Source organism: Alligator mississippiensis, chromosome 7 (genome assembly GCF_030867095.1).
Source record: "Alligator mississippiensis isolate rAllMis1 chromosome 7, rAllMis1, whole genome shotgun sequence".
NCBI classification, from domain to species: domain Eukaryota; kingdom Metazoa; phylum Chordata; order Crocodylia; family Alligatoridae; genus Alligator; species Alligator mississippiensis.
In genome coordinates, this window is record NC_081830.1 from 81,087,352 (window position 1) to 81,223,660 (window position 136,309).

At 43.1% G+C, this 136,309-nt stretch overlaps 2 protein-coding genes and 1 long non-coding RNA gene across 9 annotated transcripts in view; 2 read left to right on the top strand and 1 right to left on the bottom strand.

Annotated features, from left to right (window-relative positions):
* Nucleotides 1-42,943: 42,943 nt before the first annotated feature.
* FXR1 (FMR1 autosomal homolog 1) lies at nt 42,944-108,139 on the top strand. 6 transcript variants are annotated; one of them, XM_059731176.1, is made up of 17 exons: nt 42,944-43,048; nt 63,650-63,702; nt 70,137-70,230; nt 82,943-83,014; nt 87,413-87,561; nt 88,201-88,294; nt 89,033-89,149; nt 89,261-89,431; nt 93,826-93,904; nt 96,208-96,317; nt 96,975-97,061; nt 98,014-98,221; nt 100,010-100,192; nt 101,706-101,906; nt 103,346-103,426; nt 105,689-105,780; nt 107,064-108,139. In XM_059731176.1, exons 1-17 carry the CDS (start codon nt 42,998-43,000, stop codon nt 107,232-107,234), a joined length of 2,013 nt encoding a protein of 670 aa, XP_059587159.1. In that variant the 5' UTR covers nt 42,944-42,997; the 3' UTR covers nt 107,235-108,139. The 6 variants fall into 6 exon arrangements, with proteins under 6 accessions (XP_059587159.1, XP_014461703.1, XP_014461702.1 ...); XM_014606217.3 differs by having other exon boundaries at nt 100,046-100,213; XM_014606216.3 differs by having other exon boundaries at nt 42,945-43,048; nt 100,010-100,213.
* A 1,637-nt stretch (nt 108,140-109,776) lies between these two features.
* On the bottom strand, nt 109,777-118,526 carry DNAJC19 (DnaJ heat shock protein family (Hsp40) member C19). Of its 2 annotated transcripts, XM_006266934.4 has the most exons (7): nt 118,407-118,469; nt 117,159-117,247; nt 117,001-117,049; nt 114,434-114,507; nt 113,292-113,368; nt 111,682-111,752; nt 109,777-110,399 (listed from the first exon to the last, which is right to left on the bottom strand). In XM_006266934.4, exons 3-7 carry the CDS (start codon nt 117,041-117,043, stop codon nt 110,329-110,331), a joined length of 336 nt encoding a protein of 111 aa, XP_006266996.1. In that variant the 5' UTR covers nt 117,044-117,049; nt 117,159-117,247; nt 118,407-118,469; the 3' UTR covers nt 109,777-110,328. The 2 variants fall into 2 exon arrangements, with proteins under 2 accessions (XP_006266996.1, XP_006266995.2); XM_006266933.3 differs by lacking the exon at nt 117,159-117,247 and having other exon boundaries at nt 118,407-118,526.
* Nucleotides 118,527-124,781: 6,255 nt separating this feature from the next.
* LOC109280868 (uncharacterized) overlaps nt 124,782-136,309 on the top strand; it is a 453,680-nt gene continuing 442,152 nt past the window's right edge. Inside the window, exon 1 of the long non-coding RNA XR_002087324.2 lies at nt 124,782-124,899. This is a non-coding gene — a long non-coding RNA (uncharacterized LOC109280868). The remainder of the gene's footprint in view (nt 124,900-136,309) is intronic.

The window sequence follows — 136,309 nt, forward strand, 5'->3', positions numbered from 1 at the left end:
GGGGCAGGGCAGTGTAGCGCAGGGGGAGGGGGCTGGGGTGCCTAAGTTGTGCGTGCAGCGGTGGGGGGCAGTGTGTCTGTGCTGTGCACGTGGCAGGGAAGGGGGCTGGGGTGCTTGTGTTGTGCATAAGTAGTAGCCAGGCTGCCTAAGGTGGGAAATGCACACGGCCTGGAGAAGGGGGGTGCTGCGCGTGTGGCGGTGGGAACTGGGTTGCCTGTGCTGAAGCAGGAGAGGCGAGCAGCAGACTGCTTGCACTGCATGCTGCAGAGGGGCTCTAAGCTGCCTGCAGGTCTGTGGCCCACACCTTTTGTCCACCCAGGACTGATGCCTGCGTGGTGTATGGCCACCAGCTGCCTGGAAGTTGGGTCGCTTTCAGATAATGTATAAAAAGAGTCCTTGGAACAGGGACTGGAAGCCATGTCTTCCCCCTACAAGAGTCTATGCTGTATTTTGTTGGAAACATGAAAAGGACTGCAGGATACTAGAGTAGTCATGCATAACATTTCAGGAATGCTTATGTCCACACAGGAGTCTTGGAAAAAGCGTGTTTTCTTTTTGTGGTGCTAGTTGTTGGTGAGAACACGGATCATTTTGCACAAATTGATGCACAGAAGATAGAGCAGTGTGGCACCTTGTAAACTAACTGGTTCCAAGAGACATGAGCTTTCATAGCCTGCAGTCTACTCTACTTTATACTCTACTACATGCGCATTAGACTAATAGAGTCTACTTTATATTCTGCTTCATATTCAAACCTATATTCAGACCTGTAGCATATGTACCTTACAAAAGCTCGGCCTCTCTGAAGAAATTAGCCTATAAGGTGCCATATTGCCCTGCCTTCCCTCTAACTTCAGGCTAACACAACTAACTTGCTCTCTACAAATGGATGGATGCGAGGAATCTAACTCGTGCATTTGAATGTTGCTACTAAATTAGCAAGCTTATCACAGGAAATTGACTTGATTTTGTAAAGAACGATGGATTTTTGCAGGGCTAGTGAAAAACTGTTCTTCCTAAATGAACATGTTAGCAGGCAGTATAAGAGCTGAATCTCATCTACTTAAAAATCCATAACACGGCATGAAGACAGAACACAAATTTAAACAAATGGCATAGGCCATTTTTTTTACTGTAGGTGTATGGAGATGATTGCACCATAATTAAAAATTGTTTGTACCCTTCTCCATTATGTTATACAAAGAAGCAATTTGCAAAAGTGTGTTGCTTTTAAGAAAAACTGAAAAGATCTAGGAAAAAAACCTTGTGTGTTTGCATGTACCATTTAAAGACAAAGTTCTGATGATGCAGAAGGAATATTCTTTCTGGGGCTCTTAAATTTACAAGGCATGATTTTACAGCTGATTGGTTTGTGATATTGGAAATAAATGAAGGGAAAGCAAATTTCCAAATGTTGGCACTGAGTGCAACATAATTACTGAAAGTGTATATGAAAAGATGAGTGACCATTTAATCTCAAATGCAAAACTAAGTTAGTTTAATGTAGCAGAGACAAAATGAGTGTGTGTGTCAAAGCTACTCTGGCATGCCTGTACAACAAGAGAGTAAAGTTTGAAACAGTATACAACAGACTTTTATTGAGCAGTCTGTGAAGGCAGGTGGTCAGTTGAATGTATAACTTTTCTAGAGAACATCATTAAAGTCTTTAAGAATCATTTTTACATGAAGTGTTTAATGATCTGTAATGACTGACATGCATCATTATAGATCCCATTGCAGTTGCATAAGCACATGTACCACACATTAGCACCAAAAGAGAGTGGAACTATTTGGTGAGGCACCCAGGATTCCTGGGCAGTCTTCCATCCAGGTAGTAGCCAGGCCCAGAACTGCTTAGTTTCCAAGATCAGACAGGATTGGGTACAATCAGTCCAATCTGGCCATAATGAAAAGAGAGTGGGAGTTGACTGGAAAGTTAAATTAATTTGTTACTGAATAAATTTAGATGTCTGCTAGGTGAGGAGTTTACTGTAACAAACCAGATAAGATAAGGATACAAGTTGTAGATCCAAAAGGTAATGGAGATCATGTCTGAACTTTCAGTGGCCTATATATTTTCATTTTGCATGGAAGTGTTTCATTAGGTGTGGAGGCATGCACCTTTTATGTTTGCACTTAATTAGTGCTGTTTTGAAAGTTTTCTCTTTAAGATGGGCTCAGTAACTAAAGTGCACTAAAGCATCATGTCCTGAATCTCTGAGATACTGATCTCGGAGATTTCTTATCCAGGTCTGTTCTTGATCAGCTTATTTGGAAATTAATCAATGACACAAGGAGAGCTAGATCACGTTCTGTAACGTACAAGTAAAAACCGAATCTTAACATTGAACAGGAACCAAATGCTAAATCAAGTGGAATAAGACGAGTCCCGTAGGAAAAGCATCCAATGGAAAGGTGACCAAGAAGCTCATAAGGATGCCTGTACATGTGCAGGACTCCTGCTCCGATGCTTTCCAATTAGAACGCTTTGGAGCAGACTCAATTAATCGAGTCTGCCAGAGCGTTCTAATTAGAATGCTTCAGCAACCTTGGTATCATGTGAATTTGGTGTCCCCACATTTCAAAATGGCAACAGAGGCACTTCAACTAAAGCTTATCGAATGAGCTTCAGTTAAAGTGCCCCTTCTGCCATTTTGAAGCATGGGATGCTGAATACACAAGACACTGTGGGAGTTTTAATTAGAGTGGCTCCCAAGGACGGGTCTAATTAAAACATGCCCCCCCCCCCCCCCAACCCTTCCTCCCCAAGACTGCCAAGCACGTGTATAGATAAAGGATTAAAAAAGGTGGAAACAGTTGTATAAAATCAAGGGGCCTTATAGAGATACATGGGCATGTTAATATATCTTGACAGATTTGTCCTGAATTGCTCAGGGTTAACAGTTCCCTTCAAACTGTAGCAGAAGGACAGGATGGCCTGGGTGCAGGGAACACAGTTAAGGGGAGAGCTCGTAGAAGTTCAAGCCATAGTACAGAAATCACTAGACAAAGCACTGCCAGGAATTAAAGAAAAAAAATCACAAATCTTCAAAAGTTCTTGCTACCTGTGAGGTTTAGGCCTCATAAGGAACATCTATAAAACAGACCTATTTTCTAGGTGACCAGAAGCGGAGGAGGTGGGAGGCCAAGGAGCCTAGGGCAGATACGATTCAGATACTAGCTATTTGTGAGGGGAAAATATGAGGGGCTTGAACACAAAACAGCCAAATCTCACTAGAAACGGAGAGAATAATTCTGAATAGATGATCAACAGAAAAAACGCAACTGCAAGCATAGTCTTTATGTTGACTAGAGACAGAAGATGGTCACACGTGCTGGAATTCTGCGCAAACGTGGTCACAGCACAGTTTACTACTGTAAATACTAAGTGCCAGCTCCCTGCCTATTAAGTACCCAAGTGTCATTTTATTCCACCCTGCTTGTGCAAAACTGCTAATGTAAAATGTGGGTAGATCCTCCTCCTTGCTACTTTTTATGACTTAGTCTTAAGTACAAGATAAAGGTACGTTAATAAATAGGGGCATGAGCAGTTGGGCCTTGAGTGGGGTAGAATAGGAACATGCTTAGATGTCTGTTTCTACCAAGGCATATAATAGGTGTTATTGGATCTGGCCCCAAGTATAATGCACAGCATTTATCCAAGTATTTAAAAGTGTTAAAGCTGTTCTAGATGTTCTGTCATCATCAAATATGTTGTTTCCATTGAAAAAAAGCTATCCAAGGGTTAAACTGCTTTAAAAGCAGGAAACGATTTGTTTAAGAATCACATAAACCAGTTCTGATAGATAATTGTCTGAGGTCCAAGTTTTAAATGCAGTTTTGACAAACATTTGTCTGGGATGGTCTAGAGATGGGTGATCCTGCTGTGAGCAGGGAGTTGCACTAGATGACTTCCCTTCCAGCCCTACTTTTCTGTGATTCTGTGATGCAGGTGTAAATAAAGCAAAAAAGATTGCCCCTTATCATTGGATTAATCATCTTATAATTAGAAAACCAAGATTCTTCATGCAAAAATGTCATGGCAAAATCTTCTTTTTAAATATTTCTGTAGAGAAATTTAGATTTTTATTTGGGGAATTTAGAAGTGCAGAAAAAGTAGGTTTCCCCTGGACTTTTCACAGCTTATAAAAGTCTCCCATCTGGAAAACGTTGAGAAATAGTGAGAAGGTATGTGTGTACATGCCAGCAAGTTCAAAATATTGACCCATTCATGCTGACAGTTAGTTGTAGGCTTCTCCCTGTAACTGTTTTCCAGTGACAGTAATTGTAATGTATGTTGGGCTTTTCTAATATTCTCTCTGGGTGTATATATATGTTCATTAATGTGCTTTAGGTTATGTACATTAAATCTAGTACCTCCATTGTGAGGTAATAGAAAAATGTGCGTTAGCCTATTTTAATGTGCATTAACTAAAGAGCACAATTTTTTGTGACACTTTAATACACCTTAAGGCTAGGGATAAACACTCAACAAGTCTGAACCTGTATTTCATAAATTTCATAGACATTCGGGCTGGAAGGGACCTCGGAAGATCATCGAGTCCAGCCCTCTGCCCCAGGGACAGGAAGTCAGCTGGGGTCACAGGATCCCAGCAAGATAAATATCCAATTGACTCTTGAAGGAAACCAGAGTAGGTGCTTGCACCACCTCCGGTGGCAGTCTGTTCTAGGTCTTGGGGGCTCTGACTGTAAAGACTGGTTAGGGGACTGGGGAATATGACTTATAGGAGAGGCTGAGGGAACTGGACTTATTTAGTCTGGAGAAGAGAAGACTCAGGGGGGACTTAATAGCAGCCTTCAACTACCTGAAGGGGGGCTCCAGAGAAGATGGGGCTATACTGTTCTCAGTGGTGGCAGATGACAGAAAAAGGAGCAACAGTCTCAAGTTGCAGTAAGGGAAGGTTTGGTTAGAGATAAAGGAAAAAACACTCTCTCACTAGGATGGTAGTAAAGCACTAGAACAGGTTACCCAGAGAGGTTGTGGAATCTCCATCTTTGGAGGTTTTTTAACACCCAGTTAGATAAACCCTTGGCTGGGATGACATAGTTGGGGATGGTACTGCTTTGAGCAGGGGTTGGACTAGATGACTTCCTGAGCTCACTTCCAACACTAATTTTCTATGATTTTATGAATTACTAGAGCCCTCAGTCTTCAATAATGCTTGGGCCTTCATAGCCTGAATAGAAATGGGTAAAGTTTGGGATCTATACTAGGTCCCATGATAGGACTGAAGCAATATTGGATAAAGCAGAACATGTCTATCAGTTCTTAGACTCCAAGTAATTCCATGCCTTACTCACAATGTCATTTTTCCCCTTTTCTCTTCCCCACATCCCCTGAAATTCCCTTGTAAATTAGGCAAGCCATAGAAAGGACTGCCTAGTCCCATGTGCAGTCAGTACTAGATTGATCTATTTTAGGCTATTTCTTTTTAATAAATGCAGCAATTGATTCAGTCTTTGCAGGTTAGTCTAACCTGGCTAGGCTGAACTGGTTTGCATATGCAAAGACATTCCTTCTGGACTAAGAAAATGCAGACACATGCCTGCAGTGTCTCAGGCTAAAAGCTGCGGTGTACTAGAGCAGCCCTCCCTTCCCTTCCCCACTGCTGAGCTGGGGGGGGGGGGCATGGCCATGCCCTGGCAGGACGCTCTGATTAGGGAGGGGTTTCCCTCCCCCCCCCCACCTCCCTGCCCCTAACCTGGTGGGGGAGCCAATAGGGAGTTGATAACACAGCATTTAGCACCCCATCAAGAAAACAAAAGCCTCTCTCATTAGTTCAAGCTTTTCTTAAACAACTTTTCTCCAGGAAGAAATGGAGGGATAGTACCAGCTGACTTTTTGATTAGCTCCAAAAAGCCCTAAGTGGACACTGTCCTGTCTGCCTTACACAGACAGCTCTCAGCATTAGCTAGCATACCACATGCTGGATACGGTCCGTGCTGTGGGAGAAGGGAGGGAGGGGATCCCTGCTTGAGCAGGGAGTGGTGGAGGAGGGCAGGGGGAAGCCAGGCAGAGGGGCGGGGCCAGGTCTACTGTGGAGCAGAGATCCCTGCCCACGGCTGCAAAACGTCTGGGATGCTGGAGGACTCTGGTTTAAGTTAAATCAGGAAGGGGTCTGGGACAGACATTGCATAAACTGGTTTGACCCAAATCAGTTATGTGTGATAGTACATTCAACCAGGTTTATCTCAAACCGGTTTCAGCCATTTTCAAACTGGTTTATGTGCCCTGAATATCTGTTCTGTTACAGGTTTAGGCCAGTTTCTAATCATTTAAATCATTTTATGTGTAATGTCTGTCTCTAGCCTAAAATAGGCTAATGCACATTAAAGCACACATGTAGACATGCCCTCTATGTTCTAATTTTGTCCTTGGAAAACAAAAAGGGGAGGCATTTCATTTCAAAATGAAAAATGTCCATTTCCCCCGAAATCATCTTTTGAAAATGGAAAACAAAATTATCAAAAATGAAAATTTTAAAACATTATTTTTTGATCAATCCCTATGTTCTGAAGAGGAGGCCAGTGGGACCTGTTTTACTGGCAAATTTTTAACTGTTCTAAACTATTCCTTTTAAAAATATTGAGCTGTTACACAATTTGTTGAATAATAGAGGCCTAACATTTTATAAATCAGGATTTGGTTAGATAGGATTCCAGATGAGCTTACCTCTGGTAATTACCTTTGGTAATTCCAAAGTTGCAATTACCTCAGTTTGGCAGTTTTCTGATATATTCATTCAAACATAAGAGCACTGACTCTTACTGTCAAAGGGTTTTGTAAAAAAATCAACATAAATAGCAAAGAACTTCATTAAACCAAGTGCAACAACAAAAACTCTTTTCTTAGTTTGAAAAGATCAGCATGTTTACTTGGATCACCAGTTCTGAGATTTCTGGTCACAAGTAGGGACAACCTGTTGCCAACAGGCTTCTTGAGCCAGAGATGTTCAGCCTTGAAGTAATTGCAAAATTAGTATATGCCAGACAGTTAGAGCAAAAGCCCTCTGACTAATGCCCTCATTTCAGAGGGGAGTGAAAATGTTAGCTTTCAGGGAGTAGTCGGCAGTCAGCCAAGGAAACAGCTATTTTGTATTTGCCAAAGTTGTACCTCAGAGTCATTTCTGAGAATCCGTTCTACAGGAGGAGTAGAGGCTAGTTAAGCAAATCTCAGGGGGGATAAGCCAAAAGGCTATTGCCAATACAACAGGCATTGGTGTTTGTGGCTATTGCTCCCTTTTGTGCAGCTGCATTAAAGTTCATTTTGCCCTGATCCCTATGTGACTTGGGGTTGGGATAAACATCAGTCTGTTACCAGCACTTTCCTGCATCAAACCTTTATTACAAAGGCTTCATATAGACTACTAAAAAACAAATGGAAATGTTTTGTCCTTGTAATGTCACATGGAAAGAAATCCCTGCTACCTCCCATATATTACAGCATTATATACTTTGTCACTTCTTTAGGCTGAACTCGTTGCCCATGCAAGGGGCTTCTTGCATTCCTTCATTCCTGACCTTCTCCGCACTGCCCCCCACCCCAGCTAAGGTTCCTGTGTGCCACTCTCCCTTCCTCCCCCACTTGCAGGCATCCCTGCTATTCCACCCATCACCTTCTCCTGCATGTCACATGTCATGGGCTCTGTGTACCCTTCTAATACTTGCAAGACGGGTTCTTCATTTCTCTCCGTTTCCTCCTCTGGCCCAAGCCTAGGGTGGCCATCATAGAGGACAGTCCAGTTGTCCTCTGTCCTCTATTGATACAAAACCCAACACCTTTATGTCCTCTGTTTTTTTCTTCAAGAGAAAAGTAGGCGTCAGGTTTTGTATCAATAGAGGACAGAGGACAAAGTACCAAAAAAACCCGGAATGTCCTCTATGATGGCCACCCCACCCAAGCCAGAGCCTCTGCATGTGACCTCCATGTCTCCTTCCGTACATGTGACTGACCTTCTTCATTCTTTCTCCCCATCCCCAGGTGTCTGTGTAGATCTCTGTTTTCTCCTATCATTATTCTTTCCCTTCTACCTCTGAGTCAAGGGTATCAGCACACTGGACAGATAGGAAGAGCTGAGATGGACTGCCATGTTGCAAGCTATTAATGGCATTGATTGGTGGACCATTATAGACCCACTTGAAACTGTTGATTCTGAGCACCAGATGTCAGCATTTTTTTAAATCAAAATGCACAGAGATCTGTTTATTTGTGTAGAATATTTCTGGACTTTTTTGGAATTGATGGAACGTGGCATTAAAAAGTTTTCACATTATGACCAAATGGAGAAATGCCATCAGCTTGAGTCGCTTCACTCAGTCAGCTGTATGCTGTCCATTGTCCTTCTGCTGTCAAATTGCTGGAGATTGCAGGGAGGTACTTTTTGCTGCTCTGTTAATGTTATTAAGACAGGGCCATTGTGACAGGTGCTATGACCAGAACTGGAGAAGATGGAGCTGCTGTTCTCCCAAAGAGGGAAGGGCAGTACTTTTTTCCATAGAAAGGTGGAAGGAAAAAGACAAGTAACTGCAGATCATGAGTACATGAATTGTTGGCTTCCAGGCAACAACTACAAGCATCTTGAGAAAGTTCAGTGGACAAAATCCAGAACAAGGACTTTTTCATCAACTCTACCACTGAAGGTATGAAACATGCCCTGTGCATTAAATTCTTGAGTTTTGAGTCACTACAGCAAGAGGCTAGAATGTGCTCTCCTTCACCTTGGAAATGACAATCTGAGTGTTTGCAGAAGAGCTGTAGAAGGGGCAACAAGATTATCAGAGTGATTAAATCAGCAAAAAGTGCTGCATGAAGGAAGAAAGCACAGTTCTGGTAGAGAACTGAAGGAAGCTGTTTGATCTAGGATGTTGCCATCTCTAGTGCAGCCATCCAAATCATGGCTGTCAAACATACGGCCCACAGAGGTGGGTCATATGGCCTGCGGGACTTCTCACAGGCTGAACCATCCCCCACAGACCCGATTTGGCCCACAGGGCTCATTGCTGTGGCTGCCAGGACCCCTGTGACAGCAGCTTTAATCCCTTCTGTTTTGGCACAGCTCTGGAACCCCTGGAGTTAATGCTGCTCACCTCGCCTGCCTTACCTGATGCTGAAATCAGGGTTTTTGGTGGCCCCTGGCAAATAAAATCAGTGACAGGGCAAAAGCGGGTGGGGAAGTGGAGTTAATTCTCTGGGTGCCAGAGCTGCAGGGAAACAGTGGCTCTATCAGTCATTTGGCTTAATGCTGCCACTGGTGTGTCGTTCAGCCTGCGAGAAGCCCCGTGGTTTAGATCTGACCAATGGGGCCCAGCAAGTTTGACACCCCTAGTCCAAAGCTATGCAAGAATTAAATGTGTAAAAGGAAGAGGGGTGCCTAGGATTTCTTCTGAGAACCATGCAGTTACTACCAGGCATCAAAGGAGAACAGTGTTGCAGCTTCAGCCGCTCTAAGAGGTCACATGTGTTAGTTGCTGTAGAATCTCACACCAATTTAATGCTGTGTAGTCTTTTTCTTGTTCTAATTGAGTTTGTTAATCTGTTTACACACCCCAGGCTTGGCTCCAGTTCTGTGCCCTGTAACAACATTTTGCAACATTTTTTTTTCATTTTTAAAAAGAGATTAAATATTTGACTTTGCCATTATATTCTTTTAGAATGAAACCTTGCTGTCTTTACTCAGGTAAAACTGCCATTGAGGACTGAGAGACAGATGTCAGGGAATGAGAAAATACCAGACTACCACCTATGGCAAATAGAAATATGTATTAATTGAGTAGGTATAGTTAGAGAAGGAGTATACATCTTCTTTAACTCTAGATGGCAGCAGTGGAATAAAATAAAGAAAAACGAAATGATTATATTTGCTAGATGTTAACACAAACATCCATTAATTAAATGTATTTGATGGAGTCTTGTTAGTTTACTACTTATATACTCTAGATGGCAGTAGTGGAATAAAATTCAGAAAAAATGGTGTGTGTTCATCCATATTCACCCTGTAATCAAATATACAACAGGTTTAAGTTTTTGGAGACAAAAGTTGCAGACATTTAAAGGCAGAATGGATTTTTTCCTGTTTCACTTTTGATCATAAATTGATAAACTGGGCTAAGAAAGGAATTTGGTGCATTGGAGTAGTTAAACATTAATGTACTGCAAGGTCCATAAGCATCAGTGCTATTATGAATTTGTTCCTGGGGTTTTTTTATTGCAAACGCTTCCTGTCATACTGTCCCCTGAGGTTTTTGGCTTAGGATCTAGATCCACCAGAAAGATAGCAAGGAGATATTCACTGAGCGAAAGCCCACTGTGGACACCAACAGACTTTGGATAAAGCCTCAAATAATAATAGAAACATGGCATTGCTATTTATGTATTCCTCATATATGCGGAGTAGGCTGAATGGGTCCTGAATTGGCTAGACTGTGCTTTTAAGACTCAGCCCAAAGAAGGGGACAAAACTGTACTGTAGCAACAGGAGCTTGGAAGGAAGGTTGTTTTCCTCAAGCTTCTTCTGTGCACGATTCCCGGCCCAATGCGTCCAGGTCCACTGGTGGGTGGCTGCAGGGAGTGGGAGGGTGAGGTGGAATAGTTACCCTGCTCCTACGCCTACCCAGTCCCTCCTAGCGGGTGGTGCAGGGCACTGCTCTCAAAACCATCTGCCAGTCCCAGGGTAAGAGAAAACCATAAATTGTGAAACACTACGTAAAATAAGAGGCAAATCACTCAGAGCTCATAATATATCTTAACAGTTCCATAGATTCCCCATATAAGATCTCAAGGCATTCTGTGGAGATGAGCAAATACTATCCTTGTTAGACTTACGGGGAAACTTAGTCACAGTATGTAAAAGTCTATCAACATCTTTATGGCTGGGAATAAGGTACTGGTCTCCTGACAGCCATGTCTGAGCAATGTTTACCATACACCATGTATCTCCTCTTCCTTTTCCTGAGATAAGTACAGGTTTCTCATGGGAAGACAATAATAATTATGCCATGTCTTTTCTGTCTATGCAAATAATATTATTACATTTTTGCATATTTCCCACCCAGTATTCTTTTAATCTGAACTACAGGAGATTGATCAGTAAGTTCTCAGGTTTAAATTAAAAGATTAACATTCATTTTAATTCCACATCTTTTTAAATAACAACTATTCTAGGTGCTAGGCTAGCAACAGGGCTTCTGAATCGTGAATATGAGAGGTTGAGGTAAGGGTCAAATGACTGCGCTTCACATCCTTTGCTTATGCTGATCCTGGCAATGTACTGATTCGAAGAGAAGGCATCGGCAACCCCAAAACACTCTTTCGGGGTGTTAATGTAGAGCACCTGAAAATTTTAATGTGCCTTTTTTTTCATAGATTTCATAGACATTAGAGGCTGGAAGGGACCTCATGAGATCATCGGGTCCAGCCCCTTGCCATAGGCAGGAAGTCAGCTGGGATCAAGTGCAGTGCGGTGCATTTTTGTTGGCAAAACACGGCGTTCGTGTTCGCACAAACAATGCTTTGGAGCGAGTTAAGCCTCATGTGTCGTTCCCTGCAGATTTCAGTAGGGGGAGTCAAATACCAATTTACCCCCTACAATGTCTTCCCTAATATATTACACCAGGAGGCACATGTAAACCACCTGGGCTCCCCAGTCCCTGTCCCCGGACTCTCACTGGGAGTCTCCCCTGGGTACGGTCATGGTCACCCCGAAAACCTTGTCACTTGCACCCACCTATGCTCTGTCAGTCTGCCCTCTCTCTGTCAGTATGCAATCCCAAAGACCCCATCCCAAACCCAAAGACAAGCCGCGTGACTCCTCCCCTCCCATTCCTTTCCCTTTCCATCCCACCATGTTACAATTATGTGGGTTTTTTTTCATTTACTGTATCTGTTATGATAACTGCTGTGATCTAGAGTAGTGGGTGGGTGGGTAGGTGAATGGGTGTTTGTTGCCACCCGGTTGATTGGTGATGGCTGTCAATGTTGGTGCTGGTGAGCACCTTTGACTCTTTTTTTGGACTACATTTCCCAGCATTCCTGAGCTCATTGATCTTCGTATAGTTTCCAATGGGGGCTCCCATTGGAGCCTTCCTGTTCCCTGCCCAGATACACAATCAATCTGTTTGTGTAGTGCCACATACGGCTTTTGGAGGTGTGTTGTTTTATAAATGTTTTTGGAACATTTTTCAAAACATGGGTTGCTATTTGGCTTGGTCCCCCACCCATCTAGCCCGCCAAGAGCTATAATATAGTTATCCTTCCTTCTCACCCATGTGTGCAGGGGGAGACTCAGATGTGGGTGACAGTGTGTAATGCCCCCCTCCCCCAAACCACTCACAGTCTGGAAGCAGCAAACCCCTAGCCCAGTCCAGATCTCCTCCCCCTTCCCCTGACCGTCCTCCCTTCTGTCCCCTGTTTGCAACACCGCAAGCCCCTATAGGCAGACACAGATATATAGTGTAAAAAACCGAATTTATTTCACAACAAATCACTAGGTGTTGTTGTCAGCAATATATCATGCCAGACAATCATGCACAAGGGCCGCCTGACCAGCTTCTCCTTGAGGATATCTCCTCGGTCCCTGCACTGCTGCTGCTGCCCCACATCTCTGTTGTCTGGCCACTGCCTGGATGTTCCCCACCTGATACAAACAAGCTTTAAAAGGTGAAATAAGATTACAAAAGATTTGCAAGTAAATGTTTTTGATAAAGTATCTTGTCTACATTTTGGGTCCTAACTCAGTCCACCTGCAAGAACCAGGACACAAATAATGCACAGTAAATCAGTGAGAATTATTTGGTGAATTGGGCACCTGTTTTATGTGCCTTGTAAATTATTAACAGCCTCTCCTTTTTAATGTTCTTGATGTTCCCCTAATCAAGATATCCTTCCTTCTGTTGTCTATTAGCTTCTCTTATTTTACAGTCCTACCACCTGTTTTTAGCTATAGCTAAAAACATTAACTTGGTGTGGAAATAGCTGTCAGTGGACTGTTGGAAGCACTATCAAGACACTCATGAAGGTTAGATTGTGTTTTATGAAGCTAAGAAACAGATGTATGTTTAATTTCAAAGACTACAAGACTAATGAAATGACATATTTTGATTATTTTTTGTAGATTCATCGATCATTAGGGGCTGGAATGGGGCCTTGTAGATCATCGGGTCCAGCCCCCTGCACTAGGCAGGAAAGACAACTGGGATCAGGTGACGCCAGCGAGGTGACCGTCCAGTCTTCTCTTGAAGATTTCCAGGTAGGTGATTGCATCACCTCTGGAGGGAGCTTATTCCACAGCCTGGACACCCTGACTGTAAAGAAGGTTTTCCTAGTGTTAAGCCTGAAGTGGTCTTCCAGGAGTTTGTGGCCATTACTCCTGATTTTCCCCAAGGGTGCCCTGGTGAACAGTTATTCACCAAACTCTTGATGTATTCACCTGATGTAGTGGTAAGCTGCTACCATGTCCTCTCTCAGCCTTCTCTTTTTTAGGCTGAAGAGTCCCAGGTCCTTCAGCCTTTCCTTGTATGACTTGCCTTGCGAGCTTCTGAACATATGGGTGGCTCTTCTCTGGACTCTCTCAAGCTTTTCCACATCCTTGTTGAAGTGCGGTGCCCAAAACTGGACACAGTACTCCAGCTGTGGTCTCACCAATGCTGAGTAAAGCAGAAGAATTACTTCCTTGGTTTTGCTTGAGATACATCGGTTGATGCTTGCCAGAGTATTGTATGCCCTGCTGGCTACAGCATTGCACTGACAGCTCATGTTTATACTATTATTACCCTTAGGTCCCTTTCAACCATGGTACTAATCAGTTTGGTGCCACTGAGCCTGTAAGTATGTTGGGGATTGTTCGTCCCCAGATGGAGCACTCTACATTTTTCAATCTTGAACTTCATCTGGTTTTGATCCGCCCAACTTGCCAGCCTTTCTAGGTCCACTTGTATCTGTAACCTATTTTCAAGCATAACCACACTCCCGAATAACTTGTTTTTTTTGCCTAGGTTGTAGTCTTTTATATTTCATATATAATATTGCAATGTAATGCACTTTTGAGTAAAGTTATATTTGTTTTGTTTTGTTCTTAAACTGAATATAGCCTTAGGCCCCTAGTATATTAATAGAGTATATAGTTTCTATTAAGTGGAGAAAAACATGTGTTGGGATTTGTGCAATGAGGCACCACACTATCTTCACCCCCTTTTTCAAAATCCTAGATCCACCCATGAAAGTGTCAGGTGGGTGAAAACACTATGCCAGAGCAGAACAGGTGGCAGAGAGTGTCTGTGCTCCCTCAAAATAAAGGTAGCGCCTATGAATAATTTTCTTCAGCTCATGATGTTTGTGATCATGGAATTTAAAGAATCTAATGCATTCCCACAAGGAGGCAAAATTAAATTCACTTTTCCCCACTGTAAATCTCCTTTGGGGTGCTGGGGTAAAGGCAAGGGCTGATGTCTACCTTATTAGGTGCACCATCATCTTGCTGATATTACAAGATGCCCTGTCGTTGAGCCAAGGTATCTTCTGGAGTCCTTGTCTGACCTGTTATGTAGCTTACAGGTGCAGTGAGTATCATTCACCTATGAATATAACCTCCCATTCATCTCCCCCAGGATAATCCTTACAGACAGCCCCTCTGTGCAAGGTTCTGTACTCTGTAATTGCTCTCATTTCCTCCTGTTCGCCTGCTCACCGTGGCAGTACCAGTTAGTCTCAACTCTACTTGCATGTCCTTTCAGACTCATCCTCATGCTGCCTTCTATGCTGCTTTCTCTGGCTAGATTGCCCTCTCTGATCTAACACGCTGCACCCAATCTCTCTCTTTTTAAATTTTTCCTCAGTTTCTTCTGTGAAGCCTGAGAACAGACATAGCAAGAAACTGCTGACCTCTGTCCATTGCAACACAAGCTACTCTAAGAGATACCTGTCCAGAGCAGTTTGTCTGATTTGCACTGTCAGCCTTTTAAAATTATAGGGACATGGCCATTTTTTTTCAGATTGGGTCGTCACTTTCATAAATACTCTGGTTTTCAGAGGGGATGAGAGTCCACAACTCCACGGATTCCAAGTATTTGCTACTGGTTCTGACTGCAAGAATACTTACTTAGGAGCCTGGCTGGAATAATATGGATTATGCTGCCTAATTTTGGTGCCAGTTAGAAGAAAAACCTCAAACAGGTCAACATTTCTTTTGTCTTTTATTAAAATCATCTGGTGTGAATGGATTGCACTCTTCAGCTGAGCACATAGACCCTGAGTTAGTGGCCATAATATCCACCTCCTTCCTAGAGTTTTGATCTATTGGTAATTCAAAATCAACAACTCAGCTTCCTTCCTGTGCTTGGATCTGATAGGATTTTGCTCCAATACTTCTTCTGTCTTAAAGCCACCTGTTTCAGCAGCCAGAGTGACTCAATAATAATTACCTTGACTATTAAAACATGGTTTGAGCACCTAAGCCTTGTGTGACTCGCCACAATGACCCTGTATTCCAATACATGTGTGTAGACTGCCACCGTGTTTCAGAAAAGGTACTATCAGATAGTTCTGTCCCCAAATGGTATTCATGGTCATTTAACATGATCATAAATCCAGTGGGGACTGAGTTTCACATTCTAAATAAGAACTATTTTTAGATCTCTTTGTTGCTTATAAACTGAAACCCAGTTAGACAAACCTTGTTAATGAAGTATCTTAAAATATTTTTGGTTTTTGCTGCAGCATTAACCATCAGAAAGAGCACAAGTTAGCTAATTAATTGCAGCTAGCTAATAAATTGCAACTTGCAGGGCTGCATTGATATCATTGTTGGCAGTGGCAGCTAAAAGAGGAAATGTGAAAATTAAGCATATACATGGTCTGGTGTATTCCTAACACAAGAGCAAACATCTCAGACAAAACTGGCAAGAAAATTGGCAATGGTTTTTAAGTTTATGAGAGGGTATTTAAAACTGAGAGGATAGAAATAAAACTTGGCATCTACCTTAAGGGAGTAGGTAGGTATAGCATTCAACATCATTTAACAGCTCTACTTGCTCTGTGCATTCATGGTCTTCTCTACTCGTTTGAGAGACAAAAATATGTTTTTATTGCTTTTTGTTCCTGTTAGCCTTGCATGGCACAACCCCAGAATGTGAGGCAGTCCTGTACTGTTTTTAGCTCATTAGTAGAATTGTTTATGACATTTTAGACAGGTACATGTAAAACTACTTCATATTGTTGCAAAAGCAGTGCTAATAGTGGTGTTTCAAGACAAAGATTTTGCCCAAGTGGAATTAAGGGCCTAAAATGTTAAGCAGTTTTCTTTGCTGTTGATTCATTGGATGGAGAGAACGCAGGTGGAGTTTAAGATTTCAGATTGAATTTGCAAATCCGACTGATAGAAAAATATAGTCTACAAGTCTATATAGTCTACTGATAGAAAAATATAGTCTATGAGCAAAAAATATTTGCTTGTAGACTGAGCAGATTATGTATAGAAAGCATTGAGAAACAATACATATGGGGCTTCACAATGCCATGTTTACAGTTACTCTGCAGGGCAGAATCACTTTTAAAAAGTTTATCTAAGATTAATAATTTAATTTTATCAGAAGAAGCCAAAACTCTGATGCCTGTAGGTGGATCTTTATGTGGATTTCAGTGTAGCACACATCTATATATTCTTTATTATTATTCTTTGGCTTTAAAACATGATCATGAATTAGTGTTTTTCAAAATAATTGATAAAGGTAAAACAAATAGCTTTGGGCTTAGCCTTTTCTTTATTTGTTTTCGGAGGGAATTTTTGCAGTGAGTTGAGCTGGTAATAAAGGGTAAAATTCATCCATATGCAAAGGAACAGCATAAACGTTACGGGAGCTAAATTGCAGATATGCTTTATGCTGAATTTCTGCACTGGAGTGAAACCTTGCAACAGTTTGGAGAGTGCTCCAAGCAGGTATAGTATGGTATTATAGTAAATAAGTTAGGAAAGGTATTGTTTTGGCTACGCAGGAATCACTGCTGTATTTTCTATCAGCTGTGTTTGAAACTGCCAGCCTCTAGCCCCTATGCATGCAGATAAGAGGGCTCCAAAAATCCAAATACACATGTGGGATGCTCGTTTTATGAAAAACCTGCCCTCTGTTATAGGTCTCTCCCCTCGACATGCTTTCTTGAAGAGCCCTAACAGAATATATTCATTTTAAGAACTGTGGTTTTGTTCTGTCTAGTTTGGTGATACTGATACTACCTAATTATACCCTTTACTCAGATTCATTCTGATATGCTGTCTTTCACCAACTACTCAGAACAAGATGAGTTAAGAAGAACTGAAACTTTCTGAAAGCACAAAAAAGCACTGTTCCATGCGAAACTTAAGGACAGTAAAGCAAGAATGACAGGGTTTTCATACAACTACAAGAGTATCTTCTTTACATTTGTAACTCTCGTGTTTGCTCTTTATGGCTAGAGTGTTAGACTATATATTCAGCTCTCTCAAGAGGCATTTAGGACTTCAAATGTAACAATAAATTAATTTGCAAGATAGAGACAATAATGCAGGATTCTGCTTCAAATCACTGATGTGAAACTTATGTGGAATTTTCAAACACTAAAAAGCAAAAGTGACAGCCTTATTTATTTACATGAATGAATCCACTGATGAGGAAACATGCAAGATTGACAGCGTTAGAAAAGGAAACTTCTTTATCTCTAGAAGAGATATGGCTAACAACAACAGTAGTGAAAGTTTTCTCTTATGTCACTTTGCTACCACGTTGTCCCAGGAGGCCCACTGTGTGAAGCTGAGCCAGCATTTGTATCCAGTCCCTGATTTGTCTCCTGAGATGATTAACATTAATTTTGGCGACGTGGACACACATCAGCTAAGATCAGAAACTATCAGTTTATTCTGATGGCCAGCAAAAAGCCAGCAGATGGGAACAATTTTCTTTCATTGTTCACCTAAACAAGAACATAACTACCGAGCAGCTCTGAATCCTATCACCAACTGTCTGAGTTATCTGGTCTTCTGTGACATCTATTTTATGCCAAGAACACAGCAGCCTTAGAAACCACTGATGAGCCATTTACTTGTAAAGAAGTGTAAGAAACATCTGTCAGGGGCTAAAAGTGTTAAATAAATGCTTACCGGTATATTGAGTTGGCAGATTCTTAGGTTCAGATTACAGAAAAACAGTAGCAGTGAAAGTCCACAAGACTTATCCTAATTTATCAGATTACTTCCTCAGAAACTCTTCTTTTGAACTGCTCTTCAAGAGAAGAACAAATGTGTAGACTTCAATGCTTAATAAAGCTAAAAGCTTCTCCCTGGGGTAATTGAAATTTTTCTATCAAAGAGTAGATAGACCTGGTTGCAGCTGCAACAAAGAAGAAACATATAAAGCCAAGTGGAAAGCAGTTAGACAGCATTGGTGGTACAGGACCATTGAACATGGTCTTGCTAATTGGAATCTATAGCACAGGACATTCAACTGCATGCTGGGCAAATGACCCTGAAAGTTTCAAGTCTATCTGGTATAAAAAAAAAAGTTCAGATGTAAAAATAATCATACGAATGATGGATTCTGTATCCTTGAATGGGCATAACCAACCAGAGATGTGGGTAACTGGCAAATTTCTTTTTTAAATAAGACCCTTTGAGTCCCATATATGCATCTACTTTTACAAGCATTTCAAAACCTGTCTTCTAATAATTTCACACAGAGCTTTCAGAGAAGCGATGTTCAAAAGAATAAAAGTAATGAAACACAGCAAAGTTTTACATTTTTATTTCTGCACTTTGGGAAAATTCCTATTGAAGACACAAGGCAGTTCAAATTGGAATTTCTTTACTGCTAACAAAAATGAGCAACTCTTGATCTAATGAAAAAATTACAGAAATTGAAAAGCAGAGGTGTACTTGGGAAATGTTTCAATTACAGCAGGATGCAGCCCTTGCTGCACTTGTAATTCAAATTGTTATTCCTAGGGAGACACAAATTGCTCCTGGATATGGATTTGGGGAGGGGTTGGAGAGGGGGGCGGGGGGGTGTTCTTGTCCTTAGAGACACTTACGGGTGGCTAAACTTACATATTTCATCTTTATGAAGCTGTATGTATCTAATTCAGCAGTGGCCTTATTTTAACTCAGAAGAAAATAGCATGCAATGATGGAACTGTGCAATTTTAAATAACAGTATGCAGTTTGCGCAAGACTCAGAACAGTTCCATGAAAAGGTTCCCAGGAATCCTTTGAAGTTCCCAGTCTTGCCGTCTGCCTTTTGCAGGCCCACCCTTCTGCCCGTGTGGAATACCATTTGACTCGGTAGGTCTCTAATGGGTGCAGGGGTCCACCAGTCTGCTCAGATTTCAAGATCTGAGCCCAAGACTTGAAGTGCCATTTCACGCTCTCTCTTCTCAATGAATATTTAAGTATTTTATACGAAAGGGAATAGCTTCAACGTGGGAGACTTAGTGAATCACCCTAGAATACCCGGTAGTTTTTTGGTTAGGGCAATCTACTAGGAAGTTGGAGATTTGGATTCAAATTTCTGCTCCAAATCAGGCAGAAGATGTATTTGAACCTTGGTATTTCCAACTTCTGAGCTATTGGGCATAAGTGAAACACTGCTATTTCCCAACAGGGGTGAGGCATGAGCTAGGGGCCAAGAAGCAAAGTGATATCAGGACTTAGATGGTTGTGGTCTGCACAGGCAGAAACGTAGGTCCCTACAACATTAGGCTGCAGCTGAGTAGCAGCCATAAGAATGAATTGGTGCCAGAGTTTTGGAATTAATTGTGTAAAGCCCTTTTGTGAATCTTGACCCTTGTATGAATAACAGGTTCCAGAAGTTGGTCTGATATCAGACAGCGACAAAACATGACTGGACTATAACTGCCCATACACATTCCTATGCGTTTGAAGGCTCTTCAGGTTTCTTCTATTAGCCATCTCCTCCTCTTTCCCTTTTCTTTTCTTATTCCCTTTTTCTCCAGCCTGACCAAATCACTCCCCCCACCCCATTTGCTATATGAAATTCCTTCCCTCTTCTTTCCCATCTTTCATCTTTTTATCTCAGTTAAAAAGTTCCCTTTTCCTCTTTTCTCACATATTCTCATACTCTCCTTTCTCCCATCAAAGCCTCCATTCCTTTCTGTGTTATTCTGTTTCTTCCTTTTCCTCTTTTCTTTCTTCTGCTGTTCCCTATTCCCTTCCCATTCTTGTTCTCATCTTTTCCTCTTTTCATCGCCTGTTTTCTTTCTGCCTTTCCATTTCTCTTCTCCTGTGTTTCAGCTCGTCCCATTAATTCCTCCCAGCCCTGCTTTTTGATAGTGTTTTAATGTATTCTGTTTTTGACACTATGCCATTTCTTTCCCACTGTCTTAACTAACATTTTACATGCTGAGCAGAGGAGCTCCTTTCAGAAGTACCAGTTCTTCACAGCAGGGGAAAGCCCAGTGCTGGAGGTACTATCCCATTGAGATGGGCTAGAACCAGTAGGCATGGAAAATTGTGGAGCATAGTGCAAATTGTAGTTTAAAGCACCCACAATTTTCAGGGCTCAGATGAGGAGTTTGGTAAGCAATGGAGCACCAGTGGAATCAGAAAATACCATTTTTAATATGTCAAAGAGAAGACCAGAGCATTTGGCACCAAATACAACAAAAGAGTAGCCTAAGGAGTGGCTCATGTGAGGTTCTGTGGACTTAATATTGATGTAGTTGGAAGACAGAGACCAAAAGAAAAGGGTTATGTTCACAGTTTTCATTAAACAATATCTTTGTTTTAGCTTAAGTAGCTTCATTAAACCCCTTTTTAATCTGATCACATAAGCAGACATGCAAAACTTTGTACTATGGATCTTACAGAATGGTAAGGGAGACAGGAGAGACAAGAAAGTGGTCAGATTTTACCCCCTTATCTTTAACTGCATTTAATACACCAAAAACATTATTCAGAACAAGATTAACTGAGCTAAGCAAGCACTAAAACCGCAGGATTCATACATGTTAGGGGCTGGAAGGGTCCAGCCCCCCGCACTAGGCAGGAAAGACAACTGGGGTCAGGTGATGCCAGCAAGGTAACTGTCCTGTCTCCTCTTGAAGATTTCCAGGGTAGGTGACTGCACCACCTGCATGGTAATTGCACTGTGGAGCTTATTCCAGTCTGGACACTCAAACTGTGAAGAAGTTTTTCCTAGTGTTAAGCCTCAAACGGTCTTCCAGGAATTTGTGGCCATTACTCCTGGTTTTTCCTAAGGGTGGCTTGGTGAAGAGTTGTTTGCCGAGCCCTTGATGTATTCCTCCGATATAGTGGCAAGCTGCTACCAAGTTCCCTCTCAGCCTTCTTTTATTAGGCTGAAGAGTTTCAGGTCCCTCAGCCTTTCCTTGTATGGCTTGTCTTGCAAGTCCCTGATCATACGAGTGGCTCATATCTGGACTCTCTCAAGCTTTACCACATCTTTGTTGAGGTGCGGTGCCCAAAACTGGATGCAGTACTCCAGCTGCGGTCTTACAGTCACTTCCTTGGTTTTGCTTGAGACGCATTGATTGATGCATGCCAGAGTATTATTTGCCCTGTTGGCTACAGCATCGCACTGACGGCTCATATTCATACTGTGGTCTATTACCCCTAGGTCCCTTCCAGTTGTGGTGCTAGTCAGTTTGTCGCCACTGAACCTGTAAGTATGTTGGGGATCGTTTGTCCCCAAATGGAGCACTCTACACTTCTCAAAGTTGAGCTTCATTTGGTTCCAATCCGCCCAACTTGCCAGCCTGTCCAGGTCCACCTGTATCTGCAAGCTATCTTCAAGCATGACCATGCTCCCCCATAACTTGGTGTTGTCCGCAAACTTGGCCAGTGAGCTCTTCACCCCCACATCCAAATCATTGATAAAGATGTTGAAAAGAACTGGACCAAGCACCAACCCCTGCGGGACACCACTGGCCACTTCTCGCCAGGATGACACAGATCCGTTCATTAGAACTCTTTGGGTCCTACAGCCAGCTTCCTACCCACCTAACTGTTGTTCAGTTAAGCCCACAATCCTCCAATTTTCCCGTGAGAACATCATGGAATACCAGATCAAAGGCCTTTTGGAAGTCAAGGTATACAATGCCGACCTCCTCTCTCTTATCCAGGTGGCGAGTCACTTGGTCATAGAAGGAGATGTGATTGGTAAGACAAGACCTGCCTGCGACAAAGTCATGTTGGCTGGCATTCAGAATCCTACCTTCTGCAAGCCTATTTCACACAGACTTGTTAATGAATTTTTCCAGGATTTTCCCTGGGATAGAAGTTAGGCTAATTTGGTCTATAGTTGCTCAGGTCTTCTCTCTTTCTGTTCTTGAAGATGGGCACAACAGCGACCCTCTTCCAGTCCTCAGGGACTTCCCTGGATTGCCACAAGTTTTGGAAGTTTCGCCAGGGGTTCTGCAATGACTTTGGCCAGCTCTTTCAGCACTCTCGGATGGAGTTTATTCAGTCCTGCTGACTTACAGATGTCTAATTTTTTTTTACTTTATCACATACCACTTCATGATCAATAGTAGGAAGACAGTCATTCCTACCATGCCCATTCTGCACCCTATCTAGCATGATTTTCCCTTTGGTCCGGTGAAATACCAAAGGGAAGTAGTAGTTTAGGAGTTCAGTTTTCTCCTGAGTGTTGGTAACCAGTTGTCCTGAGTTGTTGAGCAATGGTCCCACACTCCCATTTGTTTTTCTTTTGTTCCCTATATACCTAAAGAAGGGCTTCTTGTTGTCCTTGGTTTCAGTTGCTAATTTAACTTCAGTCACTGCCAAAGCCGTCTTAATCTGCTCTTTACAAGTGCGAGCCATTGTTGTGTAGTCCTCCTTGGGGACTGTCCCAAGCTTCCAATGTTTGTATGCCTCTTTCTTTTCCAAGAGGACCATGGTTTCCCTATTTAGCCAAGAGGGCTTCCCAGCCCTTCTGCTACATTTCCTCTACATGGGAATGGACTTCTTTTTGTGCTTCAAGGATCGTGTCCTTAGGGAATGACCACTCTTCATGCACTCCTTTTACCTTTGGTCCCTGGTCCTGCAGCACTTCCCCTACTATTGTTCTGAGTTTGTTGAAATTCACATTTTTTTAAGTGCAAACCTTCAACCCTGCTATCTAACTTGCCTGCCTTGTGACAGACAGTGAACATGATGGTTTTATGGTTGCTGTCACCCAGATTACCCTATATGTTCAAGTTGGTCACCAGGTCATCTCTTTTGGCCAAGACCAAGTCTAGGAGAGCATTACCTCTGGTTGACCAGTGCACCTCCTGGGTTAGGAAGAGTTCTTGGAAGCAATGTGACCGGTCTGACTTGGCCTAGTGTTCCTCCCAAGAGACATCTGGATAATTGAAGTCGCCCATGACAACCATGTCCTGTGTACACACAGCCTCTGTCAGTCCTCAAGAAAACTTGAGATCAAGCTCCTCCCCCTGGTTTGGTGGCCTGTAGTATACACCTACAGTTAGGTCTCTCTCGCCGTGCCCTCCCTCCCCCCATCCCTCCCCGGCAGTTTGACCCAGAGGGTTTCAAGCCGTTCTTTGGAGCTGATGTCAGTGTACTCCTCCCTCACATAGAGAGCTACAGATCCACCTTTCTTCCCTACTCATTCCCTTCTGTGCAGGGTATGCACCTCTATGGCTACACTCCAATCATGTGAGGAGTCCCACCAGGTCTCCGTAATCTCTACTAGATCAGAACTAGAAGCCATATTATAACCTTCTTGCTGACTTTACTGAAGACTTATACTGCCCTTTTGTATACCAGTGGTACAGTGACATGCTGGGTAGGCCAAGGCGATTGATTGATTAACCTGTTAGGTCTTTGAGATACCTTGAATATACGTATGGACACTCTAACCTTTTATTGCATATGCAAAATATCACTGAAAGCAATCAGTATTGTAAATAGGGTTGATCCAAAGTAAAGGTCCCCTTGATTTTAAAGGGAGTTGAACAAGGATAGAAGTGGGGAAAAAACTGATATTGAGATACTGACAATGAGATACTGAAATTGTCAGTCCTGATACTGAGAAAAGTTTATGTACTGTGATTCATTATTTATTTGTCATCTTCATTTTAACATTATGTATATGTGTTTGTGGTTGTAAAATGAAAAGGACAACGAACCACAGACGACCACATTTTTGTTCCCTCGCTCCCTTTTCTCTTCAGAACTCAGATTACTCCAAGTGTTGAAAGACAAGCTTAGCATATTTCATAGATTGCATAGACATTAGGGCTGGAAGGGACCTCGGAAGATCATCGAGTTCAGCCCCCTGCCCCAGGGGCAGGAAGTCAGCTGGGGTCATAGGATCCCAGTGAGATAATCATCCAATTTTCTCTTGAAGGTGTTCAATGTAGGTGCTTGAACCACATCTGAGGGCAGGCTATTCCAGACCTTGGGGGCTCGGACAGTAAAGAGCCTTATGTCCAGCCTGAAATGGTCTTGCAGTAGTTTATAACCGTTTGACCTCATCATCCCTTGGGGCGCTCTGGTGAACAAACGTTCCCCCAGATACTGGTGGTCACCCCTGATAAACTTACAGGTGGCCATCAGATCGCCCCCGAGCCTGCGCTTTTACAGGCTAAAGAGCCCCATAGCTCTCAGCCTGCCGTCGCAAGGTCTGTTTTCCTGACCTCTGATCATGCGCGTGGCTCTTCTCTGGACTCTCTCAAGCTTCTCCACATCCTTTTTGAATTGTGGGGCTCAAAACTGGACGCAGTACTCCAGCTGCGGCCTCACCAAGGCCGAGTACAAGGGGAGAATGGTGTCCTGGGATTTGCTTGAGAAGCATCTATGGATGCAAGCCAGCGTTTTGGTTGCTTTACTAGCTGCAGCATCGCACTGCAGGTTCATGTTCATCTTGTGGGCAATGATGACCCCCAAGTCTCTTTCTTCCCTAGTGCTAGCCAGTGTAGCACTGCTGAGCCTATAAGGATGCTGCAGGTTTTTCCTCCCAAGGTGGAGAACCTTGCATTTTTCAGTGTTAAACACCATCAGGTTCTTGTCCACCCATTTGTTGAGCTTGTCCAGGTCAGCATGGATTGCCCTCCTCTCTTCAGGTGTGGATGCTTTGCCTCAAAGTTTGGTGTCATTGGCAAACTTGGCCAGTCCACTTCTGACTCCAATGTCCACATCATTAATGAAGATGTTGAACAATATGGGTCCAAGGACAGAGCCTTGTGGGACCCCACTGGTCACAGGGCACCACGATGATTGACTTCCATCTGTTACCACCCTCTGGGTCCGACCACAGAGCCAATTCCCCAGCCAGCGGATCGTGGTGGACCCAAGGCCACAACTGGCCAGTTTTGCCAAGAGGTGATCATGGGGTACCAGTTCGAAGGCTTTTTTGAAGTCAAGATATATGACATCAATCTCTTCTCCCTTGTCCAGGTGACAGGTCACCTGGTGGTAAAAGGAAATGAGATTGGTCAAGCAAGACCTACTTGCAACAAACCCGTGCTGGCTATCCCTCAGGATGTTGGTGTCGGCCAGTCCATTAAGGATGGCCTCTTTAATAAACTTTTCTAAGACCTTCCCCGGGATAGAGGTCAGACTGATGGGCCTGTAGTTTGCCTGTAGCTTGCCGGATCCACTTTCCTCCCTTTCTTGAAATAGGCACCACATTGGCTTTCTTCAGGCACTTCACCAGAGCACCAGGAGTTCTCAAAGCTCCGTGATCTTGATTTCAAGTTTAGTACTTGCTTAAGGACTTCAAAGTACCCTGGGCCCTAGAAATGGAAAAGAGCGACAGAGCAGATTCTGTTCTGTTAAGTTGGAAGCAGAATCTAAAAATCATTCTTTGGCTGGGACATGGCTCCATGGGAATATTACACTGGAGTAATTTGAGTTGGCTTGTATTATGGTGCTTTGTGCCTCTACATAATTATGTTTAAACTCAACAATTGGGTGCCTTAGGCCAAATTAAGTAAATCATCCTTGGCAAGCACCACTGCACTTTACAGGAGTTCTTGTGGGTGGTATCTTTCATTGGACCAACTGCACGGTCCTTTGCAGACAGTTTGTTAGCTTACGGTTTATTTGAACGTGTTCCCAACTAGTATGCTATTGTCAGTTCTACCACAGCTATCCTGCACTGGATTGCTTCATACTTGGATCAGCCTGTGTGCCCTCTGCTATTCCAGGATCATCTGGACTGGAGACCACATCCTCCATTTGAATCCTGGCACTCAACCAAGTGTCTGTCTTGTGTGCCACAACTGTGCCACCTGATTAATCGAGTCTGCTCCAAGGCACTGTAATTATAGCACATTGAAGCAGCCTCCGCGCTCGTGTACAGACATCTGGAGGTACTAGATTTAATCTGTATTACCTAAAGCTCATTAATGAATGTGTAGACACAGCCATGCAGACATCTACAAGACCCTGTCAGAGCAAGGGAGCATGACAATGTCTATGAAATCTATGAAAAGCATTAAAGATCCCACAGAAGTGCTCTTTACCCCCACAAATACCATAGAAATAATACCATAGAGTATGAAATGGCAGATACAGGAAAAAAAAGAAAAATAATTTGTCTTACAGTTTCATATATTTCCTCAGCTTTTTGCTTTTAGCTATCTTGAGATTTTATAACATAAATTGTCCAAACTGAGCTTCAGAGGCCTTACAAAATTCAGAGTTATTTTAGGACATTTTAAGGCATGTATGGCTATCCAAAATCCTTGGTTGCCTATACACAAGCATGGAGGCTGCTTCAATGCAATTCACTATAATTCCAGTGTGTCGGAGCAGACTCAATTAATCAATTACTGCTCTCCAACATCCTCCCGTGTCTTGTTTATCAGTGTCCACATGCTTCAAAATGGCAGCATTTTGAAGTGCGGGGACGCTGATACACAAGACACTTCAGGTGCTTTAATTAGAGAGGCTCCACAGCCACTCTAATTAAAGCACCCCCCTCCACTCCCAGAACACATGTATAAATGCCCCTTGGGTCCAGAGCAATTTCTCCAGAAGTATATTTATTTTGCAGTGCACTTCACATCTGTATGTATGGGGTGACAGGTCATAAAAGAGAACATGGCAAAAAATAATCTCTTCTTTGGCATGCACGTTACAAGACAATGCAGCACTCTCAGGAGTGCCCCAATGGTTGGGAGAACACCACTGGTAAATAGCATGTCTTCTTGCTTTGGCCATTGCCTTTTTAAACTCTATCCTTCTATGTCTTCTAGGAGCTTGTCTCAGGGTACCATCCTCCAGTATAAGGACTGCCTGCAGAGGTGCACATATAATTACTTAACAAGGGGAAAATACTTTGTTAAAATCTGTTACCATCCTGAAGTGAATTCCATAGTGAGAAGAGCAATGATTACATAACATCTCTCATAATATGAACACATACTTGTTTCAGTTATTTCCTTGGGTACAGAGTTTCATTACCCACTTCTGCCTTTAGCTCCAAAGTAGGAGCAGCATGCATGGGACATTTTTCCAAGGTACTCCCTCCAGTAGCCCATAACATTCACAAAGTATTTCCACGTCCTGTTCCATTATCCACGCCTTTCTTGTTGCTCTCACATTTGTTATTGTGCAAAATAGAGGGATTTTACTACACCCTTTATCACACGAGGCACATAATGATGCAACACAATGAGCTTAGTCATGAAGTACTGCTGCCTTCTTTTCAGTCTTTAGACGGTATACACCATTTTCATTCCGCAAGTACTCAGGATATAGTGAAACACATCATTTCTCTTGCCAGAATGTCCAGTGAAGAGAGTTATGATCCAGGGAATTAAAGGGTAAGTTGAATCTGCCAGAGTGACAGGAGTATAGCTCTGTTAATGTCTTTAGTTTGGGGAACAAAAACATGTATTGCTCATTCCTATGAACAGGCCTTAATTTCTAAAGAGCTTGATACCTGGAACCTTTCCAGGCCACTGCAAATTAATATTTCACAGTGATCAAGCAAGGCTTGCAGAACCAAATGGAAATATCCCTCTCTATGAATAAAGTTTTTTGCTTGGCACAGTGGGCAGAAAGTTGGCACTTGGATCTTACTAGTAGCCTCTGTATCATTCAGAAACCCCGTCCACGTAAAGCCCTTAAATAACATCCTCTGCACTGCCAAGCCATATGACTGGCAAAGCAGCACCCTCTTAATACCGTATTTACTTGATTCTCAGACTAGGTTTTTTTTCCCCATGTTAAATGGGGAATCAAGTATGAGGGCAGTGTGGGGCTGAGGGAGGCAGATGGCTGCTGGGGCTCAGGGTCCAGCCCCTACGGTCAAAGCCATAGCTGCAGCTGCTGCCACCGCTCTTCCCCACCACGGCCTCTGCATCCTGTCATCTTTACACTGCAACCTCTTCTCCCCATCTCCCCCACACATAGCCTCTGCTCCCCTGCCTGCCCCTCTCCCTCCCCCTCTTTACCTTTGCTCTGCTGGCAGCCTCCATGCATGCTGCAGTCTAGTGCACTCAGCCTGGTCCCATAGCAGCGGCAGAGAGCCCACAAGGCTGCTATGGGGCTGTGCTCAGTCCCTGAGGCTACAACAGGGATGGAGGTGGCAGAGGCTGCTGGGGGGCAGTGGGAAGCAGAGGCGGGAGGGCAGGGGCACACAAGAGGCAGATACAGCAGGGGAGCAGGCACAAACAGGAGAAAGCTGCTTGACCTCTCTGCAGTGAGAGGTATGAATTAAAGATGACCCTCCAATAAGTTGATTCTGTACGTGGAAAATTATAACAAATTTATGAATTTCCCATGTAGAGAATCTAATTATTGAGGGGGGTCATCTTAAATTAGGGTAAATATGGTAATACTCTAGATTTCCATGACAGCAACTCCAACAGCTGATCGGGCAATACCGGTTGGCTAACTCTAACAGATAGCATTTGCTGGTGGTGACCTTTTGGGTGGGGATAGAAATACACTTCTCTACACTGAGAAGGACTCTCATGTTGGTATTTTGCCATTGTAGCTGCAGCGTGATTTCTGTGCAGGTTTATAGGAAAATATCATCTTGGAGCCCCTACCAATCAGTAAGAAAAGCCCATCTCTAGCCTATCTAATAGCCCTTCAGGTATTTGACGACTGTTATCTAATTCTCCCATCGGTCTTTCTTTCTCCAGACGAAATAATCCTAGTTCTTTCAGCCTTTCCTCGCAAGTCTCACTTCCCAGGCACCTAATCATTTTTGTTGCTCTGCACAGAGCTCTTTTCAATCGGTCTACATCCTTCTTGAAGTGTGGGACCCTGTACTCCAGATGAGGCCTCGCCAATGCCGAACAGAGCAGAAGAATCACTTCCCTTGTTTTGCAAGTGACACTTTTGCTAATACAACCTAGATCACTGTTAGCTTTTTTTTTTGCAACAAGAGCACCTGCTTGGCTTATATTCAGCTTATGGTCTACTGTAACCCTTGTGCAGAAATCAACCTCCCTGCCTGTCTCACTCCTGTAGGGCTGCAACCCAACCCCTGCCCTGTTTACTACACCTCGAAGTAACTACGTGACTGGGCTGTAATTCCAGAGGGAGGCAGAACCCACTCCTCCTCTTTCCTCCAGGTGCCTTTGTGAAACTTCCCGCCACTGACCTGAAGGGCCGGTCCTAAGGCACTGGTCACTCTTCAGGGTGAGTGCTGACATTTTTCAAACCGACTGGTCAGCATCAGTGGTGCTCAGAAAATACCTGATTTGGTTGGGTCCAGGTGATGAGCTCAGAAAGGTTATTTAAAGGGTCACTCCATCATGAAGCAGAGACATCTTCTGGTCACTGAATCCAGCTAGGGACCTCCAGAATTCTCTGGATGTAGATGTGAGTAACTTACTAGAAATTTAGCTAGGAATTTCAAATCAAGTGTTTCAGTCGCATATCAAAAGGCAACAAGCCTATGCTGTTTTGCCCAAGGTTGGGGTTTTTTTTTTCTATATTCTGTTGTTTTATATTCCTTCCTCCCCATATCCCTCTTTGATTAATAAAGCTATCTGTTATAGCAAGGTCTACAGTGTCTGTGTACCCTGGGCGGCATGGAGCCCTAACAAAGACAAGACCCCAGGTGATGGCAGCGGTTACCCCAAGCTTGTGGGTGTGCTGCAGGAAGGGGGTCAGCTGGACGTAGGTGCCCCAGGGGAGGCACTCAAAGCATGGGTTTTGGTCCTGCACAGTGAGGTGGGTGGCTCAGAGCAGGAGCGCCCCCTGTTGGCCTGCCACGATGCCCAGGTCAATCCCTGCAGTACTACAGCCGAGCCAGCCATTCCCCAGTCTGTATTTGTACATGCAATTATTCTGTCCCACGTGCAGGACTTTGCACTTTTCCTTGTTGAATCCCATCTGACTGATTGACAGTTCTCCAGTCTATTCCAGTCATTCTAGAACCTGGTCCTACCCTCCAGTGTCTGCAACTCCACCCTTGGTGTTGTCCACAAATTTGCTAAGCGTGCACTTGATACCATTTTCCAAATCATTAATGAAGACATTGCATAATACCAGACCTGGAACAGACCCCGGAGGATCCCCACTTGATACCTCCTCCCAACTAGAAACTGAGCCACTGATGACAACTGTAAGGTATCCACCTTGTAGTACTTTTGTCTAGTCTGTATTTCCATATCTTGCTAATGAGAATATCATGAGAAATACTGTCAAAGCCTTGCTAAAGGAAAAGTATATCACATCTGCTGCCCATTCCTCTGCTTCCCATCCACCAAGCCGGGCATCTTATCCTAGAAGGAAATCAGGTTGGTTAGGTATAACTTGCTCTTGGTGACTCCATGCTGGCTGTTCCCAATCACCATGTTCTCTGCTAAGTGTTTTGAAGTAAGGACCTGTTCTATGATCTTTCCAGGTATAGAGATCAGGCTGGCTGGTCTGTAGTTTCCTGGATCCTCCTTCTTCCCTTTCCTAAAGTTGGCCACTATATTTGCCCTTTTCCAGTCATCTGGGACCTCACCCGGCTTCCACAAGTTCTCAAGGAAGATAGCCAATGGCTCTGCAATTACCACAGCCAATTCCTTCAGTACCCTCAGGTGCATCCCATCCGGCCCTCCTGACTTGAAAGTATCTAGCTCCTCTAAGTAATACTTAACCTGTTTTACCATTACTTTAGGCTGTTTGTTTCCTTCCCTATCTTTGCTGTCAACTGCACTCGTCATCTTTTGGCTGCCCTTATTCGTGAGAACTATCACCCAAGTTACTTTCCACCCTCACAGTCTCAACCAATTCCTCCCTGACTGTGAGCATTAAGTCCCCACTGGTTGGTGCCTCTACCATTTGTATCAAAGGTATCCCCAACACACTCCACAAGCTGGATTGCTTCTGCACTGTTGTGTTTTCCTCCCAGCAGATGTTCCAATAATTTATGTCCCAGACAAGAACCACATTCTTTGATTTGGAAGCTTCCATTAGTTGTTTAAAGGCCTTGTCCACCACCTCCTCCTGGTTTGAAGGGATGTAGAAGACACCCACCATGGCATCCCCTTGCTGCTTTCCCCTCTGGTCTTTACCCAGAGGCTGTCAAAAGGCCTTCTTTCCACTTTGTATTGCACCTCTGAACATGCATACATTGCCTTATATGTGGGACCATAACTCCTCCTTTTCTCTGCTGCCTACCCTTCCTGAACAAGTCATATCCATCCATGGTAGCACTCTAGTCATGTGAACTAGTCCACCATTTCTCAGTGATCCCAGTTACATCATAGTGCTTGTACTACCCCTCCATTTTTTTTCTGTCTGCTCCCTGTACTTCTTACATTCATGTATAAACATTTCAGGTATCTAACTGACTAAAGTGACTATCCTCTCCTTTCCCTCAGAATGATGCTAAACCTTTCGTTATTACTTCCACTTACTGAGTTTTTTATCCAGGTTCCCAGGTTCTTTACATACCTCTAGGCTTTTCTCTCCATCCCTTCATGAACCTAGTTTAAAATCTTCCTCACTGGGTTAGCAAGCCTGTATATGAAGACACTCCTCCCTCACTTTGTCAGGTGAACCCCATCTCTTCACAGCACTCCATCTGTCTGAAACACCATCCCATGGTCAAATAAGCCAAAGCCCTGCTGGTGACACTATCTACACTGCCACATGTTGAGTTCCAGGATGCATCCACTCCTAGCCAGGCCCTTACCCTTGACTTGAAGGATCAGTGAGAACACCACCAGGGCCTCCATCTCCAAGGTAGTTCTAATTTGATTTCAAAGCTTGTTCACCGTAGATGTTAACGATTATAACAACAACAATGGACAATAAAAATAATAATTCAGTTAAATGCCCTGCAAAAATTAACAGCTTGGTTCATCTTTCTGTGCTACTTCCACCTATAGAGGAGAATCTTTGATGGATTTCCCTGGCACCTGAAGCTGCTGAACCAAATTCATCCAGCTGCACAGCTGCCAATACTTGTGTATTATTCTCTTTGTATTGATGGTCATCCTGGGTGTGATGATCATCAGTGTATCCTGCTTCTCACTGTGACAGCATTTGGAAAATGGTACTAGTAAAATCTAGATGAATTATTGCATGGTAGGGGAAGAATCACAGCTGTATGTTAGTCTGATCTCCAGGTCTCAGAAGTCTTGCAGGTTTTACAGAGCATCCTATGGTCTACCACAAGAAATATCCCTGATCACAGAGCAGCAGAATGTTGCATCATGGGATATCTGTGAGACTGCTGTACAGTTAAATAACCTATGTGGACAACATGAATAAAATGAAGTCAGACTAACAAAATGTTGTGAACTGAGTTCATCTGTTAAAATTAATTTGCTGCATTTAGAGTGAATGAACTAATCTGGTATGAACAAAGTTCCCATGTCTATACACCTCCATGCCAACATACCCAGAGCCTACCTTAAAGTGAGGTTTGCAACTTAAGGTTCTAGCACAAAGAGGAAGTTAAAGGAATAAAAATACATGTTGGCAATTATTCTTCCAGTATCTTTAACGGTAGTTCTAATTTGATTTCAAAGCTTGTTCACCTTGGATGTTGTTAATAATGATGTTATCTTTATTATTTACTTCATTATTAAAATAAATGTAGTGCTGGAAAGAGGACCAGAGCTGTTTGGGTTAAGTAATATGTTATTTTACCTTCTTCAAAATGACAAATAATAGAACAAGGATATCATTGAAATAATATAGATGTTAAAATGTAGTATAGATGTTGCATGTTATAACAGAAGACATACAAAAAACTAGAACTCTTGGTTCCAAAATGATACCTTTTATTAGACCAATATCATTTTGGAACCAAGAGTTCTAGTTTTTTGTATGTTTTTTTTTTTTTTGTCTCAGACCAACACGGCTACCAAGTATACCCCTAATAACAGAAGATAGCAATTTCAAAAAAGTCAATTTAAAGGATTAATATAACAATGGGATTTAGTAGGAACAAATTAAATTTGTTCCTACTAAAATTATATTATTAAGTTATGCTATTTTATTTTTAAGACTAAGGATTAAATTCACCCCCCACAAATGAGATAAGGCTCTGTTCCATCTTCATTTGTTACAATCTAGTAAAACAAGGAACCTCTCAATTGAGTTAGGTTGAGCAACAAGCTCAGCTGTGCCTCAGACGTTACCGCTGCTATCCCATCTCTTCAATATAGGTTCTTATGCTGTGCTCATCACTCTAATATTAGAGTGCCTTCCAGTAGTATATTAAGCAACATGACTACACATCTGTTGTGTGTTGTTTGTTCCCTTACTCCCCAGGGAGAGAAGCATGTGCAGTTGACTGCTGTTTTTTGTTCAGATTTTAGCTTTTGATATTGTTTTGTTTTTCTTTTTTTTGATATGCATTATGTGCTAAGGTTAAAGAGGACCAGCTCAGAGAAATTCACCTAGCACCTGCAAAGGAAAGAGGTGAGGTCTGTCAAGTCCTAATTAAATGGAGTATTTATTTCAACATCTTGGGAAGGGCCCCAGAAAGGTTATGACTCGTTCACAAATTAACTTGATCTTTATTGTACAGTTCTGTTGTGCCAGGGAAACAGATAGTTGTCAGCCCCAAGGTCCTGACTGCCTGCGCTGAGAGATGATTTAAGGAACTGCGATTAAACTCTGTTTAATTTGATTCTAACTAATATACTTTTTATAAGAGCTTGAGAATAACTAAAGATCGGGTTATATTGCACTATTTAAAAGAAATGTCATACGTTTTAGTCATGGTTGTGATGCGATTTGCCCTGTCACATGTATTGGTAAAATGTCATGATCAGGTTTTGTCAAAATTGTAGGCAATCTAGATATAAATGTGATTCTGAAACTATATTTAAAACTCTGTGTAGACAGGCCCATAAATACATTAGGGTTACGCAGAGGATTGTCCTCATCCTAATTACTTCAGTGTACTTAATTTAGTCTTAATTCAGTAAGGACCATATCTTTAGCAGTGCTCAGCGCCCAAACTTCCCTTTGACATTTCAGCTGTTCAAAGAACATGAGTCAGGAGACATGAGTAAGGGTGGGATGACCTAAATGAGTAACATTAAAGATGGAGGCTAGCCAGATAAATCTCACTCTCACCTAGGTATCAAAAATGGGTCAAATTTTTGTTTTAGTGAGCCATAACACTCCTGTCTGGAATAAGTATTTTTTTCTTTTGCTGGTCTCACACCTTCCTTAGAGGCTCCTGAACAAGTGGGTGAAGCTGTAGAAATCCATATTCCTCATGGCTATTTCTGTGTAAATGCAGAGCCCAATCAAGGACTATTTTCTTTTAACACTCATACTTGAGGCCTTCATTATATGACCAATGATAAATTGATGATGAATATCTTTTTAGATTCCAGCAATGGAAACCAGCATATAATATGCTACCTATTGTATTTTATGAGTTATTTATATTCTTTTCTGCTTACTAAGTTGAGTAGATTTGAACCATCTTTATGAAATAGTTTTCTCTGATTGAAGTTGTATAAAGCACATCCAGACACTAAAAGATAAGTACATATTATCCATAATACACTTAATAATACATGAATAATACATACAATTTAGCACTGACGTCTCAGCTTGTATATCCTCCACCCCAAGATGAAGTCAAAGGATGATGCCTTACAATTTATTATTTCATGCAGGAGCAGGCACATATTTCTTCTCTACCACATCAGTAAACAAGAGGGTTTGATGCTGCATTGTTTATATTTATAAATATTATTTATAAATATTTATTTAAATATTTGCATTTGCACCCAGTCGGCGCCACCTTTTGTGAATCCTCTTTTCGAACAAGAAATTGAAATGTCATATCCACTATTACATACAGACCATCTCGTCCTCTGGAGTTATCAGGGCCTCCTCTCTCTCAAACTGCTCGCACTATTTGAAGATGTATTTTAGCTCTCATAGTTTCTCCCATCTACAGACAGATATTCATTCACCTGTAATTGTTGGGAGTGCATTTGTGGTGTGCTGCCAAAAATGTGCCTATAAATATTTCCTTAATTATTTAATCATCAAGGTGCGTAGTCTAATATCACTACTGTTACCACTGTTGGGAATAAAACGTGTATAGGACACCACAGATTTTCCTTCTTAAGTTTTCTTCCAGCTGTTTCTGGGGAGAGAGGCTTGTCCTCTGTAGAACAGGCCACGGGGCCTGCAGACAGATTCTGTGGGAATCAGTGCAAGGCCAGGGCCGTTTGTAGTGAGGCCACATACCTTTATTCAACTCTGTTTCCCAGTAGTTATCTCCATATCCATTGCAGTTCTCCTGAAAGTGCTTTGATAGGATGCTCACAACTTGTACTGCCTCCAGGCCTCATTATGCAGGATAACAAATTAAAAAATAACACCCCCCAACCCAAACACACACACACACACACACCAGACAACCCCCTCCCCACCCCCCAAAAAACCCCATACATGGGATTGTATTATTTTTCTATGGAAAATTCAGTGAAACTATTGGTAGGCTATTTCTATCATCTACTAGCACCTATGGGCATTAATACAGGTGGTCGGGGAGTGTTGGGGGTGCGTTTTAATTAGAGTGGCTCCGAGAGCCGCTCTAATTAAAGTGCCTGGAGCATCTCATGCATCAGCATCCCCACACTGAAAAATGGCAGCTGGGACACTTTAACTAAAGCTCATTCAAGATTTAGTTAAGGTGCCTCCACTGCCATTTTTCAGCATGGGGACACTAATACATGAGACACTGGAGTCTGCTGGAGCACGTAATTACCACGCTCCAGTAGACTCGATTAATCAAGTCTGCTCCAACGCACTATAATTGCAGTGCGTCAGAGCAGCCTCGTTGCTCGTGTATAGGTGCTTTATGTGGTCTATATGGCTATCCTGTGACATTCAAACCACCTTTACTTGCTCCCATTGATTTAACTGGGAGTTAAGGAAGTACAGTAATTTATAGAATCAGGTTCTAAGTTGTGCTATTTGCCCATGATGTTGTTATGCATGGAATGATCTAGAAGAGAGAGTTTAGGGTTATCCAAGGATATCAGCAATCTGTCAAAACACCAGGACAAACGAGAGCTATAGAAACTTTACCCACTTTAAGATGTTAGCCAAAGTTTCCTACTACTTACTGTATACGCTTTTAGATGGCAGCATTTCTATGAATACAATAGAATGTAGAAACTAGGCCATTATACTTGTAGTTCATAAAAAAGGACACAAGTCTAAGTCAAAACTGAGATTGCAAATAAATTCAATTTTTTTTTCAAAGAAAATTATATTTAGAGAGTTTGCTGCTTTTTCTACTGAAGCTCTGGGAATATGCTCAGTACAGTGCAACAACTCACTTTCTTGGTTACTGAAGATACTACAGTCTCTTGTAGCAAAAAAACTCGATCACCTTATAAATACAAACAAGTACAAAGGCTAAGGCATTTATCAAGCTATTCTAATCAGTAGTGTATTAAGCCAGATTGTCTCCTTGTCTGTGTTTAGGCAGAATGAAAAAAAAAGTGTTCTAGGGTGTGATTAATAATTGTTGCATGCTGATTCAGTACTTACCTAACGCTCCCATTTCCAATATGGTTTTAGATCCTCATTGTTGGAGCTGGTCATCTTTTCAAGATGTAAAAGAGAAATCATAGATCATTAGCCGAAGGGAACATTGTGATCCAGTAGTTGGACCTCTTGCATAAACTCAGGCCATAAGACCTAAATTAATTCTCTTGGACCTTGGACAGTCTTAAAGAGAAAGTCAAAAAGCGCAAGGCTGAATCAGTTCAGTCTTTGCAGGTTAGTTTCAGCTGCGTAGATTGAACAGATAAGTAAATGAACAGACATTGACTTTTGATTCTGGAAATGTAGCTACGTGCCTGCAGTGGCCCAGGCCAGAAGCCAGGGGAGGCTAGAGCACAAGTCCCGGCTCAGCTGGAGCAGACGGCCTGGGCCAAAGCTAACCCACTCACCCTGGAAGGGCAGGGGAGGAGGCCTTGTGGGGGAGGTGCAAAGCATCCTGGGATGCTGTGGGACTGAGAGTTAACTTTGAATCTGGAGGGCAGCTGGCACAGAAGATCAATAAACCAATTTAACTTAAATAGGTCTGATACTACATCCATCCCAGTTTATCTTAAACTGGTCCATTTTGAAATGGGTTTATGTGCACTGAGCTTTCCAATGTTACAGATTTGGAATGGTTTCCAATCACTTCTACCGGTTTATGTATAATTTCTGTCCTTAGTCTTAGAACAGTGTTTCTTAACCTTCTAGACTCAAGGCACCCCTCTGTAGTCTCAAGCCACCCCTTGGAAAATCCCAGCACATAGTTTTCACTCCTTTTTGACCTACAAAAAATAATAGAGCAGTTTTTCTTTAGCAAAGAACTCAAACCACAGTGGGGCCTTTTAATTAACGCACATTGAGACCAGCTAATGCACATTGTCTTAGTACTTCATAATGGACGCACTAGATTCAGTGCACTTAACTAAATCACATTAATGCACATGTAGACGTGCCCTTTGGGTTTATCTTGTGAATCGTGTTTTTACACCCAACAGTGCTAACATCATGTGGTACCCTGTCACACCCTTGAAAGGATCTCAAGGCACCTCAGGTTGCCTCGACACCCTGGTTGAGAATCATTATTTTAGCAAAATATCCAATCTCGAGTTAAATACTGGATCTTACACCTTTGCCTGCTAAACTGCAGAGCCCATTATTAAAGTTGTATTCCTCGTGTAAGTACTTCTATATTGTGATCAAGTCATGCTTTAACCTTTCTAATTGACTAAACAGATTGTGCTTCTAGGCTCTGTCACTATAATAAAGCATATTTTTAAGCCTTTTTCCATTTTTCTGACTCTTCTCTGATCCTTCTCCAATTAATCAACACCCTTCGTAAATTCTGTCACTAGAACTGGATAAAGTATTCCAGTACTAATCAAACCAGGGTCAAATACGGAGGTAATATAACCTCCCTACTCCCCCTTTAGTTTCCACTGTGTATAAACTTAAGAATTGCGTTAGTCCTTTTGGCACTAAAATCTCTATTTCAGCTGCTTGTTCATCAAGCCTTTTTCAGTGTCACTTTTTCCCAGGGTAGAATACTACATACTATAAGTGTGGCTTACATTCTTTGTTCTTAAGCATATTTTACTGTTTTGTGGTAATTAAAAAAGAATCCCATGACACTTTTTAAAAAAGATTAATTATTTCTTATTTGGTACCCCACACACTAAAATCCCGTACTCCAAACACATGGTTATTTCATGTCATTGCAAGGTTAAGTTTCTCTCTATAATCACATATTTAGAATTAGAATTTCATGGGCTTATAAGGTTGTTTGGGGATTGATTACTGTAGCTTTGTTTTAAATTACACCATAGAAGTAACTTTATAATTACACTATATAAGTAATTACACTATATATTTTAATATAGCTTTTGATTGGAAATATTTGAAAGGCCCATTCTGTAAATTTTATTCATGTACCTAGTACTACTGAGGGTAATCCCATTATCTTGGTAAAACTACTTTTGAGAATAAGATTTATAAAACGTAGCACATAGCTTGAAGAAAAGTTATGTGGAATATGTTTTGTGCTACTAGTAATACATTTCACATACCATAAACCTGCCCATGTCTTCATAAGTGATCTTTCAAACGTGAGAAGAGGTCACAAGTTTCGGGATCCAAAGTCTGTTCCATGAAGGCCTCATGTTCTAATACATTGGGGCCTGAGAGAGTCATTCTAGGATGAAGGTGAGGAAGGAATGGGGAACGTCCTAATAAGTAAACTATTGATCATTTCCCCAAATGAAGCGGCAGCAAAGTGGCTAACTGACCAGTTGCCTATTTGGGCTTTGCACTTTCTACTGCAAAATTAAGCCCAAATAAATAAGAGAGCAGGAAATTATATGTTCGCTGGCTTATGGCAAGCCTTCAGACTTCTAGATAGTTTCCAAACTTAACCAGTCATTAGTAAAACCCCAACATGAAGCTCCAACTGCATTCAGCAAAAGGTTTAAGTCCTGGTATTGCATTATATTACAGTGCATTAAAGGCTTCAACCTATGATGATTTGTGCTTATTTTTACCACTATGGGCATATTTTTATAGAATGGAAAAGAAGGTATGCAAAAGTGCTGTGTTCCTGTTCTCATTTAATACAGCACAAGCCTACAGAACTTAATTGATTTCAGTAGTTATTCCTGATTTACACTCAGCTAAATGAATGCTGAACTTGGCACAGAATCCCCTTCCCATCTGATTGTCTCCAAGTCGATGGTACGCTCTCCAATCCCCTAAAAACAGCTGCCTTCTGCCCCACTTCCACCCAGCTGCAGCAGTCTGCCCCAATATGTCTGTGAACAAGCATGTCATTTTAAACACCATCAAGTATATACTTTGAGCAAAACAATTTTAATCAGTCAAATTCAGATGCAGATTACATTGACTCAAGCCAGTTCTTGTTATCATTGCTGACCAGAACTGTACAAAATACTCCAAATATGGCTATCCTAGTGCTTCAGACAGTCCTAAAATAACTTCTGTACTGTAATTAGTACATCCCAGATTTTTATTTGCTGTTTTTACTACTGAGGACAAGACTTAATATCCAGTGCTTTGAGGGTTTTTTTTTAAATCCCTTGATATTATTTAGTTTAAATATGTAGTATTAAAACATTTTCAGCCTTATAGTATTAGGCTTACTAGAGAAGGTTTTTAAGTGATGCTTTTTTGGCATACATCCTTTGGTTGCATTACTGTCTGCTACATAATATTTCTCGCTGAGGTTCACATAGTTCATTTTTTCCGAGGCGTTGAATATCCTCTTCTAGTGAGAATGTAGAAGCAGCAGCTTGTAAATGGGCCCTTACTTGTGTGTCGTTCTAAAATGACTGAAGCTTAATCTTAAAATGAATCACTCAAGGATGTTTGTAGTTAAAGGTTTTGTGTCCCGAAGACATGAATGTGACTCAATAAACAGAGCAGGGGTTGACAGCCCTTGGCACACGTGCCAGAGCATGGCGCACTAAAGGCATTTTGCTTGGCACATGCACCTTGGGGCAGACGTTGAGGAAGGGGCCAGGGCTGGACTGCGACAAGGATCAGGCCCCTTGTTGCTCCCCCACCACCCACCTGGAGGAGTGTATGTACCTGTTGCTGGCAACAAGATGGACCAGAGCTCTGCAGACCCTAGTGCAACTGCTTGCAGCCTTCCTCCTGCCTGCTGCAAGCACCCAAGGCTCCTTGGCGGGCAGCAGGGGTCTGCCCAGACCTAGGGCCTTACAGAGCCTGGGCTGGCTGTGGCAGGCAGCTGGGAAGCTGCAGGCAGTGGCACCAGGGTCCATGGAGCCCCAGCTCAGCTTGTTGCTGGCAGCAGGTGCACAAGCACCTCTGGGCAGATGGCAGGGGAGCTGCAAAGGGCCCAATCCCTGTTGTGGCAATGCAGCCCTGGCCCCTTTCCCACTCTCTGCCCTGAGGTGTGTGTGCATGTGCCACCAGCAGTGAGGTGGGTTGGGGATCCATGGACCCTGGTGCAGCTGTTTGCAGTCTCCTGGCTGCCTGCCAAAACCAGCCCTGGCTCTGCTCACAGGAGGTGGTGGGGAGAATGCAAACAGCTGCACCGGTGTCTGGGGAGCTGGGGCCTGGCTAGTTGCCAGTGGTGGGTGCATGCACGCCTCGGGGCAAACGGTGGGGAAGGGGCCTGGGTTGCACTGTCCCCTGTAGATCAGGTGCCCTGCAGCTCCCCCACCATCCACCCTGGCACACCAACACCTTCCAGGCAGAGGCTGTGGGTGTTTTCGTCACTCTGCCCAAAAACATTTGCCAACGCCTGAAATAGAGAATACTTTTGCATGCGAGTATTATGCATGCAAACAGGCAACCGTTATCCCTAGCACTGCCTGATCTCCAACAAAAATATGAGTAATTCTGACCTGTACACAGAACTCATTACAGAAATAAGCCCTGGTTATTTAGCAGTATCCACTTTATCCACCTTTCCAACCCAGATTAATTGCTAGCTTCCTGCTAGCTTCCCTTGTTTCTCTATGGTCTCCCTACTCTGATCACGGCTGCTATGCCTTGATGTAATGACTTGACAAGGGAGACTGCTTTGAGGACAAAGAGGGCTTTGGACAGCGGACCCTTGTCTGGACCGTGACCTTCCTGACTTGTCTGGACTCTAGCTGAGCCTTTCCGTTTGGGGTCCACTGCCCAGGACTGCAAAAGCCTGGCTCAGCTTTGGTCACGCCCTCTTGACCTTGGGCCCCCTGGTCCCATTGTGACCCCTATAAAGGCCCCTGTGGCTATGGGTCTCACCTTCAAAAGTTCTGAGTCTGCGTCTTTGAGCTTTGCCCCTCGTGGGTGCCAGGCTTATGCTCCGGTCTGGTTTTGGTTGTACAAACAACGCATCTAGAATTTGGGGCATCCCCAGGCACCTGTATCAGTGGGGTCTGCCTCCCCTACAGGTGCCGTCCAGTCCACTGAGGACAAAGAGAGACAAGGAACCAAAACTATATACATCTGCTTCAGCTCACAAGGAAATGGTCCCTCTGGAGTTCGCTTCACCCTGCAGCGGTGTTTGCAAAACAGAAACCCGAAAGATTCAGGGTACTTATGTTGCTCCCAACGTGAACTACAAGGTTCCCGTCCCTGGCTGCTACTCCGAGAGCCTTTCAAAAAGTCCAGCAAAGTCACCTCGCAGTCCTTCCAAATGAATACGATTGCTATTTACAATATAAATACATTAATGTAGCTAAATTACTCATCTATAATTGACTGAGTACAAAACTCTGGGTTATTTTTGGTGAAAATAAGGTATGTGGCCTCGATTCAGGAACCAATCCCCCATTTATAACACCGTTCCTACGGGAAAATCGGTCCCGAGTTACAACGTTTCGACGTTAGACGCCGTTTTCAGGAGCCAATCGTGTTGCAAGTAGGGCGGCCATCGGAGGGCCGTCCGGCTTTCTGCTACTCCGTCCTCTATCCGTACCAAACCCGACGCCTTCACGCCCTCTGTTTTTCTCTTCAAGAGAAACGTGAGGCATTAAAGGCATCGGTTTGTTTCTCGAGAGAAAAACAGAGGACATACAGGCGCCGGGTTTCTTTTTGAAGAGAGAAATATTTCCTTTGTGAAGAAAGAGGATGTAAAGGCGTGGGGTTTCGTATCAACAGAGGACAAGCGGATTGTCCTGTGACGACCACCTAGCCGTAGGCAGGTCGGAGCAGCCCCTCAGCGTGTGCACGTGCAGCCCGGGCAGCGCCCGCCGAGAAACCCCTCGTGCGGGCGGAGGCGCCGCGGTGCCCCCTGGCCAGGGAGGCCCCAGGCGCCCACGGGCCTCCATTTAGGCCTGTAAACACGAGCCGAGTGTTTTCCGCGCGAGTCGCGCTCAGACGCCGTCCCCTCGCGAGGCCGCAGGCAGCGCCCCCCCCCCTTACCCGGCCGGGCGGTTGGCGGGCGGGGGCGGAGCCAGCCCGAGCCCCGCCCCCCGCGGGAGCCCGAGCGGTGTCGGGAGCGCCCTGCCCGGCCCGGCCCCCCCGCGACAGTTTCTAGAAGCACGTCCCGGCGTCCTTTGCGGCCCAACATGGAGGAGCTGACGGTGGAAGTGCGCGGCTCCAACGGGGCCTTCTACAAGGTAGCGGCCGGGCGCGGGGGGACGAGGAGGACGAGGAGGCGGCGGTGGGGCCAGGCCGGGCCGGGCCGGGCCGGGCACAGCGCGGGCGGGGGCGGGCAGGCGGGCGGGCGCGGCCCCCGCGTGGGGCGGACAAAGCGCCGCTGCGGGATTCGTGCCCGCGCCCCGCGGCTCGCCCGGCAGCTGCCGCCTGTCAGTCTGGGCCGCAGCCTTTTCTGGAGCGCGCCCCCGCCTCCCCTGCTCGCGGGGCAGCGCGGGCTCTTCTTTCAGCGAGGCCCTCCCCCGGCGCGGCGCGGCGCGGCGCGGCCTCCGCCCGCGAGGAGGCCCTGCAGGAGCCTCGCTGTAAGAGCAGGAGCTCCGTCCGCGCCCCCGGGCAGGAGGCGCCCGGCGCTGTGAGGGGCCCTTTCGGAGCGCACCGCGGTCGGTGTGGTGTGGGGAGAGGAGGGCTGGCTTGGCGGGGGTACGTTGGAAGCGTAGGGCGAAAATGGACTGCCTGAGTGGGGATGGGAGGGATTTGACCCCGGGTATGGAGGGAGGGGGGCGGCATTGCTGTGTAGCAGGGCATAGCCCCCTACCAGGGAGCTCTTGAGTATAGTCTGGCAGCGGTTCGTAGACGCAGGACTTGTCTGCTGGGTCCCCCCTGCCCTACCCTTCTCCTCACTGGACCTGGGGTTCCCCTTTCCCCCATTTCACTTGCTTTACCTTCCCCTGCAGGTTCGTGTGTCAGGTGCGCGTTGTGTTAGGATTGACTCAGAGTTCAGATTGAGGTTTGTAGGGGTTTGGACAGGGTTGATCCTGCTTTGGGCAGGGGGTTGGACTAAATGGCCCCTGGAGGTCCTTTCCAACCCCACTTCTCTGTGATTAGGTGCAGATCCTTATACAAAAAGCCTTTCTTCAAATCTAGAGCGGTGAAATGTGCTTCCAGTTCAGTGAGGGTTGGCAGGGCTGGGTTTGTGCGATCGTGCGTTTAGTGCTATGAAAGTACCAGGCATGGAGATATGACCCCTGCATGCATTTGATGTAAAAATGATAAGGTTGGCTTTTATACTCATCAATTTTATACTCGTCAACTGTCTGAGTGCAGTGGTGGCAACTCATGCTGACCATATAGTCCAGTTCTAGAAAGCCGCTAACTTGTTAATAGTTTTTTTCTGAAAGCAAAGGACATGTTTTGAGTGTTGATAACCTTGTAATCCGCTCCCACACCCCATTTCAGAGCGTTCACTTTTGTGTCAGTGATGCAATGCATATGGCTGCTAATAATCAAGTTGGCTCAGTCTTTCTTTTTAGGCAAGCAGAGACTGGAGTATCGAGAAGCTACATGATAGTCTTTATTTTTTTTCTGCCTGGTATGTAGGGATGATTGTATTGGTCTCATAGATTCAGTATCCAATTCTGAGTATTAATGGTTAGCTAAATGTACAAGTGATCAAGTAAGGTTAGTCCCTTCTGGACACTTCATAGAAGATGTTAACTTGTTTTGCTGAGGAAAAGCAATGTTCGAATGGTGTTCAACCATTCGAAGGGTTGTGCTCAAGGTGGCGTACAGTCAGACTCAGTATCACAATATACCTCAGCCATCTAATGAGACGGAGGCTTAGATGCCTACTGTCCCAGTAGAGAAAAAAAACAAGATAAGAATTCTGTAAAATAATTAAATAGTAATATTTTTGTATACATAACATGATTAGGATCTGATTTCCTGTTGCAAGCAGGCAGGAGTGGATAAGACTGAATACTGCTACTCTATTGACCTACTGTTGTGCCTGAATGAGAGGACTTCATGCTGCCTGGGGAAGCTCTGGACCTTTCTCATGGCCACGCTAGCCCCAAGTATATAGGTGTTAGCTGGCCGGGGTTATCAAAAATGACAGCCAACCGTTTCTTCTCCACTCTATACTGCACATTTAGTTTAGTACTTCCCTTATAACATACTAACTAAATGTGCAATACCTAAAGTTACTGCACAGTAGTACTGGCACACTGTTATTTAGTGACACTTACTGCGCATTAGCCTAATAACACTGTGCAGTAGACTGCTGGCGCAGTTTTTGCTGTGACATGATACTGCGCAGTGTTATTAGACTAATGCACAGTAAATGTATCATGCCCCACTGATTATGAATGCTCTTATGGCTGTAGAGTAGAATTTTCTCGTGGAACCTTTTCCCAGAGACAGGTTGAAGAAATGTCAGATTAACCTACCTGTTGTTCTCACCTAGGTTTGCTTAGAGCTCTTGTCTCATATCCGGCTACCTGAAGCGTTGTTTCAGATATAAGTAGTCCATCATGCATTTTTTTGCCCCGCTTATTTTTTTTATAAAAAGGGTCATTAAGTTGTAATGGTGAAAGGTGTTTATCTGGCCCTTAGTGTTTAACGAGCTGAGAGTCTCTGCTTTACCCAGTGCATAAAGAATAGTGTTCCAAGCTGAGTGTCCTGTAGAATGTCCTCACCCTAAAGCTGTGGTCTTGCAGATGGCTTCATATGGGACATGCAGGATGGTAAGACCAAGAAGAATACCAGGCTGCTTACCTTGTCCAGAGTCCTTCAGATGATGCCTTTAAAAATCCAGGTTTGAATGGACATTAGAGATCACACAACATATTTTACAATTTCATTTGCTGAAAACTGTCTCTTCATCTACTTTTGTATAATTTGACGTGTACCTCTGTGGTCCTTTACATGCCTAGGGTGCAACTGTCCTGTTTGTATATACTGTATTTTTCTAAGTATAAGTCTTCCTTTCTCTTTCTTCCCTTCCAAAAGAACCAAAAAAATCTTGCCTTATATGCCAGGTCAGCTTCTTATCAGGCCACGTACAATCTTGACTTTTGTACTTGCTATGATTTTATGCATGCTATACAAATAACCACACCAGAAATTATTTTATTGCAGTTTTCATTGCAAGTTTTTATTCAGTTACGGTCATAGGAAAGTAGGGCTGGAAGGGGCCTTGTGAAGTCATCTGGTCCGGTCCCCTGCTGCAGACAAAGTGACCCCTGACTTAAATGATCCCCCAGTCAAGTGTCTGAACATGACCTAACCTCCTCTTTAAAATTTCTAGCAATAGCAATTCTCCAGCATCTCTGGTTAACCTGTTCCAATGCTTACCATACTTGTGGTGGGAAAGTTCTTCCTAATCTCCAGCCTAAATGTCCTCTGCTGTAGTCTGAGGCCATTGCTCCAGACTTGTCCTCTGTGGGCACAGAGTAATCTGTCTCTTTATTAAAATCACCCTTCAGGTATTTAAACACTTACCAATCCTGCCCACCTCACCCCAGTATAGAACAGTTAGTGCTGGAGAAGTAATTGTAGTTCTTTCAGCCTTTCCTTGTAACTCATGTTTTCCAGGGCTCTTAATAATTTTTGTTCCTCTCTGCTGGACTCTTTCCAATCTATCCACATCCTTCTTGAAGTGTGAGGCCCAAAACTGGACACAGTACTGCAGGTGAGGCCTTGCCAAAGTGGAAGAACTGCTGCTTTTGATTTGCAAGAGACATTCCTGTTAATATGACTGAGCATGTTGCTGACTTTTGTTGCAGCAGGTGCACACTTGTTGGCTCATATTCAGCTTACGGTCTGCTGTAACCCCCAGGTTCTTCCCTTCAGTACTGCAGCCTAGTCAACCACTCCCCAGTTTGTATTTATGCATGCAACTGTTCTATCCTAAGTGCCCAGCTTTGCACTTGTCCTTCTTGAATTTCATCTGATTGATTTGTGGCCATTTCTCCATGTGGTGGTTTTCATAATTTTTAATAAGAATTGCACTTACATTTAAGGAGAAAATAGCCCAATATTATTCAAGAGAAAATCAGGGAAGAGAATGTCAGTGCATAATATTTTATTACATGCGCACCATTAAGGCTCTGTAGTATTTTTAGTACATTTAACCCTTGGGGCCTTTCAGTGGTTATTTGATCCTCCTTTGGGATTTTGTAAGGGGAAGAGTAGGTTAAGGTCTTTATATACAGTTGTCAGAGAGCTTTTTTTCCAGAATGTGTTTTCCCTAAAATCAAATTTCAAAATATGGGTCTAACTCATTACATGCAAGGTTGACTTATAACTGGAACAGCTTAGTAATATGTGAGGTTCTTGGTAGGAACAAAATACACTACAAAATGATAAATTATCATTAAAAGCTTAGCATCTAATTTGCTTATTCTTAAATGCCAATTTTGAGTAGTTTATAATTGTCAATAAGAGTTGCACATACTGTTGAGTGAGAAAATTGTCTAATGTTATTTAAGAGAAAAGCTGGGAAGAGAATGTCAGTGCATGTAAAACATCAAGGCATTGTGAAAATGCTTTAAGGAAGTACTTTTATAAGTATCAACAAATTGTGTTTTTTCTTTCCTTATCATTTGTTTCAGTATAATGGTTTGAAAACATTACTGATTTGGAAAGTATTTGTATGTGTTTATCACTGTATTTAGCTTGGTGGTTAATGGGATATTAGGCCTTAAAATTGCTCGACAATTCCGTATACAGGCTACAGTATTGAATTCCAGCTCTAGTCGCTACTAAAATGATGCCAGATTATTATGCTGAAGTGAGGGAGTAGACGTTATCTTGGTAGTAAGACCACTGATTAACATCCCACGTGTACTGTATAGTTCAGTCTTTCTAGCAGTAATAAATGGTAAATATTAAGTCTTTTACAATTCTCACTAGCCCCTCAGTCAGGAAAAGAATGCTTTCATACTCGAGTAGGAGTGAAAACTGGTCTTCACCAGTCTTAAAGCAGTTAATATATTGAAATCAAAAGTAAAACTTCTATTGATAACAGACAGGGCAGATCCAGAGGGGGTGCAGTGGTGGGTTCACCTAGGGCCGTGACTGTGTCAATCGGTTCTTGCACTTGCTTCTGGGGGGACTGGGCAGTGTGGGGAGAAGCCCACGCACTCCCCATTGGTGCTGCTGCTTTTCCCAGCTAAGCTGTAACCCCTCCCCCTTTTCCCCGCCCCCAGCAGGCAGGAGCAGCTCTGAAGCTTCCTTTGCCCTCTGGACAGCAGGAAAGCAGCAGAGACTGGAGGAGGAAGGGAAAGAAGGGCAGGCAGGGGATATGCCTCTGGGCACAGAGGGAAAGGCAGGGATGCTTGCCTGCTTTGGGATCTTTAAAAAGTCCCAAGAGGCTCCCACAATGCACCTGCACCAGTGGGTTTTGGGGGAGAAGCCTAGAAGCAGGGGTGCAACTCCACCCCCCCTCCCCCCCCGGCTGCTCCTGAATCCCCAGATCCACCCCTGATAACAGAGGTTTTTGGGAAGATTATAGTATGAGCTTCCAATTGCAACAAAGCATACATTTTTACTTAAATGACTTATTTTTAAGTCCTGTCTTTTTTCCAGTCATGTTGTATTTATATAAAGCCCTCATTTAAGAAAAAATACTTTAAACTGAATCACATTTTCCCTTCCAATCCCTGTCTTCATTTGCTGATGATAGAGATTGGTGTTGCTCTACTTGTATAATTTAAATAGCCATTGGATCCCAGTAATATCTGGTTACCACTGGCTTAAGTTGCATCTAGACCAGTAATGTAGAGGTGAAAAAATCTCTCACCATTCTCCTAGCCCATGTTATGGGACACACATTTGCTTTGTTTATATCTGAACCACATTGCATTTTTATACAGTTTGTAACTGTGTCTAGCTTGACTTATTTTCCTATAATTTTTCTACAGGATGATTAAAGTGACCCCTCCCCCCTTTTATTTAATGTAGAGTGTGTCTATTTAAGAATAGGATGAAGAAAGAGCCTCTGAATAGTGGCATGTACTATAAAAAGTTTTAAGCTAAAAAGAATGGCTCTTAGATTTATAATGTCTTATACATTATACATCTAGTTTTTGTGTGTTACCTAAAGCAGTAGATTAGATGTAAATGACTGTTGGGGTAATCAGTGCAGGGTATTTTGAAACCAGTGACTATACATAATGTGGATGATTTCTAGAAGCGAATATACCTGTTAGTCAACAAAACCACAGTATTCAGTTAAAATACAGTAAGTAAAAGTAGTTTTTAAATAACTTAAAAAGATACATTTTTGGGTGCGTTAGAAGTACACATTATGGCATATACAGCAATACTACATGTATGTGTGCGGGCTGGGCGCGAACCCGGGCCCTTTGTTGCGCTGCACGCGGGCTGTGGCCGGCAGCCCAGGCATGCCGGGTCGGAGAGGGCGGGCGCCGAGCTAGAATTAGGCACAGACACTTAACGGTTGATTTTAAGATTGTTTACTTAGACCGAGATGGTTGCGGTGCAGGCTGGAAACTTGCTTGAGTTGCGGTTACAAACAGAAAACACGAACAATCACGTGGAGTTTGCTAGGTTCCACACAGACAGAACTCCGGATGTCCAGGACAAGCGCGCCTCAAAATAGAAAACTCGTCGATACGTCTTATAGAAAGTTACCGCTCGAAGACGGGAAGAGGTGGACGGTGGATCAGGCCGCCAAACTCCTCTGAGTAACACACAGGGCTTCGATGACCCTGCCGCGCACCCAGAGTCCCCACGAGATGGATGTGGAGTCCTCTTCGGCTTGGGCGGAAACCGCTCAAGCCTCTTATACGGCTAGCAGGCCAATCGCTAGCCGCCACGTGGGAATAATTTAGAACTAGCCAATAGCGGGGAACAAATTTGCATGCGAAGAGCAGGAACTCCTTTGCACCGTACATTTCTGTGTTGCGAAGGGAAATGCACCCTGCAAAGACAGCTGCAAAGTGGCGGGAACACTCTCCCTTGCACGCGGGTTCTCTGTGCAGCAGAACTCCACCGTGCAATGAAGCTGTAAACCCACGGGGATAATTCTAGTGCCGAAGCACACACAAAAAATCAGACCTTTGGGTCATGACAGTATGAAGGGGCCACATTACACTTTCTGTAGCTTTGAATTTCCTGAATATGTACATTTTTATTCTGAATCAGGGGTATGCAAAACGCCGTATTCGATTCGGATTTGGCCGGAATCAGGGACAGTGATTTGATTTGTTGATTTGGATCAGTATCCCTGATTCGATTCGGCTGAATCTGAAGATTCGATGCTGATTTGGAGAATTAGCAATTTGGACATAGAGACAGCTTTAAATGTTTTTCTACATACCTCAAGGTACCAGGCGTGGCTCGTGGATGCTGGGGCGAATGAAGCATCCCACAGGAGCATGGGGAGAGCCCCCGTGTGCTCGGTGGTGAACCCACAAATGGACCAGAAGTACTTTTGCATCTGCCGGGGAGCATGCTGGGGGCCCCTGCCTTGCCCCCCCCCCCTCCCGACTCAGGAGGCACCAGTTGCCGAGCTGGGAGGGGCCCCACGTGCTCCTGGGCAGACCCGAGAGTGGACCGGAAGTGCTTCTTGTCCACTTCCTGGTCTGCTGCCAAGTACACTAGGGAACGCCCGCCCCACGCTTCTGTGGGATGCTCCATCTGCCCCAGCTTCTCAGCATTCACCAGCTGCCTAGGATCTTGAGGCATGTAGAAAAAACATTTAAAGCTGCATCTATGTCGGAATCATCAAATCTTTCTGAATCTCTCTGAATTGATTCAGAGTTCCCATTAGATTTGGAGAGATTAAAGGGTCCCTTGATCAGATTTGGATTCGGAGATTTGGCCACTGAATTGGGCCGAATCTCTGCCAAATCAAATCAGGGACCGAAGCTTCGCACAGTCCTATTCTGAATCATAATTATTACCTGTAATGTCACAAAATAAATGTTGGGTTGACAGGTATTTCTTGAAAGGTTATTTCTTTCCATTTGTTACAGATGCATGCTATAAAATAAAATATGGTGGGCCAAATATATCTCTGGCCTAAGCAGGTGCAACTCCTTCCTTGTTTGTTTCTAGTGGAAATAACATTCACTTATCCAGACTGAATTTGAGCCAGCATAGTCTCCTGTTCCAGGCAATTAAATACAAGTTTACTATGTACTGGATGTTGATTCTGATTCCTCAAGAAGCCTGTTGTGTACCAATAAACTAGCAGGGGTGGGGGAGTGTTTATATTGGTGAATCCTATGAAACAAATTGCACAGAATTGGTAATTATAAAAATGGAATTATTGTGAATGGAAAGACTCAAGGGATTGGTAATAGAATATAGATCTCTTGACCTCAATGTCATTGGTTCAGAAACAGCCTAAAGCACTAGTTATTAAATCATTTAACATCTGAAGCTTTCTCAGCAATGAATATAGTGGGGTTTACATTGTTTTTATTGTAAAGGTGTCCGTAATACAGAAATTAACACAATTGCCACTTTGGGTGGTGATATCAACAGACAGACCACTGACTAACTACTTTGCCTAGGAATAAATTAACTTTCAGTGCAGGCGTACAATTCTCTATCAGGCTACTCATGCTATAAATTATTCATGATTCCCATCAGCAAAGCTTAATCCTAAATACACAAGCAAACCCCAGGTAAAAAGAACTTTTGTGTGTGTAATACTCAACCTGAATTTGGAATGACCATGCAGGATACCATAACAGTCTGCATGAAACCTGCTTGGATGTAAGGAGGATTGATACACACAACTTTCCTGTATTCCTGCCTGTGTCATTGTATACAGATGTACTTTGGCTGCGCTGTCTTCTGTATTTTATCTCTTGATTTCTGCCAGTGTTCCAGTCTCTCATATGAATCTGCATTTAGAAATCATCATGGTGTATGGAGTCCCTTATTTGATTGCCATTCTTTCTATTCTCCTTTCAGGACAACATACATGTTGGTTTTAAGCTGTATTGTCTCCTTCCTTCTTCCTTCCCTTTACCAGGGGTGTGGGTACGTAAGGCCCCTTCTAGATTTGTCTCATGTTAGCCATGTGTCTTGCCTTATCACCAGGGATCCTGGTTTTCTCTGTTTAAAAATCCCAAATTCTCTGATCAAAACCCCAAAAATCTGTGCTTTTCCGCGATTAAAATGAAACATCACTATATATAGGTATCAGGTGAAAACAGTGATATGCAGTTGAACACTATGGCTCCCACCCCATGCATCGTCTGTGTGCCATCCCCCACGCCCCCTGACTTCCTTGCAGGTAGCTGGGGCAGCTGTTCTTCACTGCTGCCTGGCTGTATTGCTGGCCACATGCATGTGTGTACACGCACACATGCATGTGGCACTCCCTGCATCCTGCTCCTCCCCAGTCCCAAGCAGCCCCTTGCAGACTGGAACTCTGCCAGCCTGCAAACAGAAACCCAGTTTCCTGCGTTTTTCTTCTTTAAAGGAGAAAATTGCATTTTTCTGCAGCCTGTTTATTGCGGGTTTGTTTAGTCTTGAGCCCAGCCTATATATTGAAAACTTGCTGGTCTTTTTTTTACCTTTTTTGTTTTATTTGTTTTGTCCTACTTTGGACATTTTTTCACCCAAAGTAGAGTATTACTGTGAACTGTCTTCATGGTTAGTAATGGCTAAATGAATGTCACTGTAACAGCACTTTTCCCAAACCTCCACTAGCAGTTTATACTGAGGAAAAACAGTGTAAAACCTGCTCCTTTAGGGACAATTTTCATTTTCTGTCAAAGTATCGGAAGTGAATAGAGTAGGTCTGGAATGGTAACTTGTACATCATTTTTAAAATGTAGGTAACTGAACTGCTGTAGAGTTCCTGTGAAATTCAGGTTTTAAGAACTGTTCCTCCTAGAAGTGCACCAATATATCAGTGCCATATTGGGTTGGCACTGATGAAAGAAAAATGAAGAATATTGGCTATCAGCTTTTTTTGGCTGGTGTTGCTGATAAAGTCACTGATAAATATTTTATGCCTTCTGGTCAGGACCCCTGGATACCACATGCATGTCCCCAGCTGCACGCATGCACATGGCCAGGAGTGTAGCCGGGCCGTGTGGAGAGCAGTGCCCTGCAGGTAGGTCTGTGGAGGGGAAGAGGTGGGGAGGGGGAGCAGATTGAGGCCTCTATGATGGGGGAGGGAGAGGGGCAGGGGGTGCTGCCCAGCCAGGGTGGTGAATGGGACCCAGGGCTGGGGCAGGGTGTGGCTCCCCGTTGCTGCGTGCATGCCCTGGGCAAGGCATGGGGGGGGCATGTTCTCTCTCCCCCCCCCCCGCCCCCCCCAATTTGTGTGCGGGACAGAGATGGGCTGCCTGCTGTGGGCTTGGGGTTCTCCACTGTGCTGCCTTTGCCCCAGGAGCTGCGTTCTGGCTATGTGCCCCCTGCCCATCAGTGGCAGTGGTGAGCTGTACCTCCTGCTGCTGGGTGGGCAGGGGACTCTTGGCTAGCATGCAACTCCCGGGAAAAGGCAGCAGGGTGGAGAGCCCTGAGCCTGCAGTGGCCTCCATCCTTACCCTGCTCGTCTTGCCTCCTAAAAACATCCCTACGCTTAAAGATGGTGGCGGCAGCGCTTTTAACACTCATTTTATGAGCTTTATAGTTCAAGCACCCCTGCTGCCATTTTTAAGCGCCGGGATGTTCATCCCCTGGATATGCCGCCCACAGCTCCATCCTGCTTCTGCCCTGGGGTCCTATTCACTGCCCTGGCTGAGCAGTGCCTCCTTCCCCAGCCCTTGCCCCACTTCCTCCCTTAGTGTGGTGGCTTCGATCTGCCCCCCTCACGTCCCTTCCCCTCCACTGACTTACCTGCAGGGCACTGCTCTTCACAATGACCAGCTGTGCTCCTGTTAATTGGTTATCAGTTCAGTATTGGCCAATATGTCTGGTGAATAATCGGCAATTGGTATTGGCCAAGAAAAAATCTTTATCAGTGCACCCCTGGTTCCGCTTCTTTACACTTCATGTCCATGTCAGACCCTTTGTGAACTGGTAACCAGGGATCCTGGTTTTCTATGATAAAAAAAATCACAAATTCTCTGATAAAAAAAAAATGGCAAATTCTCTGATAAAAATCCCCAAATCCGTGGTTAAAATTAAATGCCTCCCCCCCAGCCCTGCTGGTGTCCCTCACTGTTCCCTGCTGCCCCCCAGCCCTGCTTGTGCCCCTGCCCCCCAGCCGCCTGGGCTATGGGGCCAGGGACCCAGGTCTGCAGCCCCCTACCCCCAGTGGAAGGCAGTGGCTGCTACAGCAAGAGCACAAGCTAGCTCCCCCCTGCTACTGCAGGCTCAGGCAGGGCCAGCTCCCAGTGGCAGCGTGCACTTCTGGGGGGCAGGGGGAACCTGCGCCCCCCAGATCTGGGGGGGTGGGGGCAGGGTGGATGTGCACTGCTCCTGTGCAAGCAGAGGAAGTGTGGCCAGGGCAGCAGCAGGCAGCTTTTATGCATGGACCTGCTGTGCCCTGCCATGCCAGTCGCACACACTGTGCTCTGGAGAGCCTGGGGGAGTGCAGCAGGGCAGGGGAGCACAAAGTTTGCGACCCAGGGTTTGTAGCTGACCGGGCACTCCAGTTGGGAGGGGGCTTGCAGCCTGCCTGCTCGGAGCCAGAGTGCTCGGCTGGGTGGAAACCACTACTGCTCCCAGCCGGCTGCTAACCCACCATCCTGCCCAAGCTGGCTGAGGGAGTAGAGAGGTTTGCAGCTGGCCAGGAGCGGCGGGGGTTTCCAACCAGCGAGCACTCGGGCGGGGAGGCTACAAACCCCCTCCTGGCCAGAGTGCTTGGCTGGCTGCAAGCCTTCCTGCTCCCTCAGCCCCTAGCCAGCTTCCCCCCCCAGCCCTGCCCTGCAACCCCCAAGCCGCACTTACCTCCAGCAAGAAGAGTGAGCCTGAAGCAGCCTTAGGTAAGTGTGAATGTCGGGCCCTGCCCTTCCCCCTCCCTTCCCCTCCAGGCAGGGTCCAGTGTTTTCCCCGCCCCTTTTGCAAGCAGCTCCTGGAGGCTGGAACTCAGCCAGCCTGCAGAGCTCTTTGTAAAAGGGGGAAATCTCTGGGTTTCTCTTCTAAAAGGGAAAATCCGTGTTTTCTCTGTTTTTTCCACGGGAAATGGAAAACCAGGATCCCTGCTGTTGACACACAGATATATTAACTGCTATAAAATTAATATTAAACGTAGCCTGTTTTAGAATATTGTTAGATAGGTCAAGTGTGCTTAATAATACCTCGTCACTTAATAAAATTTTTTTAGTTTAATTATAATGTACATTGTTCCTTGGTCACCAAAAGATTTCTGTTCTAAAATGTGGGCATAATCGCATCCCCACCAGGAAGGGATAAGGAACAGCATTTTGTGGAGGTTATCTAGGTTAGGCTCTGGCAGATCAAGGGGGCTCATTGGGACAAGGAATTTTTGTTATGGATTCATAATATAGGGCTGTCCACCTTCTCAGTGGTTGGGGGTCATGCACTGTGTGACCACAAGCCAGGAGGCTGCACACTGCTGGGAGCTTGGAGCCCCCAGCTGCCATTGTATTAAAAGCAATGAAGGAAGCTGCAGGGCAGGAGACCTGTGGGCAACCGGTTGGACAGCCTTGATAATACTTTGGAAGTAGGTGTCATGGTGTGTGACTGGAGCCTGTTGTCACTGCTGTAGTACAAATAAAGGAAGTTATGGAGTTGGGGACTCTTCATTTAGGGCAGATATAACAGTTAGATGGATATCAACTCCTGTAGGCTATTATGATGTACCTGTACCTGCATGTTTGTATAGTGGTGTGAGCCAAGCAAACTGTTGTTACTTTAAACTTCTTTCATTCAACAGTTAGAGATGCAGCAGCTTGACTCATTTATATCTCTATAGCAGTGGCTTTCAACCTCGTTTAGATGCAAGGCACCCTTGTTAGGCTCAAACCACCACTTGGAAAATGTCAGCTCTTAGACTTGACTTTTTTTTTTTGTTTTCCCCTACATACAGAGAAATAGAGCAATTCTTCTGTTGCAAGAACTTGCAACAGGGCAGTATAGTTTTGGCACTGGATTCCTGTTTGAAATCTCTGGGTTTACCTTGGGAATCATGTTTGCATACCTAATAGTGCTAATATTGCTTAGCACCCTGTGGCACCCTTGAAAGGATCTCAAGGCACCCCAAAGTACCCCAGCATCCAGGCTGAGAATCAGTGCTTTGTAGGAATATCCAGACCTAACAGCTGCATCAAAACAGCTGACCCATGCTGCTGAGGAGAAGCTCCCTTTTTTCTTTTAAAGGGAAAGGGAACTGTCTTGCTAATAGCTTCTCATTTAAATGAATGGCCTGTTAGTTGCATGCCTCATTGTAGCTGCTTCAGAATAATGCAAGGAAGCAGGTGGTTTTGAAGGTTGGTAAGGTACTCATTAAGACTTCAGATTGAAATGAATTTTATATTTCAACAGGAGTCACATTTTGGGGTATAGACAGGCAACTTAAATAGGCATCAGAACAACATGCACTTACGTGAATAAAAGGTTAAGATCATCAGGAAAAATATAACATAGATTTCCAATATAAAGTCTGGCCATGAGTAACTCTGGCAGCATTGGTATTCAGAAGAATGTCTCCATTGTCTTCCAAGGACAGTTTTCAAAATGAATATCCAAGGTGTCCTATTTGCAAAAAACTATAACAACATAAACAGGGCCTCAATATAACTGATTCTGTTTCTTCCAGTTTCTTTGCCTTCCCTGTAAAAGTCACTCAGTCCAAAGTAACTGGCTATCACTTGGATGCTTTTCCAGTTGCTGTTAATTTCCTTGGCTACACCAGAAGCATGATTTGTAGGTGGCCATATGTCAGACAGTCCCAGATTTCAGAGTCTGGTCGCAGCCGGCTGTTGGGAATTAAAATAGGCGTCTTGGAAATGCAGGGGCGTAGGTCGCAGTCTGGCCAGGAGTCAGAGCAGTGCAGAGTGCCTTGCAGGTGGGCAGGCAGACACCACTGCTTGTCTGGCATGCAGCTCCACGCCCGTCGACTTGTGGGGGGGAAGTAGTGGCCCAGACTTCCAGGATTTCCATATGTTCAGTCTAATGATTTGCTACTATAAAGACTGGTTTGTTTCACAGTACTGAGGGCTCTCAGCCATCATTGTGTTGAGTGAGAGCCCTTAGCATCTCTCAAGAATGGTCAGAAAACAAAGTAATGCTGTTTTAAAAAAATGGGAGTAGAAATTGGGGTGTCTTTCTTTTTTCTTTCTCTTTTTTAAAGTCATATTTGGAATCTTATACCACTTCTTGTAACAGAAAAATCTCTTTTTAAAAACAGCTATTTAGATTGTTGAAATATTTGTTAAGAGTTTTTGATTTTATAATTAAGATCAACATTTTAAAACTTCGGCTATACAAGTGTTCTGATTTTTGGGTAGAAACAGACACTGCCTCACATAGCATTTGTGTCGAGTGAGCAAATAGATGTCCCTTCCCTTTGTCATGCTACCTCAGTAGCTGTGATGAAAGGTAGTGTTAAATAGTGCTAGTTTATTGCGGTGGACATCTGTTAGCTCTGTGGTGGGAAAGTATGGGCTGCCTAAGCTGCCTGCATTCTTCAGCCTCTCTGGGCAGGTGCTCTAGGGGTTTGGGGGACCCAGTCCTGCACAACCCAGGAATTCCCACCCAGGGTCAGGCCCTTCAAGCACCCAGACTATCTTCCTGGCTTTCCTTGTGTACAGAGACATGCCCTGGGGAATCTTGAAGTGCCTTACTATAAGTGAGGAAAGCTTAGGTTCCCCCACTTAGGGACCTGTCACAGGATCTCCAGGGGTGCATCTCTGCAAGTGGAGAAAGTCCATGTATGGAGGCACAGGACTGGGGAATTCCTGGCACCCCATGTGTCCATGCCAGGACCGTGATATGATGCATGAGTTGGCACAGGACCCTCGGTATGGGTCTCAACAGGGCTCCAGGAGTTCCCTGGGTACTACACTGCCCTGTATCTCCTTGCCAGGACTCTCATCGATCTGTACTTCATGCAGAGGCACTGGTTGGCATGGGTCCCGGCATGGAGGCATGGGCACTGGGAATTCCCTCAGTCCTGCACTGCCCCTCATCTCCTTGCCAGAACTCCTGCTGATCTGTGCTCAACACTAAGGCATGGGTTGGCATGGATCCTGGTATGGAGGCACAGGGTGCTGGGGATGCCCCAGATCCCATGGTGCCCAGCGTCGGGACCCACACCAACCTGTGCTTTCTCAGGAGTAAGGACTGGACCTGGCATGGGTCCCAGCAAGGAGATACGGAGCATTAAGGACAAGGGGAACATGTCACCTGTTGTCCCACATAGGGCCTTTGCCCAATGTTGTTCAATAGGTGACATGTATTGTGCACAGTAAAGTGGATCAGCTGTGGCCAGGTATGTTTTTACCTATTTTTTAGAGGTACTGAGTATCTGCAACTCCTTTTGACTTTGTTTGGAGTTGCAGGTATTAAGCACCTGTGGATATCATGGTCCAATTTTAGCTGCCAAGGCTTTAACATTTTGGTCCCAATCTATTGAAGTTTGGTATGTTTACATGGGTCCATCATGTTATAAACCTATTTTATAAAACAGATGTTCAAAGACCATTTTTCATAATTTTCATAAAAACATATTTCTATCTCATTTATTTGAAAACTGATGTACCCTTGCTTTTTTTTTTTTTTTTTTAAATGTGAGCCCAATAGATCTGAAATCTGTTGTGCCATCTTTGTCTTGAGGAGGTGTAAGAGATAGCTTACATTTTAAACATCAAATTTGTATGGGAAGAATGGTATTATTCATCCTTATATTGATTCTCATTTCTTGTCAGTAATGATCAATTAATGTAATTTCTTGTAAGAAATGATTTCTTTTATGTTTCCAAGGATCACAAATTGCATTTCCAGATGAATTAAGTCTTCAAATACACATGACAAAGATATCTTAATTTTATAGTGCTGAAAACACAAAACTTAAGTTCCCAAAGGTCAAGCAGGGAATTTGTGACAGTTGAAGTTTGAACCCCACACTCCCTAGTTGGTGAGGTACAGCACCAGGAATTCATCCATCACATTCTTCTTGTTCCATGTTGTTACAGTGTCTAGTACAGTTTGGTCCTGGCCCTTGATTAGGGCTCTTAAACCCTTGAGTAATAATAGTTTCTCCATGATTAAAGCTCATCGGCAGTTGAGTGAAAATACTTTATTGAAATAATAGCTTGACTTTCTCCTGTATTATTTGAAACTTATTTCTAACAACTGTTAGATCACTTGATAGTTTCAGTTCTCCATGGATTGGTTAGGTTTTTTTTTTTTCTTATTCTGCTTTATTTGGATTAACATCCAAAGTTAAAACACAATTCTGTTGATAACCTCAGCATGTTTTAGTTTTGAATCTTGCCCATTGAGTTTCACACAAGATTCAATTTATTCTTGTTAAAATTAAGGCAAAATGCCTGTTGGTTGAGGCTAGGATTTCTGTATGGTCTGAGGCTGACGCTAGCCTGGAACAGCATCGAAGTTGACAGAGATGTTCCTATGGGTTATGTATTACAGATATCCATGTTAGAGTTTCTGACCATCATTACATAAACTTGGTTATTAGGTGTGAGAATAATGCCTTTTAGTTTGAATATCATGATTTGATTTGTCACACAGCAATGACTACAGAGAGAATTAAAAAAAAGAACCCCAAAAACCTCTTACTACCTTCCTTCCCCCATGAAGCACATTGGGGTGAGTAATCTCTTTAAACTGGTTTAGCACACAGGGTTGCTCAACCCCTGGCCCCTGGGCCAGATCGGGCCCACGGCTCTGTGTCATCTAGCCTGTGGGGCTCCCCCTGGGTCTGGAAATTTGGTAGTCGGGGAGCTCAGGCCCTTTGTGCTGACTAGGGTGCCCAGTTCCAGTGTGTAGGACTGGACGGGTGGCACTGGGCCCCAGGGCCCACTTCTGATGTAGAGAGTCAGGATGGGGAGTGCCAGGCCCGGGCATGTTGGGGCAGGAGGAGTCTTTGCCAGGCCCATAGAGCCTAATCCCAGCACATGGGGGTGGAATGGGCCAGCGCCAGGTCCTTGTGGCCCAGTCCTGACACATGGGCAGTGCTAGGCTCTTCGGGTCCAATCTCAGCGTTCGGGGCAGACAGGCGATGGTGCCAGGCTCCTGACTCGATATGGCTGTGGGCCAGTCTCACACCACTCATCTGGCCTACTTGGCTAAAAGCTTGACTGATTTAGAGGGTCACTTTGATGTTATTCTTGAACTGAAAAAGCTGTAGATGTAGGAGGGAGTTTAAAACAAGTCCTGAAGTTACTACAGTCAAATGAAAAGGTATTTTGTGTTGGTTGCTATATGTGTAAGGTTCTCTCAAATTCTTTCCCTGTAAGTCAGCTGATTTCCTACATTTGCTTGTGGTTGCATATCCATTATGAATAAAAATAGCTTCAGAGTTGTTACTTAAAATTTTGTTATAATCATTGCAGGAAATGTTAGTCTATGCTAGTGATAAATTGTTATTTTTATTCTTATCACTTACATACAACAGCCCTTTTTTTCCTATCTGGTCCTTCGGTAATGTCACAGACCTGGATACAATAGGCAGTTGTACATGTGTGTGTAATCTGCTTTAGTTTAGTGGGGTTACTTGTTGCTGGCTTCGCATACTCATCTTCATAAGGTTGCAGGTTAAAGTGTCTGAGCTATGGTGCTCACAGAAAGGTCACCATTCAGTAATTGTCATGGGAATAGATTATGTATGATGTTACAAATACGATTTAAAACCATTACAAAATGAAGCAAGATTATGAAGCAAAAACTTGCACTGAGGCACAAACTCTTTGCTGAAAGTAAATACAGGTACTCCTCACTTAACGACCGAGTTCTGTTCCTGCGACTCGGTCGTTAAGCGAATTGGTCGATAAGCTTGGAGCCAGGCCGCGAGCACGGGAGCTGTCCGCCCTGCGGTGCTGAACCTGCGGCGCACCGTTTCCACAATACAGGTACTCCTCACTTAATGACCTCCTGCTCGGAGTACCGACTGCTCGGAGAGCTGGTTGTAAGTCCGCACGGTCGTTAAATAGGTAGGTCGTTAAGTGAGGAGTACCTGTAGACTGTGATAAACTGATAATGGTTAGATCCCTTTATTTGGATGCTATTGGACTTCTAGTTAGTGGTAAGTTATCTTTCAACTGCTTGACTCCTTTTAAGTACAGTGAAGCAGATAATGCTCTGTCTTGTCTTGTTCCATGGTGCTGGGATTTGTAATGTTGCAAATCAGTTGAAATAAGAACTTTTTGCATATTTTTTTACTGCCTATATTTTTATGCTCCATTGATTAAAATATAATAGCAATGATGGGCTTAAAGGAACATTGGCAGACTAAATATATATTAAAAGCTTTCGTTTTGCTCTCCCTGCTAATTGCATTACATTTTACAATTGAAAGTATTTTAATATCTAGTTCACTAGTTAATACTTTAGACCGGATGTCACAGCTTATACATAGGTGTATTCAATCCATTTGACTGAGAGCACTTGTATTTTCTGAAACTGAAAACTCCTGCTGGCCATTTTCCTGTATTGACATCACCTTCCTCAGTCATCTCTCAGCTTTCACAGAGGGAAGATATTTCCTTTCTTTTGCTGCAAGCAACTCTTTTTGAAGGGGATTATTATTTTATTAGGAGCACACCAGGTGGTTCAGCAAAGGTGGGTTTAACACCTGATGCTGACCTGCCTCCTCAGGGATTACCATTACCCTTATGCCTTTAATACAAGTCAGCCTTCTATGTTGCTGATGAGGAGTTTGAGACCATTTTAGGGGACAGCAGAACACAAGTTTTTGAGCAAAGTCTGTTCTTCATGCAGGTTCAGGTCATGGGAGGAGAGAGCTCTATTGAGGGGCCCTGCAGTGACAAACTGTCATAGAGGATCTTGACACTAGTGCCCATTGTTCTGTGTGCTGGCACACCCCACCTCCTAGAAGCCAGTTGCTCCTTGGACTTAATGCACTGGCTGTGCTTAGGGGTGCATTGATAAAGATTTTCTTGGCTGATACCAATAGCTGATTATTTACCAGCCATATTATATTGGCCAACCCAGTTATTCACGAGCCATATCAGCTGATTGCAATCCATTAGCTGATTTGCAGGAGAATAGGTGGGCAGCATGGAGAACAGCATCCTGCAGGTAAGTCTGTGGAGGGGAAGGGGTGTGGGGGGGGTGGAGGGCAGATTGAGGGAGTGGGGCAGGTGCTGGGTATGCTGCCCAGCTAGGGCAATGAATTGGACCCTGGAGTTGGAGCAGGGAGTGGGATGGAGCCACGGGTGGCTCAACCAGGCGATCGGTGTCCTGGCACTTAAAAATGGCAGCGGGGGCACTTGAACTAAACAACTAAAACTCATTTGACAAGCAAGTGTCACTGCCACCATTTTTAAACATGGGGATGGCTTTAGGAGCAGAGCTGAGCGGGGCGTGTGCAGAGGTGGGCTGCCCGCTGGGGGCTCTCCACTCTGCGGCCTTTGCCCCGGGAGCTGTGCGCTTGTCGCACTTCTGGCAGCAGGAGGCACAACTTGCTGCCACTGGGTGGGCAGGGGATGCACAGCCAGCGCATGGCTCCCAGGGCAAAGGCAGCAGAGTGGACAGCCCTGAGCCCACAGTGGGCAGCCTGTATCTGCCCTATGCACAAATCTCGGGGGGGGCATATGCCCCCCCATGCCTCTGCTGGGGGTGCACGCAGCAGTAGGGAAATGCCCCTGTGCCCCTAGATGAGTTGCCTGTAGCTTCACCTCACTCCCCTGGCTTGACAGCACCCCCTGCCCCTGTCCTACTCCCTTCCTCACTGTGGGGACCTTGATCTGCCCCTTCCTTCTCCCCCCCCCGGGGTTCCTTTCCCTCCAGAGACTTACCTGCAGGGCACTGCTTTCAACGCTTCCTGGCTGCATTCCTGGCTGTGTGCCATGCATGTGGTGTCCGGGAGCCCCAGCCAGAAGGCATATTTATTTATTGGTGAGATTATTGGCTATACAAGCCAAAAAAAAGCAATAGCTGATAATGTTAATTTTCCTTTCATCAGTGCTGATCCGTTGTGCAACCAACGTAGCAGTACACCTCTGTCTGTGCTGTGATTCAGCAGATGGGAAGAGAGGAATTTTCTGGCGCACATTAACACAGCTATAGGACTCTAGTTACTTTCAAATGATTGGTCTTTCTTAGACCTGTATAACCCTAAGCTCGGAGCAGGTATTAATGAGAGGAGGGTTAGTCGGAGAAATTTCTCTAATCCTTTTCAACATGTTTTAAAAATATGGCTTACTTTAGTAAACAAGATAAGGGGCTGAAATTTAGGGGGCATGTGGCAAATAGCCATAGTTGTTTCAAGTTGTCTCCTGTGCTCAGGTTCTTGACATAAGAAGTCTTTCCCAAAGATCAGTCCTGCTGCCTGGAAAAAAAGGAGGGAAGGGTGGATCTTATTTATTACTTGTTTGACTTTTGTGACTATAAACTCTGTATCGCATATCAATGTGCAAATGATAAAAAAATTGAGTTTTCAGTTGTAAACAGGTTTAAGGTTCCTCTCTGCCTGGTCATTAGGGCCATTCTTTATATAGGCCCTAGTTCAATAAGCTTCTTGAACTCATGCCTAACTTCAAGCATGAGTAGTTCCAGTGAAATTAATGGGGTTACTGATAGACGTGTTTAACTGTTTCCCTAAATTTGGACCATGTTAGTGATGCAGTTTTGCAATTCAGTTTAGTTTTAAAATGTATAATGCTCTTTTCTATGTTTTTGTCTCACTGCCAATGTTTAAACGAGTTCAAGTGCATTCTTAAACGATGTTTTTGTTTCAGGGATTTATCAAAGATGTTCATGAGGATTCCCTCACAGTTGCATTTGAAAACAAGTAAGTATTCTGTAGATAAACTCTGTAGTACAAGGCTAAATTTCTTCCCCATTGAAATCATGACTACTTTACAGATAGTGAAAGAACACCTAATATTTAAGGATCCTTTCACAGTTTCCAGTCTGGTGCTGGAGCTCCCTTTGGTTAGGGAGGTGGTAGTTTGAAGCCAGGTAGGTAGAAGATAGGGCAGGGTGGCACTGTAGGGACTAGCTGGTTCAGAGAGAGATGAGCTTTCATAAGCAACAACCTGCGTTGTTAAATGCATTGATGAAGTAGTTTGTTGCCTGTGAACACTCATGCCTCTGAACCAGTCTCGAGACTGCCACCCTACCCTACCCTCTGCTCTTTCTTTAGTTAGTTAGTTTAGACTTCTGATAGTAAAAGATCTTGTTTACCAGGTTCATGGGCTTTACTCTCCCTAAAAGATTTTATTAGTCTGTCACACTTTAGCCCAGGGGTGGGCAATTATTTTGGGTGGAGGGCCGCTTATTGAGTTTTGGCAAGCCATCGAGGGCTGCGTGACAGGCAGCCAGGGGCAGATCAGTACAGGTCAGTCGCATCATACGCGCATTTAACTTGCGCGAATTCAACTGTACATGGGGTGGGAGGGGGACGGGGCTTGAGTTTGCACGTGTGCCTGGAGCTGTGTGGCCAGCCGCCGGGCGGCAGCAACAGCATGGTGCTGGCCAGGCGACACGCAGCCCATCCCCACCACCGCCCTGCACTGTGCTGCTGCCGCTGGCCACATAGCTCTAAACACGGCTCTGCGGCGGCGGTTTTGGAGGCAGGGACAGTCACCTTTGGCATGGTAATACGCAATTTCACTATATGCGATTTTTGCCTTACCCACTGACTTTGGAACATAACCCCCGCGTAAGATGTGACTGACCTGTATTAATTTTTAAAATTTTTTAGGAGCCTGCGGGCCTCATGGAATGGCCTGGCAGGCCGCATGTGGCCCATGGGTCACATTTTGCCCACCCCTGCTTTAGCTATTCTCACTGTCACCTAGAAGCCTGAGTACTTATTTTTAATGGGGGAATACACAGTTCCCTTGAATAGTGAAAATAGGGATATTTTGTCTAGAAAAAGGAATTAAATCCATATTGTGTATTCATCTTGTGAATTATGTATGTTTTATTTGGCACTGTGTTGCTTAATTATTTTTTCCATGCGGATACCCATTTCAGGTGTGCATTAGCACTATATACACCACATTGAAATCTTTGAGTGGCAGCATCTGTTGGGTCTGTATCTGCATCCTGCATATCCTTTTGCCCCACACCTGAGTGTACAGAGGAGAGTGACTGCAGTTGGCCCTCCGTTGCCACTGATTTAGACAGAGGGATTTGCTACTTTCCTATGGCTTTTGTTTATATGAGCTTATCTCAGTTATGGTTTGAGTCCTTACTGAACTTTCTCCTTCCCTTTTTTTTAACCACACCCCTGCAACCATTGAATAAGAAAAACAAATCACTGTGTATAGTGGCAAATTCAGAGCAATTGGACTTTAACTTCTTCATATTTGCAGTAGTCTAGTTCCCTTTACAGACTTTTTGAAAAGACTTCAGAGCTGTAAGTCATGATGTAGAGCAAGAGTCAGCAATCTTTTGCCCTTCGTTACCCATTTCTTCCATTCCCTCCCACTCCCTACCATTGTGGGCTGCTACCAGGAGGAAAGATGAGACAAATGGCTTTCTTTTTTACTCTTTGTGTCTTGTCTTTGGTAAAAGAGACCAGTGTTGGATCACCCATGCCTCTGAGTTACTATATGCCAATCTCTTCATTTTGGGTTGGAAACCGATGGGTGACAGAGTGGATCTAACCTATGAAGAGGTCTGTTCTGGCATACGAAATCAGTGGCAGAGCTGTGTCATGCTACCTGTCCTTGCCACAGGACTCCCCTCTGCTGTGGACCCTGCTGCTCCACTGTGTTTGTGTTTACCCTTGCCACTGATCCCCATTTGCTCTGGAGTAAGGGTAAGCACAGACGGGTCATTCTGGGTACTAACCCTCTCCTCCAGAGTGTTTGCAGTTCCACACAGCTTGGTGTCATATGTTGATTTTCTAAGTGTGCATTCAATCCTATTGTCCAAATCATTAATGAAGATGTTGAACATTATGGACCTAGAAGAGAACTTTGGGGAACCCTACTTTACAACTCTTCCCAACTAGACATTGAGCCATTGAGGACTACTCATTGAGCACAATGATCCAGCCCAGGCAACCCCCCTCATATGTGCCTGATTGTGACACATAAGGGCATTTCACTTGGTATGTAAGCCTCGGGATGGATGGCAGGGAAGCTGCGAGGGGTCCAATCCTTTCCCCACTGTCCATTTCAAGGTGGACATGTGCCTGCTGCCAGCAGTGAGCTGGGCCAGGGCCCCTCAGACCCCAATGCAGCTGCTTGCAGCCTCCTTGCCATCTGCTGTGAGCAACCTGTGCTCCGTGGTGGGCAGCAGCAGCTCGTTGCTGGCAGCAAATGCATGGGCACCTCAGGGTAGCGGCAAAGGGGCCAAAGCTGCACTGCCACAACAAGGATTGGGCCCCTCACAGCTCCCCTTCCTTCCATTCCTGGCATGCCAACACCTTACAAGTTGAGGTTGTAGGTGTTTTTGACACTCGACCCAAAAACGTTACCAACCCGCGATCCAGACGTTTATGTATCCACCTTGTAATACTTTCATCTAATTTGTATTCCCTTAGCTTATTAATAAGAATGTTGCAGGAGACGGTGTCAAAACCCTTGTTGAAGTCAAGGTACATCACATCCGCTGCTCTCCCCCCTCCGTTGAGCCTGTCACCTTATCTGAGAAGGATATCAGGTTGCTCGTATGTGACTTACTCTTGGTGATTCCATGCTGGCTGTTCTGATCACCTTGTTCTCTTCTAGGTGCTTCACAATAGATTCCTTGAGGTCCTGCTACATGATCTTTCCAGGTATAGCGGGCAGGCTGACTGGTCTGTAATTCCCTGGATCTTCCTTCTTCCCTTTCTTAAAGGGTACTATATTTGCTTTTTTCCAGTCATCCAGGACCCAATCTGGTTTCCCTGATCCTCAAAGAGGATGGCTAATGGCTCTGAAATTACCTCAGACAATTCCTTCAATACCCTTTGGTGCGTCCCATCCAGCCCTGCCAACTTGAAAGCATTTAGCTTCTCTAAGTAATCCCTAACGTGTTCTGCTACTCTAGGCTGTTTGTCTCCTTCCTGCATCTGCATCATCTGTAACTACATTGCCTTCTGCATTCCTTAAAGGAGCTATGGTTTCTTTGGTCTTCCTCATACTTTTGACATATTTGTGGAATTCCTTTTTCTTGCCTTTTTATGTTTCCTTACTAGGATGTCACCCTTCAGTTTTCTACAGTATCTACTTATCTGTATTGTTTCCAAGTTCTTAAAAGGTTTGATTATTAGAGGTGTACCAATAAAGATATTTTTGACCGGTACCAATGGCCGATACCAATCTGATTACCAATATGCAGCCCGGCAACTTAGAGAGCGGTGTCCAGCTGGTAAGTCTGTTGGAGGGGAAGGAGTGTGTGTGGGAGGGCGGGGGGGCAGATTGAGGTGCCCATAGTGAGGGAGGGAGTGGGGCTGGGACAGAGGCAGGTGCTGTCCAGCCGGGGGAGGTGAAGCTGCGGGCAGCTTGTCCAGGGGGTATGGGGAGGGGGAATAGCTCCTGGCCACTGCACGCACCCCTAGGCAGACATGGGGGGCATGTGTCTACCGGATTTGTGTGTGGGTTGAGGGCGGGCTGCTTGTTGTGGGCGGGGAGCTGAGCCAGCCTCTTCTTGGTGGGAGGGCTGGGTTAGGGCTGTGTTCAGGGTGGGCAGGTAGGGCAGTGGCGTGGACAGGTGGGGCTACGGGGTAAGCTACAGTCACCCCAAAATTTTCTGTACACCCTTATCCACCCAGTGCTACTGCCTGCCCTGAGCACAGCCCTGGCCCAGCCCCACCCTGCTGGGAAGAGGCAGGCACAGCCCCTGGCCCCGAGCTTGCACCAGGCAGTCCACACTCGCCCTGTACAAAACTGTGTAGGGCACACGTGCCCCATGCCTCCCTGGGGGTGTGTGCAGCTGCCAGGAGCTGCCCCCACCCTGTGCCCCCTGGATGAGCCACCCGTGGCTCTGCCCTGCCCCAGCTGGGCAGTGCTTGCCCCTGCCCCAGCCCCACTCTCTCCCTCACCATGAGGGGGGCCTTGATCTGCCCCACCACCCCCATGCCCCTTCCCTCCATGGACTTACTGGCAGGAGGCTGCTCTCCAAGCTGCTGGGGTGCATTCCTGGCTGTGTGCATGCACGTGGCATTTATTGATGACATTATTGGCTACATGGGTCAAAAAAACTGATTGCCGATCAGTAATGTCAATTTTCCTTTTATCGGTGCCAATGTGATATGGATCGATATATTGGCGCACCTCTGATTATGTATGTATCTACCATTTAGAGAGCTCACACCTTGTTGTGGTTTCAGTATTGTTCTGCAAGAGGAGTTTTCTGCTTTGAGTCTGACTGCCTTTTTCAGTTACTCGGTCTTTTGACAATTTTCTCATACTCGTTGTTACAAGTTTGCGACCGACCCTCCCTACAGCATATTGTCTAGAGGTAGAATGAGATCTAAACACCACTTTAAGTTTATACCCAAAGTTGGTTTAGAAGAAATTGAGAAAAAAACAGGGATACTGATAGATTCTCTTTTCCAAAACTGTCCTGCCGCTTGGGGATAAGAAAGTGAATGTTGTGTATTGTTAAGGTCCTCATATTATTTGATTCAGATAGGACAGGATGTTTTTATTGACTGTGTTACTTTATTGCGTTTAAAATAGGGACAAGTTCTCTTAATACACAGAATATCTGTCAGTACATGTACCTCCTTTCTCAAATGGCAGGTGTACTCCTTTTACTTAACATCAAGGTCCACTTTAGAGCTTAGGGTGCTATTGCAAAATAGCCACCTAAAACAATAATAAAATGAGTTATTAGTAATAAAATTGTATATTTTGGACCCAGACCTTCAGATCACAGGCAGAATTCAGACAGGTACTTTTTACATTGACTCTTCAGCAACTTTAGAAACCTTCTTCCAACCATTCTGATGAGGATCCAGAAAAACACTGTATATGGTTACTTAGAGTTAAGTAATCCTTGGATCAGATTCAGCCTCACAGCCCTTTCTTTTATCGCTTTCTTTGGAGTCTTTACTAGCTTAGAGTCCCAGTGAACAAAGAACTGGGGGACAGTTGTGGTCACTCCTTTTCGGCCTCAGGTTATGGAGACTGATTCTTGGCATAAATTATTCTGATCCTGTATGCAGGAGGCATGTGTGCACTGAAATGGGAATCTCCTTGGACAAAATACATTGATGGACCCAGTTACATTATATATAAAAAAAAAAAAAAAAAAAAAGCAACAATGTATAGAAGAAAATCATAAACTAGACTGTTTTGGGGTACCATTCTGGAAACTTTTTAGCAACAGTTGTTACCAAAACCACAGATATAAAAAACATAATTGTCATAATATTGACTTGTCCTAAAATGAATCTGTTTGCCAGACAACTTTTAAAAAAAGATTGATAGATAGGATCTAAAAATATACTGTTAAGGGTTAGATTCAGATTTCCTTTGCACACACAATACCCACAGAAACGTTTTTAGCATGCAAAGTGTACAGGATTGGACTCCAGGCCCAGCTATGTATCTGTAGTGCTTTTGAATGCTTGTATAGCTTGAGCAATGAAAAGCCGGCTTCGGGAAAGCACCTCATAAAATAATAAGTTTTCTCACTGAGTATTTAAGAAGGAAGTTTAGAGAAACAGAATAGACATTATATTTTCAAAATAACTAATGCATAACTAACTAATAACAGTCTTTGATCGAGTGCCCCTTTAAATGTTATATCCTGATCTTTAAAAAAATGTATTAAATTTTTTTGGCTCCTATTAATACAAAGAAGAAACTTCTTTGGCTATACAAGAAAACACTTGGACTGAGTATATGCAAGAGGTGTAAAATACATGAAGAGAGGAACACAGTGGGGAAAAAATCTGATCACCTCTCAGTTATATTAGTTGTTGTATGTAACTGCACAATACAATTTTCAGCCATAACTTTTCTTTTCAGGTTGAGTTTCCTCAGTTTAAACAGTAGTTTATTTCTAAAGTTTTTAGAAATTTATGTTCTTAGTCTGCAAGCTTGCTGGATCAGGAACCATCTTTTTGTTCTGTGCTGGTACAGTGCTTGGCACAGTGGGGTTCTGGCCCATGACTGGGGTGTCTAGGTACAACTGCGATGCAAGGAGTACCATGAGAGAGGGAACAGTGTCTGCTTAACATTTCTTAAGAATGAAATGTCACTTCATACTTTTAGTGTTTGCCAGATCCAGATTAATTCTTGAAATGATCATTGCAAATATCTGTTCCATTTTTAGTTGGCAACCAGAGCGCCAGGTTCCTTTTAATGAAGTCAGATTACCACCTCCCCCTGATATCAAGAAAGAAATAGGTGAAGGAGATGAAGTGGAGGTGAGTTTATCCTGATATTTCCTACCTTGCTTGTATACTCTCTTTGTGGGTGTGACTGTTCAGACAAGATACTGTCAATAGTAATCTGAAGATCTGTTAACAGTAATTATAAGTTCTGAAGTTTTAAAACAGTGTACATCTAATATATGTAAGTAATCTGTGTTTTTGAAAAGCAGAATGATCCAGAATATTGAAAATTGACATTGAAATTAGGGGTTAGAAATTTAATGAAAATATATTTCATTTTCTTTAAATATTTTCAAAAATACCCCCAATTTTTCACTTCCATGCAAATTTTTGTCAAGTATTTCTGTAAAAAAAAAAAACAAGAAGGGGGGGGGGGACTGAATGTCTTGTCAGTCAAAAATACCATATTTTCTCACACATGTATACCTTTCCCACACAAATCCCTCCCTCAAAATTGGGGTGTTTTTTAAGCAGGAAAGCTTTTCTTTGCTGGAAAATGAGCTCTCCTGGAGACGGTGCATGCCAGGCAGCTGCCACGTGGCTGCTGTTTTTGTCCGCTCCGCAAACCGAAGGGGCCAGAGTGTTGTCTTAACCCTGAGCTGCTGGTAGTATCTTGATAGGGCTGGGATGTGGAAACAGCACTTTGTTTAAAGGGGCTTATATAAAGAACTATTTACTGTAAAGAATTAACAGTCTTGCTTGCTGCCCCCTTTGCAAAGATCTGGAGCCTAACCTTGTGTGACATGGAGAAGTCCTTCTAGAACCAGGGTATCCAAGAAGTGTAGCATTGCAAGAGTGGTCTGCCACACTGGGAAGTTCCTCCTGATGCCACATTTTCTAGGCATGCCGTGCTGCCAGGAGGACTTGCTTTGTCACAGTCGGTCACGACCCTGGGGAAAAAAAAAATTCTCCTACGTTCTGTCTTCCGAAAAGAATATGGTCATCAAAAGCATCGACATTTTATCATAACCATTTTAGTGAAATGTTTTATTTAACCTGAAACTTAAACTTCGTCAATTCTATTTTGGTGGGGGAAAAATTAAAAATCTGTACTGAGCGGGTGATTTCTGATCTTGGCTACTACACATCTTTTTTTTTTTTTTTTGTAACTCCTGTTTCCTCTGCTGTAAAGTGGGGTTAATACTTTTTAGTTGGTATGAGAGTCAAAGTGTATAGAAGTTTTTAAAGATTTAAATCATTGCTTCAGTGCTTAATATGATTGTAGCCTTTAATATGTAGTGATATTCCAGCTTTCATTTTAACACTGCATTTTTATTGTAATCTTGCAGAAATTATTTTGGAGATAACATTTTCCAGATTTCATATAATCCAGGATGTGATTTTTTGCTTTTTGGAATTTGGAACAACGGCACCTGGGCTATGTTTTGAATTACAAGGCTGAAGTAAACTTTTTCTTTAAGTTTGAATTAGAAATATTGCATTTGGCTAATAGAAAATTTGCAAGAATAAAGCCAAATTTAAAGAAATTTGTTTCAGTAATTTTGAAGTTAAACCTTTAAAAGTAGTCAAACACACATAAAACTTGTTTACTGAATTAGCTGATGGTAGTACCTTTTGGGAGTTCAAAGTGGCTTGTTAATTGTTGTCTTAAAAGAACATCCAGAAATACTGAAATGCTGTACTTAATGTATTCTGAATGGCATTGTGTTCACACTTGTGAAATTTGGAAGACAGAGTAATTTCTAGCTGTTTTTAATACAGAAGGAAATACTTACATTCATGTATGTCATTTCCCAGGCTTTTCCCTTCAGGATTCCTGGCCTGTTTGTAGAGAGGTTTTGTTTCTGTAATACAAGAATGAGGTTAATACTTGTTTTAATGCAGGTCTTACCATTCTTAAAGAACTTCTGTTTATATTCTGTCCCTTTAAATTTGACACGTATGTTTTTGTGAAGGTATTTTTGTAAATATTTTTACATTTAAGTAGGCTCTCGGGTATCCTGCTTTTAAAGCTTCTGGATTAAAGAACCTGTATGTTTCTTTGGCTTTGCAAAATCATGGTGTTGAAGCAAGATGTCCTAGAAGAGTGTAAAACTATTGCAAATTCAAGTTATCTTTTATCTTATTATTTTTCAAGTCATAAACTTATAGTATTTTTTGCTTTGTTCTCTGATTATAAATATATAAACATTTATTAGAGAAAAGTGATTTTGTTTGACCAAACCAGGTTCCATTTGTTTTTAGTTATCTTTGTATTAAACTTGTATAACTGGTACTCTGATGTAATGAGGTGTGCATATTTGGATACTTTTATCTGCATAAGCTTTGGGACTCCATATGCAGAATTACAGCTCACATTAACAAAAAAGCATTATTGCTAGATAAATACCATATTTACCAGAATTCAAGGTGCCTTGGAATTAAAGACTACCCCCCCTCCAAATAATTAGATGTGGAAAATTATAAATTTGTTATAACATTCTATAATTATTGGGGGGGCTGTCTTATTTTTCCTACCCAAAAGCTGGGGGTGGCGCAGGGAGGCAGGCAGCCTAACCCCTGGCCTATGCCCCCTTTCCACTCCTTTCCTCGGGTGATCTGGGCACAGGCAAAGCCCCAGAGCTGCGCCTGACTTGCTTCTACCCTGTGCAGGGACCCTGGCTAGGCTGGGGACAGTGGGGATGGTGCATAGGTTTCTCCTTTCCTGCCCAGCTACCCTCTTCCTTCCCAGGTTTCCCCTGCTGGCTAGCAGCAAGCTGGAAGGTGGAGCCTGTGTGCTGCAGGGTGGTTAAAAATCAGTGATTTAAAAAAAATCAAAACACCAGATTTTTTAATTTTAAATGAGAGTTTAAAGTGGGAAGCAATTGTAATTTAAATCAAAGAATAAAAAAACTGTCTTAAAACGAAATTTGGATTTAGTCTATTCTATATTAAGATACTAATTTTAGTACAATCTATTAAAATAATGTAAATTAATACGCTGAGTAAATGAATCTGTACTAATATCTCTGGAGTTAAATGCTGATCTTTCTTCTATATAAGAATGAGGAGTGAAAACATCTAACTTTTGCTGTCAAGCTTTAGAAATATGGCACAATATTTAAAATGCAGATGGGGGCTTGACCCTGCAAGGGATGCTGGATCTATATTACTTGATGCAAAGGATCAGCTAAGTCATCGCAGGTGTTGGAACGGATTGTTTATCTCACAGAAACAATTGCTTCATCAGGAAATACACACACTACAGAATATTTAAAAGTAGCAGCAGGAAAAGCTATAACAAACTAAGCAAAAATCCAGGTGACACATGCATAGCCTTGTTGCAGAAAATACTGCAAATGTAACGGATGAGAAAAAACTTAGAAGCTAATGAAGCACACCTAAAACTTAGAACATATGGGTGCAGTGCTCATTTCATGAATCTTTTAGCCAAAGATTTAAGTACCTCGGGAGTTAAGGAAAATGTTGCAATTACAAAATACTTCTGTAACAACCCGTTTGCTTCAGCTTCACTGAAGAGCCCTGGGAATCCAAGCTAATTCTTCCCCCCAAGTGTGCAGTGGAATTCAGTGGTAGACTGCTCTGAGCTATTGATTAAGAACTTGCCTAATCCAACAACCATCTGTGAAGAAAATTGTGACAAACTTGATTGTAATATCACAGATAAAGTAGTCAACATGGGACTAAAGAAAAACGTAAAAGATAAACCGAATACGCTAAAACGTATTTCCATAGCCTTGGACAAACTACAGAAAGATGGTTGCTCTGTTGTGGATGCTGTTGGGATGTGGAAAGAACTTCAAGAAACATGAAAGCAAGAAATACCCAACAGCAAAGTTAAATGGCAGGCAGTAAAGAAGCAGATGGATCAAGTTCTTAGTCCACCTCATTTTCTTGCTTTATACTTTTAATACAAAGTACCAGATGCTTAACTGTCAAAGAGGAAAGTGCTGCTATATGGGCATCTACTAATGACCTATCAATCATGCCAACCATAATACATTTTCAGGGCTAGAGGTGAATCATTCAAGCACTACATATTTGCTGAGGATGTTTTAAAGAAAGTGACGCCATTGAGCTGGTGGAAGTTGATAGCAAAGCACCTGGAACCAGAGTTTGTTGGAGTAAACCAGCACTTACCAGCAGTAGCCTCTTTTGCAGGTGCAGAAAGAAAAATTTCTTCATTTGGACCAGTTCATTTGAAGCCGAGATCAATTGTGAGGCAAAAAAGCGGGAAAGCTTGTTTTTCTTTTCCTGTCTAGCAATATAAAAATGAGGAAGGAGGATGAAATGTGAGTTCTAAAACCTAGAGAGAAAGGAATTAAAACCTTTTTTTCAAAACAGCCTAGATTTAAAAAAAAAAAAAAAAAAAAAGTCTCTCACTTTACAGAGAAGTAGGCAAGTAAGAATTTGAGCACAAATGACTTTCATCTAGGTATTTTAGAATAATTTTCCCAGGGTGGCCTGAAATAATGAGTTTAATTCACTAACTATTATTATTCATATGACTAATAACATTTAATGCTAACATTTAATAAATTAGTTGTGAATGTGCACCATTTTAGTTTACAAAAAGTTTCTGTATCCAAAACATCAAAGTGTTATAAAGTTGAAGTCGAGGTTTTGTGTGTGTAATTAAATTCAAGTTGCCATCTTAATGCAGCTTGATACAAACATGAGCAAAAAGTTAATCATTTAGTGAACTAGTGAATAAGAAATATATATTTCACCATTTTATAATGTACTCTAAATGTAGGATTTCTAACAATCCAAATATGTTAAGCTATATATAAATTAGTTTGCGTATGTATCAAATATAATGTAAAAACTGTGCTTAGTTTCTTTAATTGTTATATCAACCAATGAAAATATAACTTTAGAGAACAAAAAAAAATCTATAGAATGATTTAAGTCAGGCCTTCAGCGTGCTAGTTTTAAATCAGCTATTTAAATCAACTTGACTCTGTGCCACCTGCTGGGTGGCACAGAGGTGGAAAGGGATCTTGGAGTCCTAGTGGACTCCAAGATGAACATGAGTCGGCAGTGTAACGAAGCCATCAGAAAAGCCAATGGCACTTTATCGTGCATCAGCAGATGCATGACGAACAGGTCCAAGGAGGTGATACTTCCCCTCTATCGGGCGCTGGTCAGACCGCAGTTGGAGTACTGCGTGCAGTTCTGGGCGCCACACTTCAAGAAGGATGCGGATAACCTGGAGAGGGTACAGCGAAGGGCAACTCGTATGGTCAAGGGCCTGCAGACCAAGCCCTACGAGGAGAGACTAGAGAAACTGGACCTTTTCAGCCTCCGCAAGAGAAGGTTGAGAGGCGACCTTGTGGCTGCCTATAAGTTCATCACGGGGGCACAGAAGGGAATTGGTGAGGTTTTATTCACCAAGGCACCCCCGGGGGTTACAAGAAACAATGGCCACAAGCTAGCAGAGAGCAGATTTAGATTGGACATTAGGAAGAACTTCTTCACAGTTCGAGTGGCCAAGGTCTGGAACGGGCTCCCAAGGGAGGTGGTGCTCTCCCCTACCCTGGGGGGGGTCTTCAAGAGGAGGTTAGATGAGTATCTAGCTGTGGTCATCTAGACCCAGCACTCTTTCCTGCTTATGCAGGGGGTCGGACTCGATGATCTATTGAGGTCCCTTCCGACCCTAACATCTATGAATCTATGATAAATCAGTCCGCCCTAGTGTGCTGCCACAGTTGCATCCTGGAGAGTGGGTAGGAGCGGCAGCGAGGCTCTACCCACCCCTGTGTCAGCTGGGACTAGGAGTGCTCCATCTGGGAGCTGTGGGAAGCAGCTGTGCAGGAGTCCGGCTCAGCTGGAGACTGCAGCAGTAGCACACAGATTCTTCCTTCCAGTGTCTGTTTTCTGCCAGTGCGGGAGAGGAGCTGTGCAGGGAGAAGACCCTGAAAGGAGGAACTTGTGCACTTTTCCTGCTGTTTGGTTCAGCCGGACTTTGTGTACAGCTGCTTCTCACTGCTCCTAGCTGGAGTATTTCTTAAACTTGATTCTAAAATGCAGCTTTGTTTTCCCCATGATGAAAGGAGAAAAAACCCTGTCTTGGAATTGAGTAAATAAGATACTGACTTTGTAATATAACATGATACAAACCACATGTTGTGTGTAAAAAAAAACAAAAAAAAAACAAAAAAAAAAAACAAACAAACAACCCCCCCCCCCAAAAAAACCTATCTATTGATCGATCGATCGATCGATCGAAAAATAAAAATAAGACCCTTACATTTGTGTTTTTTTTTTTTTAAATGTGGTAGCAATAGAAATTATACTTAGGATGTAATGTGCTGTTACAGCAGAGTTGAAGTAGAGCACTGAAAATTTAAATTTTGAAGTTTTGTACATTTAATTTCTTACCTTATCTTTTGCCAACAGAAAGGCAAACGATTTTCTTGTGCACGTGATTCATATGATTCGTATGATTCATAGACTTTGCATTACAGCATATCATTTATATAGGGTGACCATCTGTCTTGGTTAGAAATGCGAGACATCCAGGACACTGCCTATCCTTTCCCCCCCCTCTTCCCTCCCTCCCAATTCAGCGGTGCGCTACAGGGAGAGGTGGAGGCAGAGCAGTGTGATGCAACAGGCAGGCAGGGCAGCCACAGTATCTGCCAGGCCACCTTCCTGGGACACCATGCAAGTTCCCTTCCCTGCTGGACTGTGTCCCATGCCCAGGATGCTGAATTTAGTGTGTGCCCATGCCTGGTATCAGCCTCCGAAATCTAGGACAGTCCTGGGAAAAGTGGGACAGATGATCACCCTACTTCTGTGTGGCTATAAAACATTGGACTATTAGACTGATTACATATTAAAGCAAGTGATGATAGCATAAAAAATTTTACAGTGGATTAATATTTACAGTTTAAATCTTATTTTATTATCTGGAAATGTTTTGAAGAGACTGAATATTGCCAAGAGAGGACTTAGACTTAAGTTAGAATTCCCCATGGAGCCAGAATTATGTATTTGCTTAAAATGCAAATAGAAAGGTGGTTAGCCATATCTACCAGAGGTCTGGCAGAAGGTAGGGCAGGGTGGCACTTACTCTACAAAAAGATAAGGCTATTTGCACTTTAATTTTCAGGGGGAAAACGTTGACAAACCCCAGTGATATGACTGCCCTACTGACTTTCATTGCAGTAAATACAGCTACGCTTTTTTGAGAAAGTAGGTAGGAAACCGAAGGGATAAAGCGAAGCAGTATGGCATTCTATTTTGAATCATGATACATCTTAGACACCTTATACCAGTTACGACATTTTGATTCCCTTTAATTTAGAAAGGAGGAGGTAGCAGTGTTAGTTTAAAGTCAGGCAGAAGATAAGGCAGACTCTGGATTGTTTAGTTGAAATTAGTAAGGTTTGGGATTTTTTTGCATCTTGGAAACAAACCCTAGGACAGTTGATGGTGGGATAAAGAATCTTTCATTTGGTCAAGCCCAGCAGAAACAGGAATGATTTGAAAGGTGCAGGGGCCTGTGGGAAATGAGCGTAGTGTGTCAAGCTAGCGTAATGTGAGGGTAAGAGTTAATCATCAGTAAGAATACTTCAGTTGGTACGGTGTGGCACCTTCAGTGGCACCATAGATATTTATACCCAATCTGCATTACCGATTTTAGTTGGCAAAGCTTGAGTTCTGCCAGCAAAACTTTGAGTGCATCCTGAATTAACACAATGGGGACTTTTTTTTTTCTGACAGCACTTACACTGCATTTGTTAACTGGAGGAAGGCTTCTGTCACTGGTGGCTGGCAAAAGGTGTCTCTAGGCAGTCTTGTGTTTTTACTGGCTGTAGCAGTCCCTCAGTGGCTTATGCCTTCGCAGGGTGCACTGGGTCTTCTGGCAGCACAGCTGCTGCAGTGGAGCTGTGGCGTTGCTGTGTGAGAAGGGGTATGTGCGCTAAAGGCTGGCTGCTGCCAGAACTTCTGCTGGCAGGAGCAATCGGGTATAGACAGGCAGCGGTATTAACTTCATGTCATGGAGAAAGCTTATTGCTAGAGTAGTGTAACTGATATTGCTGCTGCCCTGGCATTTATGTTCCTTAGTTCCAGGAAGTGCCATCTTACATCTCTGACACACTAAAACATGTAAGCTTCATCTTCTGCACAGTTAGTAAAATAGATTTTGCTGGTTTATAAATGGAACTAAGTATTTATATGGCATCTTGGCTCTAGTGACATTAAAACTGAAGCAAAACCAAATAACTTGCTAAATAGAGATTAGAGATATTGGGGGGAAAGAACTATGTTCAGGGTTCTAAATATTATTAATAACTTCCCTTCAGTTTGCCAGTTGGATATTTGGAAGAAATATGTGAAAGATTGAATACTTCTATCTAAAGTTCTTAATATTGTAGTGTTTGCTGATTTTCAGTTTAAGCCACTTAAAATAATTTTAATCCTCAGCTAGTGTATAATTTAATATTTATATCATACCTAGCCTACATATAGGTTTTGTTACAGTTGATATATTTTCCTAATGGACTAAAACACACCGGAATAGGTGCATTTTGTACTAGTAAGACTGCTTTCACACTAAATATGTGGGGAAGAGATTGTGCCATTTTAATGATAAAGAAATAGGTAACATAGTACGACTTTAGTACCTAAAACAAAACCTCAGCTTTTATGTTAAGGCAACTGAGAGAGTTGAAACAATGGAGAACTTTTCTAAGAGCTTTTACACCATTTTTATTTCTGTGAAAAATAAAGTTTTTAAAAAACAGATGTTTGTTTTAGCCAGTATAAATATATCTGGGGTTCCCAAGCTTAAGTCTTGCTCCTGCCCTCTTGATCTTGCCCTCATTAAACTGTGTTTCTTTGCTGTCAATAGTTTTGAATTGTGTTCAGATTAAACCATTTCTTCATTAAGGATAGAATGAAAATTTGAGTCTTCCTTGAAATCTAAACAATGAGGGCATAAGCAAAGAAGAAATAAAGGAAAAATTACTTAAGTGTGTAAAATGCACATTTTAGGCCACATACAGATATTCAGTTTCTCCTGGGAGAGTAGCTGTTCTCCCAGGAGACATCACAGGAGTACAGATGTTCAGGTTTTTTGTCTCCGGAGCAAAATGACCACTTCAAGAGAGAGATTCTGGGAACAAACAGTTAAATCACTCCTGGGAGAGGTTTTTCTCTTGGGACAAAGAATGTGGGTACACCTTCTCTTCTGAGAAGCCAAAGCTCAATCCACCAGCATCCCAGGGTGACTTGTTTCCCTGTCTCTCCCCTTAGGAGACAGTGTGTCACTTGCTGGACTCTGCTGCTCCAGCCAAGCAGGGAGCAGAACATATTCCCTTCACAATCCCATACTGTGCTTCAGGGAGACAGGCTGACTCTGGGAAATCTAGGTCAGCTAGTGAGGGCTGCCCTGTGTACTGCTGCCATTCTGTCTCCAGGCAGATTGAGGGAGCCTGTAGAGTACAGTGAGATGTATACACAGGGACCTCCTGGCTGTGCAGCACCAACACTGAGACCAATCTGCTCTTCAAGGGCTCAGCATTTAAATGGCTGTTCAGGCATCTCTGGGTCAGTTTTTCTACCAGCTAGTTGACCTTAGAGAATTCTCCTTGATCATTTGAATGTGTATACGCAACCTTAGTCTTTTCAAAGCCTTTGTGTTCTTTTAGCATACTTATGGAATAATAAATAACATACAAAATAGGCTAGGGTGTTAGATGCACCTGAGTAGTAATCTGTACTACAGTGTATGTACACACACAACCTTTCAGAGAAGCTGTGAAGACTATTAGTTAGCCCACTAGTCTTGGAAAAGCAAGTTGTATATACTTTTCTGTCTCCAATGTACCATATAATTTTCTGATAACTTCCTTAACTTTCTTTGCTAAAATTTGCTTGTCTTTATTGCTTACTGGTAACATTAACATTTGTTGAATTGTTTAAAGTATTTAAACAAAAATATAATAATGATATATATATTATATAATAATTTCCTTGCACAAAAGAGGTTATAAGAGTACACAGTATTAATTACAGTGGATTGCCTAAATATGGCAGTCACATATATAGCTAGCCACATTCTAATACGACTGAGAGAATATAGTAAATCAAGAAAATAGGATCCAGGACACGGCTGCCTCCTACCCCAGCAGAGATGGTGCTGAGGGTGGTCCTGGGTGCTGGTTTGGCTCTGTCTGGTTGGCATGATGCATGATTTGGGGATGGGGCATAAAATTCCTCAGATACTAGTTGCACGATTGTTTTAACATCTGCGAAGGGCCATAAAGAATGATGTACTGACAGCTGAAGAAGAGGCAGTTCACTATCCTATTGTGACACTTCCTGGATATTAATTGTGTTTGCCTCCTGAGTTCTTAAGAGCTCAACCTCATATTTAAAAAGACCTAGAAAGTGCTGTCTTCCACTGTTTTCCCATAGCAGAAAACAACTGGCATCCCTTTTTTTCCAGTTTTTTTTTTCTTGGGGCCCACCTTTATAGTTGGCTCACAGGAAACCTCAGCCGTGTAAGGTTAGACCCTGTTCCTTCCAGCTGTTAACAGATGAGTTAAGGTCATTTTAAAAAGGAATGTTTGCAAAGCATTTAACTTAGAGGAAGGGAATTTGTGCTAAAATTCAGCATACTTGGTCAACTTTCTCTGGACACTTTGCAGTTATTTCTTGTTATCCTGACTTGAATTCTCTATCGCCACCCTCCTTTTCCATCTATTTTACTTGAAATAAAATAATTCTGTGTTTATAATTTGGTTATGTCATGGGAATTAATTTGATGTCACAAGTCAGCCTTCTGACATCATTGCAGGATCAGGGAGAAAAAGATGGGTCAGGAATATGCAGGTCTTTTAATTCTGGAAAAGCACTTGATGACTAGAAAAGGTAGTAAATGAACTGGGATGTTTTTGGTTTTTTTTTTTAAATAACTACATTTGACTTCGAGATGATGTGGCTACCACTCCATCCACTGTGAAACTGCGCTTTTAAATACAGTTTTATTAGTGGTAGTTTTGTTGTAAGTAGACATAGAATTAAAAAAACACATTTCTTTAAGGCTTTTTTAATTGATAAAAATTTCTGAAGATGACTAATGAACTGGCTTTTGACACTTGACAGAAAGGCAGTGTTTGTCTTTTCAGCCTTGGAAAATTCTTACTGTTAATGAATGCTTTATGTTTTACAGGTTCGGGAGCATGTTTCATTTAATTTAATTTCTTCTTTCTTTTTAGTTAAGTGCCTCCTAGGAATAAAGATTTGATATAAAAATATTTAATAAAGACTCTGTTAGATATGTAATCCAAGAAATGCCATAACCTAGGCATATAAAGCTACAAGTAGAAAGGACTCCTTTGGTCTAGTCCAGGATTGCTTAATCTCTAGCCAGATTCCTTTGGTCTAGTCCAGGATTGCTTAATCTCTAGCCAGATCCAGCCTGCAGGTCTCCCTATAGGTCTGGAAATTTGGCAGCAGGAGAGAGGTGGCAGTGCCAGGTGGCGAACGGCGGGGGGGGCAAGCGGCCGGAGCACGGAGCCAGCGGCTGTGGTGGGGCCTATATAGCGCTGTCCGTGGGGCCCAGGGGAGGTCTCCCCGATTCGCTGCTCAACCCCCCCGATGACCCTAGGTGGTACTACTCCCACCTTTCCAGACCTGTGGGGAGCCCCAGGCCCTGCACCCTGGATTAGGACCCAGTCCCAGCATGCAGGGCCAAATGAGGGCAGTGCTAGGTCATTGGGACTCAATCTTGGCATGCTGGGGCTTGAGCAGCCAGTGCTAGGCTCCTGGGGACCAATCCTGGGGCACGAGGGGCAGCGCCAAGCCCCTGGGGCCCAATTCCAGCCTGCTGGGGTGTGAGGGGGTGGTGCCAGGGCCCTGGGGACCAATCCTGGCATGTGATATGGGGTCGGGGGGGGAATGGTGCCAGGCCCCAGGGTCTGATTCTGGCGCACGGGGTTCATTCTGGCCTGTGGACTGGACCCACCTCAGTTGTTTGAGCCACAGGGCCAAAAGCTTGAGCAACATTGGTCTAGTCAGTCTCCTAGCCAGTGCAAGATTTTTTAGTGATTTATTTTGTACTCTCTTATTCGGTCTAGTTATAAATGTCTTTCTGATGGCTTTATTTTACTTAATATACCCACACAGTTTTGAACCGGGCACCTTTCGCATGCTAGGCCCACAGTTAAAAAGTGTAAAAGACCTAGGTTAATTTTAGAAAAGTGAAGCAAAGATTCAAAGTTGCAAATGTTATCTAATCTGTCACTCGCTTGTTAACTAAGTGTTGTAGTACCAGGGCATATGATCACTTAATGGCTTAAATTCATTGCTACCCCTTAGAATAGTTGGTAAACTGAGAACAAAGTGATAATCTCCATTGTGAATTCTTTTGTTTTTGTGAAATTTACATGCACTGCAAGTGTTTAAATTTATCATGAAATAGTAAGACTTCAATGTCATTAGGTACCTTTCAGTGAATTGTCATGCTTGTGTTTTAAACCCCTTTGGAAGCTGTATCCCATGTAGGCAAGTAACATGTGAAGGAAATTTGCTTTCTTCATCTGCATAAGAGGAGAAATGTGCAACTACCAGTAATTGTCATTACACACTGGGAGGGAAAAAACTTTTAAAGTTGTAATATACTACTGGTCACTTCTGTCTTGGTAAATGCTAATAGGTTGCTAATGAAATTTGTTTTTTGCTCTTTTTTGCTGGCTCAGCTCTCTGAGTTATTGAATCATGTGCATTTGTGCTTTATATAAATTCTATCTTCATTATTTTCTTTCAGGTTTTCTCACGAGCAAATGAGCAAGAACCATGTGGCTGGTGGCTAGCAAAAGTTCGAATGATGAAAGGCGAGGTAGGACCTCTTAAGACCCCTGTGCTACTATGGGATCTGCAGTAGACGTGTAAGATAAGCAGGGATCCAGGTGTTCCATTTCTTGTGGCAAACACAGATTTTCCCCTTTAGAGGAGAAAAATGCAGGTTTCCCCTTTTGCAAACAGCTCTCCACAGGCTGGTGGAGTTCCAACCTGCAATGAGCTGCTTGCAAAAACAGTACAAAACCCTAAACCCTGTCTTAGGGGGGCTGACGGGGCTGGGCCTGAGAATCTGAGATCAGCCAGGGCTGTCTCAGACTAACTTTTCTCTTCCCACCCCACTGGCTATGCAGCACTGGACACTCTATCCCTGCTCCCCTTCCCCCCCAGGTGCTACCATAATGCATCTGAGAGCAGGGCCTCCCCCTGTCCAGGATAGGGGTGAAGCCCCTGCCCCCACAGACATCCCTGAGGAGGGTTCAGCGCTGTTCTTCTATTTGTTCTAACTATTTCTTGGGACTGGCTTTAACCCTTTCCTCCCTGTGCTGCATAGGCCTCCATTGCCCCTATCCCCTCCCCCTCCATTGCCTTCCTGATGAGTCACCTTCCTCCCCCCCCCCCCCCCTTTGCATCTCCTGGCTGCTTTCATTTGCATCTCAGTGGGGTGTCCTCACCTGGGCATGTATGCAAATGCAGGAGTGCATGCAGGGTGTATGCAAGTGCGAGGTGGTGCACTGCTGTGCAAGGAGAACTGAAGCCCCCGGGTTGTGTACAGCTAGGGTGTGCCCAGGAGCCCAGTGCACTCGCCCTGATGTCCCTAGTGTGCATGGGGGGATGGAGATGGGCCTGGGGGAGCTTGGGCTCCGTTCCTCCCTCAGACTAGACATTGGGACTGGGCGGGGGCCAAGGCTGATGCCTGGGAGGGCGCTGTGCCGGGGGGGCAGCAGAGTCAGCACAGGCACCTGGCGGGGTGCAGAGCAGCCAGGGCTTGGTCTCTTTCAAACCCTTTGAGCTGCACAGACAGACTGGTGGGTGGGGGGGAGGTCTGGATGCCAGTCATAGGACCAGTGGGGAGGGGCAGTAGCTGCTGGATGTCTCTTGCCCTGTGCTCGTTTCCTGGTAATTTTTGTCTTGGTGCCTTTCCTGTTGGAGGAGACCCTGGAGACCATGAATATGTATGAGCCATGAGATTAATAACTGAGGTGGCCAGGAGCTGCTGGGAGATAATGGGGATGTAATGATTGAGGCACTGGTAGGCTTCTAAATTGCTTTAAATTTGTAAATATGTCAATAAAACTGTGTTCAACTAATACCTATAGAGATATAGATATATCTGTATACACACGTGTGTATGTGCGTGTATGTATGTGTATATATGAGGCACATCTTTTCACGTTTTTTTTATCACAACAAACCAGGGTCCCTGAAGATATGTAGCGCGAGACTCATTAAATCTGGGCTACATGCAGGCGTTCATTTCTAGAAATGGAAATTTTGGGGAAATTTTCGCTGCTAGAAATTGTTCTGGCAGAGGGAGCAGTACAGGCGTTTGACCTACAGCTGCTCTCTGTTCCCTGCTCTCCCAGTCTTCCCTAGACTCGGGGTCAGTCTGGGGAAAGCGTGGGGTGCAAAGGCTACTCTGCTTCTTCCAGTCATGGGGAGACTGGAGTAGCAGGGCTTAAAATATCCCACAGGGCTCCTTCTCTGCGTGGCACTTCAAAGTCAGTACCTGCAGCCGAGTACTGGGGCTGCTGGCACAGGGGCTCTCAAGTGGCAGGGAGCATTGGGATTCGGGGAGTCGGACCCACCGCAGCCTCCTGCCCCCTGGCAGTGGGGTTGCATGTGGCAGGGGGGCAGGAAGGCTGCAGGGGGACAAAGTAGGCAGGACAGAAAGCAGTTGGTTATACAAGAAACTTATAAATTTTCCATATATAGAATCTAATTATTGGGGGTGACCATTTCACCTGAAACAAATGATTTTCCTCTGGTATTTGTTGATCTAGAAATTTTCTTTCTTATGCTGCTCTGGGTGGGTAAACAGACTGGCAGGAAAAGTAATTTTGGCTGCTTGTCGATGTTTTTTTTAAAAAAAGGTGATTTACTTTAAACTTGGCACACTCCTGCGCTGAGCCCAGTGCATGCCCAGAAGTTGACCCTGGCTCGCCCAATGTCTGTATAGATCAGGTGGGCTAATGGGGCTTTATTGGGCTTTACTGGTATAGCTGATTGAATCAGCTTTAGCTAAAAGTGTGAAAAAGCCTTGCTGAAGTGCCCGATCTGTACAGATGCTGCAGAGCTGGGTCAAAGTAACGTGCTGCTACTTCTGGTAAAGTGCGGGTTTTTTGTTTGTTTTTTTCTTTAAACGTCTGCAAGCCGCCTTTGTGACATTTTACACATTCTGTTGGAACATGTCTCATCCATCCCCTCTGTTATAAGGGTTAATCGTTGTTCTTGTATTCCATAGCAGCTTGTAATTTTACTCCTGTCCAGCTAATTTATTTGAAAGGGCATTAGATACTTGAATTTTAAATTATGAGAAATTGTAAGTGTCCGTAATTATATGATATGCAGTCTTTTTTTTATTATACAACAAAGAAATTTGTATATATACAAATGAGAACTTCTCCAGCCTTCTGATTCCCCAAACACCTCATCAAGTTTGACAGTAGAGGTTGTTGTCATGCTTTGATCGTCTCTCTTTTACTCTGTCACTTCTTAACATATTTACTCAAAGGATAAGACATTAAGACAAGGTTACCTCCCCCCGCCCCCCCCAGTCAGCAGGGGGAAAACAGTTCTTCATCTTACATTTGCATACAAGGAAACCTCATTACATACATTATCTATCATTTAAACTGCTGCCTAAAGCAGCATGTGCTCAGTAATGAAAACCAGCTATGAAGATGGTTATATGCAGCCAACACTGAGCATGACTATAAAACACATTGGGCAAACATACTGATGGATAGGTTAGTGCAGCTCATTTGAATAGGATATATGGTAGCACCCATTGTGCTTAGCCCTTCCAGCATCAACTTTTTAAAGTCACGGTGAGCTACTACATTGAATACATTTCAACTTCCTCTTCACTCCCACAGCAAAGCTGTGTCTTTGTTCTGCAAGCAGCTGCTCCAGGGTCTGCAGAGTCTTGGCTTGGCTTGGCTTACCAACAGTAGGTGCACGCATGCTTGGGGTGGATGGCAGGGGAGCCACCAAGGGGCCCGATCCTTGCTGTGGCAGTACAGCCTGGGCCCCTTCCTTGCTGTCTGTCCCTAAGAATGAGTGCATCTGCCACCAGCAATGAGCCAGGCCAGGGCTCTGTGGACCCTGGTGCAGTCACTTGCCACAGCTAGCCCATGGTCTGGGCAAGCCTCTGCTGCCTGCCATGGAGCCCAGGCTGCTCACAGCTACACCGGGGTCTGTGGAGCCTCTGCCCATCTCATTGCTGGGGGTGGGTGCACGCATGTCTCGGGGCAGATGGCGGGGAAGGGGCCTGAGCTGTGCTGCCACAATAAGGATCAGGCCTATTGGAGCTCCCATCCCTAGCACACCAACATCTTCCAACTGCACTCTGCCCAAAAATGTTGCCAATCCCAGATTTATGTTAATGAAGCTTCATAGTCAAGATTTAGAATTCCATTTATAATTGGAACTTGCCTTACGGAAAGAAATCATAGAACCATTTAATGAATATATCCATGCTTTTGGAGGGGATGGTTGAGTCAAGTGTGTATGGGTTGTCCAAAACTGAGCACCTGTATTTGCATGGGAGCAGGAGAAAATCCCACACTTCTGCATTCCCAAAGTTTTGAGAAGAGGATTTGGGGAACATATATGTAAGAAATCTGCATGGCTGGCACAAACCATTTTTGTGGGGGTGGGTGGGAATGTCTTACTCTTAGGCATTACAGATGCAAAGTAACTCTATAGCTTGGAAAAAGGAAGATTAGTTTCTCTTCCTTTTGCCTGGTCCTTCTGGGATTTAAAAAAAAAATGTATTTTTTGTTGTTGTTGCAGAGCTAATGCATCTATGTAGAAGGAAGTATATTCTGTTGCGTCTCAGCCTTTTTAGAAAAATGTCTGTTAAGTTCTTGTTGCAGAACTGTTAAGCAGAAAAACCACTTAAATGTCATCTTGAATTGAGTTGATCAAACTGGCTGTCAGAAAAAAAATGACTTGAAAAATGAGCATGCTTTGTATAGGTTAAGCACTGGCTTTAATAGAGCACTGAGCGGGTGCAGAAATCTGCCCAGAATTATAACATTGCTTGGTCATGGCCTTATGCTAAAGTAGAATTCCTTTTTAATGGCTAAACTTATTTCTTTTTCCTTTTTTTTTTTTTGGTGTTGAGGGTGACCATCAGTTAATCTGTCCCTGTGCTTGTGAAACGTTTGTTTTTAAGTTAACAATGATTTTTCACAAAACATTTTCCCCTTAGTTTTATGTCATTGAATATGCTGCCTGTGACGCTACTTACAATGAAATTGTCACGTATGAACGACTTCGACCTGTGAATCAGAATAAAACTGTCAAAAAGAACACCTTTTTTAAGTGTACAGTGGAAGTTCCTGAAGATCTCAGAGATGCGTGAGTAACTCTGAATACTATAACATCACTGTTACTTATTTCACTATGGCTTGCATCTTTTTCCATATGTCTTAAGCTTGTTTCATACTTGGCTTTTGAGAGAGGCAAAATAGTTCAGTAAGTTTAGACAGCCCTTTTCATGAAAGATACTTCAAATAAATGCTAAAGCAGTGGTTTCCTACCCGTGTTGGTGTTTCCCCAGTATGGCCAGTTTTCACAAAAATCATGCTGTAGCACAGTTGCACGCTGTGTCTCACTCCAGAAGGCTGGTGTGATTATCTAGTGGTTGAGCTAAGTACCTTCTTGTGCCTGACTTACACAGCATGAGAACAGAGCACTGGGCCAAAGGGGGCTGCTTCCTGAGCTTCTAGCCCTGTACTGATTAGCTGCTAGTACTGCTACTGTACTATAGGACACCTGGATGGGTTGCTCACTGCTTTACCCCACCCTGCGCATGCACTGTGAAATGAGGTGGACTGTTTGTACACTTGCTTGCCTTAGTCAGGCGTTTCCCAAACAAAGATCATTTTTACAAAAGTTAGCTGCAGCATAGTTAGCTTTCAATTATAGGGCTACGCCACATTTATTGATAATGCTGTCTTCAACTGGAATAACATTTTATAAATGCATTTCTTGTAGGTGTGCTAATGAAAATGCACATAAAGATTTTAAGAAAGCTGTAGGAGCTTGTCGGATTTTTTATCATGCTGAAACTGCTCAATTAATAATACTGGTAAGAAATGTATTTTTTTTTGTGTAAGCAGTACATTAATTTTGGGTTCACTTAGAGCATTTCAGTTGCTTACAGACTGTACATATCCACATAGAAAATATATTCAGTTGTAAAACTGCACAAATTATAAGAAATTTAATGCATAGATATATTGATACGATCATTTAAAATATATCTTTTGGTAGCATGTCCCTAGAGGGGTGTCCATAATGCATTAAAAACAGTGTAGGTTTGGGAACTACCTTTCTTCTCTTGGATAATGTGTTCCAGAGATGCATCTTTTCTGAAGAAATAATGTGCTTGGGTTATTTGGAAGAGAAAATATTTTTGCCTAAGTTTGTTTGAATCATCAGCACAACCTATTAAGCAAGTGGTAGGCTTGAGGAAAATTGCTAGGCGTGGAAGGACAAAAGTGAGATCTTTAGTCCTATTTTTATTTAAATTCTCCATATAAATCTGCCTGTTCAGTTTTAGCTTCCTCCGGTTGCTTATGTGGCTCTCACATGGAATTGGTGGGTGACCTGAACATGCATGATGATTTAAAGAAAAACAAAAAAAACCCCAATTTTATTTGAGATTAAATATCAATTAGAGGAACATCTCACTGTAAGATTCTTTGAGGTTTATATTTGAAATTCAGCTTATGTGAAAAAGTCCATCTTGATTTCTACTTTCTCTTTGAATGTGGGTTGCCTTTTTAAAAGCAATAACCCTTATCTTCCCTCGTGTTTGCTGTAGTCTGCTAGCGAAGCAACAGTGAAAAGAGTGACTATATTAAGTGACATGCATTTGCGCAGCATTCGTACCAAGCTAATGCTCATGTCAAGAAATGAGGAAGCCACAAAACACTTAGAAGTAAGCTGTTTCTTATCATTTCTTTTTGTCTAATTGGTTGTAAGAATGATCTAACTGTGTTCAAGGCTGAGGCCCTTCTTATGGTGAACAAATTCTGTCTTCTCTTCGAAGTGTACAAAACAACTTGCAGCAGCATTTCATGAGGAGTTTGTCGTCAGAGAAGATTTAATGGGGCTTGCAATAGGGACGCATGGTAGTAACATACAGCAAGCCAGGAAGGTCCCAGGAGTTACAGCAATCGAGCTAGAGGAAGATAGTGGTACTTTCAGGATCTATGGAGAGGTAAGGAGAAAAGCTTGTGCCTACTGTCTAACTCCCTCTGCATGCGCATATGAATATGAAAGCCAGCTGCTTTTCCATTCATTACCAACTGCTGTATGTATCATGCTAATTTTTTCTGCTGGTGCTGATTTGTGGCCAGAATTGGGCGTCTATACATGTGCTCTAGGGTGGAGGGGGGGCACTTTGATTAGAGAGGCTCTGAGAGTCGCCCTAATTAAAGAGGCTGCAGCGTCACGTGGATTCAGCATCCCGCACTCAAATGGTGACGATGGTGCTTGAACTACAGCTCGTTCGATGAGCGCTCCTGCCGCCATTTTGAAGAGCGGAAATGCCGAGTAGATGTGATATGGAGGTCCTGGAGCTTGTTAATTAACATGCTCCAGCAGACTCAGTTAATTGAGTCTGCTCTGACACATGCATGTAATTGCAAAACTAACATTTTTCTGCATTTAATTATAAGCTGTAAATGAACCATTTTACATAGTGTCTGCCACCATTAATGTAAGATATTCCCCTCTACTGTAGAATATATCTGATATTAAATACCTCTTAGCCAAAAAGCTAAGAAACACTGTTTTAAGGTAGAAATATGGGAGTTTTCATAACACAGTTACTTGTATGTGGGCAACATTTAATCAGGATAAAATATTTATGTTGGTGTTTCTCCTGTATAATAAATGTATTGCAACATGCAAATATAGGTATGCTCATGTTGATAGACCAGTAAGTGATTTAAATATTAGTTTTAGACTGTACCAGCTCTGAGCACTGACCATAGCTGAGAAGCACAACATGCAGCTGGGGAGGGCACTGCAAATCTGGCACTAAAGCTAACTTTGTGCTTCTCTATTCCTTGGTTTGCTACTGATCTTTCTCCCAGTGCAAAGGAGAACAGTATAAGGACATTATTTATTCTGGCTGTCAAAGCCCCCAACAGGCTGTTATTGCATCTGGAAGATTGCTGGACCCAGGGCTTGTATGGCATGCATATATATATATATATATATATATATATATATATATATATATTCCTTTTCTCTGGACAGCCCCCACTCCTGTGTGTGCCACTGAGAACAGAGGAGTCATACGACAGTTCACCATTATCCAAAGATAGTCATATATTGGATTGATCCTTCTGTTGCCCGCTATGGCAATTTTGTGCACTTCTGCAGCAGAAGAGCAGCCTAAACTTGCATTAATGGGCAGTTTTATATTTTATTTCATACCAAATTTGGACTTGTTTTAATTGATCTGTGTCATAGATATTTACTTATCATGTCCACCTAACATTTTTAGTAGACTGAATATATCCAGACTCTAGTATATGCGATGGGCAGTCGAGATGGTACACTTCCTGTTTTGCCCCCAGAGGCAAAGTAAGAGCCAGGTTTGGTAGCAATGGTTATGGTTACTTGGGTGCCATTTATACTGGGTTGTTTGTCCTTTGAGTTCACAGAGATTATGGAGCTATGGCTTGATTTCATTGATGCCTCCAAACCATCCCTAGAGCACCATGCCGGGAATGTGATGCTAAACATCCTCTCTGCAGTCTGTCCCTCTTTTTGTATTTGCACAGTAAACTGGATCCTGTTATATATAAGCCTGTGAACATGCACAAATTAAGAGATTTTAATTCATGTCAGTACAGTGGGATGTGGCTGGGATGGTGGGTGTTTACCCATACAAATAATATAAATCCATGTTTCCTGATTTCAGAATTTATTGCAATATTGGGGGGGAGGGGGCAGGCCTGTGTGGTTGCAATTTCTGTAGGCTGTGCAGCATGTGAGCAGTGAGCTGTCTGAGCTCACAGGCTTGTCCGCACGGCCTGGGACAGAACCACCCTTTTAGCATTGCTTTAGTGGGGGAACACTGCTGATGCAGCTCCCCCCACCTTTTCCTCTGCTGCCGAATATGCCCGTGTGTGTCCGATATAATAATGCTTATGTGATGGTGATGGTTTTGTTTTTTAAAGCTTGTATCAATGCTAAAGAAAAAATATTCTGTATTGGAAAGAGATCTAGAAGCGACCCCTCTATTTAGTTTGCCTAAAATTTTCCCTTGTAAAAGATGTTACAGAGTTTTCCTTGACAAGCTGTCCCACCTTACTGTTTGCAGTCGGCCTTTAAAATTTGTAGGGCGAATGCCCTTTGATTAAAGAAATGCCTGTTTCTTCATCCTTTGAAATCCCGTTCAACTTTTGCTGAGAGAGAAGCTAAACAAAACTGGTATTCAGGATGCAAAGTTTAGCACTGAGAAGTTGGGAAACCAAAAAGTTGTGGAAACCCATAGCATCATTGAAAATGAGGGTTGGAAGGGACCTCAGGAGGTTGCCTAATGCAACCCTCCTGCTCAAAGCAAGATCATCCCAGACTAGATCATCCCAGATAAGGCTTTGTCTAACCAAGCCTTAAATAAAACTCCAAGGATGGAGATTCTACAACTTCTCTGGGTAACCTGTTCCAGTGCTTTTCTACCCTCCTAGTGAGAGTTTTTTCCTGCTATCCAACCTAAACTTTCCTTGCTGCAACTTGAGACCATTGCGCTTCGTTCTGTCATCTGCTCCCACTGAGAGCAGTCCAAGTCCATCCTCTTTGTAAACACCCTTCAGGTAGTTGAAGGCTGCTATTCAATCCCCCCTTGGTCTTCTCTTCTCTGGACTAAACAAGCCCAGGTCCCTCAGCCTGTCTTCATAAGCCATGTGCCCCAGCCCCTGAACTATTTTTGTTGCCCTCTGCTGGACTCTCTCCAGTTTGTCCATATCTTTTCTATTGTGGAGGGCCCAAAACTGAACACAGTACTCCACATGTGGCCTCAGTGCCAAATAGAGGAGAATAATCACCTACCTCAATCTTCTGGCAAAGCTCTCCCTAATGCAGCCCAGTATGCCATTAGTCTTGTTTACAACAAGGGGCTCGTATTCATTTTATTGCCCACTGTAATGCCATATCCTCTTCTGCAGAGCTGCTGCTTAGTCAGTCAGTCCCCAGCATGGGATTGTTCCATCCTAACTGCAGGACTTTGCATATATCCTTATTGAACTTCATGAGATTTCTTCCAATCCTCCAATTTGTCTAGGTCTCTCTAAATCCTAGCCCTGTTCTCTTCTGTATCTACTGCTCCCCCAGATTGGTGTGATCTGCACATTTGCTGAGGTTGCATTACCCCCCTCCCCCCTCATCTTGCAGATCATTGATAAAGATACTGAACAAAACCACCAGCATCTGGACTGACCTCTGGGGCAGCCTACTTGATACTGGCTGCAAACTAGACGATCTAGCCGGTTTTCTGTCCACCTTACAGTCCATGCAATCTTAATCATGTTTATGTAATCATTTATATAGGATTACATATTGCTTTTACATAGAAATCCTGCTTGCTTCAATGTTCAGATAATACAAGGGGAAGAATTAAAAAAAATCTTTATAACAAACAGCTTCAATATTTTTGTATCTAGGATAATATTAGCATTTTCTTGAACGTTAATAAGAACTAGTTACAGATTAAAAAAAAATCACTGAGTCTCTATGATGTTATATTGATACTGCTTCACAAATATTCTGTGTTTTGACATAATGTGAAAAAGTCTTTCCAGTCATTGATTACAAGCTAGATATAAAGAGGACATTTCAAATAGTTTTAATACTAAATTACAGTTGTAAATTGCACAAGATAATATTATTCATGCTATTTTAAAACAATTTTTTCACTGTGCATGCTTTTGCTTTGCAAATGTGTTTAATTCTTAATCATTTTACCCATGTTATTTCTCTATTATTTCATGCAAACCTAAATTAATTTATAACTAGAGGTGCATCGATACATCAGTCTGTACGTTATCAGCACCGATAAACAGAAAATTGGCATTATCAGCAATCGGCTCTTTTTGGCTGATATGGCCAATAATGTTGCTGATAAATGCAGCGTATGTGTGCACAGCCACAGCATGCACGCAGCCAGGTACCTTGGAAAGCAGCGTCGTGGGGGGAGCAGTGAGGGGATAGAGGCCCCCACGGTGAGGGAGGGAATGGGGCAGGGTCAGAGGCAAGTGCTGCAGAACAGGGGTGGGGTATGGGATGGAGCGGTGCATGGCTCGTTTGGTGGGGCACCTCTTGCTGCTGCGCACCCCGGGTGCAGACTTAACGGCTGGATGCTAGCCTCCAAGCAGCCGAGCTGCTTATCAGCAGTCGGATCGGTATTGGCCGATATGGCTGGTCAATAATCGGTTATCAGTATCAGTCAAAAAAATCTTTATCGGTGCATCCCTATTTATATCTCATTCCTCCTTCATCTTGAAAATAAGTTGTTTTGAAAGTTTCCAGCTTTTGGAACAGGATTTTATTTATCAAATTGATTTAACAAATAAACATTTTTTGGTTTTTGTCCATTTTCAGAGTGCTGAGGCAGTAAAAAAGGCTAGAAGTTACTTGGAATTTGTGGAGGATTTTATTCAAGTTCCCAGAAATCTTGTTGGTATGTAATGCTGCTCAGTATTTAAAATATTTGAACACCTTGAGAAAGGAAGCCTGTTTAGTCTGAATGCAGAAATGATTGAGATCATAGTACTGGGCACTTGCTCCTTTTGTCCAGAAACTGTCTAAACTTCAACTATATGTATTGGGAAATTGTTATATTCTGATTATCCAAACACTTCAAAGGGCAGCAGAACCCAAATGTAGTCAAGCTATAAAACCTTTGAAAAAAATCTCATTTTGCGAAATTCAGGACTTTTTGGTATTTGGCAGCTGAATTACCCAAAGATCCATCGCCCCAAGGTTGCAGGAGCTCAGCAGCACTTTCTCCTCAGCTGTGTCTTTTAGGTAGTCCATTCTGCTGAAGCACCAAACCTGGCAACTGGGCTCTCTATACTATGCCTTTTGCTTGTGCACAGGCAGGGAGGGAGCTGGTGGCAAACGGAGAGACAGTTCATTATACTGACCACAGAAATACACCCAAGTTAGGGTGGAGGCAGTACCTATGTATCAGTGCATAACAATGCTAGCTTAAGATGTCAAGTGAAGATGACATCTTACCTAAATCTACTGCTTTAGAAGTGAGAATATAACTGGTTCAGTTTGAATCAACTGGGCTTAACCTACATTTCAGAAGTACACTGATCATTATTCAGGACTTCATTAGTATAGCTCCTCTGATAGAAGGCATCTTGCAAACCACAGTGCCTGTGCCACAAGGCACAAAACTATGGTGATGGTGCCATACTAAGACAGAAGAGTGCCACCTACTGAATTTCAAGTTTCAGTTATTACAACACGTGGGTATTTGGGGGTCTGTGGAAGTATTGACTGACATATGTTTGAACATAAATAATCTGACAGGATGACCATGCAATGCTGTAGGATTGTAGACCTGTTTCTGAAAGGCATTTTTCCATTTAAAAGCAAAACTTAGCATAAACCACTGTGGTATCTTAGCCATCAAGAGAAGAGAATAAAATTCTTAAGGCTTTTTGCATCTTGTTTTCCTGGTATCATGTTATCATCTGATTTTTCCCTTTATGGAAGTTTCTGTAGTGCAAGATTGTATTTTTAGCCTTCCATATTCCTTTCCCCATGCTCCAGATACAAGTGTTTTGGGTGCAGCTATCTGTATCAGTAACCGATGGGTAACTGCCATATAACTATAAAAGTATAGTTTCCACGTAACTTTAGATTTGAGAAGACCAAAGCTTTCTGATTAAGAAAGATCGATGGTAGTCACTGGCTGAAGGTATAAAAGAGGGTTAAAAATATGTATTCTGCACATGGAGGATACTGTTTGTTTGTCTGCTTTCCAAAAAGGCCCAGCACACATCTAAAAATAAATATACCAATGATGTTGGCACATGTAATGTTATTGACAGACACTCAAGAGTAAAGTCAATTATACAGTCATATGTAGATGGTACTTTTTTGTGTGTCATATATTTATTTGTGCTGACTTATGCCATGTGCATGTGCCACAACCCTAAATTTTTGCAACTCCTAACTTAATGGTTCAGTCATAATGCTGTGACACACAGGATTTTGTATTTAAAAATGTATTGACTCCAGCTGACCTATACAGACTTGTGAAACTTAAAGAAAGTGAATACATTGCCATATGTCTGACTTTGACACTGCTGTCCAGTAAATTAATGTTATGTTAGCTGGAAACAGGAGATCTGAAAACCTGCTAAAGAATCTAATTTTGATTAGAGAGCATGTATTCAGTACTTGGTAGTCACGTTAAGTGGTTCATTCTTGTAACAGAGAGACCAAAATAAGCATAGTGAATACCAGCTTCAAGTTTCAGGAAGGGTTGAATTCGAATCCCTGGATTCACATTGCCCTTTGGATTACAACCCAAATTAAAATAAAACGTTTGGGATGCACTGATCTTCCAGTTCAGATGCACCAAATAAAGAAAGAAGAGTTTACTCAGTGTTTTTTTTTTGCCACTGCATCCTAGCCCTGATTCTACTTTGTATTTAAACCTAATCCTAATTTGCATTTAAGAACTGTTCTCTGCACAAATATTTCAGAAATCACTTGGAAAGTATAGGCTTGATTTCCCCCCCCCCCCCCCAACACACACACCTTATTTATATTTTGCACCCCTGCACAATAGTGAAAAACTGATAAATTACAAGGTAATAGAAATCTGATATGTAGAGCATTCATTTATTATTGTGTTACTAGTACTGCTTTATTAGGTGTAACTTGGAAACAATGAAGAGACCGTATTAAAGAGAGAGTTCGGACCAGTGGTTCAAAATTATTCTTTCTTGTCCACTAAAGGAAAAGTTATTGGAAAAAATGGAAAAGTGATTCAGGAGATAGTAGACAAGTCTGGAGTCGTCAGGGTGAGAATTGAAGGTGACAATGAAAACAAACTGCCCAGGGAAGATGTAAGTTTTTTTTATTCTTTCTTTCAACTCTTTAACCTTTCTTTTTAATATCACAAAGCTGTATTTTTAATAAATAGTTTTGGAGCCAGCAAAGATTCCAAACCACTCTATTAATATAGCTGAAACTTGCAGAGAGTTGAATGATCCCTTGGGTTGGTATGGGATAGCTGTTTCATATATAGTTATATTGTTATTCACTATTGATCCTCTAAAGCTGTCCTGTATTTTAAAGATGCCTTAATTATCCAATAGATGAATCTTCCTTTATAGAAGAATTTGTGAGTGGCATAGAGCCACCATAGCAGCTTGTATGTAGGCCATCCATTCGGTCGGCACAGCTAGGGGAAAACACTGGACTAGGCATCGCTGTGCCTCATCAGTCCTCTGCTGCTGTTTACTGGGGCTGTAGGTAACAGGATGATCTTAGTTATTTGTCTCAATTCACAGAAGTGCAAACACCTTGAAGTCAGTTTAACCTCCTATTTTTTGAGCTGTATCTAGTGGATCTTTAACGCAGCCCAGGATTTGGGCTGCAAGTCTTAAGATTAAGACCTTTATTCATGTCACTTGAAAATCATTTGTGTAATGATTAACGTTGAGGTCTTGCTAATTTTGCCCTTCTTAAGGACATGAAATTATGAAGTTTCATTTTTACAGGGAATGGTCCCGTTTGTATTTGTTGGCACTAAAGAAAGCATTGGAAATGTCCAGGTTCTTTTAGAATACCACATTGCCTACCTGAAGGTAAGTATTTAATTTTATGTTTTGGAAAAGGTTATTAGAATAAATTATCTATTTGTATATTTTGACTTAATTGGGAGTTGCAGATGGTCAGTTTGTCTCAGGATCAGGTTCTAAGGTTGTATGAGTTCCCTCAGCTCGCTCCCTTGCATGCACATTACGTTGGCCTGTAATTACAAGAAATAAAATATCATCTCTTAATTCACTATATTGTGATAGAGGTGTGGGGCTGGAGATGCCCAATATTTTATGTTCAACCTAAATTTTTGCAAATCCTAACTTGATAGCTGAGTCTTAATGCTGCATGATACAAGACTATGCAGACTTGTGAAGTATAAAGAAAGTGAATGCATTGCTACACGTCTGCATTTCACGCAGCTGTCCAGTAAATTAATGTTTTATTAACTGGAAACTGGAGATCTGAAAAATTGTTAAACAATCTAATAAAATAACAACTAGGAGAGAATGAATTCTTCTGTTAACACGAGAACTTTAAAAGTGGCTCCTTTTACTAAATCCTTCCAGAACTGTGAAGGAAATAATTCAGTTGGAAAGCACTGCTAAGTCCATTGAGGAAAGAGTGATTTCAAAATGGAGGAAAGCTCACCTCTTCCTTCTGTATTGCATGATTATTGGCCTTATGTGATTTTATTTGTCACGATGTTGCAGGTATCAAGCAAAATCTTTTATTATGGGTATTTTTTTCAGATAGGAATGGGAATGTAGAGGTGGCTTGAACTCTTTCCAAATGCAAGTCGGATAGCACTCTTACAGCTGAACAGTGTTCCTTGTTTCCAGATGAGGAGTGTGTTGAACCTACAAAAGCAGTCTTAATTTTTTGAATGACAAGATGGTGGTTAAGTGTCGGTGTTTCCCACCTTTTGGAGAAATAATGATGATTTATTTGGATCCAGCATCAATGTGGTATATGCATAATGTCTCTTTCTCAATGTAGGAAGTAGAACAGTTAAGGTTTGAGAGGCTTCAGATTGATGAACAGCTGCGTCAGATTGGCATGGGTTTCAGACCTTCTTCCACCAGAGTTCCTGAAAAGGAAAAGGGCTACACCACGGATGAAAGTACCCTCTCCTCTGTACAAGGCTCTAGGTCATATAGTGGAAGAGGGAGAGGTCGCAGAGGCCCAAATTATACTTCAGGTTATGGTGAGTGTTTTTATTCTGTGGAGCAGGTACAGAAACTTCTGTGTATGCAACAGATGTAGTCTTTTTTTTTTTTGTTTTAAATGGTTTGCTTTTAGATTGGTTATGTATAGTATGGCACACAGCTGAGTTAATGCAGAATTTGGCTAATATTGTAGATGGGGACTGCTTAGTTATTAGCACAGCAGCTCAAATTAGCATGATTATGTTTACATTCCTGTTGCAAAGCATGTTTTAAATAGACTAAATGAAATTAAAACCCTGTGACTGAACTTTGCAAAGAACCTGTCTTTTGCCAAAGCAGTCGCATTCCTGTAATACCAGGTTGTTAGATAAAGGCTTGTGTATCTCGCAGAAGCTCAGAAGAAAGCTCAAGTTACACAAGGGAAGCCATCTCTTGGGTGTCAGGTTTACAACCATGGTTTCTGTTGCAGCCAAAATAAAACAGGTGAACAGTCTCTGGCCACATTGTACTTACGTATGTAAAAGCTCCAGAGGCTGAAGCAGAACAATTATAAGTGGAGGTAACAGTGTTTTGACCAAGTTCTTTTTTTTTTTTCCATTCTCTTGGTCTGAAGCCTCCCTGTCTCCTTTTTCCTCTTTTGAGGTTCTTATATTGACTAGGTCAGTCTCCTAAGACTTCCCTGCAGTTCCCTTCAGCTTAGGGAAGTGTCCTGAGAAACTCCAAAAATAATCACCCAACCTACTGTTTAGATTCTGACTCCTTGTGTATAAGCCTGGATGTCCTATTTTGCTTCAGCAGGCTTTAGTGTGCTGCCCCCCTCCCCAACTATACAGTCCTAAAATGTTTCATGTAGTTTCAGTGGGAGAGCTGAATTGTCAACCTCTATTTTTTAAAAAAAAGAAAGGAAAATTAAATTGATTATACAGTGCTGTTGATTGAGACCAGCTGCCATGTCTCAACCAAGAATTGATTGCATTTTAGTTCTGGGTGACTGATCCATATATACATAATTAATGAGGCCTTTTGATCCTCCAGAATAAAAGGTTATATGAACAGTGGTTTATGTTGTTAACTTTTTAAAATCTGGGTGATGCAATTAATAGAAGAATAGCTTCCAGAAAAGAGATTGCAGTTACTCAAAATTCCTGTTATGACTGGGTTCAGATTTTGTTTGGTTTCTGTTGATTGTTTAACTGAAGTCTGACACTTAAACATTATAAAACTACCTTTTCAAAGGATGGACTGATTTTTTTTCAATTTAGCCCCAAGGCCCGTGAATCCAGCACTTCCTGTGCTAAAATCTGATGATTAGAGATCTCTGGAATTCATGTCGGAAGTGTGTGGCATGGTGGCTTCTTTAATTTTGGAGTGTCCCCCACCCCACCACGTGCCCACTTGCTGTCTGCACCTGATGGCCAGGCTGCAGTTTTAAATGTGCGGTGGTTTTCACCTCCTGGCCATCTGGCATCAATGGGGGGGCGGACTCCAAAACTAAAGGAGTCTGTGCACTTCCAAAACGAATTGTGGAGATTGTTACTGATGATTTATATATTGTTCTATACGAAATAATATTGTTTTTATTAAATGGATTGCTTTTATGAAATAGATTAAGCATCCTACTAAATATGGTGAATTGTGTAACTAAATTGGAAAATACGTTGCATAGTTTGCAATATCTTGACATACTATATAAAACACTTCAGCTGGGAGGTACAACTTTGAAGGAGTAGCTCTATTTTAGTATCTGCAAATAGACAACATATCTTCATCTCTTCATGGCTGCAAATTGAAAGTTCATCTGTGTGTTTTTTCTATGTCGTTTAAAGGTACGAACTCTGAGCTTTCTAATCCCTCTGAAACAGAGTCTGAGAGGAAAGATGAACTGAGTGACTGGTCATTGGCGGGAGAGGATGACAGGGAGAGCAGACATCAGCGTGACAGCAGAAGACGTCCTGGAGGAAGAGGACGCAGTGTTTCTGGAGGTCGTGGACGTGGTGGACCGCGGGCTGGCAAGTCCTCCATCAGCTCTGGTAGTGTTGAAAGTGCATGTTGGGTTTAGTTTTGGTTATTGACACCTGGCTCCATTTCTTCTCCTTATTAACTAAATCATGAGTTGAAGGTGTGTGTGTGTACATATATATATATGTATATGGCAAGCTAGTTATCAAAACTTGAGTTTATTATAGCTGGATTTCCACACAGCTATATCAGGATTTGCACCATGCTATTGAAGAAGTTTAAGGATTTTTTTTTTTTTCTTGGGTCTCTTGCCTAAGCCCTTGCTCCTACTCCTACCACACTTAAATAATTGAGGTGAGGGGGAGTTCTTTTGTGTGTGGTTTATGGTTATAAATCTTAAAGGGCACCAGCACATAATTACATCATTTATAGATGTATAGATGCAGACTAGAATGGATGTAGTAGGGTGGAAATCCTCTCCAGTCTTTGAATACCATCAGGATCTATACATCTTCCTACAGTTAATGCAGAAAAAGCATGCTGGTTGGGGTGTAAAAGGGGATTTTCAGAATGCTTTAGTGAAGGGGTGTTTAACCTCCGGCCCATGAGCCAAATGTAGCCCGTGGAGCCTTGGACCCTGACCCATAGAACTCCCCACAGGTTGGGAAATTTGGCGGCAGGAAACCAGTGGCAGTTAATACTGCCACCCTTCCCCACTGCCAAAAATCCACACCCTGTGGGCAGATCGCAGCTGGGCCACGACCCTGCTCCCGTACGGCAGGATCAGAGCCAAACCACGTCCCTTTTCCTTAGCACACCCAAGTTAGGGCCCCGCCACGTTTCCTTCCCTGCAGGACTTGACCACTCTCCCTGCCCCTCCAAGGCTGGACTGTTGTTAGGTTATGGGCCCTTCCACCCAAGGGGCCAGGTTGGGGCTGGACCAAGCCTCCTTTTGCTGCTCAACTGGACTGGGGCCAAGCTGCCCCCCTCTGTGCAGCCAGACGGGACCCACAGAGGAATTGGGCACTGCCCATCCAGCCCACCGGCCAAAAAGCTTGAGCACCACTGCTTTAGTGCGTATGGCCCCTAATACTGCCTTGCGTTAGTCATTTCATGTAAGTCACTCGTGCAAATATTAATAGCAATACTGAATAAATGGAGGACTGCGTATGGGGCATGAAGAATACAGACTTGGTTTACAACTTTTTCTCTAATGGGGGTTTTTTTGCAGTGCTTCGTTTGGAGCCAGAATTTGGCCCTGCGGGCTCATAATTACTACTTAAATAGTGACTGATAAAGAAACCTCTAAAAAGATGTTTTTAATTATTACATTTGGGTCATATTACATCCTGACATGACTTGCCTGCTGTGATGCTTAATGCATCTGGCTGGAATTTCAGAATAGTGAAAAGCCCGGGGAACCATCATGAAAACTACAATTGCTGTGCATTTAATACGTTTCATAACTTTATGTTTATATTTTAAAACGTAGATAAAATCAGCATCAGAGTTCAATACATGTAACTTCAGTTGGTCTTAGACCTTTCTCATCTAATCATTTAGTGCTGAAAGATCCTGACAGCAACCCATACAGCTTACTTGATAACACAGAATCAGACCAGACTGTAGACACCGATGCCAGTGAATCTCATCACAGTGCTAACCGCCGCAGGCGATCACGCAGGCGAAGAACTGATGAAGATGCTGTTCTAATGGATGGAATGACAGAGTCTGACACTGCTTCTGTTAATGAGAATGGTTTAGGTATGTAATCATTTGGGTGGCTGAACCACAGAACAGATTACCTGAATCAGCCATGTAAGTGTTTTTTTCTTAGTGGAGAATCTGTGTTTGGTTAAAACAATTAAGCAATGAATTATTCTTTTTCCTCTTTCAGAGGTGGAAAACTTCTGTATGCCATAAGATATCCCTCTTGATTTTCTCTCATCTTATACCTTGTTCATAATCGATATGGCCGAGAGAGACTTTCTGGGAAGTCTCTGCTTTGGTTCCCCTTTGTAGTACTCATCTGAGGTTGATTAGAGGAAAGGGGCACTCTTCATTTTATTGGATCACCCTGCTATTTTCTTAGCCCTTGGAATCTTGGGTCTCAATTAGAAAAGCTCTTAAATAATCTTTTAAGTCCATTTCTATTCACTTTGTGTTTAAATATTTTCCCTTAACAATCCTGTTGTTTCCAATGGGATTTCAGCATGTTTTCTTGAATAGGGCTACTTTGTTGAAACTTGGGAGAACCCCAGGTCTAGGGACAGAAATGACACTGGTATAAGTGATTGGAAACCTGTTTAAATCTGTAACACAACACAAGTCCAGTGTGCATACACTGCTTTCAAAACGGACAAAACTCATGTAAGATAAACCTGAATGAGTGTAGTATCAAACTTAACTGATTTAGGTTAAATTGGTTTATTGAACTTCTGTCCCAGATCCCCTCTGGATTCAAGTTTAACTCACAATCCCCCAGCATCCCAGGATGCTTTATACCTCCCCTGCAAACCCCCTTGCAGGGTGGGCAGGCTATCTTTGGCCCAAGCTGTCTGCTCCAGCTGAGCAGGGAGACATGCTCTAGCACTCCCCAGCTTCTGGCCTGGGCCACTGCAGGCAGGTGGCTGCATTTTTGGACTCAAAAGTGAATTTCTGTTCACTTGCTTATTGGTTCAAGCTACACAGCTAAGACTCACCTATGAAGGTTGAATCGATTCAGCCTCAGGCTGTTCGACTGTCTGTACTTGGCCCAGCTGGGATCAGAAAAGAACTTTGGTTCTTGCTAAAGTAACCTATTGAAGAATTATCTATTTTAGGTGATAACAGGTAAATAAAGTTGTAATGCCGATCAGTGACACAAGGCTAATGAACAACTCCTTTATACTCTAGGAAGAGTTTTTAATATTTGATTGATTATATGGTCAGAATCCACATGGGCCTTGATTCAGTGAAGCAAACTTATTCATGCTTAGAGTTAAGCATGTGTTTAGGTGTTTTATTACTGAATCAATACCAAACTGCATAGGATTTTGCATAATCAATTTTGAATGCTTCCAATTCAAAATTCCATCTACTTTCATAATGTTTTATTTCATCTTCCATGCTAGCAAAAGTAAATCTAAATACCCCATCCTTAAACTGCTAAAGAAAAAAGTTTTCTCTTCAGAAATAGTTCATGGTAAACTTTGCAATTGCAGATGATAGTGACAAAAAACCCCAGCGACGCAATCGTAGTCGCAGGCGTCGCTTCAGGGGTCAGGCAGAAGATAGACAGCCAGGTAACCTGAGTGAAGCTTTGGGTAACTTCGGGTCACGAGCATGAAAGAATGTTATGTGTCTGCTGTTTATGTATATCTAGATACATATAGCTGCATTACGAAAATAAGGGTTACTGCATAACTAATAAGACTACTATCTACAAGATAAAGGCTATTCTTACCACAAGAGAACATGTTTAATTTATAACCTGTCTAATGAAACTAATTTGTATTGTCTTTAATTTTAATTTTCACTTGGAAGAAGACAGTTTGTTTCAGATCCAGCTGCCATTAAAGTCAGTGCCATCGACTTCAATGGTTTAGGATCAAGTCCATGTATGCAAACTGGGTCATGTTCTGTATTTACCCATGCCTGTGCACCTGCACTTAGTGACATGACCAAATATTTTCAAACAATTTTTCACTATTGGCTGTTTTTACTGGAAAGGCAGAAGACATGGACTAGCAGTGTAGACTCTGCAGTGCAAAGCAGTGTGACAGAACTTACATGGTGTCTGCCTGCCTTACATGCCTGTATTAAGCAACGCCATCAGTCCCTCGCTTTTATGGGTATCATAAATCATCCATGTATTGAGATTTTAAATGAAATTGCATGTTTCCATTTTTTTTAGTGTTGTGGCTTGATGCATTTCTTTTGTGTGTACTAACACTTCAAATATTGGAAAAGGCAATTCATCTTTATTAGACTATATTCTAGAAAACACATGATTGCATATGATACTATAGCCACAGGATCTTTTTTTAATTTATTAATGGATGCTTTTCAGACTGTTAAGCTCACAATTACACCCAAGTTTGTTCTCATTTTATCTGTTTTTTGAGGATCAAGCATTTTTTTTAGATGCATAACTTTTTCCCAAAACATATTGTACTGCTTTTTGGAACAAAGACAGACAGCCCAGTACATCCGAGCAGTCCTCATTTCTGTAAGAACTGACATGCTTAGAAACAAGGACAAAACTTGTTTAAAATGAGATTTCTTTTATATTTATAAAAGGGAATTATAAACCCTAAGTATAAGAAGATTTTAATCATCCATAAAAATGGTATGAAGAGCATATCCCTTGAACTGAAAAATGCTTTAAACCACCACCCCAAACTCCCCTGAAATCCTGCTTTCACTCAATTTGATTTCTCTCCCATCTTTCAGAATTTGAATAAGGTAGTTTGTTGCCACTATTATTCAGAATAAACTTTGGTTCAAATAAATAATTTTAAATAAAATAAAGGGAAGTAGCTGGTTTTGGCTAAGAAAGTAATAATGTAGTTTTATACTTTACTCATAGAATGCATATATATCTCACATCCCTCAAACAAGACACATGCCTTGCTTTTGGAAAGCAGAATATAGAAAGACTTTTCCAGAGTCATGGCCCAGAGCTAGCTTTTCCATAAAGACACTGTGCTATAAGATGGCAGCCCTGTGGTGGGTACTTTGGACCCTGCCATATATTCTGCTTTAGGCCTTTTTATCAGCTTTATATCATTTTATCACAGCGAGAAAAATAGCTTGTCAAATGCCAGATATAATTACTTAGTGATCATATTATTCAACACACAGCTGGCAAAATCTATATTTTCCTTTAGGTCCATCGCTTAAACTGCAAGATTGGATAAAAAAATAAAAGGAAAATGAAATTTAGTTCAGGAGATCCCCATAAAAAACAGATTTGAACACTACTTTCTTATTCAGCTGTCTGTTCTTCCAGTATTTTTTTTATATCCCCAATATCTAATGGTGTGATACCCTTGTGTGAAATTTCATTACTGTTTAAATAGCATGGTAGGTGCCCTCCTCCCTTTCCAGAAGAGTTTTTTTTTATTGAAGTTTCTCTTTCTCCAAGAGCTTGCCAGTCCAAAGTATCTTATATGCTAATGAGACCCCCCCCCCCAGTAGAAAGTCCTTTTCAGATTAACCTGTTGTGTGTTATCCCAGACTAGAAGTACTTTTGACCCTGTTAGTTTAAGGCTACATTTGGTGTGCAGACGTGTGCTCAGCTACCACTGCTACTAACGGAAGCTGAATGACTTCAGTGAAGGACAGAAGTTGATCCTTACTATAGAATTAATATTACAAACTGAGATACTTATGACCTTGAGTATCCAGAAGTATAAAGAGGGTTTCACAAAAAAAGGTATTTCCTAACTGCAGACCCTAAATAAAGCAGAGAATCCCCCCAAAATATAACAAATTAGGTTGCTTTAAAATATGAAGTGGTTCTAAAAACTATTTTGTGATGTAACTTTTCTTTTCTTAAACAGTCACAGTAGCTGATTATATATCACGAGCTGAATCTCAGAGTAGACAGAGGAACTCCCCAAAAGAGATGCTGCCCAAAAACAAGAAAGAAATGGTAAGAGAAAAAGAAGAAACTTAATAATTGCTGCTCTGTGTGCCTTCTCCACTGTACAAAGTTCATGTTGGAATGCTGTCTCTCACCCTTACCTTGTGTAGAAAGACAGCTGTGTAACATAGCAAGTGAAGTTCGCTGAGGGTATGTACCAGTTGAAGTTCATCTCTTACTGCGTTACAACAAACTTTCTTTTTAAAGCTTAATTCCCACACTTTACTACACCAAGTTTAACTTGCCCACCCCTATCACACTCAAAAGCACTCCATCAATACTAATTACCGGGATTCCCATAAGGGGGATGTTCTCACTTATATAAAAACAGGGGAAATGGAGGATGGATGTTTGGTGGCTTGCCCAAGCCTACAGGAGTTCAAGTGGATGGTACAGATCAGTGTTAAGCCTCTGGCCTGTGGGCCAAATCCAGCCCATGGGGTTGTCCATGGGTTTGGCAGTTTACAGGGGGCAATGGAAACATCAATTTAAAGAGCTTCCAGAGCCATGGCACTTAATGGTGCCACTGCTCCCCCCATTGCCCCGTTTCCAGACCTGTGGGGAACCCTGAGGGTTGGATTACGTGTCCTGCTGTGCCAGATCACACCAGCATACCTTGGTCACTCAGCAGCTAGATCTGGCAGGCAGGGTTGGGCTGGATTGCACCTTTACCGTGCATGCCAACCCTGCCTGGATCTGGCCTCCAGGGCCACGAATTGGTCCACCACAGGTGCAGGTGGGAGATGGGCTAACATTCCACCCTTCTATAGCAACAAGAGGGGGCATTCAGTGGTATTAAACGTGGCAAAACCACAACTAACTACAGGGAACTTTTATACAGTAGAGACCCTTGCCATAAAGTGTTGACAAGGTGAGGAATTTCACAGGATTTGAAAAGGAGTTTTATCTTTATAGGTGGATAATAAGAACATTCAGTTATTCTAGCTTTGGAAAGGATATGTAACCTCCAGGATCTTAAGTTGTTAACCTTTCACATTACTGGAATTTAAAAGGAAATTTTCTTGGGCCTAGATTTTTTCCCCATCATTTGCTTGCACTTTCTTTTTCTGGTACTGCTCCCTGTTGGCGCGAGGTTACTGGATTAGAGAACTGCACTGGTCGGATACGCTAGAGCAGTTCCTGTTAGGGAGCCTGTCCGAGCCAGAGATGGTAGAACGCCAGAGTCCTGGTTCAACTTGCAGTGGGTCCGTCGCACAGGGATGTGCTCAATCCGTTTTGGGAGTTCTCTGTGCTGCTGTATCTAGTGCTTAAAAATGTTTTTTCTTTGAAAGGCAAAAGATGTGATTGAAGAACATGGCCCTTCTGAAAAGGCAATAAACGGACCAGCTGATGCTTCTGGGGATGAACCTTCTAAACCACAGCCTAATCCTGAAGAAACGAAAAGTACTGTACAAGAAGATGGAAATAATCAGGAAGAAGCAGTGCTGAATGGTGTTTCATAAACTGAAGTTCCTAGTTTACAGTTCTTTTACATTACATTTTACAATAGTGCTTGTATAAGCTTGCCAAAGATAGAATATGGATCGCCAGTCTTGACACCGCACTTTCAGTTCCTCCATTTTGGAATACAGAAAGGGGAGGGATCCTGAAGAAATCATATGTTAAACATACTTTGACACCTACTGTGTTATAAATATATCATCAGATGTGCCTTGAGATAGTATATGTAACATTTAAATAAACAAAAACTTGCTGGCTATAGGAAATGTTATTTTGTTTTCAAAATATGGCAGAGATGTGGGGGGGATCCCTAACTTGATATTCTTTATGAAAGCATTAGCTGCTTTTGTTACATTTTTAATAATATGCAACCACTTCTTCACCTGAGGAATACTAGAAAGAAATGCAGTTTAAAATATTTTGCACTGAATTGTAATTTCTCCATTAGTTTAGTCTGGAAACTGGTCTGTTTTAATACATGTTTTTTAAATGCTGTATGTAGAAGAAAAATCTGCAGACCACTGGAATACATTTGTTAAATTCTCATTATCTGCAGGGATATTGGCAGTGACATTGGCAGTGACTGTTCTACATTGAGGCTTTGTTTGATTTATTTATTAAACTGTACAGTATTTAAAAATCAAACATAGCTTTAGTTAACACTAAGCTGAATTAGTCATGTCCATAAAGACATAACCTTAACTACTGAAAAGATCAATTTCCAGAAAGTTTATTCTGTATAAACTACATATGTTAGTCCTCAGTAGAGTATTTTTATTTTTGTTTTGGTTGTTTGATGTGCAATATGTTTTTGTATGCCAGTAGTAAAAAAAAGAAAAAAAGAAACCCACAGAAAAAAAACAAAAAAAAACAAAACAAAACAAAAAAAATAAACTTTGATCTTCCATCTGTTGACTGTTTTTCATCAGAAATATCTCAGGATTTTCAAAGAATGAATGCTGTAATTTGACATTTGACCTCAGCTCATTAGCTGGTTGAGCTGAACCTTTGGCTGCCTTGTAGGATTTGTCTAGAGCAAATTAACATATTAAATTTGCCATTTATACACTGGAGTCTTAAAGTATTTAATGCACTTTAAATTTAGTTTTTATTTCAGTTCTTAAAAAAAAAAGAAAAAAGCTCTCAAATGGGGGAGGTGGTAAATGTCATTTCATTTTTTAAACATGCATGGGAATATTGACAGTTTGCCTTTGCAGACATGTAATGAGGGTAAAAGTCTGGTACACTAATGGTAGTTCCTTTCAGGCTTGTAAGCAACATAGACATGGGCTAAAAAAGAAGGTTGGAGACGTGAAGAAATCATGGGGACATCACTTGAAATGAAAGGGGAGAAGAGGGATGCAGGACGAAACCAAAGCAGATGTCTCCAAGAACAAAGTGCAGCCTCATCCTCACCAAATCAGGTATGAAATGCTTTGAGCAGCAGGGGACAAATTATTTAACTTCTGCATTTTTTGTAGCTAGAAAAGAGCTGAAATAGGAAACGGGGAAGCAATAAAATTGCAACTTGGGTAGGTTTCAATCAAAAAGACAGGATGTTCTGGGGAAAGAAGTGTCAAGATTTGACAGTTTGGACTCAGGAGGAAATTAAACCTTTTAAGTGAATCAGCTTTTTAAGCAAATCTTAGTCACTAAAAGGATTTTTGACAATGAGGCCTCTAGGAAAAGGGGATCCTTGGTGAGGTGAGGGAGGAGTAGACAGGTAATGGCTGTCACATCTACCTTTTCTGAAGTCGGCTCATTAATTCTGCTACTTTACTAGGGCTCATCTTTTAGACCTGCTAATTTTTAAAGTTTTGTTTGTCCAGACATTTCCTAGTTCAAGTTAACTGCTGTATTATGGCGTTTCTGTTCTGTACTTTGTTAGATGTTCTAATGTCTATTTTTCTATCTTTCATTAATCCTCCTTTCTTAAAAGAACAGACTTCCCTACTAGCATCTCTTCTGTGGTACTGCTACTATGCATATAGAGAAGCACACAGGCAAAGTCCTACAGGCCCAAAGAAAAGATGCAAAGTTACACAGACTAGTCAAAACATAAGCATTTTGCATTAGTCTGGTCTACTGACTACACTTCCTACAAACAGCATATTGCATAAATGCTGTAGGCCTGAGCAGCATTTGTACTACATTGGGAAGACATGTATATTTTGGGTAGGTGCAGAACTGAATATTTAAATTAAAAATAAAATCTCCATGTATATGTGGTTCCTTGTAGCTTTGGCTAATCTATAACTTATAACTCAAAGATTTAGAAGGCTTCTGCAACTGAATTCCCTACTTTCTATCTCTTATTAGAAATGGAAGTTGTACTTTTATTTTAAAAGTACAAGGTAGAGCACTCAAGATAATTTCGTAATAGGTGATCTTATATTCTTAGGATTTATAGTACAAGCTTGTTATATGAATTAAATAATGACAATCAGTGCAGGAATTAGTAAAAATATTTAGAGACAAGTGGCAAATAAATCAGTAACACTGAGAGACTATGTCAGGTATTGCAAGTTAAGACACTTCTGTACATTCATTTCTCAATCACTTTTATTTGTTGAATTAAAAAAAACATAAGCATTTCTAGATACTTTAATGTACAAATAAACCCTGCTGCTGTTCTCCAAGAACAGGTTGTTTCAACCCTGCCTTTTCTTTCATTAGTATCATCTAGCTAACTTTGGCATTTTAAATCATAGCAGCATGAGTTTTAAACAAATGTTCCTGGGTAAACTGGAAATTAGCTCAACATGGTCTCAGGCTGTTTAGATCTCCTACACAAGAATAAGAATTAGCCTGTATTTTCCCCCTCGTAGAATGACAAAGGCGTTCAGTGGTAGATTACACCATAAGTAGAAATGGGGGTTTAATAGAATTTAGCAATGAACATGTTACAGACTGTAAAGCACAGCCCCTCCCCACTCACAGTAAATATGTCTAAGCCTGAGGGTTAGGGAAGACGTTCCCTGAATTCACTTCAAGTACCATTTGTATCAAATCAAAAAGATTGGCATTGCAACCCTTCTGGGATCACTGATCAAAACACATGAACTAAACCACTGATTTAAAGCAAAATGTTCACATTCATTTTTTAGCTTGGCTATCCAGTAAATCTTTAGCTTCATTGATTTTGGCTGCCACATATGGAGAACCACCTAAAGGAAACAAAAGTATCTTGTGTCACAATCTGTTCTCCTTTACCACGTTACTGCCCACCAGAGACTCAGAGACTATATAAAAAAAAAAAATTCTTTAAACAATCTTAGACGTTTCATGAGGTGCATTTACGCTGAAGCAATAAAATACCTTGATGACTTTTCATAAGTGGAGCAATTCCAGAACAGCATTTTATGTAGATAAATACTCATATCTATTGTTTAGTCTACTCCCATCTCAACAGAAATTCTCTGTGGTACATTCATTTTATCAAGCTGAACTGGTTGTCAGTGTGGTTGAGGGTGTGCAGCACTATCTTCCTTTTTTTTTTTTTATAGATATTACTGCAGGAAATACCAAGCATATGGGTCTTTGCCAGACCCAAGTTTTCTGTATTGGTTGAATAATTACATAGCCAATTAAACTATACTGTAGTTTAAATGATTTTGGATGAAAGTATATCACCTTCCCAGTTGGGTAATCTATAACTAACAATATTCTGACCATAAGACATGGTGTCCTTTGGTCAGCATCCTTTGGTTTATTTAGTCCCAAATTACAACGGGCAGCATTATGACATGGAGCATACTCACTAGAGTTGACACTGTGTGCCCAATAGAGAGCATCTGAATTTGCTTCTGTTAAAAGGTTTCTATGGAAATATGTCCTGAAGACCAGTTTTGAGGGCCAAGAAAGGGGGGAACAAGGGAAGGGGAAGTTCCAAGGTCACTCTAAATACATCAACTTGCCAAGTAGTAATGCATGTGACTTACTACATTGACTTCAATGAGCTGAACTGCTGTGCTCAGCAGAGGATAACCTACGTGCTTAAAGTTGAGCATCTGCTTATTGTACTGTATCTGTTCCCTTATGTCACCATCGTCACTACATAATTTTTTGTTCTTGCTGACGATTATAAAGGCCCAGTTCTGCAGTCACCAATCATGGAGAATAACCACAGGACCTACGAGAACTTCCACACACTACACCAGCTTTCATTTAAAAGTAAAGAGATTTTTTTTTAGTCGTTTGATGATGGATCAATTCAATGATCTCACTTTATCTGCAAAAAAGATATAGAAGGTAACAAAATAAATTTAAAGTGGTTGAATGCATCTACTAATCTGCAAGTGTTAAAAGAAGGAGAAAGGCTACCCTGAAATTAAGGGATTCAAGTCTTTTATTGTGCATAAAAGATGTGTATACGAGTCCTATTTTTGTTTTATTAAGTTCATTAGTTTCAGCTAAAAATATACCAGAGAGAACACTAATTCTGCTTACCTTTATCTGGATGATTCAAAAGCATGATCCGTCTATGAGCTTCCCTAATTTTACTTTTACTGGCTGTAGGACTAGGTAAAAGGGAGAAAGAGATTTAAGTAAGCTAAATTGAAGGAACTTTCCTGAAAATATTGCATAAGGGTCCTCAGAACTAGGAAACAATATTTTTCTTGTACAGTAACTGTTAAGAAATTTGAAAAGACTGTTCTCCTTCACATGCCCACTTTTCTCCTCTACTGATGCTTAAGGTAACTGTTTCATTTAACAATTTTAGTTTATATGGCAGCCTCAGTTTATTGATCATAGCCAGTTTGAAGTGCAGATGTTTCCAAACAAACAAAAACTTCTCATGGAAGTTTAGTAATGTAAGAAAAACACCTTTGTTCCATTAAGTAATTTTCACAGGGCTTTAATGAGATGCAATTTTAGAGAGGGTTGCACTACAGTCCTTGACAGCAAGCTTTTCCAAACATTTTTTTAAGTGTTTGCACCCACAGTTTGTAGCAGCCTGTTTCTGTGACTCCCTTTATAAAGTGTACCATCTTTCATTTTCCTTCAGTGTAGGCAATATTTATGGAGGGAAATGGGGAGCAGCCTTCACTTCTCGTATGTGAGAAAAATGAGGGTCCCATCATCTGTGTTCTACAGTATAAATAAGAAACAAGTCTGTAAAAAAAAAAAAAAAAAAAAAACCCACCCCATCAGAGGCTAATGCCTCTGGGATGACCAAGACATTTGGAGAGGAAATGGGAGAAAGTAAAGGTCAAGTGCAAATTTTCAAAGCATCTTAGTGACCTAGACCAGCAGTTCCCAGTCTGTGGTATGGGTACCACCTGTGGTATGCAGACAACCTGTCAGCGGTACGCGTTAACAGATGTATTATAATGACCTTATATGACAAAAATTTGCTGGGGGTACTTAAGTACCCCCAGCAATTTTTTCAGTTCAACCTTAAGATCATATAGTTTTAAACTGGTGGTGCACAATTTGTCAAGAGTTTGGGAACCGCTGACCTAGACCCTCCAAAAATTCAACTATGTTTACTTTCCAAAAGCTCAGATGGTCAGTGTGCATGTAGGTGCTTATCTGCCATTGCAAATGTAGGCACTGGGGCCTTATAACCCAAATCCAAAGTTTCTTAGGCTTTGCAACAATGATTGTTGTAGTGCCTAATATTTTGGCAGCATGCTGTCTAAAGTCCTGTGGTTTCAGTTCTTGGTCTTAAGTGTTCACGTGGGGAAAAATAGTTCTTCATGCATCTTTATTAAATTTGTTCACAAAAAAGATTTTTAACTGCTTTTTTAAACAAGTTCAATGCAAAAAAAATAAGTGTTTGACTATTGCATTCCTAATTGGGAACGGCTTTTAAAAAGAGAAGATTCTTCTGTGCAGCACAATAAATGCTACTAATATGTGCAACTTGGCAGACAACCTTTCAGACAGCACCAACTAAAAATAGTTTCTGAATACATGAATCACATACATTGAGGGACCTACAATGCCAGCTGAAGTCAACAGGATCTTGGAAGACTCCGTATTTTTCAAAGCCAGACCCACATGAGAATTGTAGTCTCCCTTGCATTCCACATTTTTTACAGAAATGACCTTACCTCACTCCTAATATTAAAGCTGCTTCCCGTTTGGTCATTTTAGGATCAAATCCTCCTCTGTAATAACCACCGAAGGTCTGAAATGGAAAATACGTTAAAAAGAAAATTCACAGACAAGTAATGTTAACTAAACCTTGTGGGAAGGGGGAGGGGCAAAGTTGCTTCTACTTTTATACTGACAGGGCTGTATGAAATTTCGCCGAGTGCTTAGTTTCGAAGCTGTTTCGAGCTCGAAACAGCAAAATCAAAACTAAACGAAAAGCATCAAAACAGCTTCAAAACTAAATGAGGGCTCTCAAAACATTTCGAGTAGCTCCTCAGCAAGGTGTAGCTCAGGCTGGCGGGGAGTGCAGCCCTGGCTCTCCCCGTCTCCTACCGCCAGGCTGAGCTGAACTCTATGGAGCCTGGTGCCAGGCATGGGCTGTGCCCAGCACCAGTCCCAGGCGGCAGTGGCAGCCTCCTGTCATCAGGGGTAGATCCAGGGGCCCGCGCCCCCAGGAGGAGTCACAAATTTTGCTTTCAAGACTTTGAGATGCAGTTTCTGAGAAACCTCTGCACCTATTTCCTTAAAACTTGGCAGGCTTCATGCCCTCAGGGCTACCATCCCTGCAATTTGCATCCGAATCGGGCAAGAAATGACAACATTTAGGCATTTTCATGATTCCCCATTATAGCCTATGGGAGAAACGTCGAAACAAGTCAAAACGGTTTCAACGAAATGGGACAGTGCTTTAAAACGGAACGAAACACTGTCCCTTCGAAACAGTGAAATGGACATCGATACGAAACAACGGTGTTTCGCAGAGCCCTACTGACAGTGCTTTCCAGTCTAAAGGGGCACAATGGAACTTCTTAACAACTGCTATTATGAGATTCAAATAAAGTTGAAGTTTATTCTTTAACTGTGTGGTGGAAAATCTTTGTCCTGTTGCTGTTTGCAACTTGTTTCAGAATTAGTGAGATAAGTGACAGTTTCTCCAATTTTGCATGTATGCCTTCTGTACTCTCACGAATAATAGAATACTGGTCTGGAGAAAAAGGATGTTCTGTATTTATAGAAGAGCATTTTTAAACTAGGGAACAAATAAAGCTAGGTACAAGTAATAAGTAATATATCTAGGAAAAAGGATTATGGCACTTACAGATGTTGGCAGTGTCTGAATGGCTTGTTTTACTTGTGGCTGCATTTGCTTCACAGCTTTTAACACATAGCGACCTTAAAGAAAGTGATTATTAGTATGGAACTGGACTAAACCAATATTTTAATGAAAACTTAGAATTTTAGTACAACAGTTTTACTTTAAGATTAGGATGAGTAACAAAACTATTTCTGATCTAAAAGAAAAGAGTTTAACATCTTTCTGTAATCTGTTCCTTTATGTACCCCCAAAAGACTATAAAGTACTGTATCAGCTACTAAACTGATATAGTCTATTAAATCCTTGGTTGTCACCTACCATCCCACATTTTAACTGGTAAGAAGGATCAAATAGTTATAGTCTATCCTTGACCTTAAGAGAAATATTCCCAGCCCTCCTCGTCCTGGTCTTCAAACAGCCTCCTAATCTTGCCCAACTCATCAGAACTCCCTGCTGCCCAACAAGCACCTAATGGGACCCAAGCCTGCCTTAATAAAAGAAGACCTCTCAACTCATCTCTACTGTCACAACAATCAATACTCCCCACAACAAAGCCATGGACTGTATGGATCATACACACATCCTCAAATCTATAATCCACCTGACATTTGCTAATCCAGTGATTCCCAAAGGTTGTGTTGTGACAGGTTTGCCATGAGATCCCCCTGTTTGAGGGGGTAAATGCTCTCCTTCCTGGTACAACACCCTGTGCCTAACCCAGCTACTAGGCCTGTGCAAAGTGGCAAGTATTCGCTTTGGATTCAGAGGGACAGTGATTTGATTTGGAGATTCTAATCGCTCTTCCAGTTCGATTTGGCTGAATCGGATTCGAAGATTTGGTGCTGCTTTGGAGACCTGGCCATAGCCTAAACAGGTAGCAGTCCTCAAGATGCTGGACACAGCTGCCTCCTGCTGGTAAGTCTGTTGTGGTGGGAGGGAAGGGGTGTGGGGGAGGAAGGGATTGGAGCTGGGACAACCATGGGATGCGGCAGCGGTGGGAGTAGGGGCTCTGCCCTGCTGCCGCTTGCCCCCTTCTGCCCAGAGCAAGCTGTGCCTATATCGTGCCGCCTCGGCTGGGCACAATGCAGGCACAGCTTGCTCTGGGCAGAAGGGGGCAAGCGGTAGCAGGGCAGAGCCCCCACTCCCACCACTGCCTCGCCTGGCCTGCATCCCATGACACCTCTCTTCCCCCCCCCCCCGCCCCCTTCCCCCACCCCAGCTGGGCAGCTCGTCCTAGCCCAAGCCCCCCCCCCCCCGCAACAGAGTTAGTCACCAGCTGGAGGCAGCCCTGTCCAGCATGGTGAGGACTGCTGCCTATTTAGTTTATGGCCAAATCTTTTTCAAATGGATTCGGAGGTTTTTGATTTGATTCAGACCTTTTAATTGGTCTCCTGATGCGATTCGGAGATTTGGCCACCAAATTGGGCCGAATCTCCTGCAAATCGAATCGGCTACCAAAGCTTTGCACATTCCTACCAGCTACTGCAGGGCAGCTTCTCAGCAGATTGCACCTTTCCTCTGCCCCCAGGCAGCTCCTGTGACCTCCCACCCTCACAATCCCAGCAGCATACTCTGCTACTACAAAGGGGCAGATGCACAGACAGAGCCATGCTTTGCAGCCTGGTTTATCCCTTCCACACCTCCCATGTTCTCGGGACTGGCAGAAGGGCCGCAGGGGTGGTTGCCATTGCGCGAGGCCCTGCAGCATGAGATACAGGCCAGGGGTCAGCAGGGGACAGACAATGGAAGGAGCAGTATGGGAGAGTAGGGTCCTGCCCCCTCTGCCCTTAAATTGGACCACTGATCTAGCACCACTGATGGCCCCCTCCAGATTTTTTCTGAATTTAGATCTAGCTTGGTGATTTTCAATCAGGGTGCTATGACATTCAAAGGAGTTATGGAGGGGTGTGTGATGACTAAAAAGGTTGAGAACAACTGGTATAGGAGCTAATCCTTTCCTTAAAGGTGTATTTGGTGTAATTTTGTAACAGTACATTTCAGCACCAAAATGACTTCCTCTGGCAGAGGAATGGAGTAGGTAATGTGTTTTGGAAAAAAAGTTATTACACCCCCACCCCCTTTCTGGTTGTAAGAGTGAAGGCATGCTGGTTTTGATTTAGATGAAAAATGCACCCCAGGTAACAGAAGTTTGGGAAACACTGTGCTAATGTCTGTATTTCACAAATGAAAGTGACCCTCCTGAATGATCCAGATCTTCCACTATCAGGTTTTTGCTGCAGCTGTCTTGTCTACTGGCCACCTGATAAATTTCTCTTATATCACGTTTTCTGCATAAAATTCAGTGTGTGTGTGTGTGTGTGTGTGAGACACACACACATGCACTGAATTTTATGCAAGTTTTTTCCACCCCCATCTGCTACTTAGCTCTACTGAGGAACCTGAGGAAGGATACTGTGATACCCAAAAGCTTGTCTATCCCAACCATGCAGTTTGTCCAATAATAAATATTAACCCCCACAAAGATTCATGCTGCTTGCGTATTTTACAACGAATCATTATTGAAGCAAACTATGAAAAGTACAATATTAGCATTTTGACTAGACACAAACCTGTATATCCAACAGCAGCTATTGTCAGGCCAACTGCTATCATAGTAGCCTGGGTCAGGGGGGAAAAAGTAGTCATCAGAAATGGGAAAAAAATGGTAGTGTCCAAAATTAAACTAATTAAAACATAGTAAATTAAAATGGATTTAAGCCTCACTTACATTTCAATATTGTGGACTGTGCTGTTTACTTGAATATTAATGGAAACATGAAGCAGTAGTTTATAAAGCCTCTCTTCCTGCATTTCAAACTACAGACAGAACAATTGCTGTTAACCTTGGGTACAAAAAGCTTCAGGAAATTCTCCCTGTCTATAGAAATACACACTGCACTAAAAACATTAATGCACTTTGGCTGACTTTTTATGTTATTGGAGCATTAGAAAAAAAAATTCTTGGAAATAAAACCTCTCTATCCCACCTACTTTACATAATTTGTTTTATAGCTGTATTGATATTTTGCATACATTTAACTGTTCACTGCTTCAAAGCTTTTTATAGCTTCACATTGCATGCAGCCAGAGCAGAGCACTTCTGGATCCTATTTCCATTTGTCTCTCAGATTTACTGTGTCACTTCAGGGGAGGCATTTAAATCTTGTTTGCTTAAAATCTCCCTTTTCTAATACAGGTGATATTTTATCTTCTTCACAAGCACTTTCGGGCTTTTTTATAAACACTGACTGATGTTATATGTTTCACAGATGCTATCAAGAACCGAATGTAACAGTTTAGCCTTGATTAGCCAATCCTCATCCCAGATACTCAGTAACCTTGAATAATACAGTTTTTGGGGAACTGAACGACCAATAGGTGAAGATACGTGACAAGGAAAGTCGTGTGCATGGGGAGGCTCAACAGGGACGTGCCCATGAAAACTGCCCTTTTGCACGTATAGAAAAAGCAGGGCTGGCATCAGGGGAAGGGCCGGCTTGGCGTCCTTCACAGGCCCTCGCAAGGTGACCTCCTGGCGTGAGGCAGTATCAGCCCTGGCCAAGCCACCCCGGCCCGGCGCCCCTCCAGCCCGCTCTTGGACGTTTCCAAGGACAGAAATTCAACCCCCCCCTTTCTAAACAATGCAGGATCAGCCTCGCAGCCAGACATGTCCTCCTCGTCTCCGACCTCCATCTCCCCTGCTGCAGTTTGGGGACAACTCTTCCTCGTCCTGCTCCCCACCAAAGCCCAACTCCATCCTCTCTCTCCTTTCCTGGCAGGGATTTAACCCCCCCGCCCCCATCAGTCTGCTCTTCTCCACACTCAGTCGTGCACATCCTGCTTCCCAGGCCCCTAATCGCTGCTGCCCTGCGCTGGAGGCTCCCCAGTTGGTGCACATCCCCCCAGGGGCCGCCCCGGGCAGGGCAGGGCTGAGCTCCGCGGGGCTGCACGCGGCCCCCGGCCGGGCCGCACTCACCATCGCTGCTCTCCGCGCGGCCTGTCGCAAAGCGCGCGCCGAGTGTCGTAAAAGGGCCCCGCCCCCTGTCAGGGGAGCGCAGCCCGGGCGGCGAGTCGCGCGCATGCGCGGTAGCTCATGTCGAGTTTTGCCGCGACTCAAACCGCAGCGGTTCGACGCGAGGTGGCCGCATCTGTCTGCGCCGTGTGCGCCTGCGCACAGGGCCCCGCCCCACCGTTGCCTGGCGTCAAAGCGAAGCTGACGCGGTGCTTTACACAAGAGATGCCAGTGGCAATTAATGCGGGTTAGTTAGGCCGGACTCCAGTGTGTTTAATGAGGACCTGACACAGGTGCATTCATGAGGGCAGCAGTCGCACCACAGGGCTGGTTTTCACCTCAGGGCCTGTTTCCCTCCAAGTCGGACCCAGGAGCCTGGGAGTGGAGTGGGGTGGGGGGGCGACGCGGTCACCATCATACGGAGAGTCGCCGGCTGCCCCAGGATGCGGGCACGGCACCGCCCCGAGACAGGCCGAAAACAAATGTCTGTGCCCTGAACCGGGTAAAACACAAGTTTGTGCCCTGACCTGGACACAAAGTTTGCTTTTGGGGAAAACCCCAAATTTTGTAACCCAAGCCAGGCAAAAACACAAAATGCTGTAACCCAGCCGGGCAAAAAACCGAAAGTTTGTACCTCGAACCAGGTAAAAAAAAAAAAATTGTACCCAGAACTGGACAAAAAACTAAAAGTTTGTACCTAGAACAAGGTCCAAAGTTCAGTTTGTACCCTGAACCGGGCAAAAAACAAAAGTTCAGTCTACTTCCTATGAAGGTTTAAAACGTGTATTTGCCTTGGTCCCTTTTACATCTTGTTTTAATAAACTCAAAATGACTGTCTCGGCAAGCGTTTGCAGGACAGGGCCGAGTGCTGCGTGTGGACTGGCTCAACTAACTATGCGAGGCTACACGAGGCTTCCTGAATTTTAGCCCCCAGTTGCAAGTCACTGTAACTAAGGTGTGGAGGGAAAGCGGGGGAAACTACAGCCTGTTAATCCAGTCTTACTATTGCTGAAGTCAATGTGAGATTTGTTGAAGAGGCCAAAAAGATTGAAACATAGTCTACCCACATCACACCTAGAGTGATGCAATATTAACATATGCATGGGAAGAGAGTGATAAAAGATTTATTTCTGCTGAAAAAGGCTATTATGTTTGAGCACACTTGCAAAAAACTGGTTTAGCTGGCACGGTGCTGTCCATTTTTGGTCCCTGTCGACCAGGGCAAATCAGATTCAGCATGTCAGCTTGTCATAATTGAAACCTCAGTACTTCCTTTGTATGGCACACTGACAAATACAGTTTATATTGTATATTTATTATCTAAATACTCTGATAAGTACAGCCATAGACCAGAAAGGCATAGTAACCGTGAGGTCATTTAACACGGTTTTCAGTGAAAGCTTGTACTGTACGAGGTGGGGACTATTTTCAGGCTTTTTGAAGCTGCAGCGAACTGGGGATTCTTTGAATGCAGAATAACACCGCTTCAGGAATATTGGAGAAATTATATTCTCTCAGCCTGTAATCCCGAATTTGGCTCTGGAGTGCTGTGGACTTCATGGACTCAGTCTAACTCTTAGTTGACATGTCTGCATTGCAAAATCCATTGATGCAATTGGCACTGCTTGGCACTCTCTTGTTGCAGTCTTAGCAGACCAACAGTTGAAAGGATTAGAGGCTGATCTAAATTCAGAATAAGAAAAGCAATCTCCACAGGTGTAATTTGAACCACATTAGCATGGTAGCATGAAAATGTCTGACTAAATAGATTACTACAGCCTTGATCTTTGCTTTTCTCCAATATCGAATTCGCTTTTCATAAAACAATTTCCCCTCTTCCTCCTGTTAATAGTGTTCTCTGTTCCTCTTCTCTCATGTTTGCTCTCTTTCCCCTGTCATGCCTATTCTTTGCCCTTTCTGGTTTCTTTTGTTTCTGGTAATTCTCTCTTTCTGTCTGCGAGCTTCCCATTTTTCGACAAGCTTTTCTCTTGCCTGTCTTTTTGTTCCAGATACATTATCACTGAATTCTCCAAATTTATTCTCTAATGGAGACCTCCCTGCTGGGCTGTCAGCAAACAAGACTGACCACTAGTGCACTCTGTATAAATTTAATATCAAGTGCTGGTTCCAGATGGACAAGCTCAGTTATTTGATTGCTGGAGATTACCACAAAATGAGAGAGAATTATAGGTCTGGTACTTGTGTGTGAATATTATTAATAATACAGTGTCATCTATTAATAATATAGTGTCATATGCACAAAGCAATATGAATTCTATTAGGAATTCATGATTTTGGAAACTGGGTGGCTCAGTGTTGTCATTGTCACCAATCCCTCTATTTGAGGATGATCTCTACCACGGCTCAGTGATGGGTCTTGAGGTGACTTAAGAGTCCAATTCTTGAGCCACAGACAAGACCACAGAAGTTGCAGGTCTTTCTGCAGGGAAGACTAGGCCATTGCCTAGGATTTCTCTCCTTTCCCTTCCTCTGTTCTCTTTTCTCTGCTTTGAAGACAAGACACTTTTCCTTGAAACAGGCTGTCACTTGGTTGTGGTTGCAGAGTCATTGGAGTCGGTTGATAGCCAGTTCCTCCCAGCTCATGATGTCGGCACCCGTTTTCTTGAGGTATACCTTCAAATGTGTCCTTGTAACATTTCCTCTGGCCGCCGTGGGATCGCAGGCTGTTACTAAGCTAGGAATAGAGCACCTGTTTTGGAAGTTGAGAATCAGGCATCCGCAAACAATGTCTAGTCCAGCGAAGTTGGTGCTTGAGAATCACTGATTCAATGCTGGAAACATTGGCTTCAGCAAGGATGCTGGCATTTGTGCAGTGATCTTCCCATTTGATGTGGAGGATTTTCTGGAGGCATCGGCAGTGACACCTCTCCAGGCTCGTGACAAGATGATGGTAGGTTACCCACCTTTCGCATCTGTAGATGACAGTGGGGATGATGACTGCATTGTAGACCTGGGTCTTGGTGTCTTTCTGGAGATCACAATGAATAAAGACACAGCAAAGCAATTTCCCAAAAGAAGCACTTACATACTGGATCCTCTGCTGGATCTCCACATCAGTGTTTACTCTTTGAGAGAGGTTCCTACTGAGGTAGAGAAGTGCTCGACTACCTCCAAGGTCTTTCTCTTGATGGTAATTTGGGGATCAGGGTTACATTCATGGCCTGGGGCAGGCAGAAAGAGCACTTCAGTCTTTCATAGATTTCATAGACATTAGGGCTGGAAGGGACCTCGGAAGATCATCGAGTCCAGCCCCCCGCCCAAAGGGCAGGAAGTCAGCTGGGGTCATAGGATCCCAGCAAGATAAGCATCCAGTTTCATCTTGAAGGTGTTCAATGAAGGCGCTTGAACAACCTCCGGTGGCAGGCTGTTCCAGACCTTGGGGGCTCGGACAGTAAAGAAATTCTTCCTTATGTCCAGCCTGAAATGATCTTGTAGTAGTTTGTGACCATTCGACCTCGTCATCCCTTGGGGCGCTCTGGTGAACAAACGTTCCCCCAGATACTGGTGGTCACCCCTGATAAACTTGTAGGTGGCCATCAGATCACCCCTGAGCCTGCGCTTTTCCAGGCTAAAGAGCCCCAGGGCTCTCAGCCTGTCATCGTAGGGTCTGCTTCCCTGACCTCTGATCATGCGCGTGGCTCTTCTCTGGACTCTCTCAAGCTTCTCCACATCCTTTTTGAATTGTGGAGCCCAAAACTGGACGCAGTACTCCAGCTGCGGCCTCACTAAGGCCGAGTACAGGGGGAGAATGACGTCCTGGGATTTGCTTGAGAAGCATCTATGGATGCAAGCCAGCGTTTTGGTCGCTTTACTAGCCACAGCATCACACTGCAGGCTCATGTTCATCTTGTGGTCAATGATGACCCCCAAGTCTCTTTCTTCCATAGTGCTAGCCAACATAGCACTGCCGAGCCTATAAGGATGCTGCAGGTTTTTTTTTCCCAAGGTGGAGAACCTTACATTTATTGGCGTTGAACACCATCAGATTCTCATCCGCCCACTTGCTGAGCCTGTCCAGGTCAGCCTGGATCATCCGCCTGTCTTCTGGTGTGGATGCTTTGCCCTAAAGTTTGGTGTCATCGTCGAACTTGGCCAGTCCGCTTCTGACTCCAGTGTCCACATCATTAATGAAGATGTTGAACAGTATGGGTCCAAGGACAGAGCCCTGGGGGACCCCACTGGTCACAGGACACCACGATGAGTGACTTCCATCAATTACTACCCTCTGGGTCCAACCCCGGAGCCAGTTTTCCAGCCAGTGAATCGTGGGGGACCCAAGGCGACAATTGGCTAGTTTCTCCAAGAGGCGATCATGGGACACCAGATCGAAGGCTTTTTTGAAGTCAAGAAATATGACATCAATCTCATCTCCCTTGTCCAGGTGATAGGTCACCTGGTCGTAGAAGGAAATGAGATTGGTCAAGCAAGACCTACCCGCAACAAACCCGTGCTGGCTATCCCTTAAGATGTTGGCGTCGGCCAGTCCATTAAGGATGGCCTCTTTAATAAACTTTTCTAAGAAATCTTTTTCTTCTTGATGTTGAGAGAGAGGCCCAACGTTTAGTAGGCCTCCATCCTGTGTCAATTCCAGAAGGAAATTGATCCTTACATGAGAACCATAATGACTGTCAAATCAGTGGAGGACAGAGTTGGGACAATGGCACATCCTCGTTTGACCCCGGTTCGGATGACAAATGGATCCGTCTCTGACCTGCAACATAGGACCGTTGCAGTCATCTGGTCATGAAAAAGCCTTAGGACCTTGATGTACTTTTTAGGACATCCAAATCTGTCCGCTACTTTCCACAAAACTCAGGGTATTGGCAATGGATAGAGCTTTCAGCTCTAGGTTACTTCTTCAAATCCATCCTAAGTTATGAGGTCTAAATACTGCTGACTTATGGCTATTTGGCTATAAAAATAAGTTGCTTCTGTCAATGTAGTTAGTTTACAAGGAGCACCATTTCTGGCATTCCCATGATCCAGAGACAGAATAAGCATAAAGACTGAATTACTTTTTACTGCTTAAGTCCCTAATCCTGCAGGCTCCTCCGTACAGTGAAGTCTGATGCATCATATTTCTACAGTGAATGCTGAGTTGTATTGGTAGACAAGGTTTGTGCAAAACCAGTTTCCATTGCTGTGCTGCCATATCCTTTGGATTAATTTTAAGGTCACTTAAAACATTTCATAGTGTCTTGGGAGATGGAGGGGGGTTGTTTTTTGGCCCAATACTTGGTAAACAAGCTAATATTTTTGGGGAACTTTTTTGTTTTCTCTATTTTAAATAGCCTGGTAAATTTTTCAACCAAGTAAAAGAAAGTGCTCAAATCTTTAAGATGCTTGTAATTGGGTATATCTACACCCTGATTACATGAATGGTGAAACTTTTGAACCCCTTCATTATATTTAGCAGAAAAACACAGCCCATGGGATCTTACTTTACTTTCTCATGTCCATGTGACAAGATATTTAGTAGAATTTGCAGATTTATTGGAATCTGACATAGCCACACCATGAGCACTTCTGCTATGACTTCAAACTCAACTTCTGGCCTTTCAGGCATTCGCCCCAGTATCCATGCCACTGGAGCAGGGTTATAGAAACAGATACAGAGGAAAGGATTGGCAGTTGAAATATAGAGCTGGCAGCTGGGCCTCATCAACTCAAGAAACCATGCAAAACTGTAAGAACAGAGCTTCTTCCCCTGACCCACATTGCCCAGAAGCCTGTAGAAGGGAATGTAGATTTTTTTGTCACTTTTCCTCCAAGTATGTGAGGGCTGGATGAGGTTACCAGCTATGTCTTAGGCAAATCTTTTTATTTGCTTTAGTTAGACCACCCTAATAACAAGGAGGATGGAAAATAAAATTTTTATTCTACAAGTGAGACTGCAGAGCCCTTCACACCGATACATTAATTTATTGAGTTCAGGTTTTAATATCTCTTAAGAAAAAAAAGAAAGTCTGAAGTGCAGTTATGGGGAAGGTCATTTATTTCCCTCCTCTCCGCACCAATCCCAACTGAAATGGATTGATGAAAAATAGGTGGGGCAGTTGCCATTCACTAGTGACGTTCTGCATTCATTTGTGTCACTGTGACATGATTTTAAAAAAAATCAGATTTATAATGATTTGTAGTCTCTAGGTATTGTTTTAAATATTTAAAGGAAAAAGATATACTGTGATGATGGGGCATGCAAACTACCATCTGGGTAAGGAGAGAGTTAATAGTTTACTAGTACCTAATCAACCCTGTCCTGTGACAGCTGTGCTAGGTGGCAAGCTTTGGGGAAAGCACTAGAAAGCCAGAGCCCTGGGCATGGGAGGTTAGTTGAGAGGGGAGTAGGGTTGAGGTTTAACTGAGGGACAACAAGTTGGTTGGGAGGCTAGAAACCAAGAAAATCTGCTCTTTATCTAAGCTGTCCTATGAATAGGTAGGTCTCATGGGATATAGTTTGTTTCTTTGACTGTTGTTGACTTTTGTAAGTGCCTTTCTCAGGTAGGGAGGCAGGCAGGTTTCTTCTTACTATTTTTTTTAATTTTGAGGGAGGGTTTGCACAAGTGGCGGTTTCATTGTGGTTTTGTAAGGTAAAAGAGTTGTAAATCATAAAAGTCGCGATATTTTCTTGGTATTCTACCAGTTTGGGGGGGAGATCGGGTTTGCTGCCTCCAAAAGCCATGTGTTTTGTGTTTCTTTTGGGTCACTTGGAAAGGCTGGAACCTTTATGTACCCTAGCTAGAGCACAGAGTCACTTTGCCTTGAAAGGTGTTGGGAGCTGGGTGGCTTAGCTGTCCCCTGGAAGAGGTGTATCTAAGGAAGAGGGAGAAGGGGATGGCCAAGAAGAGTGGTCAAAATTTACATGACTTAGGTGTGTGCGGTGTGGGGTTTTGTTTGTTTGTTTTGTTTTGTTTTGTCCCTTCCCCCATCTGTTCCTCTTCCCCCTTATCTCTGTCCTCCTCCTAGCATGGGTTCACTTTGCTTATTGCTTTATACCACTCACTGCATTGCATACAGCAGTTGTTTGCACAGGATACAATATAATTTCTGTATTTAAACCCTATAAATAGCTGATCTGTAGTGTATGCTCAGTATGTATCTTTCCAACAATGTAACACTTTCAGCTTTGGTTAAAAAATACCATTAATTTAACAGAGATTAAAACAGGGAAGCTGCATGCTGTTTTGCTCTGTAGGGTGAGTTTATTAGATATACTAGGGACTCCCCTCTGTAGTGCTCTGTTCTCTTCCACAAGCTTGCTTTGTGCTAATGTCCCTGCTTCCTTTTAGTTCAGGGGCTTGCTGACTCCCCAGCTCTATTTCCTCCTTTTAGTACAGCACCTCTGTATGCTTTCTTTCTCCCAAATAGTATTATTATTTTATCTTGTTTGAGGGTGCTAGTAAAACTAATTGGGCTCACGCAGAGGTGAGGTGGAGATTATTCTCTAAGAAGATATTAAAGGTTATGATCTGGTCTCTGAATAACTGAGAGCTGGCTGGACTGCCAACTGAAGGATAGTGGCTCTGCGCATTTGTCTCAATATTTCTGCTTTCTAGTTTTCACCAAATTCAGTTGGCTTCTGTCTGCTAACCCCCAAGAACACTTTTTTTAGGGTTTTGGAAAATGTGGCATTCATTAGTTATCAACTTGTATCCTACACAAGAAACCACATTGAACTGAATACAAGGCATAGCAAGCTCAACCAAAGAGGAGAAGAAACTGCCACGGTGCACTCCACTGCGTCCGGCTGGCTGAATGAAATGATGCTCTACACGCAACTTCATCTGTATGTAATGTGATACATTGGTCACACTGCATCTGTTCAATTCATGTTCCAGGGGATGTTTCCACGATGGAGTCAAGAACTGTGCATCACCAGGCCTAAAAATAATCACAAGTCTTTATTTTTTGTTCTACATTTTTTTTCTTTCTCCTTGCTTTTGGAAGCCTTAGTGGGAGGCTTTCTGCACACAACATGTTTGGAAGCTTTTTAAGGGGTTAAAATCCAGCCTCTCATAGGCATTAATGTGCTTTTTCCTCCTCCTGTTTGGAGTGTAGGGAGTTGCTGGTCAGTCTCTTCCACCACTATCCTGTTTCAGGCTCCCCATCGCACCCCTGCCACCTGCCTGCTCTATCTCTCCCATTCCCATGCCCTTTTCACAGGTTTGTGGTTCCTCCTTGGGATCCCCATGTTGCTTAATCTCCTGAACTACTTGGGACATCTGGTGTCTTTGCCTTTGGGCATGACCGCAATCTAATGGAAATGACTGCCCCCTCCCAATCTAATAGAAATGGAGGAGGGGGCAGCCTCCCTTCTACACACAGTGACTGCAAGGGGATGGCAACCTTCTTTGCTCACAGCTCTGCTGGCAAGCATTAGGCATTGTCCCCTGGTTTAAGGTGTAGCTTGTGGGGTGGCAACTTTTCATCCAGTTCTTGTAAGCTAGGTTAAAAATATAATTATTATTATTTTTATTAATTACTGCTACTCCTATTGAGAAGTGACAAGAGTTGGGAACAGTGTGAAAACCAGAAGCCTGGAGTTGGGGGCAGCATGCCTAGTGACTGGAGGTGAAGGGAGCTCTCTGGCACCCTGTGCCCATGCAAGACAGAAACAACCGCTTAACTTAGAGCCTCCCTTCCAAGCAACAGGCTGCTGCCAGACAGCATTGGGGAATGGTGAAGGGGGCTAGGAGAGAGCGGAGCAAGGACCTGCAGAAGTGGGGAAAGAGGGAGCTGGTAAAAGAAGCAGCAGGGATTGAAAGGATGGGACAGTGGATGTGAACGAAGTGCGCACTATGTCAACCCCAGGGTTTCTCAAGTGAACTTGCTGAAGGGCTCTGCATGGTGGTGGTGGCTGTTCCCAGCTGTGGTTTGGAGAACAGCAGGAGGGGGGTGTTCAATGCAGAACAAAACTCCATAGAGTACAATTGGCTTATTAAATGAATCAATAACCTTTTCCCCTCAAAGCATGCAAGTTTGCTTCAGAATGTTTGTTTATTTCCGGCAAAAGGAATTTATTTTTATCGGGTTGGTTTGTTTTGTTCCTCCCTCTCTTTTTCCCCCCCCCCCCCCCCCCAGCCTACTTCATATACTTGAAGGACATTAGCTCTTTCTATTACCATATCTTGCTTGCAGTAGCTATGGTACTTTAATTTCACAATTGTAAAACAAATTTCGGATGGATTTCAGAGATTTTGAGTTTGCCTCAAGCTTTTAAAATGTATTTCTAAAGCACCTTCAACCCAAAGAGCCTAAATCTTAATATATTATATAATATTAAAATATTATAAATTAGTGACATTGCTGATAAATTATTATATCACAGTGATTAGACCAACTACATTTTTAGTTGACAAGCTTTTAAGGAAATATTGTGCGTGACTGTGGTGCATGTCATGAGCTAACTTTAATCTCTTTAGCTTGGGTAATAGTGCAGTGATACACATGTCAACATGGGATGAGATGCTGGAATACTTCCTTAGGCAACTAAAGCCCATGCCACTGCATCCTTGTTCTGTTGTTACCCAAGCTAGCCCAGGTATGTCTACCTCAGTGTGATTGTACCTTCTGACTGCAGTAGAGACATCCAAGTTTCACCAATATAGAGGCTTGGGCTTAGTTGGTCTTTCGAAGCCTCTTAAAAGTTGGTAGAGTCAAAGTACTGATACCTTCTAGGATGGAGCTCAATAAAGAGGGCTCCCCATTGTTTAGAATGACCAGGAGTACTGTACTGTGTTTTCCTATCAGTAGCTTCTTCATTTGGTAGGGTTGAAACTTCACAGCACGTATTTTATTGCATTGCTTCAGTGAACTCCTGGGATAACACAAGCTGAAGAAGCAAATTGTAGAATATCCAAATTGGCACTTGCGGATAAAACATCTTTCTTCCTTAAGAAGATGGCTAAAACCAACCTATTCTGTGAAAAATAAAATTACCACAGTGATAGTATCCTCTCACTTTTTTGGAGGGGAAAAAGTTGGTGAATTTTAAACTTTGCTTAATGCTTAGATGCTCAAGCCAGTGCCCTGTGACATTTAATACAGTTCATTTGCCTTTTACATGAATATGAAGGTGTTCGACATGGATGGTAGCTCTCACCCCTTTTTTCTTAGGGCCCAAACCTACAAGTTATTTTATGGAAACGGGTCAGCTTACTTATGGATGCCTATTGACCCCATACATATAGGGTTTCACCCGTATGCAGAGAGGGGCTTGTAGGATGTAGGCCTGACAGTAAATTAACAGCTATATTCCAGAAATTGCTATCTAGATTCATTAATAGCTTCAACACCAAACAGGAACACAAAACTAAGAAAAATCTCAGCTTCCAAAGCTAAAACCATACCATTTCCTAGTAATAGCTTGTTTGCCCTTGGAGAGCCCATCAATTTAGAACCCTACTTCATTATACTTTCTTGCCCTGATTAGCTGTTATAAGGTACACTTCACGTCCTAGGCAGTTGGCACCTTTACACCAGCATGAAAAAATAGTAGATAGCCAACCTATACCTCTAAACCAGATTAACTTTGCAAAATCTGAAGTGGAAATGTCTCCAAAAGAATCTTGAATAAAATTCTACAGGTATAAGTTGTACCAGTTAGGTGGCATCCATCCACTCAGGATCACCATTTGCTAATTGCAAACAGGGTATTTAGCTGTTAGTTGCTGTCCAGTGGTGAAATCAAAAATAGCATCCTATTTCAGAAACTACTGAGAGACAGCTACATGTCTGTCTTTTCCTGATTTAGTTACAGCCATATTAATATGCAAAACAATGTAAATTATACTGGAGTATATCTATCATGTGGCCATGCCCTTGGCCCCCTTGAATTTCTAATTGTTGGTCCACTTGAGTTCTTACATAGATGTCATGGAGAATGGAACAACTGACAGCTCTCTTCCGTTTTCTCTTTCTTTAAGCTCTAATGGACTCAAAGGAAGCAGTTTTGCTACAGACCTGCAGTGTCTTGGAGGCTAGGGACAGACATTCAAAAAGCTGGAGCCTGAACTGTTTCAGTTCTTGCAGGTTAGCTTAACTTGTTTAGATTGAACCAATTTGCAAGTGAATAGACATTCCCTTTTGACTCAGGAAATGCAGTAACATGCCTGCAGTGGCTCAGGCCAGAAGCTGGGGTGCACTAGAGTGAGCCCTTATCTGTGGGGAAGCTGTGTGTGGAGGGGGGGTGGCCAGGCCCCAGCAGTAGCCTCAAGTGAGCTGGTTGGGGAAGGGGTTTAAAACCCTCCTCCCTGTCCCACTGGCATGGACCCGGGCCAGGGTCTGCCTAGCGCTCCTCTCTCACTGCAGAAAGCAGGGGCATGGCCAGACACTGACCAGCATGACACCCCCTCTTCCCCCCCCCCCCCAAGGCAAAGGTGGCAGGCAGGGGACTACCCACTCCAGCTGCCGCCACCTCTGCTGATTTCTCCCTGCACAGGGGGAGCTGCAGAGTAAGCTCCCTTTCTGCCCCCTTTGCCAGATGCTGCAGGGAGGGGGTAATAAACACCCTCCCTGCCCCCTTCACTTAAGGAGTCCATGCTGGCTGGCCTTGGGCCATGCCTTTACCCCTGCCACTGGAGTGGTGAGGGGGGAGTGACCCTCATGGGGCAGCAGCCCCTGGCATGGTTTCCTGAGGAGCACAAGCCTCTTCCCAGCAGGGGGGGGGGGGGGCTGTGCTGCAGGCAGGAGTGCCACAGACTGTGCAGGGTGATTAGCGGTAACACACTACAGAGGGGCTTGGGGGCTATGGCCCCTCCTTGCTTGGCTATAGGCGAGCAGCAGAGGCAGTGGTTGGGGCTGGCAAACTCAGGCTGTGCAGCTTGGGGGGAGAGGTGATGAAGGGAAGAATTAACCCCCTCTCTGCTCCCTTTGCCTTAACGGGGCTATGTTGGCTGGCATCTGGCCATGCCCCCACCCCTGCTGCTGAAGCAGTGGGGAAGGGGGTCTGACAAGGGCTGCTTTGCCTCACTAGGCAGACCCATGGCTGGGGTCCCTGCCGGTGAGATGGGGGAAAAGGAGCGGAGAATAAGTCCCCTCACTGCTTGTGCTCCCTGGGGCACCCTGACAGGCTACTGCCCTACCAGGTTCCCCCCTGCCCCCTTTTGCTGCTCCAGTGGCAAGGGCGGTGGCATGGCCAGATGCCATCCTGGCATGGTCTGTTAAGGCAAAGTGGGCAGGGAGAGGGTTAATTCTTCCCGCCATCCCCTCTCCTCACCGCAGGGATCACAGCCCAGGTTTGCGGCAGCAGCCAAGGCTGGCAAACCCAGGCTGTGGTCCTGGGGAGAGGGGACAGAGGGAGGAATTAATGGCCTCCCTGCCTGGCTGTGGCTGAGTGGCAGAGGATGCAGCTGGGACTGGCAGACCCTGGCTGGGGTCCCCTGGGAGAAGAGGGGTGAGATGGGGGGAATAAACCCTTTCCCTGCTTCCTTCACCTCAGGGGGCCATGGCAGGCTGGCATCTGGCCATGCCCCTGGCCCTGCTCAGGCTACAGAGTAGAGGGGTGGGGCTAGCCCTCCTCTCTAGAGCAGACGGCACAGCCCAGCCCAGGGCTGCAGTGCATGCTGGGATGCTGGAGGACTCTGGTTTAACTTCAGCCAGGAAGGGGTCTGGGACAGAAATTACATAGCCGATTTGGGTCAAACCGGTTTAAGTGTGATACTACATTCAACCAGGTTTATCTTAAACCAGTTATGGCCATTTTGAAACTGGTTTATATACACTGAACCTTCTGCTCTGTTACAGGTTTAAGCCCATTTCTGATTGCTTAAACGGGCTTATGCATAACTTCTGTCCCTAGCCCTATAGAATTTCTGGTGCTAGATTCATTGGAAGGCAAAATGTTCTAGGGGGAATATCCTCTCGGCTTTGGTACATTGTGTTTCTGCATCCTTGGCCTCTAGTCTTCTTTCTTCAGAAAAGCAGAGGTGTTAACACGTTTTCTCCCAACAAATATGTTTCTTTTAAATGTTTCCTTTGATATTAGGGCTGTCTTTCCCCCCGCAATTATGCAAAGTTCCTAGGAAGAAAAGGTTATGTTACCTTTGTCTTGGAACTTCCATCTTAGCAGACCATCCAAAACCTCTGCCACCCAATAGGTAAAGCTACTGTTATGCTAGATCAGCTCACTGCTGCAGAAATATAACAGTATTTTACCTTAACTTCAGCCCAAACTAAGCTGAACAAAAAGTGGAAAGGAGTATTTCATTTGTTTAGGACTTTTGTGATGATTGCACCTATCATGCTTCAAAGCCTGTAATCTTGTAGAAAGATTTTGTGACAGGTTTCATGTGTGCAATCAGCCTATGAATGTCTATGTCGACAGAAGCTGTAACTATTATCGTCTGCCATGCAATCATGGTTGAGTTAAACCACTGACGGGAGTCATGTAGATTTTTCCATCCAAGGCCTCAAAATGGCAGGCTTTCTTAGATTCATCTAAAATGTTCCTTTTCCTCAAGTCTAGAAAGATACTGCAGTGCAGTCATGTATTCTTATTTCTTAAATTAGTATACAACTTCAAAATTCAAGGAGAGGGTCACTTTGCTGTATTATTTCAGTAACATATTTTCTTTTTTTTTCCTGCGTGCTTTCTATTCTTTTGGTTCCCATCTTCACCTCCTGTGACTAAGTCTTCCTGCTGCGTGTATGCCTCCCCTCTTCTTCTTCATGCATCTTCTCTTTGTGTTTCTTTCTTTGTGAGAGTCCTTTATGTTTTCTGTGCCCTTACCATCTGTACCAGAATAAAGTGCTGTGCTGTTTTACCTGTGGTGTTCTATGCTAGCCTGTTGTTTGTGGAATTGTTAGCAGTACTAAACTGATAACCATGATTATAAGAGCATAGCTGGGAGTGCACTAATTATAACCTGTGAGATTCTCTCACTTGGATAAGGGTTTAAGAAAAACACAAATCAAAGTAGGATTTCATTGTAATCTAACACCAAATACACAAAGCCTTATTGGACATCTGGCATGCCACTGGTGACAAGAATTACATGGGAATTACTTAGGTCTGACTTGCAAGGGGCATTTGTTGGTCTTCTAGTCTGAGTAACAATGTTCAGATAGACAGAAAAGAAACATTTTAAAACAAGAGTCTTGTAGTACCCTAAAGCTAAACTATTGATTTTTTGGGTGCTGATAACATGATTCACAGTAAGTTCTGAGGCAGTCATATCTCCTTCTGGTTATGATGTTTCATATTTCACAGTTCAATCTCAGTTGCTTTACTCTTCTGTCTTTCTTTATTCTGAAACATGATTTGAAAATAAGGAAAACTGCTTGCACCAGTTTTCATAAAGAAACTGGGAAGAGTAAGAACTTCATCTGAAGTGACCCAGTGAACAACGATGAGCAGCGGTTCTTCCAGCTAAGACCCAAATTCCTAAATCCACTCTGCATGGAGATTATTGCAGGATCAGGGCCTAAATCAGCTTTCTGTCAGATAAGCATGGGGCCTTACGTATGCCTTGGTGGCAGATTTTGTGAGCTGCCATTTGCCTGCCTAAAGATGATGATTTTCCTATCTAACGACACTGATATTTAGAAAAATCTGATTGGGACAAAAGAGATTGGAAGTAGGCAGGATAACTTTTGTCCTGTGGCTCAGCCCGTACAAGATAAACAATTGCTGCCTCCAGTGAGCAGCTAATTTCTGAACTGAAGATCCACAAGGACTATTGTTGATGGAAGGAAAGCATGGAGGCAGATGGGTATGTGGTGGTGTTATTTGGTAGAGGGGGCGCTGGAAAGCTAGCATTCCTAGAAGAGCAGAGCTAAGGTTGAGGGGTTGGTTGATACTGGAGAAGCCTCTCAACAACAAGAAAAGACTAGTGTGAATTCTAGTCCTCCCAGACGGATGACCTGTCTGATTTACCTGCCTGCCTCCTGGAGCAAAGCAGCCAATCAAGGTTGCTGCAGGAAGCAGTCTTACCTCTATCTCCATCTCCTTTCCCTCAGGAACTGACATCCTTCTTGGAAAAGGGAGGAGAAAGACCCCAGTGTCTCGGGGTAGCTTCTCCCTTTGTCTCCCTCCTTTCCTGAGCAACAGAATGATTCCTCTGCTACCCCCATCCATTTCTGCAACACCTGGTTTGCCTGATGACTTGCTTACTGTCCTTGTGTTGTGTGGCATGTGGAGCCTCCAAGAAAGAGTTTCCATCTCCTTCTCAGCTTCTTTTCTTTCTCATGTGGACCATCCTACTCTAAATTCCTTATTTTTTCTCTCTCTCTACTGCCATCTTCCAGGTGTCTTTGGGCCTTCTTCTTTTCCTTCTTCCAAGTAGTTTCCAAAAATATTGCTTGTTGAGATGTTTCTTTGCCTGTTGAGATTTCCCTTTTATTTTGTGATATTTTTTTTTTGGCCAGAAAACTTGCAGGATTCTTTTGTGGCGTCTGTATATAGAGGATTCAACCTTCTTCCCAGTACTTTTTGCCATGTTCTAGCTTTTGCTGCCATATAGCAACACTGATTTTATAATGCTGTCAAATAGTTTAATTTTCATTCCAAAGCTATATCGTTTTGACCTCCAGTAGTCCTATGGGGAATACTTCCATTTTATACTTTGGTCTATTAAGTTTCTCAATGTAAAAAATTGATCTCTGTATGTTCTGTTCCATATGGATCCAGCTGCTGCTGTTTCTTTCTCTTTTAAGCACACCTGGCTTGGGAAGAAAGTAAATAGCCTCCAAGCTGCCCCTCGTAGCCTGAAAAGAGAGAGGGGCTTCACTGTAACTATCAGGCTTAGGATACTTGGGGTGAAGAGCCAGAGAAGCTATGGAAGGACCAGAGGTGAGTGTGCAGGAGAGGGAGGGAGCTGAGGGCTGGGCAGATGGGGAGGCTGGAAAATGGGCAGAACTGATTGGTGGGGGGGGAGGGGATGGCTTTGGTTGGATGACAAAATTGATGGGTGGGCAGTTGAGGTGAGAACTTCTGCAATAGGAGCCAAAATCATGATTCCCAGTAAATTTTGGAGAGCTGGCAACACTGATTCTCTCTGTCTCACCATGGGCATGGGGAGGTCAAGCATCATGTAAAGTATTTAAAATAACATCTCAGTGTTTGGCCTACTATTGTGATTTTTGGTAGGGGTGTGTGAAATGGGCCCTATTGAATTCACATTTGGCCCAAATTGGGGACAGTGATTTGATTCATTGATCGGATCACCATCCCTGATTCGATTCGGCCAAATCAGCATCAAATCTTCAGATTCTGATTTGGAGAATCAGTGATTCAGACATAGACACAGCTTTAAATGTTTTTTGTACATACCTTGAGGTACCAGGTGTGACTTGTGAATGCTGCAGTGGTGGGACAGATTGAGCATCCCACAGGAGTGCGGCAGGGTCCTCCCCCCCCCCCCCCCGTGTGCTCAGTGGCAAACCCGGAAGTGGATGGAAGTATTTCCAGTCCATTTGTGGGGGAGTGCGTTGGGCCCCCCTCCCCATGCCCCCCAGCTTGGTGATTTGGCTGTGGGGGGACCCTGGGTGTCTGCTGCCCCCCCCTTCCCCCTCCCCCCCGTGCTCACCCCAGTGGACCTGGAAGTGAACTGAAAGTGCTTCTGGTCCATATCCAGGTCTGCTGCTGAGTGCACTGGGGGACCCCCACCCCACGATCCTGTGGGACACTCCATGCACCCCAGCATTGTAGCGTTCACAAGCCACCTGCTACCTAGAGATATGTAGAAAAACCATGTAAAGCTGTGGCTATGTCTGTATCTCCAAATCTTTCCGAATCTCTGAGTTGATTCAGGTGGTTCTGATTCGATTTGGAGAGATTAAAGGTTCCTCTGATTCAATTTGGATTCAGAGATTCAGCTGCCGAATCTCCGCCAAATCAAATTGGGCACCTAAGCTTCACACAGCCCTAATTTTGGACTCCAGCTCATTCGTTTTCAGCATCTGGGGCTGGCAATACTGACTGCATGTAGTGGCCTGCATGGAGCATGAGGGAGAAGCAGAGGTTGGAGGGAAAAGATTGAAGAAGGCACCAGGAAATCTGTCTGTATGGATGTGGTCTAGAACCTACAATAAACTCTATTTAATTCACTCATGGGATAACTTGCCATGATGGTTGAGCTAGACATTTTACAATTCCCTGTTGCCTCCTCCACATAATCAACTTCTGCTAATTGGTCACTACTGGATAACTTGCCGTTATTTAAATTTTCCTTGTATTGGTGCATTAACAAGTATTTACTGTAGTTGTATGTGCAGCACGTGTGTGTGTGTGTGTGTGTAGTTCTCTTAATAAAAAGCCACCATAATTTTAGAAATAAGACATCTTTTTATTAACCAGTATATATTATATAAAGCATGGTGGCAGTGGCCAACGAAATCTCTAGCAAGAATGATTGTGTGAGTAACCGGAAAAGGAAACAAACCTAGAAGCAGAGCAAAAAGTTGGATTTCCAGGCAAAAAGCCTTGCACAAGCATCAAAGTAAGAATCAAGTCTTTATTTAAGAGTTGTCCCTAGGCAGAACAATGGTATGAAAACAAAAGCCTTGATGATTTTTTTTTTTTTTAATTTTATTTTGTATGGGGGGAAAAAAATGAAAAAAAAATGCAAAACTGGCATTAATGCAACATCACCAGTTAAGGTTCTTAAGCTCCGCTAACTTTGCCATTTTGTACTTATCTTTATTATCCCTTATCTTATATTTATTATCCTCATTAAATACAATATTTAATCTTCCAGTCTTGTCTTCTTCATAACGCAAACCACAAACTATATAGGTGGTGTTGCTGCCAAATTAATCCCATAGAAGACATTTTAACATTTGGCATTGTCTGGTCTGATTTTACAGGCTTAACTGAGATTGAGTTTTCCCAGTTCAGTTTTCTAAAC

Coding starts and splice junctions, on each gene's coding strand:
- FXR1 (XM_014606216.3), top strand. CDS start 42,998: ATGGAGGAGCTGACGGTGGAAGTGCGCGGCTCCAACGGGGCCTTCTAC. Junction 83,015..87,412: donor TTCGAATGATGAAAGGCGAG/GTAGGACCTCTT, acceptor TTTTCCCCTTAG/TTTTATGTCATTGAATATGC. Junction 93,905..96,207: donor AGTTCCCAGAAATCTTGTTG/GTATGTAATGCT, acceptor TGTCCACTAAAG/GAAAAGTTATTGGAAAAAAT.
- DNAJC19 (XM_006266933.3), bottom strand. CDS start 118,511: ATGCGCGCGACTCGCCGCCCGGGCTGCGCTCCCCTGACAGGGGGCGGG. Junction 113,369..114,433: donor TTCAGACACTGCCAACATCT/GTAAGTGCCATA, acceptor TTTCCATTTCAG/ACCTTCGGTGGTTATTACAG. Junction 111,753..113,291: donor GCTTTAATATTAGGAGTGAG/GTAAGGTCATTT, acceptor CCTTTTACCTAG/TCCTACAGCCAGTAAAAGTA.